This window comes from Arvicola amphibius, chromosome 7 (genome assembly GCF_903992535.2).
Source record: "Arvicola amphibius chromosome 7, mArvAmp1.2, whole genome shotgun sequence".
Taxonomy (NCBI): domain Eukaryota; kingdom Metazoa; phylum Chordata; class Mammalia; order Rodentia; family Cricetidae; genus Arvicola; species Arvicola amphibius.
Genome location: NC_052053.1, coordinates 119,752,860 through 119,876,520, shown reverse-complemented (window position 1 = coordinate 119,876,520; position 123,661 = coordinate 119,752,860). Strand labels below are relative to the sequence as shown.

General features: G+C 43.1%; 2 protein-coding genes and 1 pseudogene across 2 annotated transcripts; all 3 read right to left on the bottom strand.

Annotated features, from left to right (window-relative positions):
* Nucleotides 1-12,411: 12,411 nt before the first annotated feature.
* Nucleotides 12,412-12,509, bottom strand: LOC119820077 (annotated as a pseudogene).
* Nucleotides 12,510-28,405: 15,896 nt separating this feature from the next.
* Cfl2 (cofilin 2) lies at nt 28,406-31,019 on the bottom strand. The gene is made up of 4 exons (XM_038336808.2): nt 30,885-31,019; nt 29,647-29,954; nt 29,459-29,535; nt 28,406-29,368 (listed from the first exon to the last, which is right to left on the bottom strand). The coding sequence occupies exons 1-4, from the start codon at nt 30,885-30,887 to the stop codon at nt 29,256-29,258; spliced, it is 501 nt and encodes a 166-aa protein (XP_038192736.1). The 5' UTR covers nt 30,888-31,019; the 3' UTR covers nt 28,406-29,255.
* Nucleotides 31,020-42,295: 11,276 nt separating this feature from the next.
* Nucleotides 42,296-119,870, bottom strand: Baz1a (bromodomain adjacent to zinc finger domain 1A). The gene is given in 34 exon segments (XM_038338135.2): nt 42,296-43,262; nt 43,652-43,739; nt 46,313-46,455; nt 48,140-48,603; nt 50,978-51,195; nt 51,275-51,522; nt 55,301-55,437; nt 57,314-57,465; nt 59,032-59,195; nt 62,115-62,714; nt 64,051-64,175; nt 66,690-66,797; nt 66,980-67,145; nt 67,464-67,688; nt 67,815-67,910; nt 73,044-73,190; nt 74,330-74,468; nt 75,397-75,492; nt 76,056-76,222; nt 76,864-76,963; nt 78,316-78,404; nt 79,626-79,688; nt 79,691-79,760; nt 82,281-82,318; nt 82,321-82,367; nt 89,580-89,655; nt 89,658-89,680; nt 90,802-90,835; nt 90,838-90,874; nt 90,876-90,924; nt 90,926-90,943; nt 106,430-106,708; nt 119,185-119,327; nt 119,705-119,870. Coding segments are annotated over 33 exon segments (4,716 nt in total). The 5' UTR covers nt 119,298-119,327; nt 119,705-119,870; the 3' UTR covers nt 42,296-43,065.
* Between the last annotated feature and the right edge of the window lie 3,791 nt (nt 119,871-123,661).

The following is a 123,661-nucleotide window of genomic DNA, read 5'->3' as shown; positions in this document are numbered from 1 at the left end:
CTGTGAGCTAGGCTGGAAGAATAAAGAGTCTTGTCCTGATTTAGGGAGAGAAGGGCTTGGAAGAGCACTGGCCTAGCATGCAGAAAACCCTGGTTATTCCCTATCGCCTCCAGACAGGGAGAGAGAATATAAAAATATTGGGCCAATTTAATTTTTATTAACTGAGTGTTAGGTTTAATGAATGATTGTCATAATGAAATTATTAAATATATTGAAGTCTATGTATTAAGTATGTCATGCTGCTCTGAATATGCATGTTTAATGTATAATGGTTTATGTAGAAGACCTAAAGAGTGCTAAGAACAGAATGTCGCTGTTTTCAGTAGCTCTAGCCCTTTCTTCTTCCTCCTCCTCTCTCTCCCTCTTTTTCCCAGAGAGGGTTTCTTGTAGCCCTAGCTGTCCTGTAGCTTTCTCTATACACCAGGCTGGCCTTGAACTCATAGAGATTCACATGTCTCTGCCTAAGTGCTGGGATTAAAGGTGGGCACCACCATTGCCCAGTGTCCTCCTCTTTTTGAGACAGGGTCTTATATAGCCCAAGCTGACTTGGAACTCATTATAGCCCAGACTGACTTTGAACTCCTTAAAGTTTGGAAACTCCTGCCTCAAACTCCTGAAATGCTGGGATTACGGTCATGGGCTACCACACTTGGCTCACACCCTTTCTTTTTTTAAGAAAATTAAAGCAGGTAGGCATGGTAACTAAAACCTGTTAATCCCAGCACTCATGAGGCTGAAACAGGAGGATTGTTATGAGTTTGAAGCCAGGCTTTGCTACAATGTAGCCTTGTGTTGGACAACAAAAAGAATTAAAATAAAGAGCAGAATGGTATTCATCCCTTACCTGTAGTTACTGGAATTTAGGTATACATGAAGAAATTAAGAACTACCCCTTGGGGTTGGAAAGATGGCTCAGAGGTTAAAAGCAATTGAGGCAACAGCTCTGGCTGTCCTGGAACTCACTTTGTAGACCAGGCTGGCCTCGAACTCACAGAGATCCGCCTGCCTCTGCCTCTCAAGTGCTTGAAAAACAAAACAAAACAAAGAAAACATCATGACCAAAAGAAACTTGGGAGGAAAGGGTTCTTTCAGTTTACAGATCCACATCATCGTCCCTCACTGAAGGAGGTCAGGACAGGAACTCAAAACGGCAGGAACCTGGAGGCAGGAGCTGTAGATGCCATGAAGGAGGGCTGCTTACTGGTTTCCTCCTGGCCTGCCCACTCTGCTTTCTTATGTACCCCAGGCCTACTTGCCCAGGGTGGCACTGCCCACAATGGGCTGTGTCCTACCACACCAATCACTAATTAAAAAATATAGGCCGGGCGGACAGTGGTGGCACACGTCTTTAATCCCAACAGGAGGAGGCAGAGGCAGGTAGGATCTCTGTGAATTGTAGGCCAGCCTGGTCTATAGAGCAAGTTCCAGAACAACTAGAGCTACACAGGGAAACCCTGTCTTGAAAAACAAACAAACAAACAAAAACAAAAATATGCTACTGACTTGCATATAGGCTGATCTGACGGGAATTAGCTCCCTCTTCCAGATGACCCTAGCTGTGTCGAGCTGATGGAAACTGACCAGCATAGTTGGAGGTCAGGTGCTCGGACGCCTGCTTACTTGTTTTAAAGTGCCCAACTCTAGGACGGCTTTGTGATCATGACAGAGAATACAAAAATGCTGCACAGCGTTGAAGGATTTTTTTCCTTTTTTTTTTTCTTCCTTTTTTTTGTTTTTCTAGACAGGTTTCACTGTGTAACAGCCTTGACTGTCCTGAAACTTGCTCTGTAGACCAGGTTGGCTTTGAACTCACAGAAACCCACATGCCTCTGCCTCCCGAGTGCTGGGATTAATGGCGTGCACCACCACCGCCTGGCTCATCTTCATTTTCTTATTGAAGATTTTTTTTTAACCTTAAAAATAATTAGCCAGATCCTGGCAAGGAAGTTCGCATAGGAGGCTAAGGCAAGAAGATTGCCATAAATTTGAGGCTAATCTGGCCTGGGCTATTGAATGTTTTGTCTCAAAAAAAAATCCCCAGAAAAAAATAACTATTAATTTTTACTCTCTTATTATGTCTGATTTGAGGCTGGGTCTTGTTTAATGCTCAGGCTAGCCTCAAACTGTCTGGAACAACAACATGAAAATACCAAGCAGTTAAAATTTACTTCGGCTTTGTTTTGTTTTGTCTTGTTTTGCTTTTTAACCCAAGCACTACCTTTTGGGAGTGCTGGAAGAAGCATTTCTCAAAATTCCTTCAGCTTTACCTCAAGATCTCCGCTGGAACTTCAGGAGACACAGGTTCTAGTACCCCGTCTTAGTGTTCAATGTTCCCTTTGCTTGGCGGAGTCTGATGGCCATTGAACTTTTAAATCCCTGTATGTGAACTATGTCAGAGACAGAGAGCCCAGGTCACAGGAAGAATCACCCTGGGGTGGCCATGGGCTGTGAGCTGATGACTTGGAAAAGTGTCCCTCAAAGGCTTGCTTTCCTGATGTTTCCACTGAGCCTGCTATCCAATGGAGTGAGTCCCATCAGAGGACTCCAGAGGGCTTTCTAAATCACACGTGTGTACTGGTTAGGGTCTTGTAACTTGACACAAACTAGGGTGATCTGGGAAGAGGGAACCGTAGTTGAGAAAATACCTACCCCCACTCCCAGCAGATCAGTGTGTACAAAAGACTGTGGGGGCTTTTTCTTGACTATGACTGACGGGCGAGGCAGTTCTCTGTGGGTGATTGTAAACCGAGACTGCCCAGATCTGAATAATCACACAGAAACTATACTAATTACAACTCTGGCCAATGACTCAAGTATATTCCCAGCTAGCTTTTATGTCTTGAATTAACCCATTTCTATTCATCTGTGTATTGCCACAGGGATGTGGTGTCTTATTTTCCTTTTTTTTTTTGTTTGGTTTTTTTAAGACAGGGTTTCTCTGTATAGCTCTGGCTGTCCTGGAACTCACTCTGTAGACCAGGATGGCCTCGAACTCACCGAGATCTGCCTGCCTCTGACTCCCAAGTGAGCCCTTGATGCATTGTAGTGTAGAAGGTTTTTTTTTTTTTTTTTTTTTTGTTTTTCGAGACAGGGTTTCCCTGTAGTTTCTAGAGCCTGTCCTGGAACTAGCTCTTGTTGACCAGGCTGGCCTCGAACTCAGAGATCCACCTGCCTCTGCCTCCCGAGTGCTGGGATTAAAGGCGTGCACCACCACTGCCTGGCTGTAGTGTAGAAGTTTAAACCAAATAAAAACCCTTTCCTTCCAAGTTGATTTTGGCCACGGTATCCTAACTAGGACAGCATGACTTTATACCTTCCATTCACCTAGGTGCTGCTCTCCATTTTCCTTACCTTCTGCAGAGTCATTGACCTGTGTAGATCAGCTCAATGTCTGAAAGGACTCTAGCCAACTTAAGCATGGCAGGCTGGCTCTGGCAGGCCATGCCTTCTCCCTGATTCCCTCTGCCTTGTTTGGCAACTTCTTCCTCCTGAGGCTGACTACCAAGGTCTAGCTATCCAAAGTACAGAACTCCAGCAACCAAAAGCCCCCTCCAGCTCACCTAATTTGCATGCCTCATTAAAATTTAACACCTTGGGCTGGAGAGATGGCTCAGTGGTTAAGAGCACTGACTACTCTTCTGAAGGCCCTGAGTTCAATTTCCAGCAACCACATGGTGGCTCACAACCATCTGGTGCCCTCTTCTGGCCTGCAGGCATACACACAGGCAGAATACTGAGAATACTGTATACATAATAAATAAATAAATCTTAATAAATATTTTTTAAAAATTTAACACCTCATCCTAACATGGGTTTCCCATTGTACCTTTATAAACTGCCATTTTCCCGTGTGCTATATCTGTCTCCTTGCTACCCAGAGGCAGTCCTTTGTTCCTTTGGGATAAATATACCCCTGGCCCTTTCTCTGCTCCCTCCCCTTCTCCCTCATCTTCTATTTCCTGTTTTTGTCTCTTATTCTGTCCCTCTGGGACAAATTCTTCTTTGTTCTGAGAACTTGGTCTTGAAGGTCCTGAGTTGATTCCGATCTCTTACAAAGTAAGAGTAAGAGATTCACTTATGTTCAGCCAAAGAAATTTTCCTTGGAGATGAGAGAGAGGTCAGGTTGGATGGGGTTAATGCCCAGCTTCATCCTGGAAAGCTCAGCTAGGCCTAGTGGGAGCCTCTCCAGGACTCCCTCCCTTCCTCCAGCCCCTAACGATAAAAGTCTCCCTGTTTCCCAGATAGCAGTGCACACTCTTGGGGAAACCACGTCTTCATTGGCTCTCCTTTGAGTTCTCCTAGTTGAGTCTGCCACTTGCTTCCTCCTGGGACTTTGACACCTAAATGGCAGTTCACAACCATCTGTAACTCCAGCCCCAGGGAATCTGACATTGGCTTCTCACCTGTGAAAGTATTGATTGCATGGGGTTTATGCAGGCAAACACACTCATCATTCACAATAAATAAATAAATGAATAAATAAATAAATAAATAAATCCAGTAAAAAAAAGACTGGTGGGGAGAGGAGGTTTTGTTAATAGGTATGGGAGAGGGACAAGAAAGACTGGGAAAAAGTAATCTTTATATATTATGGAATTATCAACAAGAAAATTCATCAACGAGAAAGCAAAACAAAAAAATAGAAATAGAAGGAACATTGTTAAACTTTTTCTATGAGAGTACAGCTACCCTGCTACCCAAACCACACTAAGACACAACTAAGAGAATTACAGACCAATCTCCCTCATGCAAAAATACCCAATAAAATACTAAATTTTTCTTTAAAAAATTAAAAATTAAAATAATATTTTTAAAAATTCAAATATTAAAAAAACTGGGCAGTGGTGGCGCACACCTTTAATTCCACTTGGGAGGCAGAGGCATGTGGATCTCTGAGTTCAAGGCCAGCCTGGTCCACAGAGCAAATTCCAGGAGCCAGAACTATACAGAGAAACCCTGTCTCACAAAAAAGTAGCTCAGGCATACTTCTGACTAAAGAATAAATTTGACACTAAAAAAATTAATTTCTCTATTTTTATAGGCTATGCCTTCTACCGGCTATAGAGAGCCGTAATTATCCAAAACGTTGAAGGCTGAAGCGTTAGTGGTGCTTGGCTTTGCTGAGGTAACCGCTAGAGGGCACGCGTTAGTGGTGCTTGGCTTTGCTGAGGTAACCGCTAGAGGGCACGCTTGGCCTTATACACCGCGAACAGCCAGGGATTCCTCCTTTATACTCAGCAAGATCCTTTGGCCTTACTGTATGAGCTTGCCTCTTGACCTATAGAGTGGATTTGGGTGTGCTAATTGACATTAAACAAATCATTTAAAATAGTTTCCAGAGAATGAGTAGAGACAGGATTGGTGAGCCTTGCTGGCCACCGTCAGCCTAACGCCAGGTTCAATGAGAAACACTGTCTTTTTTCAAGACAGGGTTTCTTTGTGTAACAGCCCTGGCTGGCCTTGAACTCACAGAGATCTGCCCGTCTCTGCCTCCCAAGTGCTGGCATTAAAAGTTTGCACCACCACCCAGTGAGAAACACTGTCTTGAAAGAATAAGGCAGGTGCATTCTCACACGTGTATATACACCACACACACACACCTCACTCACACTCACACACACACACACACACACACACACACACATACACACACAAATATGCACATACATCCACACACACCAAGAAGGATAGGTCTTGCCAGGTGTGGTGACACACCTCTGCAATCAACCCCGCCCTCGGGAGCGGCAGGCTGGAGTATTTATTAGGAGTCTGAGGTCATCGTGGGCTCCCTTCTCAATGACATACCCTACCAAATGACCTTCACAGTTGAGAGCATAAACTGCAGTGTGTCCAGACATTGGAATATTAATTCAGCACTAAAAAGAGATGCGATATGAAGCCATGAAGAGATGAAAGGCACCCGAAATACCTATTAATAAAAGAAGGCAAGACTACAGGAAATGGGAAAACCGTGGAGCTAGTACACAAGATTGGAATTGCCAGGGCTTCAGAAGGGGGTGATGGCGAGAAAACAGAGCCAAGGGCAGATCTGTCTGTCTATCTGCCTTGTCTATCTATCTATCCATCAAATACAATTTGAGGAGAAAAACTTGAATGGTTTATTTGAAAACAACCATTGACTGTCTCTCTCTGTCTCTGTCTCTCTGTCTGTCTCTCTGTCTCTGTCTGTCTCTGTCTCTCTCTCTCTCTCTCTCTCTCCTTTTGAGACAAGGTCTCACTCTATAACCCAAGCCCTCCACCTGCCTCCGCATCCTGAGTGCTGCGATTACTTCCTATTATATATAAGGCAGACGGATTTGTCTGTACTAGTAAAGATGATCTCCAATGTGAGCTCTGAGTGTTGAGTGACAGGGATCCACCAGTGTCGCAGAACGGAACACTGTTCCATGTGGTGCAGGATATTGCTGTGTGGGGTAGTGCTACATGAGGTGTCTCTGTTTCCACAGCTCGGTATTGCCATCAACGTAAAAGTGCGGTCTAAAGAGTCTACTTTTTTATATGCCAGGTGGTGGTGGCGCATGCCTTTAATCCCAGCATTCGGGAGGCAGAGGCAGGGGGATCTCTGTGAGTTCGAGGACAGCCTGGTCTACAAGAGCTAGTTCCAGGACAGGCTCCAAAGCTACAGAGAAACCCTGTCTTGAAAAACTAAAAAAAAAAAAAAAAAAGAAGAAAAAAGAAAAAAAAGGTCTACTTTTTAACACTGAGCGTGGTGGCACACACTTTTAATCCAGCTCTCAGGAGGCAGAGGCAGGAGAATATCTGTGAGTTAGAAGCCAGTTTTGTTTATGAAGCAGGTTCCCAGGGCTTCTGAGACAGTAAGGGCTACACAGAAAGATCCTATCTCAAAAAAAATCTAGTTTTTTAAAAATGCAATTCTCCTGAGGAATAAGCATCCCTCAGTAATGTAGCATGTTCTTTGAATCAGTTACTTAGCTGTGCAGGTTTCCAGGCAATAACATAAGCATAATTAACAGGATTTCTGAATTTTTAATACTCCTTCCTGAACAGAAATTCTGCATACATCTATTTATTTCCCCTGTTCCTCTAGTTAAGCTGCTACTAGGTAAATTGTGTCCTGCCATGCTGTGAGCACACCCCTTTACCTTTTATAACAGGGTATTGTGGGATTATCATTTTCTCTGCGAACCTAATAGAGAAATAGAATTTCTCCCCACCCCCAGGGTTTCTCTGTGTAGCCCTAGCTGTCGTGGAACTCCCTCTGTAGACCAGGCTGTCCTCAAACTCAGAGATCCACCTGCCACTGCCTCCAAGTCCCGGTATTAAGGCGCGGGCCACCACAGCCCGGTTTAGTTAGAGCTTCTTTAGGAATAAATCTGCATAGGCTTCTGATGCGGCAAAGCCCACATGGAGGAGGATGGAGAGCTAATAGCGGCTGGACTCCCAAGGTGGCGTGCTCGTGTTCTGCACACTCGGTCTCACGTCACGGCTCTGGGACGGTGCCTACTTACGTCTGGGGAGACTGGCGTTGTCTGAGGGAGAGCAGCTGGCCTGTGTGTGGCAAGGGCAGGGAGACGCAATCCCAGGGATTACCGGGAACCATCCTCATCTATATTCAGACTCTCTGCCCCTGTTCCTCAGCACTCCCAGGGCTGTGTCCACACGGGCTTCATAGTGACTCATTTGCCTTCTGTCCAAAGCGCAAAAGCCAAGAGTGGCCGTGAGGTTTTATTTATGTAGGGCAGAGTCATGGGAGAGGGAGGTTGAATGAGGGCAGTAATGGAAGACTGGCTGTGTAAATTTCTGTAATTTAAAAATGTTTTACAGTTAGAATGAATCCATGTGTAACTTTTTTTTTTTTTTTTGGTTTTTGTTTTTCGAGACAGGATTTCTCTGTAGCTTTGGGGCCTGTCCTGGAACTAGCTCTTGTAGACCAGGCTGGTCTCAGACTCACAGAGATTCACCTGCCTCTGCCTCCCGAGTGCTGGGATTTAAGGTGTGCACCACCACTGCCCAACCAAGAATTTATATATGTGTATATATATAAATTATATATAATATATATTAAATATATATATATATAGAGAGAGAACATACAGTTGGATGGGTAGGGAGGTAGGGAGAATCTGAGAGGAACTGAGAGATGGTAAATATGATTAAAATATATTTTATAAAAAGTTTTTTAAGAAAAAAATTTAAAAAAGACAATGGCAATAATAACAACCCCCCAACCAGCTGCTCTGTCTTGTATAATTTGTTTTGAAAAGGGTTAATTATTAAAAGAAAATTTTAAGTAAAAAATAATTTAAGTAAAAAAAGGCGTTCATATATATTTATATGGATGCTTTTGAGAGGAAAAATGAGGACCAGCATGGCAGTATATGGGTCTCTGCTGTTCCTTGTCCCTGGTACCCTCCACACAGAAACACAAACAAAAGCTTCTCATTGTTGCCTCTGGCCAGCTGGTGACTAAGGGGCTGAGTAAGTCTTCCCAAGTGGCTGGAGCTCCATTCCCAGCCACTTGACACCATGTAGGGAATACTATGTTGGCAATGTGCAGCTGTTCAAATCTCCACCCCACCCCCGCTGGAAAGCCAGGGCCTGGAGGAACCAGAGCAGTCCATTCTACTTTAAATAAAATGCTTCCAGTGAACAGCTCTCTCCCGTTTATCAGAGGCTGAGACGCACTCCTTGCTCCCTTTTCCTTAGCCTTGGCGTGCCCCATTTCCATAAGGAATTGAAGACACAGTGCAGGGCCGGGGATTGGTTTCTTAGTCATGAATTATCTCACCCTGATGAGAAGAGCTCACTGCAGAGACAGTGGCTGTGGGTCTCTCGCGGGATGAAGTGTCGGAGAACAACTTGTGAGAATCCATTCTCTCCTTCCACCATGTGGGTCCCGGGACTTGGGCTCAGCTCCTGAGTCCTGGTGGCAGGTGCTCTTGTTTTCTGAGCCGGCTCACTGGCCCCTCTACCTTATGTTTTGAGTCAGGATCACTCGCTTATTCAGCTATATTGGCCGGCCAGTGAGCTCCCATCCTTCGGTTGTTCTAGAATCACTAAGTCATCCAGGTGAGAAATTACGCCTCACCTTGGGAACTCAGTAGAGGGAAAAGCTTTGTAGTGCACATCCAGCTTTGGCTAATGCTCACAGAGGAGCCAGCCATGAATAGATTCTAGATTCTACTATCTTATGAATGCTTTACCTTTATGCATTCCACAAACATTGTCATCTTAAAGTTTCTTTTGAATCCTGACTCCAGGTCACAATTTGAACCATTTTTTGTTTATTTGTTTCTGTGGCTTTGGAACTTGTCTTGGAACTCGCTCTATAAACCAGGCTGGCCTTGAACTCACAGAGATCTGCCTGTCTCTGCTGGGATTAAAGGCCTGCGCCACCACCACACGGCTCAGGCTCACTCTTTGAACAATTTAAACAGAGACAGGAAATCTGCTTAGGCAGACGGGAGATTTACACAGCACAAGTATTACGTGTTCCTAGAATTATTTTAAGTACACACGTTGTTTGTTGTGCTTTGAATAGCTGTTACCCACCTGACAGAAATAAGCTTTTATTTTATTTTTCATATGTTTGAGTGTTTTGCTTGCATGTATGTCTGTGCACCAGGTGTGCCTTGTACCCACAGAGGGCAGAACAGGGAGTCTGATTCCCCTAGAACTGGAGCTACAGGAGGTTGTGAGCCACCAGGTACTGGGAACTGAACCCAGCTCTTCTGGAAGAGCAACTGGTGCTCTTAACTGCTGAGCCATCTTTCTAGCCCCCAAATTATGCTTTTCTTAAGGAAAATAACTGAAGGGGGGAACTTTATTGTAGGGCAAGACTTAATGGCTGTCTCCCTGCACTGCTGCCTTAAGTCACTCACAGAGGTAAATTCTCTGGCAGAGAAAGGGGTTGTAAAGCAGGGTTGTCTCTTTTGTCATGGGAACAGAGCTTAAGGCTGGTCAATACTGGTGAGCAGACATTTACATCCTAACATCCTGAATTTCCCTTGATTCTGATAGGCCCGGTTAGCACACTGCTTCTCTTTGTAGTATTTTGGAAGCAGCACTCCCTTAGTTAAATTCTACTTCGTGTGATTTAAAGTCACCTAAGCAAATCTATTAGTAAATTCTTTTTGTTGTTGTTTTGTTTTTTTGAGACAGGCTTTCTCGTGTAACAACCCTAGCTGTCCTGGAACTTGCTCTATAGACCAGATGGGCTTTGAACTCACAGAGATTACCCCTCCCCACGCCTCTGACTTCCGAGTGCTGGGATTAAAAGTGTGAGCTACCATCTTCCAGCTAAAAACCAATCTTTTAGGAGCTGATAAAATGGCTCAATTGGGAGCCTACAGAGATGACTTGGAGGTTAAGGTTCTATCCTAGAAGACCCAGGTTTGGTTCCTAGCATTCACAGAGCAAGCACACAACTGTCACTCCATTTCCAGGAGCTCCAGCGCCCTCTGCTAGCCTCTGTAGGCATTGCATGAGCAACGAAGCACATACATACGTTCATACATGCATGCACTCAGGCAAAATACACATATAAAATAGATTTATACTCGCTGGGCAGTGGTGGCGCATGCCTTTAATCCCAGCACTCGGGAGGCAGAGGCAGGTGGGTCCCTGTGAGTTCGAGGCCAGCCTGGTCTACAAGAGCTAGTTCCAGGACAGGCTTGATAGCTACAGCTAAACTCTGTCTCAAAAAAAAAAAAATATTTATACTCATACTCATAAAATAAATCTAAAACGGGAAAAACAAAAAAGATGGCTCACTGAGTAAAGGTATTTGCTGCTTGATGATACAAACCTGATAAACTGAGTTTGATCCCAGGAATCCATGTAAAGGTCAATGATGGAGGATTCCCATTGGCTAATAAAGAAACTGCCTGGCCCATTTGATTGGCCAGCCCTTAGGTGGGCGGAGTAGACAGAACAGGAAGAAGGAAGTGAGGTAGATGGCTCAGTCAGATGCTATGCCTCTCCTAAGTTAGACAGACCACCGTGCCTCTGCTCAGGGAGACAGATGCGATGAAGCTCCAGCCCAAGATGGACATATGCTAGAAACTAAACGGTAAGGCACCACTTCGTGGTGCTACACAGATTATTAGAAATGGGTTAAAGCAAGATGTAAGAATTAGACAATAAGAGGCTAGAAATAATGGGCCAGGCAGTATTTAAAAGAATACAATTTGTGTGTTGTTATTTCGGGGTATAAGCTAGCGGGTGGCCGGGAGCCGGGCAGCGGGAACGCAGCCCGCAGCTCATCACTACAGGTCAAAAGAGAGAATCAATGCCAAAAAGTTCTCTGACCTTTGTGAATGCCAAGGCACAGGCCCCCAACCTATAATGTGCATGCACGCATGCACACACACACACACACACATACACACATACACACAACTTTCAAAACTTTTTTGAGATCAGGTTTCTATGTGGTCCTGGATGTCCTGGAAGTCACTGTATTGACAAGACTGACCTTGAACCCACAGTGATCCACCTGAGTACTGGGATTACAGCAAGTGCCATCATGCCTGTCAAACATTTGTTAAATCTTTCTTATAATATATTATTTTTCAGCCTGGATAACAAAGAGGACCCTAAGAGAGATATACTTGGTTCTACATAGGGAGGAGAAAAAGACAAGATCTCCTAAGTAAATTGGGAGCGTGGGGGGTCATGGGAGAGGGTAGAAGGGGGGGCTGAGGACGGGAGCAGAGAAAAATGTATAGCTCAATAAAAACCATTAAAATATATTATTTTCAATTATGTGCATAGGGGTATATACTTACTCCAGGTGACCATGGAAGCCAGAAGAGGGGAGTTAGATCCTCCTGCTTCTGCCTACCGAGTGCTGGGATTAAAGGGGATTAAAGGTGTGCGCCACCACCGCCCGGCTAATGTTTTTTACATAATTGAAAATTTTCAGAATGAATGGTTGCAAAAAGGCCATGACACTAGGGAGAATGACTGACTCGGGACCAAGTACACTGAAAATGAACAGTTGCAGAAAGGCCATGACACTGGGGAGAAAGACTGACTCGGGACCAAGTGTGCACACGTGCACACTCGTTCTCAGATGAGTGGAGTGTATCGTTTTATATTTGGAAGCTTCGGAGGTGTAACCATCCAAGGAAGCTAATGAGATCACTGTCTATTTGAAAGCTCCATGAACAGTTAGATGGTGGACCGGCTGGTTAGTGATGTCGCTTGCTAAGGGCAAGCCTCGAATCAGGCCCCTCTCGGACACCTTAGCTGCTTGCCCAGAGCACCGTCTGCTGGGTGGACGGACACCTCAGAGCAGAGGTGAGCTCCGAATCTCCCCACAGAAACAGTCCGTTTGCCCCGTGGGCTGTCATGAGAGATGGGAAGTGACACATGGCTCCTGTGGGTCGTTAGGCCCTATTCTAGGCTTTCGAACGTACCATCTAGAAAAACTAAGGACCACTCGATGGATTTACCTGCCATTCTTCAGCAGAGGCCCTGCGAATCTTCTCTGAACAGTTCCAGCTTTAGTGCATGTGCTGCTCTGGTGGTCCCTCCTAATCCAGAGCGGTTCCCACCATAGAGGAAAAGCAAGTCGGCCACCAGCGTAGAATGGCACAGTGCTTGCTTCTCAGATCAAGGGAAGTCACAGCTTTATTACTCCTCAGCATCCACCCACGCAAGTAAGGACACACCCTCTGCTCCTGCTCGCAGCCTCCTGAAAGCGTTGCTTTTAGTATTCGCCAGGCTTTTAATCACAGTTCATTGCGCATTAGGGTTTTGTTAAAGCCTGTTTCTACTCTAGTAACCGAATATCAGCTGGTAGATACTGGGTGATGGGAGGGGGTCGAGTGGAGATTTTGTTGTGATTTTTTTCTTTGTCTTTTGAGACAGGGTTTCTCTGTCACTTTGGAGATTGTCCTGTAAAGTACTCTGTTGACCAGGCTAGCCTTGAACTCACAGAGATCTACCTGCCTCTGCCTCCTAAGTGCTGGGTCACAGAATCATTTTTTTTTGGGGGGGGCGCTTTTCGAGACAGGGTTTCTCTGAAACGTTGGAACCTGTCCTGGAACTAGCTCTTGTAGACCAGGCTGGCCTCAAACTCACAGAGGTTCACCTGACTCTGCCTCCTGAGTACCCTTCAAAATTATGTTACAGGAGGTTTGGCCTAAGGTGTGGCTACTAACACATTTTGACCTAGGGTGTGGTTACCTGATGTTACTTTGTTCTTTGTATCGTGGGAAAGAAGTTGCTGGGCAGTGGTGGTGTGAGCCTTTAATCTCAGCACTCAGGAGGCAGAGACAGGATGAGCTCTGTGAGTTCAAAGCCAGTCTGGTCTACAAGCTTCAAATCTACGGAGAAACCCTGACTGGAAAAACCAAAAACCAAACCAAACCAAAACAACAACAACAACAAACAAACAAAAAAAGTCTTTGCCTTCCCCCTCCTCTTTGGATTGGGGTGTATAAAGACTATGGGAAATAAACACGAGGAGAATCTCAGCATTTACTGGACGCCCTCCTGTTCAATCTGTTGTCTCTTGTCTATTTCTTTCTTAGTCTTTACTCTTCCCCCAAACACAGACAAATATGTTGGGGTGGACCTGACGGAATATTCTACTGTAGTATCTAGAAACGCAGAAGCTCTTGTATTCTCTACAGTTTACATGAAAGTTCATTAATTTAATAACGTTTTATTTGGATGACTTTTTGTGCCAGGAACTCTCATTTGCTAGAAATTCAGTTTTAGAGGTACTGAAAAAGAATCTGAATCATGAAAAATGTGTAGCGCACCACGTCCGTCTGTGCTCTATGCGCTACCATACAGTTAGTGAGCCGGGCAAGGGGCTGGAGATAGAAACAGACAAAGGTTCACAGACAGAGACACAGGTCATCCTTGATGCCAAATCCTTGAGTCAGGAATGCCCCTTTATTGTGTACCAGAGCTGCTTATATAGTGATCCTTAGCTGATAGCCACGCCCCAGCCAAACCCACCAGAAACCACTCTCCTGCCATCAGGAACTCCTGAGGGTCTCGTGCTCAGAGCAGCTGCAAGCATTACAAGTTGTTTACCAGAAATTCAGGATCTAGGGATTCAGAGCTCCCAACAAAAAGGGAAATTTAAAAAAAGTACTAGGAGGTATTCAGAGGAATAGGCTGGAAGAGATGGTAATTGGAGTCTTGTCTCCAGCCTCCATGCCCCTTCCTTCCGTATGAAACGAAGCCTAAGCATGGGGAACCTTTAGCTACCTGACATCCAAACACAGAACCCGCGGATCTGGGTGGCTATCGATTGTTTCCCAGCTCTCAGGGTGGGTGGCACATGGCTAAACCTAGGAACCGGTCACGTGGGGGAGCACCCTGTTGCCAGTCTGTTTATTCTAAGTCAGGGTCTTAGGGAGCCCAATTCTTGAACTAGCTGGTGAGGATGACCTTGAACTTCTGACATTACTGTAGCTACCTCCCGGGTGCCGGGATACAGGTACGCTTCACCAAACCCAGTTCAGTACTAGGGACTGAGTCCTGAATGCCAGGCAAGCGCACTACCAACTACATCCTCAATCCTTATTTTATTTATTTATTTGGTTTTTCGAGGCAGGGTTTCTCTGTAGCTTTGGAGCCTGTCCTGGAACTAGCTCTTGTAGACCAGGCTGGCCTCAAACTCACAGAGATCCGTCTGCCTCTGCCTCCCGAGTGCTGAGATTAAAGGTTTGCACCACCACTGCCACCTGGCCCTCAGCCCTAATTTTTAATTACTTTGGGTCCCATGCAGCAGAGGATGAACCTGAGCTCTGACTTCCCGTGTCTCCACTTCTCAAGCGCTGGGATTACAGGCAGGTGCCACCAAGCCCTTCCTGTTGTCAGTTTATGACACACTGGAGACTAAAGGCTGCGTCATGGATGTTTGGAAGGTACTATACTCTGTGTATTGGTCTTTCGAATTAGTCCCAAGAACTAGACAGTCACTACCACTAAGCCACATCCTTAGCCTCTATTTCTTGCTCAGCCTTTAAGCCGTTTGAAGCTGGCACCCATTCTCTGATGAAATGCCACAGGAAAGCCTCCTGATCTTAGGGCCAAATTTAGATTCTATTTTGTCCTCATGTGCGGCACGTCTGCCGCATCTGTTCTCTCTGGAAGAAGCACAGCCTGTGCTCTTCCACCTCGGTGGCAATCCTGTCTTTTGAGACTTCTATTGCTGATGGCCCATCCCGTCCTTCACTGTCCTTGTACTTGGCTGTTGTCCCTTGTCTTCACTATATGCTGTTATTTCCCAAATGTTCTTCTTAGGGTTATAAATGTGCTTAGAACATTTACAAAAGAAATCAGTCTACAGTTAGAAGAGCCAAGTAGGTGGAGAGTTATCCTTTTCACACAATTATTTTCAAAGTTTGACAGGGAGGGTCACATCTGTAATTCCAGGACTTTAGAGGTTGAGGGTTGCCTGAGTTCCAGGCCAGTCTAGCCGGCACTGTGAGACCTTGTCTCAAAAAAAGTTATTTTAAAAATTATGTATTCATCCCCAGAATGTGTGTGTGTGTGTGTGTGTGTGTGTGTGTGTGTGTGTGTGTTTTGCGGGGGGTGTTGGAGGAGGCCGCTTGTTGGTACCCAGCTGCTTAGCCCAGAAATAATCACACAGAAACTATATTATTTAAATCACTGCTTGGCTCATTAGTTCTAGGTTCTTATTGGCTAACTCTTCTTAATTTAACTCATCTCCATTAATCTGTGCATCACCACGAGGTTGTGGCCTAGCAGCAAACTGAAGTGTGTCTGTCTCTGGCTGTGGCTGCATGGCTTCTCTCTGACTCCACCTTTCTTTCTCCCAGCATTCAGTTTAGTTTTCCCCACCTAGCTAAGTTCTGCCTTGCTATAGGTCCAAAGCAGTTTCTTTATTCATTAATGGTAATCACAGCATAGAGAGGGAAATACCACATAATGGGGGGCATATTTGTATATATTCTCTATGTAAACCAGACTGGCCTTGACCTTGTGGCAGCTCTTCTGCCTCATCTTCTGGGTTGAGATTGAAGGCTTGCATCACCAAGATCATAAAGAAATATTTTTTAAGTATTTATTTTATGTATACGGGTGTTTTGCCCACATTCTATGTCTGTGTACCACATGCGTTTAGTGCCTGGGGAATCCAGAAGAGGGCACTGCATTCCTTGGAGCTGTCAGTATATATGGTTGTTTGGCTCTGTGTGAGTGCTAGAAGCTGAACCAAGTCCTCTCTTGGAGCAGCCAGTGCTCATTAAGAGCTGAATTGTCTCTCGAGCCCCCAGAAACTTTTTTTAAATATTTGTTTTTATACAAACAAAAGTTTATAAATGTTGATATAAGGGACAAAATAAAAGCCTGACTACATCATCCCCTCTGAGCATTCAGTTGTTCACAGCCTGTTTTTTTATTTTTTTCCGAGACAGGGTTTCTTTGTAGCCTTGGAGCCTCTCCTGGAACTAGCTCTTGTAGACCAGGATGGCCTCGAACTCACACTGATCTGCCTGCCTCTGCCTCCTGAGTGCTGGGATTAAAGGTATATGCCACCACTACCTGGCATCTTTCTTTCTTTTTTCTTTTAGACAGGGTTTCTCTGTGTAACAGCTCTGACAGGCCTGGAGTTCCTCTGTAGAGCAGGCTGGCCTGGAACTCACAGCGATCCTTCTGCCTTTGCCTACCCAGTGCTAAGATTAAAGGCGTGCACCACCACTGCCTGGCTGGCCCTTTTATTCTTGACCTGGATGAGATATACTTAGTGTAGAGCAAGCATATCAGAACTTCACTGCACATACTGTGTGCTTCGAGGGATCATTCAGGTTTATATGTGTTCTGTCTGAGTACAGTTAAAATTCAGTTCTGGCAGTGTTTTGTTGGCTCACTCTCCTTTCTTCCCATGAGCTATTCAGCTGCTCGTCACTGGATGCTCATCAGTTCTCAGGTCTAGTTTGTCTCTAGCTGGATTATTAAAGTGCCCATGAGAGTTTCTTGGGATAGCCTGAATAGTGTTCTACAAATAGACACTCAACAAATGCTTCCCGATGACTGGAAAGCCTTTCAGAAAACTGCATCTACTTGCCAATAAAAGACAGATTAAGAAATTTGATTATGAGGGAAAAAAGAGGGACCTCTGACTCTAGATACTCTTTCTCTGTGTAGCTTTGAAGCCTGTCCTGATATTCACTCTGTAGACCAGGCTGGCCTTGAGCTCACAGAGATCCACCTGCCTCTGCCTCCCAAGTGCTGGGATTAAAGGCAGGCACCAGACTTGTAGGGTAAGAAAAAAGAAAATACTCAGCAAAGCACTATAAGACAACATTAACCCTCCAAAAATACATTGAGTTTGTTTTGTGTTGACCATCTCTGGTGTACTAGCCGGGCATGGGACTTGGCCTTAAGAGGAGCTTGTGTATCCATCAAGGCTCCATTCGAGAAAACTAAGTTTTCATTTGCAAATGGCTATCAATTGGAGACAGCTTTCAGGTTAGGGCTGTGGGCTTGAGCCCACTTCCTCCCTCAGCACAAGGACCTCTTCAGACCCAGTCTTCTGTAGGCCCTGTGAACGCTTCCCTTCGAATTCATATGTGCAAACGGTCTTGCTATGTTTCAAAGGCCGTGTTTCCTTGGTGTTCTCTGTCCCCTCTGTTTTCTTCTTCCATACATTCCCACGATTATCAGCCAGTGAACTGCAGAGAGAGCCACCGCTCTGCTGGGAAAGGAAGAGGCTCTCCAGCTACTCCGGGTCCACATCTGACCTTGTGACACCAGCCTCAAGGACCTGGCTCACACCTCCTCTCCCACCCTCATCCCCAGGACTTCACACTAACTCCACTGGGCTGGGCTGTGCTGCTTGGCAGGGGCTGTGCCACAGCCAGCTTTTCCTTCTCCAAAACACTATCATCCTCACAGCCCAGCGGGAGGACCACTTCCGGAAGGCTTCCTCCACGCCCATCCTAATTCCAGAGTTACTCCCCCCTCTTCTCAGTCGTGTTGTAGGCTGTCATCGGACTAGCACAGCTAATCAAGAAAAGGCACACTCATAAAAACTCAAACATTCTTGAGAATAAGAACGGCACGTGTGTTTGCTGACTGCACTGGTCTGAGTGATTAAGGAGCAGAGACGCGAGGCTTCCAGTGTGATCCACCGCTGAGGGGATCGAGTTTCTCCACAGTAGGCGGAAATCTTACATTGCCATAAGCCTGGGGATTAACAAACTCTCTTGGAGTAGCTCACAAAAAAAAAAAAAAAAAAAAAAAAAAACCAAAACCACTCTCTTATGCTAACTGAAAACTAAGAAGTTATGAGCAGGCCTGAAGTATTTGAGCCAAAATAATAAAAATTACTTTTCTATCATTTGTAGAATGTATCTGCTTAATGCAAAACAGACAAAACAGACATCCTGTTTCATGTTCAATTTTTTAGCAAAGACAAAAATAGAGATGGCTTAATTCCAGAAAGAATTAATATCTATTAAATTTAATCATAAAAACAATAGGATTGTAGAGTTTCAATACAATGGAAGTTATTTTGTGAAACAATTCATGCATATTATCAATACCCAATGCTATAAAAGTAGGAAGCACAAAAATACAAGAAAAAATTGTAGTTTCAGATATTTATGGCAATATTTGTGGTGGCAACAATCCTGTCATGCCACTACTGGGAGAGTGGAGGCAGGAGGATCAGGAATTCAAGACCATCTTTTGCTACATATCCAGTTCTGTGACAACCTGACCTATATGAGATCTTGTCTCAAGAAACCAAAATCAACCAATCTCTCCCTCCCTCTCTCCCTCCCTTCCTCCCTCCCTCCCTCCCTCCCTCCCTCCCTCTCTCTCTCTCTCTCTCTCTCTCTCTCTCTCTCTCTCTTCCTCTCCCTCCCTCTCCCCCCCACACCCACACACTGAAAAGAGTAAAACATCACACAACAAGGCTTGCTCTTTAGACCAGGCTCTACCACACTCATTTCACCTCCTAGCACTCTCTAAACCTGCTACGGCAGGAATCAAAACTGGTGCTTGGGAAAGCAAAATGGCTCAGAGAGACCTAGGGATTTGAGCTAAATCCCTGGAAACCACAAAAAGCCAGAGAGATGGGAGAGGGTGACAGGAGACTCGCAGGGAAGCTTGTGTCCAGGTAGCCTAGAGTAAGCAGCAAGGCAGAAACGAGAGCCCTTCCTCAACAAGGAGGAAGATAGAACTGGCTCCCAAAGTTGTCTCTGGTTAGACCTCTCCCTCCAGAACACACACAAAATAAAATGACACATTAAAAATTGACAATTGTAGGGCTGGGAGGGAGTGGCTTTTGATCCCAGAACTAGGGAGGCAGAGGCAGGAGGATCTCTGAGCTGGAGGCCATCCTGGTCTGCAGAGAGAGCTCCAGGGTGGCCAGATCTACACAGAAACATCCTGTATGGAAAACCAACAACAAAATAAAACATTAGCAGTTGTGAAGCTGAGGAGGCAGAGGTAGGAGAATAATAAGTTCAAGGGCTGCCTAGGCTACACTGTTAGGGCTAGCAGGATGATACAGCAGGAAAGGCACTTGCCTCCAAGCCTGATGACCACGTTCCTTCTAGGGACCCAGCCGGTAGAAGGAGAGCACCAAATCCTGCAAGTTGTCCTCTGACCTTTCCATGTGCACCATGGCACATGAATGTCCCTTCCAAGTAAATGTAATTTAAAAACAACAGACCAGTCCCTGTGCATGCTCACCCTCTACCATGGAGCTACAACTCCAGCCCAGATGTGTACTTGTTTAAAGACGGGGTCTTGCTATGTAGCCCATGCAGGCTATCAGTCTTCCCGCCACAGTCTCTAAAGCACAGGTACTGTGACTCCCAGCTAGTATGTGTGGATGTGAGTGCACATGCCCAAGCATGCCATGGTTCATACATGGTAGCCCAGAAGACAATTTGTGGAAGATGGTTCTCTCGGGATCAAACATAGGTCATCTCTCTCAGTGGCAGGTGCCTTTACCTCTGAACTGTCTTGCTGGCCCCGGTGTTTTAAACCTCATGTTCTATGACATTCTGACTATAACTGAGATTATCCCTTCCTTTAGTTGTGCTTCCCTACAGTAATTTGAAATTCTTATTAGGCTGATATATATTTGGTCATTTTTTCTTGAGACAGGATCTCTTTATGTAGCTTTGGCTGGCCTGAAACTCACTAAGAAGATAGACCAGGTTGGCTTCAAACACACTTTTTTTTGTTTTTTGTTTTTTGTTTGTTTGTTTTTGAGACAGGGTTTCCCTGTAGTTTCTAGAGCCTGTCCTGGAGCTAGCTCTTGTAGACCAGGCTGGCTTCGAACTCAGAGATCCGCCTGCCTCTGCCTCCCGAGTGCTGGGATTAAAGGCGTGCGCCACCACTGCCCGGCTGGCTTGGAACTTTTAATGGACACCAGGCTAGCCTTGAACTTTCCTTGATCCTCTTTCCTCTGCTGTCTGAGTAGTTATGCCACCTCATCTAGCTTAATAATTCAAATTTAAGTTTTCATTGTCAATTTATCTATGCCTCTTTTTTTCTGCCGATAAAAAACAAAACTTTGTTTCCCACTGTCCTAGAGGCTGGAACTCCATGAGCCAGAGAGTGACTGAAGTAGTGTCTGTCTGCCTGCTTTCTGGTTTATGGATGATGCCTTCTTTGTCCTCATGTGAAGGACTTACATTTTATTTCGTAGTCACTTTATTTTATTTATTTAGTCTATTTAAAGCAATGCTACAGCAGTTCTCAGGGAATCTAGGAATCATGAGCTCACCCAGCTCCATGCATACCTTGTCCTCTATGCAACAGCTATTAGTGCCTTTACACACAATGCTCTCACCCTCAGACTTTTATTAAAGATAAAGCTACCTTGGTATATCATCATAAAGGACTTTTGTGTCTGTGCACCTGTGCCTCGATGCTACAGTGCTTGCTGACCATGGGTGGAGCGCTAGGTGATGCTACAGTGCTTGCTGACTGTGGGTGAAGTTCTAGGTGATGCTACAGTGCTTGCTGACCGTGGGTGAAGTTCTAGGATCCATCCCCAACCCTGTAGTAACACAACAACAAAAAAGAAAAAACCCAGCCGGGCGGTGGTGGCGCACACCTTTAATCCCAGCACTCGGGAGGCAGAGGCAGGCGGATCTCTGTGAGTTCGAGGCCAGCCTGGTCTACAAGAGCTAGTTCCAGGACAGGCTCTAAAAAAGCTGCAGAGAAACCCTGTCTCGAAAAACCAAAAAAAAAAAAAAAAAAAAAAAAAAAAGGAAAAGAAAAAACCCAAAACAAAAACATGGAGACTCTACTAAGTCAGCTTCATAATAAAGAAAACTCTAAAGCAGCAAATACTCAATGGGTACGTTATTAAAACTGTAGTAGTATCGAAGGTGAACATCAACATTTTCACTTTTTATCCAATATAGTTTTTGATTATTTGGGAATTTCGTATCATGTACCCTGATCACAATCATTTACAAGTCCTCTCATGTCCACTTCCTACTCTTGCGGCCTCCCATCCCCACCCCCACCCCCAAATAAGAAAAAGTCCATTTTGTTTTGTTCAGATACTCACTGGAACATGGTCAAATTCCCAGTGGCCAGGTCCCTGAAGAAAACTGGGTCCTTCTCCACCATTCAGTCCAACTTCAAAGGTCCCCATAGTCTGTCACATTCAACAATGTTTAAAAGTCTAAAGTTAAAAGTCTCTTCTGAGATTCATGCATTCACTTAACTGCAATCCCCTGTAACATTAAAATGTAAGGTAGACCACATATTTTCAACATACAAATGGCACAGGACATAGTTCCATTCCAGAAGCATCCTAGCGAGGTGCCACTGGACCAAAGCAGGACTGAAAACCAGCTGGGCAAACTCTGCACCTCCGTAACTGTTGTCAGAGCACCCTTCAGATGGGGAGCTCCTTTCAGCTTTGTTGACTGCAACACACTTCCCTCTCTCAGCCTGGTTCCATTCCTGGTTAGCAGGTATTTGGCACTAAGCTGATAGGCATTGGATCCCCGCCTATTGAGTTTCCTCTGCTGATGCAATAAGCCAAATCAGACCAAATTAATAAGTCCAGATTTAATAAACAGAGCAAAGCAAAATAGAGCACTCCCAGGTGACTCTCAGAAAGGCAGGAGAGGGGTCACACGGCAGATCTGGTGATCAGGTCTTAAACACCCTGTAGTCTCCATCAGCTCCGGAGAGGAGCTGACCCTCGACCCTCGTCGGGCTTTCTGAGGGGCGGGGTCTGGAAGGGGAGGGTGGGAGCTGAGGCAGAGCTTCCACATAGGCATCCCATGGTTCTGGGACCTCCAACATCTTGGGGTAACACAATGGCTTCTCTAGGCCTCCATGTAGGGACACCCCTGACAAGCCTGGCCTCAGTGGCTTTCCTTAGTGTCAGAATTAGATTCCATAACCCCTTTCTTCTGTCCTTGACTCTAAAGCCAGAACCATGTGGCTGAAGATGACAGGTGTTGCTGGGGCTGGAACATGGGCCCTCGCTCAAATATGTTTTCACCAGCTTTTTTTTTCTCAATCATTTCCTTGACTGCCTAAGTTTGGCTGTCCTGAAACTATCTGTAGACCCAAATTGACCTCGAATTTAGAGATCTGCCTGCCCTGCCACTGGAGTGCCGGGATTAAGGACGTATACCACCACACCTAACCCTAAATTTTTCTGTAATTCCTTTTCACAGATTTGAAATTTAGCTGTGTGGGGTCTCATTCTGAGGTCACCACGCCTTTTATTCCACTTAGTAACAGGCCTTTCTTAATCCGTCTCCTTGAACGTAGGATTTAGCTTCATTCCATTTCCTGGTGCCTCTTTTCTCCTTGAACTGGAGGTTTTGCATTTGCCTTACTCAGCTTCCCTCTTTTCATCTTCGCAAGAGTGAACACCAATAACCACATGGCAGGGTCAACATTAGGCTCTTTTGAAATTTCCTCTGCCAAAGCAATTAATCCAGAACTCTTCAATTTAGCATCAGCCATATTTCAGACAAGGGCAAAACCCAGCCACATTCTCAAAACCGGTAGGGGTAGCCTGGTATAGTGGAACATGCTGGTAATCCCAGTGTTTGGAAAGTTGAGGAAAATGACTAATTCAAGGTTATCCTGAGCTACATACAGAGATCGTCTCTCAAAATGATCAGGTTTGGTGCTACATACCCATAATTCCAGCATTTATGAGGGAGAGGCAGGAGGATCAGAACTCAAGGGCACCTTCCTACATATACTGAGTTCAAGGCTAACCTGGGCTACTTGAGATCCTTGTCTCAAAAAAATCATAGTCATAGATGTCAACACCATGGATAGCATATTTCTGACTTTTTCTTTTTACTTCAAAATTTCTTGGAGGCAAAAGACCAGACCCAGGCAGTGGTGGTGCATGCCTTTAATTCCAGAACTCAGGAGGTAGAGGCAAGCAGATCTCTGCGATTGTGAGGCCAACCTGGTCTACAGAGTGAGTTCCAGAACAGTAAGAACTATATAGAGAAACCCTGTCTGGAAAAGTGCCTCCTCCCGCCAAAAGGCCAGACTCCAGTACTCACACATCAAAGGCGCCCGAAATGTTAACAAGTCATGAACATTGCCGGGCGGTGATGGCGCACGCCTTTAACCCCAGCACTCGGGAGGCAGAGGCAGGCAGATCTCCATGAGTTCGAAGCCAACCTGGTCTACAAAGTGAGCTCCAGGACAAGCTCCAAAGCTACACAGAGAATTCCTGTCTTGAAACTGCCCCCCACCAAAGTTATAGCCATTAATAGAGAAGCTAAATTAACTATATTGTATACTTGTTTGTGTGTACATGTGGTGTGTATGTGTCCATTTCTGTGGAGGCCAGAGGTCAACATCCAGGTATTCAACTGCTTCCCTGCCTTAACTTTTGAGGAGGTTTTTTGTTTTTTTTTTTTTCGAGACAGGGTTTCCCTGTAGTTTCTAGAGACTGTCCTGGAACTAGCTCTTGTAGACCAGGCTGGCCTCGAACTCAGAGATCCGCCTGCCTCTGCCTCCCAAGTGCTGGGATTAAAGGCGTGCGCCACCACCGCCTGGCCGAGGAGGGTTTCTGAGACTGGAGTTTACAGACTGGGCTAAGCTGGCCTGTCTCCATCTACCCAGCGCTGGGATACAGGTATACGTGGCTGGGCCTGACTTTTACATGCATGCACAGCAGGCAGGGTCATCCTAGCACTATACGATACACTTTAAAAAAAAATATTTAGCTGGGCGGTGGTGGCGCACGCCTTTAATCCCAGCACTGGGGAGGCAGAGGCAGGCGGATCTCTGTGAGTTCGAGGCCAGCCTTGTCTACAAGAGCTAGTTCCAGGACAGGCTCTAGAAACTACGGGGAAACCCTGTCTCGAAAAACCAAAAAAAAAAAAAATTATTTATTATGTATACAATATTCTTTGTGTGTATGCCTGAAGGCCAGAAGAGGGCACCAGACCTCATTACAGATGGTTGTGAGCCACCATGTGGTTGCTGGGAATTGAACTCAGGACCTCTGGAAGAGCAGGCAATGCTCTTAACCGCTGAGCCATCTCTCCAGCCCCCTATATGATACACTTCTAAAAGCAGATGTTCTACATCAGCTAATTCACTTAAAGTGCAATGTTAAAAAAATAGAATCAATGACCTTCAATAAACCAGCCTACTTCCCACCTTAGCTTCCCACGTGCTGGGATTATAGGTGTGTGCTACTACACCAGGCTTCTTGTCTCTTTTATATCTGCTTGACCATTAAAGACAAGTTGGGGAAAAAAAAAGGACAAGTCGTGAGGCTGGAGAGATGGCTCATCTGGTAGGAGAGGACTTGGGTTCGGTTCCCAGCACCACACTGTGGCTCACAACCACCTATGCTCTCTATTTGTTTCCCTGGACACTGGGCATGCACATGGTACACATCCATATGTGCAGACATTCAGACACATAAAATCAAAACACATCCTTCAAGGTAAATGGTCTAGGGTTGGAGGGGTGATTCAGAGGTTAAGAGCACTGGCTGCTCTTCCAGATTTGGTGCCCTCTTCTGGCCACAACACTGTATACATAATAAGTAAATCTTTTACATTTACAAAACATTTCCAGGACTGTCAGGCAGCACAATACCCAGGCTTGGTTCCCACCACTGCAAAGCACTATGTATTGCTATATTTGATCCTCAGATGCCAGATATGGTAGATATTACCTTTCCTACATTATGGCTCAAAAAACCTGAAACTCACCCAGTGTGAGATGTGGCATATCTTTAATCCCTGCACCCAAGAAGCAGAGACAAGCAGAGCTGAGTTTGAGGCCAGCCTGGTCTACAAGTAAGTTTCAGGTTGGCCAGGGTGATATAGGCAGACACTATCTCAAACAAACAATGCAAAACTAAAAATCTTGAACAGATGTAATTTGAAAAGCAACAGTTGCATTTAGGGGTCCTCACAAGGTGGTTTTGTAGTTTTGGCCTGGAACTTGCTGTTACACAGCCTGGCCTCCAACTTGCACTGATTGTCTCAGTCTCCTGAATGTTGAGATTATAGGTTTGCACCACGACACCAGTCTTTTAGTAGCTTTTATATTCAGAGTAGATGTCCATGTCATTTTTGTTTTTGAGACAGGGTTTCTCTGTAGCTTTGGAGCCTGTCCTGGAACTAGCTCTGTAGACCAGGTTGACTTTGAGCTCACAGAGATCTGCATGCCTCTGCCTCCCAAGTCTGGGATTAAAAGCGTGTGCCACCACTGTCTGGTGATTTTTTTATATCCTATTAGTACAAAAGATAGGACCTAAGAAGTCTCCTCCCCATTTACCTACCTACCTATCTACCTACCGTGTATGTAGAAGTCAGAGGACCCCTTTGGGAGTTGATTCTCTTATCATGTGAGTTCAGAAATCAAATTGAGGATGTCAGATTCAGTGGCAAGACCTTTACCCACTGAGCCATTTAATTTAGGCAGTCCTAAAGTTGTTTTTTTTTTTTGTTATTTGTTTTCCATAATCAAGGCTAGCCTCATTCCCGTGCTGGGATTAGGCATGCACCATCTTACAAGAGGGAAACCTCTCATTTGTTTACCACAGCTGAGATCACTTCTTAATGAAAAACCACTTTCCAAAGATCGCATAGGGCTAGAGAGGAGGTCCAGCAGTTTAGAGTGCTTGTTCTTTCAGCAGACCTGGGACTCAGCACTTACATGGCAGCTAACAACTATGTGTAGCTCCAGTTCTACAGGATCGGTGGGGTGGTCTTCTAACCTCTGCAGGTCCCAGGCACATTACACACAGACATACACACAAGCAAAACACCCATACACATAAAATATAAAAAATACGTCTTTAAAAAAAACACCCATAAATTAGCTCCTACAGAGGACCTGTATTGGAGAATCTCAAGCCTAAGAGGCTCTCTGTAAGCTGCTAAAAGGCACACTACATATATAATGCTGGCCACACTATTTTAATGATGGAAAACAACAGCTCAAAGTCAGCTTAGGACAAATGCCAACTGTTTTATTTCTCTGAAAATGTTAAAAATTCCTGTAAAACTCAGTGATATCCTTTTTTTTTTTATTTTTAAATGTCAAAATGCCATGTAGCCCAGGCTGGCTTGAATTCACTACATAGCTGGAAATGAGCTTGAAGTGCTGATTCTGTTTCTAAAACCTGTTGAGTTCTGGGAGTTCAAATATGTGTCATTAAGCTTAATTCTGAAAATGGAATTTCTAAAAAGCTATGTTATTATTATTATGTTTCTGTGCACGTGTTACACGTGTGCACGCATGCGTATGTGGTACTGGTAAGTGTGGATGTCAGAAGACAGCTCTGCAGGGTCAGTTCTCCCATGCCTTTCTTTAAGTGGGAATTGAGCTCAGGCTGCTAGGCCTCCATGGCTAGTGGTTTTATCTGTTAAGCCAGCTCTCTGGCCTGAAAACAGGATTTCTAAATGAAAGCTTATTAACTAAAATCTTGAAAAGTGCTGCAGATGTTGCCACTTTAATCTACAATCTTAATTTTCTAACTTTCAATGTTATAAAATGAAAGTAAACACATCTCAACAGCCTTAAACATTTTCATGTATTTTATTTTTTAAAACACTTAGAATTTTGCAAGCTAGCAGTAAAATATTGCCTTCAATATTTTACTAATTAGCACCATATACCTTTTAAAGCTAACTGGAACATTGTTTCACTGTAAATGATTGTAAATAAGATGTAAATTATTCCCAACATAAGATCATTAATTAAATTAAATCATTATTTTTTGGCTCTAGGCACTTATGTGCACTTTAAAGATCAATTTAACTATGTTAATATATTTGCCAATCTAACATAGTCAAAGTATCATAGTTTAAAGCAATATTTAATCTCTGAAATTATTTTTAGAAACTATATAAGGAAACTGAGAAACAAGCTATAAGAAAAAAAAGGTCATTCCTTTACTTTTAAAGAAATCTCTTAATTTTTGAAAGAATAAAAAAACTTGGTGAAAAAGTCCTTTGGTGCAAAGATCAATTAAACATAAAATTAGTACACATTACCATTTTCATGCTTGGCTTATTAGTAACCTTACCAAAAAGCCACGGGAAGGTCTGGAACAACTCACAGGGACAGCTGGAAGGCTGAAATAAAATTTCTTAGTGCTAAGATGATCCCAAGTCACTCGTATAGTTTAAATGGAAGCCTAGACATTTAACATCTATGTTTAAAGTTCTCATCTGAAAAAAACTTTCAAAAAGGTAGAAAAAAATCTAATTATACTAAAATTACTTCTACACATTCAAAAAAAGACTATTTTCATTTCCTATATTCTGATAAAGCACTAAAGTTCAGAGCCACAACCGACTGCTCACCAGCACGCCTGTCTGCATACCGGTAGAATCCAGTCCAGTTCTGCCATCTGCGGATGACTATGACAAGATACAAAAGCATGTGTTTGCCATAAATAGCTCTGGCTAATAGCAAAGTGCGCACACGGAGCAGATCAAATTCTCTATAAGGAGAACGCTCTGGACCACAGCCAAATCCCATTACTAATGTTTAAGACTGCTATACCAAATTTTTTTCCAATTCAAAATGGAAAAGATATGAAGGACTCACAGCTGAAATGAGCACTCCTAACATAAGGATCATTAAACCTTTGAATGACACTTCACAAATTATTTTCATTATGACCAAGTAATAAAAAAATCCTACTTCTACTTCTCAAAAAAAAAAAAAAAATCTGATCTCTGTATTATAACATAAAGAAATAAATAAACATATTTATAAAAGTACCACTCTTTAATGATTGTATGTATATAAGTGATTTTAAGATATTTTTGACCCAAAGAAATTCAACAATCTGGAAAAAGAGACACGAGTGTTATATTAACGAAAAGAAAATCTCAAATACCAATGCAGAGCTTAATCACTGTTTACCCTAAAATTTCACAGGACAATGTGCAACTCTTCCAAGGAAAACAAGGCAACGTTCTGTAATATGCCACAGTTTTTATTGCGACGTGGCCACTTTTGTGAGGGTAGGGAATTTGATCTCAAAACAATGTTCCATTTAAGGCTCTTTTATACAGAAATTGCCATCATGACTGATACTTAAAATAGCTGTAGTGTTTCAAGACTCATACGGTAAACGTAAAACTCCTACATTTATTCAGTAGTGTATACTCAATGGGAAACCAAAGACATCAGCACAGCTACTCTTTGAAGAAAATATGCAGGTAAGAGGAATGAACCCTGAGGTATTAGGACAAATCAATGACAGCTAATGAAACTTAATTGGCATTTTTTAAGGGATTAAACGTATTTTTTTTTTTAAAAAGTGCTTTTAACTTTTTTAAGCATCGTGTTAAATCTGTGCTGCCATGTCACACAAACAGGCTGGCCGAGGCAGGTGAGGGGTACAAACGCTCCAGCGCCTCGGGGAACTGCAGTCAAGTGCAACTGTAAATAATACTGAAGAAAGGCTTGCCTATGACCAGTGGATAATACTTTCAAGGCATTCGATTAGCTTACCCTTTGTAGTACTCTAAGCTATTCACATTGACAACACATCCATTTTGTGCTCACTGCGAGGAAGGCGTGGAACCAGTTGTTTTGGCTAAAATAAGACGGGGAAGGCATTCCTCGGGTTCTACATAAAAGTAACCGTATTAAACAGCCTAATGGCAATCACTGACAGGCTTCTTAAATTCATTCATTCATTCACTGTGTTGAAAGGGCCCAGTGCAAAGGGAATAAACAAAAACCAAAACCCAATACGATTCCAGTGGACTGAGCTGGAGAAATGGAAGCCCCTTAACATCGAATGGCACTTGGCTATTGCTTTATAGTGGCTTTCCCTCAAGGGAAACCACGACACTGCCTCCCAGTTTCTCTCCCAGTGTCGAGCGGTCCTTAATATCGTCCAAGCCATTCACTTGCCACTCATGTTTAATACCTGAAAAAAGAACAAAAGCCATATCCATTAACTTTATTTCGACTAAGAAAGAACCCATTTTCTTCTGCACAAAACAGTCAATGTTTATACCTGTAAATTTCTTTTTAATGGCATCTTTAGAGCTAGCATAAATCATCTTGCTTTTTAGCGGTGCACTTTCAGGAGCCCTACAGGGGAGAAAATGTTGAATTTCAAAAGAGAAACAAAGGCAAAAACTGACTATGATAATAATAATCCTTGCATTTTTAAAAGCACGTTTTTCTTTTGTTTTTACACACCAGAATATAAATACTAGGTCTTCTTTCTTAGACTCTTTTGTTTCGTATGTGGCATCGTACAAAGCATATCGGCAATCATTCAGAGGTAGCAACTTCACAAAAGATGTGTAGGGGTCCTCTACAGTCTCACCAATGTCACCCACCAAGATCTGCTTTGCTTCCTCTACAATTATCTGTCTTTTGTCATCGCTCAGGCAGAAGAGAACCGCTTTCTTTCTCTTTTTGATCTCCTCTTGTGTAGAAGACTTTCTTACTTTCATATCATTAAAGACTTTGATGACTTCGTCATTCACTGTGACTCCAGATGCCTGAAAATAAGCCAACGACGGGAATTTAGAACGAGCTCTTGGGTTTTAACCAAAATTGTTTGACTAACAGGGCTTGGCCGGACTATAAAAAACTGCACCAAACGACGTAAGCCATCCCCTTAGATCTGTCCCGTTTCCGCATCAGAAGAAGACAGAGCTAAAATTCCTAACTCATACTGCCCATTCATCCTTCTTTAAGGAGCACGAAGAAAAAGGCAAACGGAAGGTGGGAAGGGACAAATACGAGTTGACCCATGCCTGAAATGTTTCCTATTTCACTGGGTGATGTCAGAGCTTCAGGAGCAGCCGCAAAAATACCTTCTGTATTGTGTCAACTCTGCAGGCCTTCAAAAAAAAAAAAAAAAAAACACTTCGGGATTTCAGTTAATGCTTCTACTATTTTTTTTTTTTTTAAAGTCATCTTAGCCACTGCTGCTTCCTCATAAGGAAAGAGAATCAAGCGTAAACTCCAGCCGCCCGCGGCTACGGCAAAACGCCCCACCGCCCATTGGCAGCCGCTGGCGGAGTAACGGGTCCGGCGAGAGGGCGGCTTAACCCGCCTTTGCCACCTGCTCCGTCTCCGCACAACGGCTCCCCGGCGGCCTCCGAGACCCTCGCCCCGGGACTCCCGGCCGCCCCGACGGCGCGCGCCCGAAACCCATCAGGCGGCACGCGGGCTGCGGCAGGCGGACCCCCCTCGCGCCCGGCCAGACCCGGCCCTCACGGCCGTCCTAGGAGTCCGAGCGGCCGGGGGCCCGGAACCGCCTGCCCGCCTGCCCGCCCGCCAGCCCGCCCGTCCGCCGCAGGCCCTCGAGCCGCGGGGACCAAAGCGCGGGAGCGCCCACCGCCCAGGCCCCGGGCAGGGTAAGATGGCGGCCGCGCGGGGGTCCGCGCCGCGCCCAGCCTCCCCCGCCGGCGCGCCCACCTTACCATAGTGCCCGCGGCTGAGGCTGCGGCGGCGGCGGCGGCGGCTCGGGCTCCGGCTCGGTGGCACTGGGACGAAAGGAAGGAGGGGCGGGCGGCGGGCAGCCGAGAGTGCGGGGCACGCCGGGAGCGGCGGGCTCGGGGGCCGCAGGGCGGGCGCGGCGGTCACGTGCTCCGGCCCCGCCCCCGCCCCCCGCGCGCCCGCCCGTGTCCTCCGCCTGACCCCGGAGCGCCGGGGCCGCCAGCCGGAAAGCGCGGTGGCGGCGGGAAGGGACCCCGCGCGCGCGGGCTGTGACGGTCGCAGCGACCAGGCGGGGCCATGGCCGGGGCCAGGAGGCTCCCGCTCGAGCGGTTTGCGGACTCGGGGCGCAGCTCCGGGGTTGGGGCGTGAGGAAGCGGGGTGCGGTGGTCGGTTAGAGCGCTTAGCTTCCTCCACCTGCGTTTTCCATGGGAAGGGACGGAACTGTAATTTCGGGTCCTTTTTGGAAGACACCTCCCCCCCCCCCAGCTTGGTGTGACGCGTTTAGAGCTTTCTCCTCTTCGGGTCTTTGATTTGAGGCAGGACCTCATTTGTAGCCTTCGCCGGTCCTGAATCACGACGTTAGCGGCAGATGACCTTGAACTGCTCGCCACGCCTCCATCCCGCTAGTGCCGGGATTACGGGTGCACACCACCAGCCCTCCTCGCACTGAAATGAGAATAAACACTATAAATATTACTTCTACCAAGCAAAGTAGTTACTGAACTACCAAGCAAAGGGGGAACGATAAGCAGGAATGTTGGCTCACACCTGTAATCCCGTGAGAAAAGGGACAGGCATAGAGACATCAAGACCGCATTTTCAGGATGCCCTGGAGATGCCTTGGACAGCATCATAATCCAAGTAAAACCAGAAGCTACTAAGGTGATATTTCTCTTCCCCTGTAAATGGGGTCTATGGAAAGGACTAGAAAAATACCTGTTTTACAGCTGTGGAGGCAGAAAGGCCTTAAGTGTCTGATTTGGAATTGTGTTGAAATCTGTGGGGGGGCACATCTGCTGTGCACACTCGGGGAGGTAAAAAAAAAAAAAAAAAAAAACCCTGTTGGAGGCATTTCTGCTCCACCATGTGGGTCCTGGGAGTTGAACTCAGTGGCCAGGCTTGGTAGTTCCCTACCCCGTATCAGGCAGCTCACCCTCACCCGTAACTTCAGCTCCAGGGACTCTCACTCCCTCTTCTGGCCTCTGCAAGAACCTGCACATGTGTGCATACCTGAACACATATACGCACACACATAGAAATAAATATTTTAAAAATACTTTTTTAAATTTTTATTTTTTACTCGTGTGCATGTCTGTATATCTATCTGAAATCCTGCCATGTGTGTGCAGGGGCCTTTTGGGGCCAGAAGAAGTGTGATCCCTGGAACTAGAGTTGCAGACGGCTGTGAGCTGCCTGGTGTACACTCTGGGAACCAGACTTGGGTCCTCTGCTAGAGCAGAAAGTGCTCTCAAGTGCTGAATGCTCTTTCCAGCCCATCCTTTTATTTTTTTTAAAGCATACACATTTCTTTAAATTTTTTATTTGTTTTGAGACAGAGTTTTTCTGTGTAGCTCTGACTAGCCTGGAACTCATTCTGTAGAACAAGCTGACCTAGAACTCACAGAGATCCGCCTGCCTCTGCCTCCTGAGTGTTGGGCCACCTGTTGTGAGATGATAATTGTACAGTGTGAAGATGTGTCTCTGCTTAAGTCACCTGATTGGTTTAATAAAGAGCCGAATGGCCAATAGCTAGGCAGCATGATAGGCGGGACTTCCTGGGAGAGAGAGGAACTTGGGAAGACTCTGAAGTACACAGGATTAAGCCAGTGAGACTCAGAGACAGTGTGACATATAGAATGGAGAAGAGGTAACGAGCCACGTGGCAGAACATAGATTGTCATAAATGGGTTAATTTAAGTTATCAGAGCTAGTTGAGAACAAGCCTAAGCTAAGGTCACGCTTTCATAATAAGAAGTCTCCATGTCATTATTTGGGGGCTGGTTGTTCAAAGAAAGCCTAACTATAGCCACCACTGCCCAGGTCTTTTTATATAACACACAGGAGCAGGTGTTAGAAAATGAAGAATCATGACAACACCCTTTTGTGGTTCTTCTTAAGAAATAGTGCTTGCTTTCAGGAATTGTATAATGAAGTCCCATGTGTGACAGCTGGCATCAAGTAAGCAAAGAGCAGAAATTCTTTCCTCAACTAGAAAAGATGCTGACAACCTATTCTGGCAGAGTCTGTATTGCCAGCCCAATGCAACTTCTTCTTTTAAAATATATTACTTTTTAAAAATATTTTTAATTTTATGTGCATTGCCACTTTGCCTACATGTCTGTGTCAGATCTTGGCGTTACAGACAACTGTGAGCTGCCATATAGGTGCTGGGAGCTGCACTCAGGTCCTTTGGAAGAGCTGTCTGTGCTCTTAACTGCTGAGCCGTCTCTCCAGCCCCCAAAACATTAATTTTTTGAGACAGGGTCTCACTATATATGTACTGACTGACCTACAGAGATCTGCCTGCCTCTGCTTCCTGAGTGCTGGGGTTAAAGGTGGGTGGTAATAAATCTGTCCTATTTTTTACCAATTGTTAGCCTATTACGTGATGGGTTTTTTTATGACACTTGATACATCTCATACATTGTTATCATTCCCCTCTGCCTTCTTTATCTTTCCTGTCTTCTTTCCTCTCCCCATTACCACTCTTTCCCCCTCTTCTCTTTTAAGATGACATCCTTCCTTCTAATAGTGCCCCCCCCCCCTTTTTTGATTTTTTTTGAGACAGGGTTTCTCTGTGTAGCAGTCCTGGCTATCCTGGAACTCACTCTGTAGACCACCTGGCCTTGAACTCACAGAGAGCCTCTTGCCTTTGCCTCCCAGATTTACAGTGAGTGCCAACACACCTGAGTGGGTCTCTGGTTTTCAGACCTTCCTCACCTCTCCCCTTCTGTCCTATCCTGGAAGGCTTAAATAGCCCTGGACAGACCAGGGCTGCTGCTGCAGAAGCTGGGGTTCCAAAAACATCAGTGACCCTCTTACTGTGACGTTAACCATATGCCAACCTGTTCCTTTCTCCTCAGATGTTCCTGTCTCTCATTCTCTACAATTCTAATTTCCCTGACTTCATCTTTGACTCCACATATCTTTTACATTACACTAACTTGTTACGGATTCTGCTGCCCCACTGACTGTAAGCTGCTTACGGATTTTAATCCTTCTTATCTTTGACTTTCTGGAGCCTGGCACATAGCAAATGCTCAGGAGATGCTGATGGGCTGGAGAGATGTCTCAGCCGTTACAGGCTAGGCTCACAAACCAAAATATAAGAAATTTAAACTATTTCAGTGCTATAAAGAGGGAAGCTGGGCACTCGGGAGGCAGAGGCAGGCGAATCTCTGTGAGTTGGAGGCCAGCCTGGTCTTTAAGAGCTAGTTCCAGGACAGGCAAACTAGGGCAGGGATGGAGATACAGCTCATTTGGTAGAATGCTTGCTTAGTAGATACAAAGCCGTGGTATGATCCCCAGTGTCACATGAACCAAGTAAAGTGGCATATAATTCCAATCCCAGTCTTTGGGAGGTAGGAACATCTGATGATCAAGGTCATCCTAAACTATGTAGAGAGGTTAAGGCTATCCTGAGCTACACGAGACCCTGCTTCAAAAAAAAGGGTGGTGGGGTAAGGGATGTGCTGGATAGATGGCTCAGCAGTTAAGAGCGTTTGCTGCTTGTGCAGACCCAGGTTCAATTCCCAGCAGCCATATGGTGATTTACAACTATCTGTAACACCCTCTTCTGACCTTGGGCACCGGCACAGATGTGGCACATACGCGTATATGCAAGTGAAACACACAAATCTAAAAAGTTGTTTTGTTTTTAAAGAGGACAGCTGAGCATGATGGCTTATGCCTATGATCCCAGCATTTTTGTTTTGTCTTGTTTTTCAAATCAGGGTTTCTCTTTGTAGTCTTGGCTGTCCTGGAACCCACTATGTAGACCAGACTGACCTTAAACTCACAGAGATCCGCCTGCCTCTGGCTCCTGAGTGCTGAGATTAAAGGCGTGCACCACCACTGCCCGGCTCATTTTTGTGTTTTGAGACAAGGTCTCCTGTAGTTCAGGCTGACCTTGTCCTCACTAGTTTGCTGAGACTGGCCTTAAACACCCTGATCTTCTTGTCTATATGCCTTCTACATCCTGGGACCATGCATGACAATGCCCAGCTTTGGTAAACTCATTTTGAAAAGTAGTTTGAGTTTTTTTAAAAAAAAGTTTTTGAAACAGAGCCTGGCCATGTAGCTGTGACTGGCCTGGAAGTTGCTGTGTTCATCAGACTGCCCTTGAACTCACAAAGCTCCTCCTGTTTCTGCTTCCTGAATGCTGGAATTAAAGCAAAGCACTGCCAAATCCTGCAAAAACATTAAGCTTCCATAAAAACCAAGTATGTCCATTCCTATGTGCATATCCCAAAGACATTAAAGCATATGTTCACACAAAAACCTGTATGTGAAAATTCATGGAAACATTATTCATAACAGCCCAGACTGCAAGCAACTGGTAAGTAGATGAAGGAGGTGTCCCCACGCCACAGAATACGATTAGCTACAAGAGGAGTGATAGACTTACATTGTTGCAACCTGGATGAACCTAAAAGTGCTATTCAAAGTAAAAGAAGCCAGTTCCCCAAGACCACTTATTACACAGTGAATCCAGAACCAGAAAACCTGCAGAGAAGCCTAGAGCTTGTCTGGGGTGAGGAAGAGAGAATGTGGAGGAACAAGTGTGGGGGTTCCCTCCCTTGGGAAGGTAAAAATATTCTAAAATCTGATGGTGGCGGTGTCACACAACGGTGAACACAGTGCAATCAGGACGGCGCACGCGACAGGAACAGGATTTCACTAGTGCTACTTCTGTCAGCCTTCATGTGACTCAGACTGCTGAGTTCCTGGGCCGTGAGGTCATGCTCCCAAATTAGAAAGGACCAGCAGTGAGATGTGTAAGACCCACGGTGAGTGCTGTGGCTCAGAGTAAGTCACAGCCTCAGACTGGAGCACACGATGCCTGCTGTGTGTGCTCTGGTAAGTTCAGCCTGAGTGTAGAAACACATGTCACCTCCTCCACGGTTTTCTGGCAGTGTAGGCATTAAGAAACATGTGCCAGGGCTGGGAGAGACGGCTCAGCAGTTAAAAGCATAGACTGCTCTTCCAGAGGACCGGAACCTCTTCTAGATTCTGCAGGCACCTGACCTCGAGTATATATACCCCCATGCAGACACTCATACACACACAAATTTAAAAAATTAGTCTTAAGTAAAAATTTGTACGATTTTATAATCCTACCCACAAGATAGGATCAGAGTCTAATTTCTCCAGTCCTTACCAACGTGATGGTCTGTGTGTCTTTTTTAGTCATTCTAGTGGTTGTGATATAGTATCTAATTGTTTTATTTTTTGTTGTTCACTTTGTTCTATTTCTTTTTTAGAATTTCATATGAGTTCTGTATTTACCTCATTTTCCCTTCCTCTCTTTCCTCCAGTTCTTCCTGTGTTTCCTCAACTCCTTCTCAAATTCATGACCTCTTTTTAAGTATAATTGTTCATTATATACATGTGTACATATAGTATATATATATACGCACACAGTCTGCTGAGATCATTCATGCGGCTCATATGTGTTTCAGCTGACTTCGTGGGGTTGGCTACTCTCCCTCTCAGCAACCTGCTGTTCTTCTCGGGCTGGAGACTGGGAATCCCCCATCTGTGTTGCTATGCCAACTGGTATTGTCATCTTTTGGGTCTTGCTTAACAACTCTATTGGGATTTCTTGGGTGTAGTTTCCATGTTAAATACAGACGACACTGTTGTACAGCAGACATCCCATCCTGGTTCTCTGGTTCTCATTGACACTCCCTGAGTCTTAAGTATAGGGGTTTTTGTTTAGATGTATCAGTTGGGGCTGGGCACCCCTCAGCCAGTTGTTCTCTGGAGTGTGACTGGTTGTGGCTTTGTGTATGTGTGATGTAAACAAGCGTCTTTAGTGAGAGGTGAGAGCCCGTGGGTATATGGATAAGTATTTAAAATGCAGTCGGGGATCATAAGCGGCAGTAGTTGGTTCTCCTGGGTCCAGAGCCTCACCAGTCATGCACACTCCATAGACTGAGTCCTGAGTCCTAAATTTCCCTCTTTCTAGGGAGCCTTAAATCCCAGGATGTAAGTGTCACTACTGCACCTTTTGGGATGTCATTTTGGTCATTGCTGTTGGTAGCATCACATCTGGATTGTGGTTGCAACACATCTGGGTAGGCCTGCTACTTGCTTTCTTCCTTTGGCTGCTCCTTCTGATGGTATGGGAGCTAGTCCCCAGGGAGGAGACTCCGGGTCAGGCCCAGCTCAATCCCTGCAAATCCTGTGTCTGAAGTACACGGTGTCTTCAGCAATATTATCTGTAATTTCTGGGAAGCACCCAAGGCAATGCAATAGCAATAGCCTATAGTTTGGGGAGTCTTTCTGGACTCCTTTGATTAACAATACAAATAGAAGTTTCTTGTGTCTGACACTATTTTGTATGTGTGTGTGTTGTTTGAGACAGGTTAGACATAGTCCTGGCTGTCCTAGAACTTGCTACATAGTTTAGGCTGGCCTTGAACCCACAGAGATCACCCTGCCTCTGCCTCCCGAGTGCTGGGACTAAGGTGTGAGACACCATGCCCAGCTGGGGTTTTGTTAGTCTATGGTTCTTGGAGGAGCATTGTCAACCTAACTGGCATAACTTCATTTAGACTATGTATATTAATTTAACTTCATTTAAATCTATACATATTTTTTTGTTTGTTGGTTGGTTGGTTTTTTTTTTTCAAGACAGGATTTCTCTGTGTAGCTTTGGAGCCCTCCTGGAACTGGCTCTATAGACCAGGCTGGCCTAAAACTCACAGAGACCCACCTGCCTCTGCCTCCCTAGTGCTGGGATTAAAGGCGTACGCCACCACCGTCTGGCTAAATTTATACATAATTTTAAATAAATATAAAGTATGATTCTCTCTGGCCTTTTTGAGCATTCTCAGTGTTATCTGTCCCACTCCCTTTCCTTCTGTTCTCCTCCTTCCTCACTTCTGAAGGGAAGTCCCCCTTTCCAGTTCCTGTGTCCTGCCAGTCCCCTCTCTAGCAATAAGGCCTCACTGTATAGTCTAGGCTGTCTGAAACATCATGTAGCCCAGGCTAGCTGCCAACTTGTGATCCTTCTTTCTCTGCCTCCTGAGTGCAGGAGTCATAAATATGAGCCACCACTCAGCCTTTTGCATTTTCTTTGGAGAAATACCCAAAGTCTTAGAAATGGATTATCTTTTTAAAAATTAAGCACATTTAAAGGTTTTCATGTATGTGTATGTGTGCATGAGTAGGCACACATGTATGCACACGAATGTGTGTGGTACCTGTGAAGTTTAGAAGTGGATATTGGGTCCGCAGAACTGGAGTTGCTTACCATTGGGAGCCGCCTGACGTGGGTGCTGGGAGCAGAACTATGGCCTCCGCCAGAGCAGCTAGAGCTCTGAACTGTGGGTCACTTCTCCAGCTCCCTGAGTTGTCTTTTCATTGATTTATAAGATTTGTTCATATAGTATGGGAATATAATATGTATATTATGGATATGTACCGGATACATAGTTTGAAAACACACACCTTCATTCTGTGGGCTTTTAGTTTTCTATGTAGTGTTCTTTGTGACACAAAGATTTTAGCTTTTGCTCCTTTCTCTCTCTCTCTCTCTCTCTCTCTCTCTCTCTCTCTCTCTCTCTCTCTCTCTCTCTTTTTCTTAGACAGTGTCTTTGGTAGTCCTGACTATCCTGGCACTCATTCTGTAGACCAGGCTGGCCTCAAATTCACAGAGCTCTGCCTGCTTCTGCTTCCTGAGTGCTGAGATTAAAGGCCTGCACCACCAGCACTGACTGTTGTTTTGTGGAAGAGTATCACCGCATAGGCTGGCTTTATGATCCTTCTCTCTCCACCTCCCAGGCACATACTGGCCTGGAACTCACTTTGCAGACCAGACTGGTCTCATGCTTAAGGTGATCCTCCTGCCCCTGCCTCCTGAGTGCTAGGATTACAGGAGTGGGCATGGCATTAAAGGTTAACTTCTTTTTAATGGAAATTAAAAAAAAAGTGTGTGTGCCAGTGTGGTGGTGCTCGCCTGTAATCCCAGCAATGGTCAGGCCGCGGCAGGAGGATGCCCTGTTCCAGGCAGCCTGGGCTATGTACAGCAATGTCAAGCTGCTTTGGGCCCCTTATTAAGCTGTTCCCTGTGCCTTGAGTGTTTAAATCCTTTCTAAAGATGTATTTTATTTTTACTTATGTGTGTGTATACACACGGGGAGCCACAAAGGTCAGGAGAGGGTGTTGGATTCCGTGGAACTGAAATGACCGCATGGTTGTGAGCCGTTCTAGGCGGGTGGTGAAAACCGATCCCTGGTCCTCAGGAAGGCTTTTCTTGCCTTTAACCCTGAGCCTGCTTTCGCGCCCTGGTTTTAAATTTTAAGGGAAGCACACAGCGACATCTGTTGGTCATCACAGGAACTTGATCTGTTTTACACTTGAAATCACATGATTTTCTATTTGCTTGAGAGGAAAGGCAAGTCACTTGGGGAAATCAACATAGAGAGTGGATGGCTCTGTCCAGTCTAGTTCTAGGGTTTGAGAAGTCATGAAGTGCAGCACTCAGTAGGTTCTTAAGACAACAAACACCCAATAAATTTAATTAATTAGGTTAGAGAAAGGATCTCAGTGTAGCCCAGGTCAGTCTGTGACTCAGCAAGTAGCCCAGGTTGGCTCAAACTCTCAGCAGTCTTCTTGCCTCAGCCTCTTGAGTCGTGGAATTAGAGGTATGAGCCGCTCTGGCTGACATGGACTTTTATTGTGGTGGTGGATTGAGCCGCTCTGGCTGACATGGACTTTTATTGTGGTGGTGGATTGAGCCTAGGCCCCTAGGCACTCATTCTACAACCTCAGCTAACACAGTTAGAAGTTCATTTTGAGACAGGGTATCATTATTTAGGGCTTGCTGACCTGGAACCCCTACTTGCCTGTCCTGGAACTCACTATATATGTAGACCAGGCTGGCCTTGAACTCACAGAGATCCGCCTCCCTCTGCCTCCAGAGTGAGACACTGCCTCACTCGAACAAGTTTTTGATGATTTATCATAAGGACTCTAAAAAAACAATTGCATGACTGGCCAAATCCTTTGAATGTCTTTGTTCTAGGGAAGCCCTTCTCAAGGTGGAGATTGTGCCAGCTGTGTGGAATCATACTTTCTTCTTTCCCTCCTCTTCCTTCTCTTAAAGATTTAAAGGCAGGTGTGGTGGTACATGCCCTTACTCTCAGTACTCGGGAGGCAGAGGCAGGTTACCCCCTTCCCCCGCCTTTTTTTTCCCCCAGGCAGTTTCTGTGTTGTAGCTCTGGCTGTCCTGGAAATTACTCTGTAGACCAGGCTGGCTTTGAACTCAGAAATCCGCCTGCCTCTGCCTCCTGAGTGTTGGGATTAAAGGCGTGCGCCACCACCGCCCAGTTCAGTTGCATCTTTTGAGTCCCAGGCCAGGCCTACACCATGAGACTTTTTTTTTTTAATTGAATGTATATTAAAAGTGTTTTTCTAGTAAGCGCTCTTTAGCACTGAGCTATCTCTCTAACCCCCAGGAATTGTTCTTTCTAACCCAAATTGAACGACGGAGTCCATTCTCTTTTATGAAATATTAAAGGAAGCATTTGGGGTTTATTAAAAGATTTCTAGGGCTGGGGAGATGGCTCAGCTGGGAAAATGCTTGCCGTGCTAGCACGAAGACCCGGGCCTGGGTTTGGATTCCCATGTTTACCCCTATAATCTCAATGTAGGGAAGCAGGGCCGGGCACATTCCTGGAGCTCACTGGCCACTCAGGCTAGCCAAATGGGTGCTCTTCTGGGTCAGTGCGAGAACTTATCCAAAGGAAATAAGGTGGAAGGATGAAGAAGCCCTTGATGTCAACCTCTGGCCTCCACATGCCTAAGGACATGTGTGCACATGCACCTCATATGTGCACACACACACACACACACACACACACACACACACACTGGGATACTGTTCAGTCTTACAGAAAAGAAGGGCCAGCAAGATGGCCCACTGTGTAAAGGCATCTTCCTCTGAGCTTGGCGATCTGAGCTTGACACCCGACACCCGTAGGGTAGAACAGAGTCAGACTCCTGAAAAGTGTGTTCTGACTGCCACACAATGCCACCATCAATACATGGCATAAAAATATTTCTTAGAGACAAAGAAAATTCTGTCATGATGAGCATGGAATGCATTGCTAGTAAGACAGGGGAGGCACAGAAGACGGGAGATACCCGTCCGATCTCATTCATATGTAGAATGTAAAGAAAGTGATCTACAGAACCGGAGAAGCAGAAGGACAATTTGTTCACGTTTGGGGATCAAGCATGTAGAAGTTTTGGGGGAAATTTTCATCAAAGGATGCACCGTTTCAGCTAGAGTAAACTTAGAGCGGGATGTGCGGGCTTCTTTCTCATCCAGCACTCTTTGCAATTGCAATCAAGCAATTAAAAAGACAGTTTACTAGTGATTCTTTTCTATTGCTGTGATTAAACATCACAGCCAAAGCAACTTATGTGGGAGTTTGTTTAGACTTATGGTTCCACAGGGGCCCACTGTGGCCGGGAGTTTTGGCAGCAGGCATGTGAAGCAGAGAACAGAGTAAGGTAAAGGGCTAAGCTCTCAAAGCCCCACCCCCAGTGATAAACTTCCTCCACCAAGGGCACGTTCTTCTTTTCTTTCGACAGGGCTTCTCTGCGTAGCCCAGGCTGTCCTGACCTCACTCTGTAGACCAGGCTGGCCTTGAACTCAGAAATTCTCCTGCCTTTGCCTCCTAAATCTGGGACTAAAGGCTTCCACCACCACCACCCACCCAGCTAAGACCACCTTTCTTAAGCCTCCCCACACAGCGCCACCAACTGGGGACCTAGTATTGAAACACAGAGCCTTTGGGAATATTTGCATTCAAACGACCACAGACAGGTTCTCACTGTGTGGCTCAGGTTGGCCCTGAACTATGATCCTCTCTCTCCTCTCTCTCTCTCTCTCTCTCTCTCTCTCTCTCTCTCGCTTCAGCATAGCAAGGACTACAATTACAGCCTGTGCCACACAGACCAGTGCTATGTGCCTGCAATCTCGGGATTCAACAGGCTTCCTTCCTCCTAATGAGAGTATGCACAAGACTATTAGTGCTACCAGCTGGAGACATCTTTTACCCAGACAACGAAAACACTGTATGCATGGTTTCTATGATCTGTATTTATTAATGTATAAAAGTCTGATTTCAACTTGAAAAAAACTTCAGAATTCAGAAAATGTGAAAAAATGTATCATTTTATTTGTACACTTAGAAAAGTTGTACACAGAAACTTATCATCTGTAAAACTGGGGAACTGCTAGGGAGGAGAGAGGGGGACATTTTTATTTTTAAATCATTAAAAATGTTTGAGAGATAAAACAAAAACATAGTAAAATGTTTTAAAAAATTAAAGAACATTTTCCAAGTATAAATTTTATAAATACAAAACAAATTCACAAATGACTTTGAATGCTAAATAAATATCTAGTTAATAAATTCAGTCAGCACTGGCTACAGCAAGTCAGGGATAGAAAATTGGATTCATTCATGTGTAGTGTTGAAACAATGTGCTCATTAAACAAGTCTTAAGACATATACTTTCTCTACACTGTGCTCTTGGAAGACTTATCTGTGCAGATAAATCCTCTTTAAAATCGTAACTCCTAAAAGGTCAATGACAAAATAAATCATAGATGAAAAAATATTTTCCAAGATACCTGAACACATGAATGATCTCAAAATGTACAAAACCTCTGTAAACCAGTACTGTATCTAATACATCTATTAAACTTAGTAGATACTGAACAAAAACTGTAGCAAAGGAAATCTTTCCTACATTCTCCTGAGTGCTTAGTATTAAAACTGAGAATACAGTGCAGGCCACGCCTGGCTGTGGTTGACCAGCTGTTATTGCTTTAAACACGTATCTGCTTTAGAGCATGATTTAATGTTCCATTTTTATGAACGATTCCCGTTTTTCTTCACATACAGCCTTTAGAAGGACAATCTAGACCCGTGACTTTTTCGCAGCTAGTGGCGTGCTACCCTGGCCCACACCACTGGGCGAGACATGAAGTCCAAGCTTTTGAGCTTGAATGTGAAAAAATGCTTGAAGCCGAGTTCCAGCTTTTGCTTCACTCGTGTTCCGAGGGTTGTACTCAAAGCAGTTTGAAAACATTAACTCGATATCATCAATAAACTCAGCTGGAGAGAGAGAAACAAACAAGATTAGAATGATACTACACACATCAGAAACAAACTTTGTATGTTAGACAACAGTAAGACAATGGAAGCTGGAAAAGAGCCTTAGATAAGGCAGCAGAACTTGGGCTCAAAACTGTTCAGTTATAAATACTTTAAAGTTGTCTTGGGGGAACTCCAGCTTATAATGTGCATTATGTATTTACCCCATTAAGACAAGACTCTATGAATGTCCACCTATGCCCAACCACCTCATTTCAGTGTGCACGAACAAGCATGTGAGGAGCTGCATGGGCTGCCAGCCCCCCAACTACACTAATGCACAACACTGAAAACAAAATAAACAGCATAATCTCTTTAAAAACAATAAAAGCAAAATATAAGCTACTCACATGCTAATTTATATTCACATTTATTTACTTTTTCTCGGATTATATTTAAGGCAATGGGTTTCTTAATGATGTCATAGTAGTCTGGGACCTGAAAAACAATTCAGTATTTCTCAGTACAAAAAGATTACTACACATAATGGTTAAATGAATTTTATACCTGAAAAGCAATCAATTCAATTTATGAATACTATTATTCCATTAAAGATATGTCATACTTTGAGTAATTATAACGATGTAGTAGCTTGTTTGATATCATCATAAATGTACTTTATTATGAAAAGAAAGAAACAAGTTTTACTTATGGTTTTCCCTATAAGCTGATAATAAGTGCCCGTAATATTTTCTTTTCTTTTTTTCTCCCGTGAGACAGGGTTTCTCTATATAACAGCCTAGGCTATCTGGAACTCTGTAGTCAAGTGCCCATCTCAAAGGGATCCACCTGCCTCTGAGTGCTGGGATTAATGGTATGCGCCACCACCACCTGGCTCATCTCTGTCTCTGCTTTTCTTGGAGCTGGAGATAAAGGCATTGTGTGCAAGGCCCAACTTGTCACTGAGATCTGAACTCTGGCCCTCATGTTTGCACAGCGGGTGCTCCTAACCTCTGAACTACCTCTCCAGCCCCTGATCGTTTCTTCATTCAGAAACCTCTGCTCCACAGCGACAAGAAGTCTTTACTATGTGACTGTGCCCCAACCTCTACTTCAACAATGCTATCCATCGTCTCTCGGCCCTTATTGACAAACCCTTTATTGGGAAATGTGAGCATCCCCCAAATTCCCTGACTTGTCTTTCTGAGGTTGACCTACAACTCCCAACTGTCCCACCTTAGCATCCCAAGCATGTGTCCCTCTGCTTCTTCTTGTTAAATTCACTGTGTACAGTCTTGTACTGAGCATGTCTCTACACTGAAATCATGCCATTTTCAGTGGCAAGTCCTAATATGTAACAGTCCCATATAACATTTTATTCCAGCTACTCTTGCCCCTGAAAATGCTCAACCAACATCCTTCTTTTCCTGCTTCTAAAATGCTATTATAACTTTTATGTCTACCTGTGTGCCTGAGTATGCTTATGCATGAGCGGTCAGAAGGCACTGATTCCCTGGAGCTGGAGTTAAGGCGTTGTGAGCCACTAGACATGGGTACCGGGAGCTGTTCTTTCACTCTCTGAAGAGCAGTAAGACTCTTAAATGCTTAGCCATCTCTCTAGCTCTGACTTTGGAAAAAAGGCTTATTTATTTATTTGGACACCCCTCCCCTGCCGCCCACGACAGGATTTCTCTGTGTAGCTCTGGCTATCCTGGACCTTGCTCACAGACTAGGCTGTCCTTGAACTCAGAGGTCCACCTGCCTCTGTGTCCCCAGTGCTAGGGTTAAAGGCATGGGCCACCACCACCGCCCGGATATTATTTTTATATTATGTGTGCGTGTTTCCTTGTGTGTGCGTATGTGTGTATATACCCTGTGCATTCCTGGTGCCTGTGGAGGCCAGGAGGAGGGAGTTGGATCCTGGGAACTGAAGTTACAGATGGTTGTAAGCTGTTATATGGGTGCTGGGAACCAAACCTGAGTCCTCTGGAAGTGCTCTTACCTGCTGAGCCATCCCTCCGGCTCTGCTACTGTAATTTCTACTAGAGTACTGTACCATTACACTGTTATGTCCATATGTCCACAAACCATCTCATTAACACCCTAGTTACACCGGCTACCCCCTTTCACGTTGGTGTGATCTGCAGACCAGGGCTACACCTTCACCATGGGGACTTGTTAGGATGTAAACCAATGGCTAGGAATCAGCCCAGACCATTTAAGTTAAAAAAAAAAAAAAATCTGAGGTGGGACCCAATGTTTCCTTGCTTTATTTTTATTTTTATTTTTATTTTTTTTGAGACAGGGTCTCACTATGTAGCTCTGGCTGTTCTGGAACTCACTATGTAGACCCCGCTGGCCTCAAACTCAAGAGATGTGCCTGCCTCTGCCTCCCCAGTGTTGGGATCACAGGCACACACATCTGGCTCTCAGGTATGCTTTAATATGCCCTCTAAAACAATTCTGAAGCATGTTGTAGTCTGATTACTAATTTTTAACATTTAAGAGAAATACCATTAATGATATTTAATTGGATTCATTCAATGAATAGTTATATAAAGCAAAAAATTATTTTAAGACAGTGTCATCATTAAAAGAATGAGCTACGGGGCTGGAGAGACGGCTCAGTGGTTAAGAGAATTTACTGCTCTTGCAGAGGATCTGGGTTCAAGTTCCCAGCACCCACATGGTTCACAATCAAGTTCCAGGGGGTCTGATGCCCTCTTCTGGCCTTTTCAGGCATTGCTCACACATGGCACACATGCATAATACAAACGTTCATAAAAACTAAAAGTACATAAATCTTAAGTGTCTGAGACCAGCCTGGTCATATGAGACCTTGTCTAAAAAACCCAAATAGTTACAAGATCAGGAGGGCTAAAGGAAATGTTGTGAAGCCTCAGTTTTGTTCAGCATTGAAAGCAACGTTCCAGTTGTGGGCCTTTGGGAAGGATCAGAAGAGAACAGGTGTTTTGATAATTTCAAAATTTCCATAAAGATTACAACATATGATATAAATGTAAATCAGGTAATATATGAGTATATTTTATAAGGTCTAGTTGTAGTATTACCTGGATTTTAGAAACAAGTTTCAAAAAGGGCCAGCTATCATCATGCCGTACCAATTCCACAACAAGTTGTTCAAAGGCAGACAGCTCATGAACGCCTCCTTGTCGGCCAGAACTTCTTCGATTCAGTGGCATAGGCGATGACTCTGGGTAAGGAAGACAAGACATTTAGACAGCATAAAGCAGAATAGCGATTGTAAGCTAAGCTGCTCACAGACATAAACCTCAAATTTCAATAGAAAATATACACTGAGATTTTTGCTTTTCACGTGCATATGTTGTAAATATATGTACACATGCCTGCATGTGTGTGTACAGGGGCATGTGCATGTGTCTAGCTGCTTGGAGGTCTGAGTGTCCCCCCAGCCCCCCCCCCCCCCCCCCGCAGGGTTTCTCTGTAGCTTTGGAGCTTTCCTGGAACTAGCTCTTGTAGACCAGGCTGTCCTCGAACTCACAGAGATCCACCTGCCTCTGCATCCTGAGTGCTGGGATTAAAGGTGTGAGCCACCACTGCCCGGCTAGGTCTGAGGTTTCTATTGGTAATCATATTTTAAGGCTCTTCCACCTTGGTTGTACTCTCAGCTTCTGGGAGGCTCAGGAAGCACCTAGTTTGCAGTCGTGCACAGTGTAACATTATCTCAATTAACCAATCAACCCACAAGTCAATGAACCAAACGGACTGGAGATGGAACCTGGCTAGTACCAACCAGCCAACACTACGCTAAAAGATGATGATGATGTAAAGATTACTATAAACAAAATTTGTAATTAAAAACAAAGTGACCAGTTCATGAAAATACTACGGCACCATTACAGTCTAGTATTTCAAAGGGTAATCTTTGTTGTTTTGTGAAACAGGGTCTTTTTAGGTAGCCCTGAATGTCCTGGAGCTCACTATGTAGACCAAGCTGACCTCAAATTCAGAGTCACCTGCTTCTACTTCCTGAATGCTGGGATTAAAGGTGTGTGATACAGTACCCAACTACAGAGGGTAATCTCATCAAATAATGTAATGTTCTTGTTTAGTGGTGATTACTGTGTTCTGAGAGAGGAAAAAGAAAATGAAATGCACGAGGCAAGCATTTCACCACTAGAGTATAACCCTAACTCTGAAAAGTGTTCAAATACTGACTAATTTCCTCCATTAAAAATGGAATACTAGGGTGGGGGGGTGGTGGTGCACACCTTTAAACCCAGCACTTGGGAGGCAAACGCAGGGGGATCTCTGTGAGTTCAAGGCCAATTTGGTCTATGGAACTAATTCCAGAACATCCAGGGCTACACAAAGAAACTCTGCCTCGAAAAACAAAACAAATAACTCCCCTCCAAGGAATCCTAGGACCAGAGAGATGGCCTGCTGGCTAAGAGCGCTAGCTACCCTCCAGAGGACCTGGGTCTGGTTCTCAACACCCATTATCAGATGGCTCACAACTGCCTGTAATTTCAGTTCCAGGGGATCCAAGACTCTCTGACCTCAGCAGGCACCTGTATATATATTTTTGTTTTTATGAAATACTAAAGGCTAAAGAGAGCTCTCCGGTAAAGTGCTTGCCTTGCAAACATGAGGATCTCAGTTTGATCCCAAGCACTCAAGTAAAAAGCCAGGTATAGTGGTTTATGCCTCCTCTGACCCCCCCCCCCACTCTTTTCAAACTGAGTACATACAATGCCCCATGCCAGTAGAGACTGCTAGTGTGCTTCGCCTTTATTCAGCAATAGTGGCCTCTTCAATGACATCCACTTTAGATCAGGATGCTTTGTGTATCACAGGAACAGCTTCTAAAACCTGACCACGACTCAGCTGTCTTGAGTGTAAGCTGAACTTCATACCTGTAGACTGTCTCTTCCTGCCTCTTCTCTTAGAGTCGCTGTCTTGGAGAGAAAGCCCTGCGACGGTATTTAAAGGTATCAAGTGTCCGCTTGATCTCGAGGTGCCGACTCTGAAGTTGGTGATGCTGGGACTGTGTTCTGGGGTGTTATCGGCACTCTTCCGTACTCTGCGTTTTCCACGAGGACTCAGCAGTTCCACAAACACATCCGCCTGCAGTGCACCAGGACTCTGGCGAGTCGAACGACTAGCAGTTCTTAGCGAACGAGTTTCTGTAGGAGGAGCAGATCTGATCTTCCTTAGGTTCCTGCCAGTCTTAGAAGCAGTGGTTTTGGGTGTGCTCTGCTGACTCCTTGAGGGGTACCGCCCGGGGTCTTGTCGCTGGCTGCGACTTGAGAAAGAAGAGCTAAGTCTCCCTCTTGTTTTAATTGGCAATCTGACTTGTGGTCTTCCTCGTTTAGGTGGGCTACAAAAATTGTTGGAAAACACGATTATTGTACAGACTGTGATGAGCATATATATGTATGGTTCCTGGTACTCAGGGCTACAGATAAATTACTCTGGCGTATAACTATAGTCAGCTCTTCCGTTTGGAGACAAGTTTTCATGGAAATCTAAACTGTGCTTCCATGTACTTCTCTGAAACAGTGGAGGACATTTATTTTTCAGGTTACTAACTAGGACATCATCATGAAAATCAAGTCCTGAACTGTGATAAACTGGTAACATCCTTAGGATACTGGCAAACAGACCGGGCCAGTGATCTTGAACATGGAAGGCGTGCATTGGTTTTTCCCTCCGTGTCATCGCCATCAACACAAGCGGCTGATGGTTCTGCCAGTGGCTGACACTGAAGGAGGCCTCAAACCCGTGGTTCATGAAGACCAAGCCAAGAACCTCTTTATTACTTTCTGATTATGACTCAAATACAAAACTAGATTGAACTCGTCTCTTTACATACTTCTATTTAACCTGCAACATTGGTAAGAATTTTCCGAAATGAGAGACCTGCTGATTTTCTGAGCATGTGTGTACATGCAGTTCAGCTGCACAGACCTGTACGGACACGTGGAGGCCAGAGATCAACACTGGGTGTCTTATGTTTTGAGACAGGGTCTCTCACTAAAGCTGGGACCGGCTAATGAGACTAGACTAGCTAGCCAGCAAACCTCCGGGACCTTCCTTCTCCACACTCCGATCCCAGGGCACCCTGCTGTGTGGGTGTTGGGATCCAAACTTGGGTCCTCATGCTCGCATAGTCACTTATGCAAGCAGTTTACTTATGAAGCCATCTGTTGTGGGAAATTATTTTAAGATGTGTTACATTTGTTTATGCTGTGAAACATTTGTTTAATGATGTAAAGATGTGTTGCTTTTGTTTATGCTGCATTTGTTTAACTCTGTGAAGCTGTGATTCTTTGCCTGTCTAAAACACCTGATGGTCTAATAAAGAGATGAATGGCCAATAGTGAGGCAGGAGAAAGGATAGGCGGGGCTGGCAGGCAGAATAAATAGGAGGACAAATCTGGGAACAGGAAAAGGAGCAAGAGAACAAGGCGAAGAGGATGTCAGGTGCCAGCCACCCAGCCAGCCACGGAGGAAGAGAGAAAGCAAGATACACAGAAGGAAAGAAAAAAGCTCAGAGGCAAAAGGTAGATGAGATAATTTAAGATAAGAAAGCCTGGCTAGAAACAAGCCAAGCTGAGGCCAGACAATTTATAAGAAAGAATAAGTCTCCATGTGTGTGATTTGTTTGGGAGCTGGGTTGTGAGCCCCCAAAGAGCAAAGAGTTAAGAGTAAAAACAAACAAACAGCAGCCATCTTTCCAGGCTCCCCAGATTCTTTATTGCTAAGTTTAATGTGATATTGCCTTCAAAAGCTTTACATGGTGGATGGTCTCTACTAGCTGACACTCTTAAAAAAACCCCAAAAAACACGCTAGGCAATGGTTTCACACACTTTTAATCCCAGCACTCAGGGGGCAGGGGTGGGCGGATCTCTGTGAGTTTGAGGCCATCCTGATCTACAGAGCAAATTTCAGGACAGCCAGAGCTACAGAAAAACCCTATATTGAAAAACAAAAAATAAAATTGTAGTTGATTTGATGAACACATATGTATGAAATTCTCAAATAATGAAAGAGGAAAAAAAAACCTTAATGATAATAATAAAAGGGGGGATTCTATTAATTATTCTCCTCTGACAATGGCCTTTCTGTACTGGACAGCTCTTGGGCACCCTTGCCATACTCAGCCTCTTGATTCCATGAGATTGGTACGGATGTTTAGAATGGAGGGTGAGCTAAGAACAAGAACAAAGAATACAATATGACTTTCTCTTGTTGTGACTCTACCTAGGACTACTGATGGAGAACCAGTGGATAAAAACATCTAGTTTAAATATCTGCCTACTAGATATATCTATGCTGCAGGTATGATCTTGCATGACTGTAATCTGAGCACTCAGAAGGCCAAGGCAGGATTACTTCAAGTTCGAGTCTACCTGACCAACAATGTGAGACTGCTTAAGGGGAAAAGAGAAAGGGAGACCACCACAGTGTTACCACAGCAGGAAAATCCAGTGCAAAAGCCGTGCAGTGGCCCGAGTGATAGCCCGTCTCCAAGGAGTTGTTAACGATAATGGGGCAAGAGCACAAGAATACAATGTGGTCTGCTTAGATCAGAAATACCCACCTTGGGAATATTCCGAATTATGTATAATACATGAAAAGCACAAGCAGTTTCAGATATGTTATTTTTCGAGCAGTTATGTCCCCAAGTATTGTGTGTGGGTTTGAGAGTCACAGGCTAGAAGACCCTCACGTGGCAAACCAGACTCACCTGAGTTCCTCCTCCTCTTCGGAGTCCTCTTCATCTTGCTCCACCTCATACTCTTCCTCCTCACTCTCACCTTCGTCATCATCCGCTTCGTCGTCACCTTCCATGCTCTCTTCCAGCTCTTCGTCACTCTCCAGAGACGGTCTCTGCCTAGAGGAAAGTCTCCTGGAGCGCTGCTTTGGTCGGCATTCTGGACAAAACCAATCTCCTTCAGGAATGACCTGAACAAACCACAGACATGACCATTATCTATTGGTCAAGACCTCAGTTCCCATGTGGGCAACAGAGCAAGGTAGATACCTTAAGTTTTGGCCGGACGCAGTAGGTGTGATGGCCGCGGTCACAGCCATCACAGAGGACCATGTTCTCAGCATCGCCCTTTTTCCGGCAGATCTTGCAACGTGCGTTCAGTATAGATTTAGACCACATCACACTGCGATCCAAGGTTGATAAATGAAGAAAGACTTGGGATAGACTTGCAGAGGAAAGGAGGGACTCTCTCCAACGGTCCAGGACAGTTTTATAAGAGCGTCCACTGTCACTGCCATCTGAAGAGAGGAAAAGCAACTGAAGTCTCTGGGCAAACGTAAGTGTCTCCTGGAATCCTTTTTAATTTCATGTTTCTTACGTTTGTCAAAAAGATTATGCTTAATATTGAAAACTAAAATTCTATGTGATTCCAGTCTGGACTATGCAATGAGTTCCAGGTCAGTCTGGGTGGCAATGGAACAAGACTGTCTCACCCTCAAACTCCCCACACCTAATGTTATATCTGCTGAGTCACATTGTTAATAACATAAGGAATTACTTAAATCCAAACTGAAGGCTTGAAGATTTTAATAGTTAAAAGAGAAAAGAATTTAGGCAATGTGTTCCCAATCTAGTCTTTGTATTGAATCTTGATCTAATTTAAAACTGATTAAGTTACCTTTCCTTTGGATCAAGTATGTACTTTCTCATTGCCAGAAGAATGATTGAACCTCATGTGTTCTAATTTCAGTATGAACACATGAGGTTTCTTTTGAGCTGATGGTTTATGTTCTGAAATTGAGGGTATCGGCTCAGTGTGTTCTAATATACTAAAGACCACTGTGCTGACTGTTGAGAGTTCACCACACTAACACTGATATTAGTCCTGCACTCAAGAGACTGAGGCAAGGGTTCAACGACAGGCCAGCCTGGGCGACATTTTAAGTTCAAGGCCATTCTGGGGTACTATCTCAAAAACAAAACAAAAACGCCCCCAAACTAAATCAACCAAAGAAACAAAACAAATAAAAATCCAAGCCAGCAAAGAGGGCTCAGCAGGTAAATGTGCCTGCCATGGATGCCTGATGACCTAAGTTGGATCCTGGGACCCTAATTGGAAGGAAGAACCAATGGAGTGTCCTCTGACATCCATACTATGCTGGGGCGCACACAGGTATAAGTGCACCCCGCAACAATAATACTAATTAAAGCAAACAAAACTAAACATAAAGAAAACCAAACCCCATAAAGGGTTTGAGTGAACAGCTCCAAAGTAGAATGCTTGCTTTGCACTGCACCCCCAACAACACACATCCATATACCACCAAACCAAAAACTTGCACGGTTTTATTGTGGAAATAAAATATTGTGAGAACTATAAGAATGAGACTAATAATGAAACCAAATATCAGAACTTCATAAAATATGAAAAACTATGTTTAATATGTCTTATGTGAGAATTTAAATTGGGTATTCCTTTCTCAGAACCCTCCCCACTCGAGTTCTTTCTATTTTTCTACATTTGCTCTGCTCACTTGGAAACAGGAGATGAGCAGTTTACATGAGTCAGTGCTCTGGCGAGTGTGTGGTTCAGTGACGGAGCGTGTGCTTCCCATGTGTCAAATCTGAGGTTGGATCCCCAGCATAACCAAAATAAAGAAATAAGAACTAAAGAGAACTTCAAATGAGTCTTCAGAGCTAGAGAAAATGAAGAGGGCATTAATACGTTTAGGATGTAAGCGGACACTATTTTCCCACCTTCATCTTTCCATGTATCTAGTGTTGTTGGAGATTAGACCAAGGATTCCACACACACTACAAAGGATCACCTTTGGCTACATCGTAAGATTGAGATCATTTATGCCCGTTCAGCACTGAGATACTGGCTCACCACTATCCTGTTTTGACATGACTGCCGGAGAGTCAAACCCCCGCCCCAGCCCTTTGTTGAGACAGGGCCTCCTGTGGCCCACGGGAGTCTCAGGCTCCCACATACCCTAGGGCGGCCTCCACTTAAGTGCTGGATCACAGCTGCACACAGATTTTCTTCCTTTATCAGCGTCGACAAGCTTCAACAAGCCAAGTACCCCTCACTGGTTCTCTAGGCTACATGGCTACCAAGGGCAAAATACGTCTTGTTTCTCTTACCTTCTACTTTGCTGGTCTTGATTAACTCCTCAAGAAACTGCCACAGGTGAACTAAACAACTACATCTCATTTTCCCCTCTGAACATATAAGCAACTTTTTTCTTGGAGGTTTTCAAGGCTAGCCTCAAAAAGATTAGAGGCTTCTCTTAAATCTCTATCTTAGTTCAGGGAGTGACAAAACCTTTTATGGGATACAAAGAATCTAACAACTTCCGAGGCAATGGGTGGGATCTCCAGGTTGGCAAGGAGAGTCTCCTGTACTACTCCTTTTCCACACTAGAAGTTCAATTCCACACCTGCTGTTGTCCTTGATGGACATGCCATAGCCCTGCCATCTCCAGTATCTGGGGTCTCCACTGCAACTGAGGCTGATCTCTCCTCGCCGCTCCCCAGGGATTCCAACCTTACCACACGATGCTAGGCCTCAGCCACTTTCCATTGGCTCCCTCAAGCCTTCAAAACCAGTACCATGAGACTTTACACACTGCCAAGTTCTGCTACCAGCTTGAGATACAGCCTGTCTGGACATAGCCTCTGTGTGCCGGTTCTGAGATTCTCCTGTCCCGCTGACATGGAGACATCTTCACTTCAGTGGTGCTGGTGTCCTATTAATAATTTGACTTTCCAGTCTCAGTTGATCAGCACACACAGACTTAGTCCAATATGCCACACAAACGACCCCTATCCCAGTGTCCAGAGAATCTTCTGTCTGAAACCTCAGCCAAGGCTCTACTGTCTGCCAATCTCTCAGCATTCTTATCTTCTAAGACCCTACTAGAAAAGCCAGTAAGCTCTGAGCATACAGGCTAAGCAGTCTACCACCCAGCTGTGTACCCACCTTCCTCCAAACCCTTACAACTCCCTTCCATCCCCATTAACACCAGTTAATCCCCAGTTTCTTTCCCAGGCTCATGACCTTTTGGCTTAGCTTTGTGATCCATTTAATCTAACTTGGGACATCTGTATGACCACTGGGTTCGAACAACCCACCGGAGCCTGGTGGGCACACAGCTGAAGGCCATTATTTTAGTTCTCCCTGAACCCATCAATAACATAGTTCAGTGGGAGTCCATCTCCTTATCTTTCAAGTGTTCTGGATACACTGGGGTAGCATCTGAGCTTTCTTTTTTGATCAGTCCATTCAAAGGAGTATGAGGAACTTTTGGCCTGATGGTACCAGTTTAGAGGAAGGTAATTAAGGCAGGAGGGACACCAAGTTCAAGACCTGCCCAGGCTACACAAGAGTTCAGGATCATCCTGAGCAACTTAGTGAAACCCTGTCTTAAATCAGAAAGTAAGAGGAGGGCTGGAGAAGATACAGCTCATGGGAGCATGTGTGGAGCCCAACACTCAGTCCTCAAACCAAACCCCAGCAAAACCAAGCATGCCGTGATATCAGGTGCTAAGATGACAGGCTTTACAACTGCACTGTCAGTGTGATAGGATTTCTTAAGTTATAACACAACTATCAATAGCTTTATAACACTGAGGTATTGGCTATGAATTCTTCAATCTAAGGACATTGTGTGAACAAATTCACATTCTGAAACTGGATGGTACTGCCTGTAGCAGTGGTTCTCAACCTGTGGGTTGCAGTCTCTTTGGGGTCAAATGACCTTTCAGAGGGGTTGCCTAAGACCATTGGCAAGTACAGATATTTACAATTCATAACAGTAACAAAATCATAGTTATGAAGTAGCAACAAAAATAATTTCATGGTTCGTCACCACAACATGAGGAAGCATTTACTAAAACAATGTTTATTTAGAATAAGCCAGAAAGCAGTATCTAGGCATTATTTAAAATACATCTTACCTGAAAAGCTCATCTTTTAAACAGTGAAAACAGTTTCAAGCTCATTATATGAGTTTATCAACTTCATGCCAGCCCATAGAGTTCTTACGTAACCATTAATAAGAAGATACTCACCAAGTGGAGCTTTGAGGAACCGCCGTTCAATGCCCTGTTCTATCTGAAAGAGGGCCATAGCCAGATAATGAACCACATTGCTCACTGACTGTGGTGTACTGCTGGTACTTGGAGTTTCTGTTTTAATCCCCAAAAGCCTACAATTAAAATAACAACAGTTTATGGTACTGAAAATCACAATCAGGTGAAATTTGGACCTACTCATCCTTCCAAAGTGTGTGTGTGTGAGTGTGTGTGTGAGTGTGTGTGAGTGTGTGTGTGTGTGTGTGTGTGTGTACGCGCGTGTGTGCACTCACGCCCCTCACCTAAGTGAAGGAGAGGACAGCCTCAGGTGTCAGTTGTTGCCTTCTACCTTCAAGCCATGGTTTGTTTGCCATTGCAGATGCCAGGCTGGCTGCCATGCACTCCCAGGAATTCCGTCTTTGTCTCCCATTTTGCCAGTGACAGCACTAGGAGCATGTGCCTAGCTCTATATACGTTCTGGTTGTTCAAAACTCTGGTCCTAACTTGTATGGCAAGTGCTTTATCCACTGAGCCATCACCCTAGACCCTACAAGTTTATCAACACCTATGTAAGAGGGGAGGAAGAGCTGGGATCAGCAAGGCACACTCATGGAATCCTTGGGAGGCAGAGGCAGGTGGATGTCAGTGCGATTGAGGCCAGCCTGGACTATTACACAGAGAAACTTGAAAAACCAAAAAGAGAAAAGTTTCCCAATCTCAAAGAACTATTACAAGTGAGTGAATAGCAGAGGTTCACTCAGGAAAGAAGGGCACCCAGTCAAAGGAGGGAAGCCTTCTGGGTAAAATTCCAGAGAGGTGAAGGCAACAGACCTTAAAGCCTATGGAGCTTGTGCAATTTCTCATTATTGCTCTGTTCTAGCTCTGGATGTGAGCCTTGTAACTTCCCCTTCCCCCTATGAGATGTAAACCTCCAGACACACATCTTCACAGTGTAAAACAATCACTTGCAAAGCCTTTGCACACCATCTTACCCACAGAAAACTTCCTATAGTACTTCTTTCTAAAGACAGGATCTCTCACTACATAGCCTAATGCGTCCCTGAAGCCTGCTATGTAGTCCAAAGTTGGTCTAGAATTCACAATCCTGCTGCCTCTCCCCTCTAGTGTGGGCATTACCAGTGTGCACCCCCTGGCTCTGTAGCACTTCTGCTTAGGAGTATGTACCAGTCAAAATGACCCAACTGAGAAAGAAGTGTATGTTTTAATGAGCTGTCTTTAGGTTGCATCAGTACAAAATGAAGCAAGAGTGAAGTATAGAAAATGATCTCAATGAACAGACTTATTAAGGATCTCAATTGTGTGTATGTTATTTCTGGGAATCAAATTGAGCACCTCAGATATGCTAGGCAAGTATTCCACAACTGAGCTATATCCTAGCCCACCTCAGAATTCACTCATTTATCGAGTGAGTTTGAGTTTGTTTTAAGTGCACTCATATATCATACTGTATATACGGAAGTCAGGGGATAACTTTTGATTTCACCTCTCCTCTTTAACCTTGTTGAGGTAGGATCCCTCTTGTTGCTTTCTGCCCTGCTGCGTACTGTTTCTGGACAGTTCTTCTGTCTTCACATAGGAGGACGGAATTGCAGATACATGGCACAGTTATCTTTAAATGGGTTCTGGAGTACAAACTCTGGTTTATCAGGCTTGTGCTGCAAACAAGCACTTTACCTGCTGTGCAAGCAGGACGATCACAGTTCAGATCCCCAGTACCCACATCAAAAGGAAGGCATGGCAGCGTTAGACAGGTAGGTGCCTGCAGCTCACTGGCTAGGTAGCCTGGCTGAATTCATGAGGACTCAGGAAGAGGCCCAGCATTAGTGAAGGGCGGGAGACACTGACTTCTGCTCTGCACACACATGCACACTTGCCCCAAATAATAATAGAATGAAATTAAATATCCTCTACATAATCCAAACAAACCAAAGTCAAAAGCTTAAGACTGCAGGGGCGAGCAGGAACTGAAGACTTCAGGAACCTCTGTACCTGTCTCTCACTATGACCCTTGCTTGCTCAATTTCCATCTCCTCGACGTCTTCATTCACAGTTTTAATCATTCCGTTCTCCTTGCTTTCCTCACTTAACAGCTCATACCGTCCATTCTCTAAGGCCGATCTCCAGACGTGCCGATCTGTAACCTGTAACGAAACCTGAACTTATTAACCCTGAAATATGGGAATACATTTACTCTAAGACATATGCACTTAGAGTACAAAAGTAAGATTAATTCATGTACATCCCAGAAACGATGAATCAAAAGGCATCTAAAAAATTACAGTTACTGCACTCAGGAGGCTGAGGCAGGAAAACTGGCAGGAAGTTAGGATTATATAACAAGAATAAACTCAAAACTTAAAATAATGAAAAAAGTTGCTAAATTATGAAATGAAATTTATATAATTTGTAGATGAAAGCTTTAGTAGTCTACTTTTAAAATCATATTGTGTGTGTGTGTGTGTGTGTGTGAGAGAGAGAGAGAGAGAGAGAGAGAGAGAGAGAGAGTTTTACAAGGTAGCCTAAGTTGGCTTTGAACTTATGGTGATCCTCCTGCTTCTAAAGGGCTGGGATTATAGGTGTGAGCTATCATGCTAAATTTGTTTTGTTTTTTGAAATAGGCTCTCTCCATGTAGGTCCAGCTTGTCCTGGAGCTCACTTTGTAGACTAGGTTGGCCTCAAGCTCACAAAGATTCACCTGCCTCAGCCTCCCAAATACTGGGATTAAAGGCCATTGCTACTACACTCAGCTTTACACAATTTTCTAAAAATTTAAATTTAAGCTGGGCAGTGGTGCACATGCCTTTAACCCAAGCACTCAGGAAACTGAGGCAGGCAGATCCTGAGTCCGAGACCAGCCTGGTCTACAGAGTGAGTTCCAGGACAGGTTCTCTCCAAAGCTACACAGAGAAACTCTGTTTCGAAAAACAAAAACAGGGGCTGGAGAGATGGCTCAGTGAGTGGTTAGGAGCACTGGCTGCTCTTCCAGAGGACCTGGGTTCAGTTCCCAGGACCCACATGGCAGCTCACAACAGTCTGTAACTGTGGTGATCCGACAACCTTACTCAGATATATATCCAGGCTAAACACCAACACATAAAATAAAGATAAGTTAACTATAAAAAACAAAAACAAAAACAAAAAAGTGCACAAATGTTCCATCTGCATATAAGTCTATGCACCACTTAAGTGTCCAATAGTCATGGTGGCCAGGAGAGAATGAGATCCTCTCGGACTGGAGTTACAGAAGGCTGTGAACTACCACTAGTTAAACTGGGGCCTCTAGAAGAACAGCCAGTGCTGAGCCATCTATCCAGCCCCTTTATAAATGACTAAGTTGGCCACAGTAAAAATGACAAATGATGGCAAAAGCACGAACACAGCGTATGTAACAGGAAGGATGGTGCGAGCCTGCAAGTTCCAGCACTCGGAGAGTCCCAGGCAATCAAGGACACAGTGTTAGACCATGTCTCAAAGATACAGAAACCAACACTTGGAGATGCACTTTACTGGAGTTGTTACGTAATATGTACGAGACCCTGTTAGTGGGGGTTTAGGGGACATCCACCAATATGATTAAGCAGAGAAGGCAGGAGTTGGTTAAGAAAGATAATATCCTTATATATTTCAACATCTGATGATAATATAAAACATCCAGAAATATTTACACATACCAGCTAAGCTATAAATAAACATCAGGAGGGACAAACCTTGATTGCTCCTAATGTCCCTTGATAGATTCTGTCTTCAATGTCCAAAAGAAAGTCTCTGAGCCTCAGCTCAAGCTGCCTCTCCGCAGACATCTGTGATGTGTCACATACGCTGGATGATCGTCCCCGAGAAGAAACAGGCTTGCTATCAGCTTGAGGTTTGTCTGAAATAACCAAGTATCTCTTCCATTAAGATTTTCTACATAAAACCATGACATGATTCTGAGACAACTGAAATAAAAGAACCATGCGTTCCCAACATTACAACCACAGATTTGGTAAAGGTCTCTCTGCTGTAATAAAACATCATGGCCAGCAGCACGTGGGGAGGAAAGAGTTTATCTCAGCTTAATCACAGTTCACCACTGAAGGAACTCAAGGAAGGAACCTGGAGGTAGGAACTGAAGCAGAAGTCGTGGAAGAGTGCTGCTTGTTGGCTTGCTCCTCCTGATTTACTTAACCTGTATCCTTAAATCCTCCAAGACCACCTACTTAGACATGGACCCTCCTGCAGTGAGATGGGCCCTCCCATATCTATCAATCATCAATCTAAAGCCCTACAGACTTCCTTACAGGCCAATCTCATGGAGGCATTTTCTCAGTTACGGCTTTCTTCCCAGATGACTCCAGCTTGTATCAAACTGATACTAGTCAGTCTTGTATCCGGAACAAAGAACTCTTATCGTGAAAATACACACAAATAGAAATAGACATTTATACACATAAAGAGACAAATAATCCATTTACAAAATGGGCAAAATATTTGCACAGACATTTCTTTAAGAAAAATATACAAATGGATCCTTAGTGGGACTTCACACCCTGTATGAAGGCTGAAATAGAAAACTAGTTAATTTACTGGTAAGTGGAGAAACTAGAACCTTTATATACTATGGGTGGGAAAATAAATGCGTAGCTGCTTGGGGAAACAAACTAGTAGTTCCAGGAGTATTGAAGTTATTACATGAAAAGTAATTTATCCCTAGGTATATGCTTCACAAGGAAAACCCCTATCGACACAAAAACGTGTAAATATTTACGGCAGCATTTCCCATGACAGTCTAGAAACAAACAAAACACCTATTAAAAAATGGGTAACTTAGATGGTGTATGTGATCTGTCACTGCACTGTGTGTGTGAACGAGTGGCTGACGGTCCTGTCCTGCCCTTCACCCACTACAGGAGAGGTACAGCAGACTCACCTGGCTTTTAGTGTAGGTCAGGGAACTGAACCCAGGCCATCAGGATCACAAGCTATGCTCTTTTAGCTGCTGAACTAATTCCCTGGCCCAGAGAGATTCTTGTTTGAGGCAACAAAAATGTTTTAAGATGTCCTGTGAGGATGACTGTCCATACCCGTGCAATATACTGACAACCACTAAACTGTATACTTTCAATTGGTGATTGTCTGATCTGTTGAAAATTATAAAAATGGCCTGGCTCCAGGAGAGGTCGTCACCATGCCTGACACCGTCTAGAGGGTCAGGAACCAAAAGCTGGATGGCCCAGAGACCTAGGATAGAGCTAAACATGTCATGAAATGATTCCTAATGCTATTCTGCTATACTCAGATCAGTGCCTAGTCCAGTCAGAAGAGAGGCTTCCTGGGGCAGCTGATGGGAGCAGACGCAGAAACCCTCAGCTAAACATGAAGTGGAGTTTGGGGAATCCTGAAGAAGAGGAGAGCCAGAAGGGCCAAGGACACCAGGAGAACACAGCCCACAGAATCAAGTAAGAGGGGCTCACCAAGGCTGACAATCACGAAGCCTACATGGGTATGTGCTATATGTCCTATGCATGTCCTTTAGCTTGGGGTTTTTTGTGGGACTCCTAACAGTGGGGCGTCTCTGACTCCTTTGCCTGCTCTTGGGACCCTTTTGCTGGGTTGCATCATCCAGCCTTGATATGGGGGTTTTGTCTAGCCCTATTGCATCTTGTTACTCAATGTTTGGTTGGTATTCTTGGGAGGCCTCATCTTTTTCCTGAAGGGAAATGGAAGAGGAATGGATCTGGGGGAGAGGAGAAGTGTGTAGAGAGGGATGGGGGTGGAGGGAGGGAAAACTGCAGTTAGAATGTAATGTGAGAAGAATAAAGAAATAGAAAGAAAAAAGAAACCGAGACATAGTCATGCCCCAAATGTAAGCAGTTCTTAAAGACTCACTGCCAAAACTCACACCAAGAAGAGAGGCTTTTCTTTCTCTAATCTGCCATCAGCGAGTCAGCCTCCTAAAGGAACACTGCTCCCTCCTCTGCCCTGGCGGCCACTCTGCCTTCAGAGACCACCCATGTATCTGCCTTGATTAATCCCACTCACTGTAGTATCTTCAAACCTGCTGGCACTTTAGATCTTAGGCATTGAGACATCTGTAGATCAGTAAAGCAAGCCTCAGGCCTGTCTGTGAGGGAGTTTCTAGACTTCAGTAACATGTGTGACAGTAGCCAGTAGCAGAAGGCGAAAGAACCAACTTGAATGGGTGGCACCATCAAATAGAGTGGAAGGCCAGTGGACTAAAGGCACAAGGAGGAAGAAGCCACCTATTGCAGCCTTCTGCTTCCAAGACACCATGGTGATGCTCGGTCACTCCTGCCAACCCCCAGCCTCATGCTGTTTTCCCTTCAGTTGTTTGGTACAGTATTTTGCCATAACAATGCAAAGTAGGCAGTCTCTGACAGAGAACGAGAAGACCTGCTCACACTATGGATGGTTCCTCATGATCCAGACAACAAACACACTCCGTAAGCCTTTGCTGTATGAAGAAATATAAGCCCACACTCATTTGCAAACTAGGAGAAGGTCAAATAAAAAGCTAACGTTGTCTTAATATGTATGTAACAGCTTGAAATAGATTTAATCCTCAGTGATTAGGATTATAGGAAGAGAAAAAGAAAAAGAAAACCCACAATAGTTTTCACTGAAATTTTACCTGAAAGCCAGGCATGGTGGCATGCACCTTTAATTTCAGCACTTGGGAGGCAGAGGCAGGAGGATCTCTTGGGTTTTAAAGTCATGCTGTTCTACAAGTTCCAGAAAAGCTTAGGACATGTAGGGAGACCCTGACTCAAAAAGCAAAATAAAAATTTACCTGAAAAGTGAAATTTCTCTTCAGAAAAGTGGGCCAGCTGAGCGCATATCCTGCTCTTCTCCTGCAGAAGGGTATCTTTTAAGGCACTTTCCCTGTGTCCTCTGGAGTTGAGAGCGTCAATAAGCTGGTCCAGCTGCTCCCGGGAACTGTAGAAGCACCACCGATTTGGCTTATGCACTGGTTTTGGCAACAGCACAGAATCATCGAAGGGACCTTGGTCAAGGCTGGAGGTAGATGCAGACATGAAGGACTCTTCAGCTTTAACAGAAGCCTGAGGATCGTGAGACTGTGCGTTATGACGAAACGATGAAGGTCTAGGCAACAGCATGTCTTCAGTAAGACCCGAAAAATCCTCTTCTATGAACAAACCGGGAATAGAAGGGAAAATCCAGTACCGCCTGTACAGGCGGTCTCGCCCCAAAGGGAAGATATTAGTACAGGCGATGGCACTCTGGATCTTGTCTAGGAGTTCCTTCTCTTTCCGCTGGTGCTCTTGCCGCACAGCTTCTTCTGCGTCAGCAGTAGGAGGCTCCTGCTTTGTATAGCAGCTCATCTCTTCCTGCTTTATACATTGCTTAACACCATTTTGACCCACTTTCCCTGTGTTGAAATAAAATACATCATTATCACTATATTTTATTTCTTTGGGTTTTGTTGTTATTACTGTTTGAGACAAGGCCCCATTATATAGACCTCACTGGCCTGGAGCTCTCAGAGATCCACCTGCCTTGAACTCTTAAAGGCATCTGCCTCATTATATTTTATATTTTCACTAAAGAAATATGAAACATGCCGGGTAACAGCCACATGGGAGACAGAGGCAGGTGAACCTCTTCATTTAAGGTTAGTCTGATCTACATAGTAAATTCCAGGACAGCCAGGGCTACATAGAGAAACCTGATCTCAAAACAACTACAACGACGATGAGGATGATGACGAAGGAGGTGGATGGGGGGAGGAGGAGGAGGAGGAAGAGAGAGAGAGAGAGAGAGAGAGAGAGGGAGGGAGGGAGGGAGGGAGGGAGGGAGGGAGGGAGGAAGAAGGAAGGAAGGAAAGAAGGAAGGAAGGAAAGATGGGACACAAAGACACAAAGCTAGCCACCATTTAGTGTGCTATGGACTGATTCACATACTGAAGCCCAACCCCTTACTGCGGCTGTATTTGAAGCTGGGGCCTTACTGACTAGAACTGGTGTCCTAAGAATAAGACACAGACACACCAGATTTCCTCCTCTCTGGCATGCACAGAACAAGTTATGTGAAGATACAACAAGAGATCTTTGTGTATAGGCCTGCACATTGCGTTAATTTGTTATAGAGAAAAACTAGTAAAACCAGACAATAAAACTAGAATTTTAAGTTACGCAGAAGGCAGAGACAGATGAGGCTAGCCTAGTCTACAGTGAGTTCCAAGTCAGCCAGAGCTACAGAGTGAGATCCTATCTCAAACTGTCCCCACCCCCTCAAATAATATTTGAAATTAGGAAACAATGATCTATATATGATAGGCATAGTGGTTCAATCCCAGCACTTGGGAGGTTGAGTCAGCTGAGAATTTCTGAGTTCGAGGCCAGCCTGGTCTACAGAGCAAGTTCCGGGATAGCCAGGGCTACACAGAGAAACGGTGTCTTGAAGAAAAAGAAAGTAAGTTCCAGGCAAGTCTGGGTTATGTACTATTTAGTGAGGAGTGCTGTGAGGCTGTCTCGATGAAATACAAAACAAAACAATCCCAGAAATACAACAGTGTTTTTATAACACTTGATAACAAACCGGTCATTTTTATGAGATCATGAGCTGTAAGGCAGATGTTTAGACACCATACAAATATTCATGCAGCATATACTTAGAATCCCATCATTTAGAGGCAGGAGAATCAGGGATGCAAGGTCAGTTCTAGCTACACAGTGAGTGTAAGCTGAATTGAGACCTGACTGTACCTCTTCTGCTCCTTTTCAGCGATCCTGGGTCATCTTCATCCTCAGTGACCACATCAGGGTCCAGATCTTTCTGATCTATTTCTCTGCTCTCCGTACTAGTGTCAAAATCTTCCCTTCCTTCTTCCCTGAAAGGAAAAAAGAATGGGTTTAAAGAAAAGTGACTCAAGATATGGATGAGAGAAAAAGGAGAGGAAAAACCCTGCCTGGTCCTAGAGCAGTGAAGAAAAGTGAAGAGTTGCACGTGTTCTGCATGTATGTATGTACATGCACCATGGATGCTCCTGCTACCTGTGGAGGCCAACAGGGGGTTGGAACTGGAGTTATAGACTGTAATGGCTGCTGGGGATGAAAGCTATGTCCTCTCTGCAAGAGTGGCTAGTGCTGCTGAGGCAGCTGAGAACGTGGATGATGTAGAAAAGTCCCTTTAACTGCTCAGGAGGCTGGTTAGGTGACGATATGGTTCAGGGTAGGAAAATATAGGGTGCCATACACCCGGGGAAGGAGCACCATACTGCAGGTACAGTAAGTGGGTGGAATGAACATAACCCATTTATTCCAGTATGTTGCTCAATTTAAACTAAACTATATGAACTTCAGAGTAAATTCCACAATTTAAAATGGAAGCAGTGGTGTATACCTGTAATTCTAGTATTCCCGAGGCTGGGGCAGAAAGTCTGCCTTGAGTCTGAGGTCGACCTGGGCCACAGGGAGCATCAGGCCAGTAAGCATAAACAGCAAGACTCTCAAAGTACATGCTATCATTTTTGTTTCTACATACAAAGTGTACTCATTGAGGAAACAGGGAAAAGGCATATAAGGAGGGCGGGATGAGTACAGAAAACATAAAGGAGCTGACAAGATAGCTCATGGGTAAAGATGCCATGTAAGTTCAATGAGTTGAGCTTGAGCCCCAGAATCCACATAAAGCTGGAAGAAGAAAACAAACTCCACTGCCCTTCCCCCAGTAACACACAATACTTTAAAATTCTAACACTTGACAAAGCTGAAACAGGAGTTCCAGGACAGCTGTGGCTACATGAAAACCTGCCAAAAACACAACTACAGGAGAAAGTGCATTTGTTTGTTGAGTCAGTATGACCTGAACCCGCTGTGTAACCCAGGCTGACTTTTAAGTTAAGTTCACAGCAGCTGTCCTTCTCTAGTCTCCAAGCTGCCATGCCTGGTTCAGAAGACTGAGAGGGGTCTAGGATATAAGCAGAGGGAGAGCAAGTGCTTAAAACCTGCCAGAGCCTAGGTCTAGCACCCAGCACAAAACCAAAAACAATTTACATACTATAAAAAGCATGCCTTTAACTCCAGCACTCGGAAGGCAGAGAGAGGCAGATCTCTTGAGTTCAAAGGCACCCTGATCTACATGGGCTATGAAGAAAGACCAGACTCCAAAATAGATAGATAGATAGATAGATAGGTAGGTAGGTAGGTAGGTAGGTAGGTAGGTAGATAGACAGATAGATAGATCTCTTCTTATAAAAAAGAAAAGAAAATCACTATTTCAAAGGTACAACTTAGTGATGTTTTTAGCATATTTCCAAGATTGCCTGTGGTGTTTTGAATGAGAATGGCTTCCACAGGCTCATACATTTGAATGTCTAGCCCCTAGTCCATAGACTGTTTAGGGAACGATTAGGAGGTGTGGCCTTGTTGTGTCATTGTAGACAAGCTTTGAGGTTTCAAAAAGATCAGCCTGGTGCAGTTGTCTCTCAGCCTCCTGCCTGGGAATAAGGACCCACAACTCTCAGCTACTGTTGAAGGACCATGCCCGCCTGCTTCCCAACATGACAATGGAGGGTTAACCTTCTGAAACTGGAAGCAAGCCCACAATTAAATAGCAAGAGTTACCTTGGTCATTGTGTCTCCTCACAACAATAGAACAGTGATTAAGACATTGTACAATCACCAGCAGTATCTGAATTTAATTATTCTGATAGAAAAACCTCATATTCATTAACAGCCATTTCCCATTCCCTTTTCCCGAAAGACTGCCCATGGCAACCATGTGCCTAAAATATTAATACTTGGGAAGCAGAGGCACGGGATTCATGTTGGAGGCTATCTTGATATCTGCAAAGGATGATGGAAATCAACCTTTCAATCTAATCCCTGTAAGTCACAGAGGACGGTGAAACAGTGTGCACCTGTGCTGAGGGTAGCTGTGGAGGGAGAAACAAACTATTTAGGCAAGAAAAATAACTGGTTAAAAATAACCACTGCAAGTTTTCTAGAAAGTTATCATTTACGACATTAATTTTAAGAGAAAATGAGCTGGGTGGGGGTGGTGTTGGTACTCAAGAGGCAGCCTGGTCTACAGAGTGAGTTCCAGGACAACCAGGACTACAGAGACACCTGCTTTGAAGAGGAGAGGAGGGGAGAGGAGAGGAGAGGAAAACAGAAAATGAGTTCTTATATTCTCAAAAATTAGGCTAAAAAATTAACCCATATATTCTTGATAGAAGTCTTTACATAAATTTCATAAGCTTTTTAACATAATTACAAAAAATTAATTTTCTAAACTCTGAAAGCATTTTAGAGTTTCAAGTGTCTGATTTTTATTCTTATTCTTTATTTTTATTGTATATGAAGTGAATAAATAAAGTCACATGCATGGAACTAAGCCCTACCCTAGATCTGCAGCTGAATTCCGCTGTTCATCCTCCTTCAGCTTCTCTTGCTTCTCTTTCATTTTCTGTTCTTGTTCCTTAAGTTTTTCTTCCTTCCTTCTACGTATTCTGAAAGTCAAATAAAAGATCACAGTCCACCTGACAAAGATACATTTCACTTAGCATCGTGTCTTTACTAAGCTATAGAAAGTGCTCCAAATGCTATTACAAACTATGCTGGGGAAACCTACCCCCACACTCTGAGAACACCCCACAAGCTCTCAACACGCCAGTGAATGGGCACTGCTTACCGAGCAGCTGTGGCTTCTCGCTCTTTGCGGTGTTGTTCTGCCTTGAGCTCTCGGAATTCCTGCTTGGCCTGCCGTAATATATCAACGTAATCTTCAATGAAATCCCTAGTAGAAACTAGGGTCAGTAGCTTCCCACAGAGAGCATGCAGTATCTTCATTTTTTCTCCTGCCAAAATAGATAAATTCTGTGTTATCAATGAGAAGGAAAAAAAAGTGTTTGACAATTTCTAATTTGTACTCCTAATAAAGAACAAGGAGTAGCAGATGTGGTGGCACATTTGTTTAATGCCAACATCTGGGAGGCAGAGACAGGCAGATCTTTGTGAATTCAAGGTCAGCCAGGGCTACATAGTGAGATCCTGCCTCAAAATAAACAAACAAACCAACCAAAACCAAAGGATCCTACCAACAATGGACTGTTTTTTCTTATTTTCTTGCTGGGTAGGAAGGAACCATGTTAGAAAAATTCCAACTTGCAGTTTACCTGGTGTCAAATCATACACAGAAGTGCTGGACAGTTTTTTCACCAGACTAGGATTGCTCAGTCGCAGCTCCATGCAGGCATCGTCTGTAGCATCAAATCCCCCTCGTTTCTGATACCGGTACTTTGCATTTGCTGATGTTACATCAGCACCTGAAGCTAAGATGTGTAGTCTGAGGATTTCAGAAAGAGTGCAGCTATCAAGATCCAAGCTTTTCAAACTGCAGCCTATATTGTTAAAAATGAAACAGTCATTTAGAAAATAAACAATGAATATCCAGCAATGTAAATATACCTTTATAAATTAAAATAAAATGCCAAACAAAAATAAAATAAAATAAAGCCCACACATACCCTGGTGTAACTGTGGCCATGCAGCGGCCAAAGATGCAACTGCAGACAGTGCAGATTTTGTGGGGTCTACATCTTCATCCAAAGCCTCTGATAAATCTTTAAGGAAATAAATACTTTATTCTAGTGCAAAAATATTTGGGAAGAATGCCCTTTAAGACAATGAAGGAAACAGCAAACAGCTTAACATTCAGGGACCTCAGCAGAGCCAACGCCCATCACAGCATCATTCCCATCCTCTCGGCTCCACCAACAACAGATCCTGGAACACAGACTTTACACTAACATTTCCTTAGAGCACACAGAAGACAATTTCCAAAATACCAACAAGATGCACTTTCATATTCCAAAAATGGCAAATGTATTTTAGAATTAAAACAAATCCCTTTTTCAATGTAACTTTAGAAAGTCTACTTTGAAAGTTGAGTAAAGATAACCAGTCTTATAAACATCTTAAGATTGAATAACAAAGCATAGCTTGTAATCATCACAAAATAGGCCTAGAAAAAAAAAACTGAACTTTAAAAGCCAGCACTGCTATCAATTATTCATCCTTTTCATTAAAATTTCCTTACTGTCAATCTAAGAAACATGGGGACGATTTCTCTGTATTTTCTAAAGAATTACTTTAGCCTTGAAAACTGCTTAAGTTACAGCAGAACAAAAGAGCAAATCTACTGGTTCAATTGTATAAGCATCATGTAAACAATTCCTGCCAATTATAGTACACAGATAAAAAATTCAAGTGCCAACTATACCCCTCATGCTTGCCTGAAACAAGACCAAATAAACCAACTTGCCTGCTGTATTCCAGAACAGTGTTTACAAGCTATTCTAAGCAGCAGGCCATATTCTGGTTTTAGCACTGCCAGTAAGCAGTGCACATCCTTCAGACAAGCCAGTTAATCTGAGGGTGAGTCTAGAGAAGCAATTCTTAAGTTTTCTAATGAAATATTTATTAGAAGCTCAACATAAGAAGTCTTGTTAAAATGAGATGAGGAGAGAATTCTGCCCTTCCATCCTGTCACCTCTCCTGCACTCCACCATGACGCAAAAGCTAATCTGGCTCTGTGCTTCCAGAATATTCTAACATGTGATTCACTTAGCAAAATTTCAAGACTGATTAAATGAACATTAGAGAATGAAAAGTGGCCAATGTTTCAAAAAAAAAAAAAAAAGGCAACTCTGGGGTCAAATCTGATCACAATTACTGGTGAAGTAAAGATACAAAGCATAAACAGGACCACACAGAGTTCCCTGATTAAATTACTGCAAATGCCGAGCTCACACCTACCAGACCTAACCCATATGACAGACGATGTATTTTTCATACCAGGGAAATACAAGTCCTAGAATTTCACACACACACACACACACACACACACACACACACACACACACACACACATAGCCACAACAAATTTAACACTAGTAGGCACTATGACAACCCACATTACTGGACAGAGCCACACAAGTGTGCTAGATCTCCTTCTCAGAAGGTATTAATCACATCCAACATCTACCATTTATCTAGAGGAAATCAGAACAAAGGCTACTGAGACCTTAAGAAATGAACCATTAACAGAATGATTGTTTTTAATGTATTACATTAAAAATGATGTAAAAAATATGCATTTAAAAATTTATGAATGTATGTTCACCTTAGTGTACACCTGTGTACCATGTATGTACAAGTGCTGAAGGAAGTCAGACAGAAGAGGGGGGCCAGATGCCCTGATTGGAGTTACAGACAATTGTTAGCCTCTATGTGGGTGATGGGATTCAGACCAGGGTCCTCTGCAAGAGCAGCCAGTGCTGTTAGCTGCTGAGCCATCTTTTCCAGCTCAACAACATATACTCTTAAATTGTACGACCTACTTACTATATTGCACTCTAGAGAATTCTGAGCACCTCTTTAGAATTTTTTCAGTATCACCTGGCTGGACTGTATCCAGTAAACTGTACAAAGTAGTTATACTTATTTGACTGGGAGGGGGAATGGCAGTTTATGACAGGGTCTGTCTACGTAGTCCAAGCACTGAGCTTTGTAGACCAGGCTGACCTCGAATTCACAGAGATCCTCCCATCTCTTGCCTCCCAAGTGCTGGGATTTAAGGCTTATGCCACCACATCTAGCTTTACCAGATCATGTTTTAAAAATTTATTTAGTATATAGTGTTCTTGTTCTAATGGCATGTGTGCCTGCAGGCCAGAGGAGGGCACCAGATTTCATTACACACGGTTATAAGTCAACATGTGGTTGGAGGGAATTAAACTCAGGACCTCTGGAAGAACAGTCAATGGTCTTAACCTCTGAGCCATCTCTTCAACCCCTTACTAGACAGTTGTAGAAAGAGTCTAGCAGAAAGAGGCACATACTATTCCGACACTCAGTAGTAATGATATCCCAGAAAAAAAAAAACCTCACAACTTTTCTATTTAATGAGGATGCTCTTGTCCTCCAAAGAATGTGTGTGTGTGTGTGTGTGTATGTATGTATGTATGTATGTATGTAAAATCAAAGACAACAAACTAGCCATGGTAAAGCATGACTGTGATCCCAGCACATAAGACTGTGGAGCAGGTCAACCTTGACTACATAACAAGTTCAAGGCTAACATGGGTTACAAGGGATTCTATCTCAGAAGAGCAGCAACAGCAACAAAAACTGAAGGCAGAGATACAGGAACTGATATGGTTAGTGCACAAATTTTTAGAGATTTGATATAAAAACAAGGATCCCAAGGGCTAATGAAATTAGATATGGGAAATACTAAGAGGACAAATGGTTAGTCTTTTAACTTTGCTGTCTGTTTTGAGATAATACAATACGGTTACCATGGGGTTATAGATCAGACTGCCTGAATTGTCCATCACATCCTTATCAGCCATGTGTCTTTTAGTTACATCTCTGTTTCTCTGCATGCATGGGAAATGGAAAAAGTAATATCTTCCTTATTTGGGTGCTTTGAGTATAAAGTAACGCAATGACTTACACCACCCACTGTATCTGTGATTGGCAGTAAATAACCTTACTGAATTTGAGTTTTCTCACCACTATGTAAGATTCTATTTTTTTTCTGCTTAATTTCGTGTTTATTAGAAATACCTTCAAGTATTGCCTGCAGGAAATACCTTCTTGGTAAGATCAGTCAAAGTAGAAATTAATTCTATTCCAGTTTTCAGAAAGTCTGTAGAAATATTGAGACGGGAGGGAAAAAAGTCTCTTCTGGGACAGCTGCCATCACTGAACCGTATATCTAGTAATAACAGCAATGGGGAAGATGGGGGGAAATACCATGCTGTTTTCCAATTTCCAACATTTATATTTTCAAATGGAACCTTTATTTTGTATCGAGCATTTACCCAAAAACCAACTCTGTATTGTATTTCTATATCTGAGATTGTTCTGTATAGGAAGAGAGCTATAGGAAAGTATAGACCAGGGGTTGGAGAGAAGGCTCACAGTTAAGAGCACTAGTTGCTCTTCCAGAGGACCAGGATTCAATTCCCAGTACCCACATGACAGCTCACAACTGCCTGTAACTCCTGTTCGAGGGTACCTGACACCCATGGCAAAATACCAATGCACATAAAATAAAATACATAAAATAAAAATAGAACAACAACAAACTAACCCAATTCCTCCCTCTTGTCTATTCATTTTATATATATCAGACCAAGCAAATCCTTAATAGAAAAAACTGGCAACACAAACACACCAGCTTTCTATTTTTTCCTTGCATTAACAATTTTTTCCCATACCATTTCTTTCTCATTCTACTTCCTTTTTGAAAAAATTTTTTGCTTATTATTATTGTGTGTGTGTGTGTAGTGGTCAGAGGAAAACTTCTGTGGATGACGGTTCTGATTATGGGTCCAGTGCTGCTCATCAGGCCTGCACAGCAAGTGCTTTCATCTAACCCAGCTCATCTTAGCTAACTAAACTCACCTAAGCTATCGTGCTGGACCCACTTTTATTTTTGCCCTGGAGCTTCTAAAAGGGCAAAATAACATCTCTCTTAAAAGCTGGACTAAACACAGCTTTATGTATTGTGTTACCAACAACTATAAAATGTTACTGGCTAATACAACACAATGGCTATCTGACTATTTTCATTTGATTGACTTTATTACCTAAGATGAAAATGGAACTGCTAAAACAACCTTGATATGGAACATACCGTGATTAGCCTTAAGCTGCAGAATACATTTCAGTTCAACCCACACCATAAAGGCAGAAGGCAGAAGACATTAGTACATATTTACCAGTACCTTCTTGATCCATTCACTAGGCACAGAACTCAAACTATCCAGGGACAAAAAAAATCTACCAGACTAGAGGAAGTCTTATCTTTGTGTGCTGATGCTCTGCTGTTGAGATACCTCCCAGGATGACTTCCTAATGAAGATGTTCGCAAAACAGGCTGAAGCATTATTTAACCAAGCTCCTAGTCCATAATCGTGTGTGGCAGAATCCACAGAATATTACTCAGGAAGGCAAATCAGTACTGAGTTCGGTGTATTGCTGAGGATGACCCTGAGCAGCTTCTGATCCTCTTGCCTCTACCTCCCAAGTGCTGGCGTTATGGGTGTGCTCTCCCATGCCCGTTGTGAGGTAGTGTGAGACTAGGTAATCGCATCCACACACACTGTCTAAGTGGTAGAAATGGAGACAGCTTATTAAGAAAGTAAAAGAAAGTGTGCATCTGAGAATGGAAGTGGGCTAGACAGCCGGACCAATCCAGTACTTACGACTTCTGAGCATGTCTAGATGTTTTCCAAAGGTTTCCTACAAGAAAGCTTTGCTACGTTAACATACTCTATATGGACCTTGGGTATTTAAAAGCACAAAATTTCTATTCAAACTATCAAGGTAAAAACTTTTCCCCCAAATGTCAGTGTAAAAAGCGTCAGATCTACAATAAATAAAATTAGCAATAGTACTATAGTTGAAAGTAGTAATGAGAGTATAAGTTTTCCCAACACAGTCGGCGAGATGCTTCAAAATTACAAGGGGAAATGTGAACGGAACGAAACAAAAAGGGGGACAACTCGGGGGAAAGTGCCCCACAGGCCTCAGCGGCAGGCCGCACCAATGTGAAGTTTTAGAGACAACTGACACTACATTGCTAGCATCAGATAAACTGATAGCTGTATTTTCTAATAACCGTCAAACCCAGTGTCACTACAACGCTACTAGTTCAGCGAGCAACGGCTCTGAACTCTGACCTTTGGTGTCAGCATCTGTTATCTGCTCTTTGGCTACTTCCTCCTCTTCTTCAGCCATGGCCTGGAAGATTGCAGTCAGGAAGAAAAAAAGCAATTCACACAGTGGGCCTTCACTGTCATTTCCTACAAGAGCTTCCTCTAACACTTCTGCGAATAAAACGTTTAAAAGGAATTTAAAGTTCTGTCATGACTGAAAACAACTCCACTGGAAAATAATAAACAATCAACCAACATCAGCCTATGCAAGTGTTCTCCTAAGTGTCTGCTTATGAGAGTAGATCCACCTATTATCTAAACCAAAATAAATTATGATTTCAACAGAAAAATAAGTCAAAGTTGGTGTATTAAGAAACCCAAAATAGCCTTTCTGGACCAATATAACATCTACTTTAAAGCCGAGGCACAACTTTAACTACATTTAAAAACATTCAATTTTCGACGGATGTGGTGATATATGTTGCTAACGTTTGGAGGTAGGGGCAGGACTGCCACAGATGAAGGCAGATTATTCTACCCGAGTACACAGCAAGCTCTGAGCCAGCGAGAGCTATACAGTAATATTGTTTCAAAATCAAAATCAACAAGTATAAATAAAACAAATTGGTTATTATTGTCCCACTGTTCATGAGAGCTATGTGGGATGTTGTTTACTCAACAGTGCACAGAAGTAATTATCATTATTGTTTTAATCCTAATATTGTGTAGGTATTAAATGTTTCTTCTCTAATTTATTTTACCTAAAATGCTCTTAATTCATAAGGCATAATGCTTCAAACTTAGCCCATAAGGAGAAACTGAATAATCTAAAAACCCGATTGGTCAATGTATTCTTATTAAAGTAAGAATGAAAATACAATTCCATCTTGGAGGCTTTCTACATGCACCTTAGAAAAATTTATTAGATAAAAATTTAAAATTTGATTCAACCCCTTTTTATATTAAACTCTATTATAAATGTTTATACAATGTTTTTAAACACACAGGTAAATCAGTCTTAAATTGGAAGCAGACAATATGTCTTTAAACTCTCACATGCCATTCCTTACTCAGAAGCCGTCTAGTCTCCAGCCCTTGAGCTCTAGGCAGTCTACAGAGGTTCTCAGCCTAGCTAGAGGCTTGTGTTTCCTAGTGGGAGGTCCATGAGGAAAGTCTGCACACAAGGCATCTAACAACTAGTCAAGCCTTCATGGCTCCACTTCTAGGCACTCTCACTGCGATCAGATCACAGGGGAGTCTCTGAATGGCAGGGTAAACTGTAGTGTGGCAACAGGTGATTGAGTACTTGCCTAAGGATACTCCCTCAGGAAACTCATCTTGAAGATCAAAGAGTTCCCCAAATGCATGAAGGAACTCCAGCACCATCAGTGCATCACCAAAGATCTCAGGAGGTAGTCTAGTTTTCACTGGAGTTGGTTCCGGAAGTTCCTGCAAGGTTAAACAGTCCTTGTAACATTCGACAGGTGCAGGAAAGCTAAAGGGGTGCACAGCCTAACACACTCTACCTAGTAAAGCTGTCCACACCCCTGGTGCTCACCACACTTACTTAGGAATGCGGTCTCACTAAACCACAGTCCATAGGAAGGAACTAGGAGGAAAGGGCATTTCCTCTACTGAAAGGAACAGCCATAGGTGGAAGTGTCTCCTACTAAGTCTCCTATTAGAAAGATCTTCCACCACGCTCAGATTCTGAAGACAAACTGTGCAGGTATCGCCAATGTGAACCTTGTAATACAGAGGACAACTGACTACCTTCTGACTTAGAATGCTTCTGTATAAACTCAAGTGAATGAGAATTTTTAAATACTTTTAGATCATTTCCAAAAATAAACATAATTATTATTCTCTTACTCCCCAATAAACCTAAATGCATGCCTGGCTACAGCAGTTATTGTATGTCAGATACCATAAAGACTGACCAATTGTTTTGGCAGAACAGCCACCACTGTGAAATCATGCTATGAAAACAGCAACCCTGGAAAGCTAAGGATGAACATCTGTACAACAGGCTGTTTCATTTCAGTTAAATATGAGGAAAATGTACGTCTCAGCGAGGGTCTACTTACACCAGAGTGACACAGATGGAGGGGAGCCCCAGGCTGCCTGGACTACACAGTGACACCCATTGCACTGAAGAAAAAAATAATCCACCAAATTTTTTTTTTTTTTCTGAGCTAGTGTTTCAGTATGTAGACCAGGCTGGCCCCAAACTCACAGAAATGCACCCACCTGTCTCTGACTCCCCATTGCTGGATTAAATGCATGCATCACCATGCCCAGCTCAACCAAGCATTTTGGCAGCCAAGCCACACAGAACAAACTAAACACATCTGTGTCAGACACTGCACGTTCATACCTTAAGGTCATCACATTCCATATCTTCTCTGGGTTTGCTCCACTGCTTTAAGTACTCCATATATTTTCTCTTTTCTTCACGTAATTTCTCTCTTTCCTAACAAAAAAGGTTAATAAAAATCATTAGAAGACATTTATCAGTATCAACAGACCCCCGAGAACAGTTAATAAACACTGAAGCCGGGAAGTTCGCTAGTAGTTGCCCAGTAAGTCACAAATCCTGGGCTGGATCCTCAACACCACATAAAACAAGGCTTGGTGGCATACATTTGTAATTCCAGTACCTGGGGGACACAGGCAGGAATTCAAGGCCGTCCTTGGCACTGAGCAAATGTGGGGCTAGCCTAGGTTACATGTCTCAAAAACAAACAAACAAAATCCTCTGGAACTGTAATTACATACAGATGATTGTGAATGACTGATGAGCTGCCATGATTGTGAAGTAGACAGGAATGTGTTGACCCTTAAAACAGTCATTACATTTTCTGACGCAGAAGAGAGATAAACAATTTTTTAAATCAGTGTTCTATGCACAGACTCAGAAGAAGTGTGAATGAAGATGGTTAAAAACATTTAATTTAAAAAAATCAGCCATGCACTTAAATATGAAAATTTATATTACAGGTAAGAATTACATCTTACACAGACGCCAATGAATACCTTTTCTCTCTCTATTTTAAGTCGCTCCTTTTCTTCTTTTTTCTTTAGTCGCTCTTCTTCTACAATTTTCTTCAGTTCTTCCCTCTTTTTCTCCTTATCTTCCTTTTCTTTTTTTCTTGCTTCCAAAGCATCTGCTTTTTCTCGCTTTAGTTTAGCCTTTTCAAAAGCTGTGGGGAAGGTCAAATTTAAAACTGTATACAGACAAAAAACCGACATTCGGCTTTTTTTTAATCTAACAAAAGAGGTTCTAAAATAATTTAGGTTAAATTACATCAGTGGCGACTCCAGCTCTTGAAGAGCTAGTAGATAACTGATTAAACAATAAGCTACCCACACCAGAACAAACGTATCCTGCCTTTGAAAGCAAAGACACTAGAACACATACAAAGAACGACAATCAAATAATCCACTTGTTAGGATACGGAACCACAGCCCCTCCCAATCCAAATGGATTCATCTAGAACTCTCATGTGAACAAGGTTCAGATGCACACTCAAGCTGGAAGGCAGTTTTGTAAAGGCTATATATAGAGAACTCAGATACAATGGCCTCCAACAGCTTCTAAATCCTGAAATCACTTTAGCTCAATCTAGCTTTAAGCAGTCTACTTAGGAATATGGTATACTTTGAAGAGATGATAAGTCTCATTTAGAAAAAAAAAAGGCAGTTATCTGGAGGGAAGAGGCTTAAAATTCTAAAACTAAATAAAGATAGATATATCATTCAGAAATATTCCTCACTTGGGCCCAGAGAAATAAACATTCTTTCTTGTCCTTAAATAGGGTTTAGGAGATATGTTAAAACTCACCAAGTGCCTTCATTTCTTCTTGTTTCAAAAGCTTGTCTCTTTCTTTAGTGGCTTTGCTCCGATAACTTGTAATAGTCTGTTTACTAACAATGTGGTCTTCCTAAAAAACAAACCAAGAAACAAGTGGTAAATCACAAATGACATAAATTGGTGGTCGGTCTGCCAAGTTCTCCCAAAAGCCCCTACCAGGACTTGTGGGTGTGCCACAGTGATAGAGTCCTGCCTAACACAAAGCACCCCAAACCCTGGGATCGATGGTCAGCATAGCAACAAACAAAACAAAACATACCCTTCTCTCTCTCTCTCTCTTTCTTTCTTTTTTTTGAGACAGGGTTTTTCTGTGTAACAACAACCTCGACTATCCTGGAACTCACAGAGATTCACCTGCTTCTACCTCCCAAGTGCTGAGATTAAATGTGTGTGCTGCTACCACCTGGCCAGTTATACCTTTTCAAAATACTAAAATGAGTTCTTAATCTGCTATAAATGCACATTTAATAATTCTAATCGTAGTAATATATATATAGTCAATTCCCAAACTTACATGAATTAGAAAATTAACTGAAAATATATATTTCAAGAGCCATATCTATCTATCTATCTATCTATCTATCTATCTATCTATCTATCTATCTATATTAGAAACATTCTTAAGATTACTTTATAAACTAGATGATACAAACATCAAATATGAACGACATATCAGAACGATTGGTCAGTATTAAGCAATATCAAATATTTATTTCATTTTGGAACAGGATTCTTGCTCAGTAGCTCTTTGCTGGCCTGGAACTTTCTATATAAGCCGAGCTGCCTTGGACTTGCTGTGATCATCCTGCCTCTCTCCCTTGCACCACACCCAGCTCCTTAATATGCATGTATTGCTTTATACTATAATCTAACAAAACATACAATTCATTTTAATATTTGAGTACCGGCTATGCACTAGGCCAGTGCTAAATCACAGTGATAAACAAGACAGACCTGGTCCCTTTCCTCATGGATATATTATCTAGGAAGTCAGATCTTAAGAAGTAAAATACGAGAACTGTTTTAACAGCTAAAGTTCAACATTCTAAGAGAATACCTTTCAAATCTCAAAATTTGGCTAAATCCCAAAGTGGAAATTGCAAACAGCCGAGAAAGATAATTACAACTGAACCAGAGTTGGGAAATAAAAGTAACTAACTGGTCACTATGTTGAAGATTATCTGAAGAAAGTTTTCACCCGCAAGGACACAGAGAGTACGGGAAGAGTGACAAGGGTAGCTACACTTCCTGTGTCCCTCAGACGAGCATCAGAGGTACGGAAGCTGGCTTGTAAACCACTGCTTCACCACAGCCTCTAGTCAACAGGGAAGAGCGGACCAGCACATACAGACGAGGGTAAGAGAAAATAAAAACAAGGAAGACAGCCCAGGACCTGGAGAACCCCAACAGTGTTCCTCCCACCGCTGGAGAGCTGCACACATTAGTTTTGCTCGCTCTCACACTTCCAGGGTTGGGAAATGACAGTGGCCTGACAAGGAAAACTCTTATTGCTGAAAGGAATAAAGGCAAGTTGGGGAGTCAGCACAGAATTTTGACACAGTTTTCATCTTACACTGACCTTCCCTTTCCACTCTGAAATTCCTTAGAGAAGATTTACCTTGCATTCTAGGTCTCCTCATTATATACCTTGAGACAGCAGTAAATTGCTATTTGCTTGGATTTAGGCTACCTCTTATTATTTAAAGTCTATTAAATTATTATTAGTTAAAGTCTATTTTCAGTAACTACGTAAGCAAACTGGAATATTATTATAAAAAAGATACTAGAACCATTCTATTTACAAATTGCAGCCTCAAAAATAACATATTCTGCCCTTACTGCTCATTTTATCTCTCTGTATATTTACAGATCTGCCATGCTACAGGAACTACAAAGACTGCAAATGAAAAGCCCCGAGTCTCTCATAACTGTGTTCATACCTCAAGTAGACTTCCCACCTTTTGCCCTATGCTGAGTGTCTTAGTCACTGTTCTAGGCAGGAAACATGGCAGCAAGCAGACAGGACTCTGGAGAAGTAGCTGAGAGCTATGTCCAGATCCACAGGCACTGACCTGGCCTGGGCTTTGGAAACCTTAGTCACCACTCCCTGAGGACTGAACATTCACATACTGAGCCTATGGGGCCGCTCTTATTCTAAACCCACACCGAGAACTCTTCTGTGCCACTTCAAGTCTTTCTTCAAGTTCCTCTAGTCAGAATTGCTCTGATACTTCAATCTTACAGCTTATCCTGAGTTTTTCATCCATTTGTTTTTCCCTAGTAATTGCCCTATACTTTGGTATAAAATATGTCTCCTGAGAATGTTTAATCCCACACTGGAAACTTCACAAATCTTAATGTTGAGCAGTTGTCAAGAAAGCATACATTCAGCCGGGCGGTGGTGGTGCACGCCTTTTAATCCCCAGCACTGGGAGGCAGGGCAGGGCAGATCTCTGTGAGTTCGAGGCTAGCCTGGTCTACAAGAGCTAGTTCCAGGACAGGCTCCAAAGCTACAGAGAAAACCCTGTCTCAAAAACCAAAAACCAAAAAACCAAAAAAAAAAAAAAAAAAAAAAAAAAAAACCAAACCCAAACAAAAAACAAAAACAAAAACAAAAAACAAAAAAACAGTCATTCTTACAGGGTATAGGTGTAACAGGAACCAAGCATGTCCTTGATTATAAGTGGTGTTTTATTAACAGCTAAAGGGTCGTTTGGCCTTTTCTCACCTACCTGACCCAAGAGATAATCGTTTGGGAGGTCTTCCTCTTCTTCTGTTAGCAGGACTGAAGATAATGTAGGTGGATCATCAGGGAAGAAATAAGAAAAATCTTGCTCTGCTATGTTGTATGTTGAAAGAGATGATGCATTCATAAAAAACACACAGGGTATAGGAACAACACATCAGTGGACTGATACAGCATGCTTCAAATGTCATGTGACCACTATTAAAGCTGTTAAAAATTAAACCATTATGTAGTTGATTTATGTAGTCTCTTTTACTTTAAATAATTCAGAGAGATAACCAACCAGAAAGGAAACAATAGTTCATCATGAACTGAATATTGTGACACATGCCTGTAATCCCAGCATTTGCAAGGTAGGACAAGAGGATCAGTTTCAAGGTCATTCTCAGCTGAGTACAGTAAGGTCCACTTACATGAGACTCAGTCTAACAAAACCAAACCACCATATCAGAAAATATCAATAAAGTTTCTACAGATTTCAATACTAAAAACTATTTCAATATAATCTGGCTTTTTTATATTAATTTTTAATACTGGTGTGTGTGTGAGTGTACCTTGAGGGCAGGCACCTCACTGGATTCCTCCTGGAGCTGGAGTTCGGCAGTTGTAAATACCCAGTGTGCATTGCTGGAAACAAACTCGGGTCCTCTGCAAGAGCAGTAATTAGCTCTTAACAATGAACCATCTCTATAGAGCACTATTTTGTTTGAATCTTGCTTTGTCTCAGTTTTTCTGGTCTTTATTCACTATGTACCTCTAACTAGCCTTGACTTGCTATTTAGACTAGGTTGGACTTTGAATTCAGGCATTAGCCTGCCCTTCTCCCTCCTGAGTGCTGAAATTACAGGCACGCACTACCATTCCTGGCTATAGTCAAGTCATACACTTGACATATTTAAAAAACCCCTGTGTTTTGTTTTTGCTTAGCACATAATTACATATTACTTATAAAACATAATATAATGCTTCAATACAGTCCAGATTAATCTCTCATGTGTAATTCCTCTGCCTCAGTCTTCTCAGTAGGATTACTCCCACCTAGCTCCCAGTAATCTGTCTCAGCCATTCTTCTAAACTACTGAACATTTGGATTATTTTCAGGATCTGGACAATGACTTAAGTTATTTATTCATGTATGTATATATTGGTTTTTCGAGACAGAGTTTTCTGTAGCTTTGGAGCCTGTCTTGGAACTTGCTCTATAGACTTGCCTCAGTTTGAGGCTGGCCTCGAACTCAGAGAGCTCTCTGTCTCTGCATTCAAGTGCTGGGATTAAAGGTGTATGCCACCACTGCCAAGCATAAAGTTTTTTTTTAAAGATTTATTTATTATGTATACAGTGTTCTGCCTGCACGTATCCCTGCACCCAGAAGAGGGCACCAGATCTCATTACAGAGGGCTGTGAGCCACCATGTGGTTGCTGGGAATTGAACTCAGGACCTCTAGAAGAGTAGTCAGAGCTGTTTAACCTGAGTCATCTCTCCAGCCTGACTTAATTCGGTTTTAATGGACAGATTATAATTTTTTTTAATTTTTTATGGGTTATTTAACTTTATTTTATGTGCATTGGTGTGAAGGTGTCAGATCCCCTAGAACTGGATTTTCAGACAGTTGTGAGCTGCCATGTGGGTGCTGGGAACTGAACTTGGGTCCTCGGGAAGAGCAGTCAGTGCTCTTAACCACTGAGCCATCTCTCCAGCCCCAAGATTATAATTTTTTATCTCAAAGAAAAAGCCATTCACAGAGTTTCAGGAAAGCAAAGCTACAAAAACTGTTGATATTAACAAAGCAAGAAGAGTTCTACTAGACAATTTGTATATTTTATTGGTAGAACACAGGCTTGATTCTGACCATTCTAGTAACTCAGGAGCCCACCACATTTCACACTGGACTCTACTAGGACACTCACTTGCCATCCTACCGTTGAGTACGCAGACTCCACACGAGCAGCAGAGTGGTTTCTTCTTGAATGCAGGATGATTTAAATAGTTCACATTAAAAAAAATCAATTTTTACCATTTTTGACTTTTTATTTAATGCACAATAGAAGGTCTCTAAAATCTTGATTTTCAGGGCTGTGGATGCAGTTCAGTTGCTAAGTGCTTGCTCAGCATGCATGAAGCCCTAAATTCAAACCCCACTCCACATTACGTATACACACCTGTAACAGCACTTAGGGAGAGGGCTGGAGGGTCGTAAGTTTAAGGCCAGTCTCTGGTACACACAGCTTTATTTTCCCTCTAATCTAATATATACTGGCTTAGTATTGGCCTAGGCGCCTTTGATTAGCTCTCTGACTCAGCATTTGTTTAGCATTATTCTGATTTCATCTCTTCTCTGTAAGGCAGATCCACGCCGTCAGAAAGAAGTTAACTCATGACGCAGGCTTTTCGACTTCTCCGCATGTTTTCACCTGACTCAGTTGACCATCTATATAATTTAAAAGTGGCAGTAACTGAGCCACCTAAACATTCTAAAAACAATACTTAATTCAACAAAAATACATTTAAAAGGACTAAAAATTAGTTCCTCAGATAAAATGAGAGCTATTTTAGCCATCTTTGAAATATTTTGGCGATGTTACGAATTTATAGCACTATACAATTGCTATTTTTATCTTTCCTGTTCACTATTTTCATTACCTTAATTTAATGATTCCATCTTGTGGTTCACAGTGTGTTTCAGAAAAAGCTTTAGTTTATCACGAGAAAATAGGTGTTTTCTCCGACTGATGGAGGAAAAAGGGTAGAATTAGTACACGTGATTTAGAACTCCATAATCACTATAAATTTAAATATGGCCTAAATTTTTTTTTAACCTTTACTGATTATTTGTGGATTTCACAACGTACATTCTGATCCCATGTATCTCCTGGTCCCTCAAACTGGCCCTCTGTCTTTGCAACCTCTTCTCCCACCCCTCCCCCCAAAAAAACAAATTTAGAAGAAAAACCAAACATCAAACAAAACAAAGCAAAGAAAAAAAAAAAAAAAAGAGAACAACCGTGTCCTGAAAGCTGCAGTGTGGGCTGCTGAGTCACAGTTTACCCTAAGTCCACTCATCCTTACTTCAAGTCAAAACATGACTTTTAAGCCCAGGAAAGGACTTACACAGGGGAGAATACTCATCCTCTAAAGGAACTTAGCAGACCTTATTAGAAACTCTACAGACAGGGAATATGCCAGAACTTAGAAAACCTGTGCGCATCAATTATAAAAAGCCTACTACAAAAACAGTTTATGTATTTGTTGTTTAAAATACAAATAAGGAGCTGGGCGGTGGTGGCGCACGCCCTTAATCCCAGCACTCGGGAGGCAAAGAGGCAGGCGGATCTCTGTGAGTTCGAGGCCAGCCTGGTCTACAAGAGCTAGTTCCAGGACAGGCTCTAAAAAAGCTGCAGAGAAACCCTGTCTCGAAAAAAACCAAAAAAAAAAAAAAAAAAAAAAAAAGAGAAAAAAAAGAAAAAAAAAAAATACAAATAAGGCCGGGCAGTGGTGGAGCATGCTTTAATCCCAGCATTCAAGTGGCAGAGGCAGGCACTCTTGAGGCCAGTCTGGTCTACAAGAGCTAGTTCCAGGACAGGCTCCAAGCTACAGAAAAAACCGTCTCGAAAATAAAACAAACAAAACAAAACAAAAAAACCACAGGAAAGTAGGAAAGTTTTACTATTTTAAAAGTCAAGATTGGCAAGAGCACTGACCGTTCCTCCAGGTCTAACCCAGTACCTGCACCGCAGCACAGTTGCTACTACAGTTCCAGTGGACTCTGGCACCCTCTCATGCACAGCAGGCAAAATATCAATGCACAAAAAACTAAAATGCTTTAAAAAACAACAGGAAAAGGAAAAAAATTAAAATTGAAGCTGGGTGATGGTGGCGCACGCCTTTACTCCCAGCATTCGGGAGGCAGACAGGTGGATCTCTGAGTTGGAGGCCAGCCTGTCTACAGAGTAAGTTCCAGAACAGGCTTCAAACTACAGAGAAACCCTGTCTCTAAAAACAAAACAAACAAAAAAACAAAATCAAAACTGACAGAAAATTAAAACAAAATGATTAGTTAAGACTAATCAATAATTCACATGGATACTAAGCCAAAGTGAATCGCGATCTTAACAAAATTAAAGCCCTTTGTATTTAAACCTCATACAACAGTCAAATAATTAGATAAAAATTAAAGTGAATTAAGTTTCAAGCAAACAATTTAATTTTCCTTTGGCATTTTCTTCATAAAGCAACAACAGCAGCAATGAGTGCGCACATACACACACAAACCAAAACAGTCAAAACCCTAAAGGACAACAACCCTGGGTAAAATGTTTAAAACGTGTCATTAAATTCAGTGCCTGTCTTTCATGCAAAAACAAAGTTTCCAGTCGATAAACCTTACTGGAGGCGAATGCAGGCCCTCTCAAACCCTGAACTCATTCAGTTCCCGGCCTTTAAGGTTTTTTTTTTTCTGCTGCCGCCTCAGAACTGCGGAGGCAGCTGGCAAACAGAAGGCAGTAACTTGTTGGTAACGAGCAAAACTGACTCCTGAAGTCTGCCACTGTGTGATACGGTACTAGTAGCCACATATGGCTCTTTTTATAAATACACTAAAAAAATCAGTGCCTCATTTTTACTGTTACATTTTCAAAGGGTTTGATAGCATAAATGGCAATAAGCTATCACAGGTCAAGCACATGTGGCATTTTCACTAACAAGGGAAGTCTGTTTGTTACTACTCTAGGGTAGGCAGTCTCCACAGGAATACTGCCATCTCAGCGAACAAACAGCAATCTGAAGCTAACAAGCCCTGCGAGCTAGAGGCTAGAGAGATGTGTTAGTGGTTTAGAGTGCTGGCTGCCCTGCAGAAAGCCTGGGTTCTCAGCACCACACTGCAGCCCACAACTCTAACCCAGTTCCCAGAGATCTGGTTGCCATATCTGACCTCTTTGGGCACCAGACATGCACACAGTACACATATACACGTAATGATGAAAACATTCATACACACAATATAAAAAATTATTCTAAAAGTTAAAAAAACTTCAAGAGCTGTACATTATTTCGCTGCTTGATTGTCAGCATAAATTTCCTTCTCTGTAATCTCTAGCTCATCACAAAGAATATGAAAAAGAAATAAGCCAATGGGGATAATCAAAGTCTAATAGATTCATAAACCAGAAGCACAAAAGTAAAGAGAAAATGAACAGTGTCAAAGAGGAGACAAAACGTAACAGCTGCAGTGAGAACTAAAAGCAAAGGAGAAGAGCAATGGTGAGCAAGGGAACGTGCGTGCCCCCCCCCACATTCGTGACCAGCCATACCTGACTGGACCTCAGACCCTCAAAACATTAAATCCCATTAACAATGAAACGAATACTCTTAAAATCGCCTAGCAAATACGTTCCACCTGCTGACACTGCTACACAACAGGGATAGCTACAGAGTTCATCCTAGAGAAACCACAAGCGAGCTCTAAAACTAAAAAACTAAATTAAAAAACTTAACACAAGCAAGTTTATGATTTTGTGAGCTAGCTGCTGGGATTGCACGTGGCCCACTGGCTGCAGACGGGACGTACCTGCCTAGATCTAAACTAATGATGGGACTGCCAAACAGACCAACCAGACACCTCTACTGTACTCACAGAATATATCTGGGCTGGTGGACATGCTTCAGCAGGTAACACACTTGATGCCAGCCTGATGACCTAATTTTGATCCCTGGAATTCAATATGGCAGAATTGACTCCTACAAGGCTGCCCTTTGACTTCCATATGTGCACATGTGCACGCGGACACACACACAAAATGTTTATTTTTAAAGAAAGTGGTATTTCAAGTTGGACGTGGTGGTGCACATCTTTAATGCCAACACTGGGAGGCAGAGGCAGGTGGATCTGTGAGTTTAAAACCAACCTGGCTGGCCAGGAACTCATCTAGAACTCATCCAGGATAGCCAAGGACGACAAAGAGAAAACTCTGTATCTTTTCTCTGTCTCTCTCTCTCTCTCTCTCTCTCTCTCTCTCACACACACACACATCCCCAAAGAGAAAAAAGTGGTACCTCTCACTCAGGATTTACCTAATGTATCACTTTTCTTAGATTATCTGAGGTAAGGATGGGGCAACAAAGGAAATGAGTGAGAACAATAAAAATTATTTTATAGCAAGTGTCAATTGTCAGATGACAAGAAGCATACTGAAAGTCAACAATGGGGTTTCCAAACTATATCAATGTTACCTAGAGCCAGTTATTTTATATATTAAGTATTCATTATCCTCTTTCTTCAGATTGAAGTCTTTTTGACTAGGGCTTCAGCAGAGCAGGAAATAATAAAAAGATGCTAAATAAAATTGTTTTAAAATTTTTAAAAGCTACATAAAAAGGAAACCATTAATCAACACAGTAAAGTAGCACCTGCAGAATGGAAGAAAACTTTTTGCAAAGTGATTATCTGACTCTTATAACAAATTATCTACAATACATAAAGAATTCAAAAATGAAAACACTCTCGCTGAAGATGTAATTCAGCCACCAAAGTGCTCACCACACAGATTGTGGGCTGAGTTTAATCCAAGGAATTTACAAATGCAGGGCTGTAGTGCTGTAGTGCAACATGTAATCTTGGCGAGGGACGGCAGAGTCAGGAGTATCCCTGGGATCTTGGAAGGCTAGCTAACCTAGGTAATCAACCAATCAGCCCCCCGGTTCCCAAGAGAAAGCTCATCTCAAAAGCCAAATGGGAGCAGCTGCTAAGATGGCTGCTGTGGAGCAGAAGAAAAGGCGGACTCAGCAAGTCCACCTACCGCAGCAGGACCCGGACCAATGCTGGAACGCCCTAGGGGCAGCTGATGCAGTTGTGCAGCGTCCTACAGAGGCAACGCCCTGACTGGCAACCAGTGCCTGAAGCAGCACTCCCTACTCAAGGGCCAGAGAAAGGCCAGGAGGAGGCGCCGCCCATAGGCTGAGGTGGTGAAGACCCACCAGAGCACTTGATCGCCCTGCCAGAGATGGGAGGGAGCAACGTGGGCGTGTACAACGGCAAAACCTTCCACCAGGTGGAAATCAAACCAGGCGAGTTCTCAATCCCCTACCACCCATGAAGGACAAGCTAGCCCCAGCACCAGTGCCACCCTCCTCTCACTTAATCTCCCTCAACTAGCCGTGCCAATAAAAAATCATGTCTTAAAAATAAAAGCAAAATGGGGGAGGTGAGATCATGTAGAGGCGCTCGAAAGCAAGCATAACAACCAAGTTTGATTCCCAGAACCCACATGGTAGTAAGAAAATAACCCACTCCCTGACGCCCCCACAACCACAATAGCACGGTCCGCAGGGCGAGCAGTGCTGCTTGACAAAGTTCCATTATTTTTGACATTGCAGACCACACTTCTCCAGCACTTTTCACTTTCATTTTTAATGATTCTCAATATTAATGCTTTCCTTTTGGGAAATTTTGTGGGGACTTTGGTAAAGAATAAAAATGTGTACAAAGGGGGCTGGAGAGGATGCTCGGGGTTAAGAGCAACTGCTCTTCTAGACCATATGGCCCTCCACAACTGTAACTCCTAGGACTGACACCCTCACCCAGACACACGAGTGCACAAACACCAATGCAATTAAAAATAGGCCTCTCTAAACAAAATAATTCTTTGGGGAGAAAACCTCAATACCACCAGAAAATTCTAACCCTTGTATCCTTCTAATTACACCAAGAACAGGAAAGGTTGGAGATTTACTACACACCATCTGATCTCAAGGTGATGAACATGCCTACAATTCAGATCCAGAGCCTGAGCTATTAAAGGCAAGAGTTCAGTTAATAAATACATAGAAATAAGAAGGGAAAATAACAAGACATAAGGACCTTCCCTTTTGGGAGTGGTCTATATAGTAAGACTAAGAAATTGCAGGATAGTGTCTCCAGTCCCTAGGAGGCTTGAGGAAAGTTCCTGCCTATGATACAGCAGTCTACTCATCTCTAGCAAGAGGAACTTGTTGCCCTTTGACTATTGTCAAGGTCAAAGGCCAGCTTCCTCAACTTACTGACATCAAGTCACACCAGCTCACAAGCCCTTCTCCCTTTTTATCCCCTGTTGTAGCTATACAGTATAAAAAGTGTAGTCTTTCCAATTAAAGCTGCTCACAGACATCCCAATTCATCGTCTCCTCCCTCTCTTCCCCCACTGACCCCATATGTCCTCTTTGGGACATGAATTCCCCTGCCCAAGCAGGTCTTCAGTGCCTAAGCACTCAGCATGTGCACACATGCACACACACACACACACAACACACACACACACACACACGTAATAAAGAACTACTGACAGCTGCATAATCAGGAAAGAACACACCAACTGGTTGTTCAATGCCAAATCGTCAGCCCACAAGTTACATTATATGATTCAACAAAGTTATATTTAGGAATATATATGTATATACCTGTATGTGTAGAATGAAAATTAGTAGAAAAAGCGACCATTAATTTGAAGGCCAAGTGGAGAGTGGTGTATGGGAGGTATGTTTGGAAGGAGACGGGGGGAAGGAAGAAATGTTGCAATTATAATCTTAAAAAGATAATACTAAAAAGCAAGAGTAGAGAAGGCTTCTGAGGAATGACACCCTAAGTTGACTTCTGGCCTCCACATACACACAAGTACACACCCCCACGCCTACACCCCTACACAAGCTAAAAAAATACAATGTACAATACACAAGTCACTGAATTAATCAGTTCTTGAAGAAATACAAATGGTTAATAAACATGAAAAAATGTTCAGCATCCTTGACTATCATGACAATGTGTATTAAAACTACATCAAGGTCCTATTCATCCAAGAAAATATTGCTACCATCAAGAAAGCAAAGCAAAACAAAATGGGCTGGAGAGAGAGGGTTCAGCGGTTAAGGAAATGCGCTGTTCTTGCTAGGGCCCAGGTTTGGTTGCCAGTACTCAGGTCAAGTGGCACACAGCTGCCTGTAATTCCAGTTTCAGGGTGATCTAACACCTCTGGTAACCATGAGCACCCACAGTCATGTGCACATACCCCCACACAGACACACATAATTATAAGTAAGTGTTTGAAAACAGAATGCACCGGCAGTTGTGGTGCTACACTCTTTAAGCACAGGCGGGCAGATCTCTGAGTTTGCGTGCAAGACCAGGCTGGTTTCCATAGGGAGTTCCAGGCCTGCCAGAACTACACAGTGAGACCCTGCTCCCCACCCAAAAACAACCACCACATCCCCCCCAAAACAAAACAAACACTAGTGAACATGGGGGAAAGAGCCCACATACACTGTCAACGGTGGCGTAATTTAGAAAGACCAGCATGTGAAGGAAAGATGGCATGCGACAGAGCTCAGGTGGAGGGCTTCTGATGGGGGAAAGGTGAATGGGAAAAGAGGGGAGACCAGCCTCTGGGGACAGGAGTGGCAGAAGAGAAGAGGGAGAGACAGACAGACAGGCAGAAAGAGGGAGAAATGGCAGGTGGGCAGGTCCTTTTAAAAGGAAACATAGTGAATGTGTGCAGGAGGTGCTCTTAGTGGCTCCAGCTGAGGACGTGTACCTCAAGGTTGAGCCAGTACAGATACCTGAATACTAACAGATGGGAACATGAATTGCTGAAACCACTTAAGTAGAAGGGGACTATTTGGGAAGAGGAAGGGAACCAGTGTGGGCAGCGAGAGAGAACAGCGAGATGAGCACAGCTAATATGATGTATACTCGTACTTCATGTAACAGACAGCCTACTAACAAAGTCCTTAACTCATTAGCTTGGAAATGACTCAGACTTAGTTACTAATTCAAACCAGGGGCTCAGGTTCATTTTATTACTGCTTTAAATATATAAACGTACACTGAATTTTAAAATAGCATCAATTATTTGCAACATTATCCACTTGTTTAGTTATTTCTCATTTAGATACCTATAAAAAAAATTGAGTGTTACCTGATTTGTGTTGCTTTTACGATAGCAGACTCATACATTTCCTTTTTAGTGGGCTGCACCTTGTACCTGAATAATAAGGATCGACTGCATCTTTTTTCTTCCTAAAAGAAGAGGGGACAGACCCAAATCAGTTAATCATTTCAAAACATCTTAAAACTTCATTCTTTGTACACTGTAGTAACAGGATCTTTCTTTTTCTTTTTTTCTTTTGAAGCAGGGTCTCACTATAACTCCCAGATGGCCTTGAACTCACTGAGAACAAGCTGCCTCTGCCTCCAAGTACTGTGATTGAAGATAAACTCTACACCAGCCATAATACAATCTTATGTGGTTTTATTTGAACTAACGTTTTTGTAAGTTAGATAGCATTTCACACTGTATTAGCTAATAATAAGTACTACTTATTAATTTTCCAGCTACTTTATTCACTCAAGGGAATTTTATTGAATGCATAATTAAAATGCCTACTAAGATTCAATCATGCCCTTGTAGTGTTTTCGCTAATCAATGTGAAATGCCTATCCAATATTTAAAAATGTTATATATATTCACACACACAGATAGATAGGGTCTCAGATGATTTGGCTGGCTTTGAGCTCATTCCGTAGTTGAAGTAACTTTTAACTCCCGGCTTTGCTTTCACCTTCCCAGTGTTAGATTACAGGCATGTGCCACCACTTCCAGTTTATGTGTGGTGGGAATTGAACATGCATGCTAGTAAGTAAGTATTCTACCAACTGAGCTATATACCCAGTCTCTATGTCAGAAAACTTGGAGGGAAGAAGAAATGAGGAAAAAGAAAGGAAAAGTGGGCATAGTGGCTCGCTGTGTGTAATCCCAGCAATTGGGAACTAGGAGGCATAAGGATCAGAAATTCAACATCATTCTTAGCTATATAGAAAGTTGCAAGCTAGCCTGGACACCTCAAAAGGACAAGGTCTCATTATGTAGCCCTTGGCTAACTACTCACTATACAGTCCAAGTTGGTCTCAAACTCAGAGATCTGCCTACCTCTGCCTCCCAAAGGCATGGACCCAGCAAGTAAACTGTTCTTAAGCAGCTAAGCAGAGTTAACCAGGTCTACATTTTACATCTACCATCCATGTTGAAATGTATTATTTATGGACGGTATACACATTATGACTATAAAAGGAGAAGCCGGAAAAGAGAAACAATGCAATAGACAACCACCAATCTGACCGCTAAGTCACAAACTACTTACCCCTGCTGAAAAGAGCTGCTTTGTGTTTCTGAATATCGCTGTCACTGATGACAATAGTCTCTCCGTCAACACTGACTCATGTGTCCATTAGCAAAACCATTTTGATGTAAGGGAGGGAGGATCCAAGATTCTACACTGCAGCCTAGAATGAACACAATCACAAAATACAAGTCACCTGACATTTTATAACACAACACTCAGAAGTCTGCTATTCGAATAACTCGGTATGTACTTATTTGATTCATGTCAGATGGAGTAATGTGCTTATGTTGTAATAAGGTCTCAAATAGATACATATTACTAGTAATACAACCCAAATGCCATTCATATACTACAGTAGGGACTTGTTTTGAAGTGCTATGGTTGACTAAATAATTTAATTAAAAAGAAAACTTGCCATCTAATTTGAAATCCAGTCGATAAGATTCTGGGCTGGGGATGTGGCCAGCTGGTACAGTGCTTGTCAGCATACACAAACCGTGGACTCAACCCCCAGAACTACAAATAACAATAAAAGCACAATTTTCTGGGTGTGTTTTGAGGGTCTTCCAGAGGAGACAGAAGTGTGAGCCAGTGGGACTGGTGGAAGCATTTTGTCATCCATGCTGGAAGCAAAACCCAACCTAGTTTCTACCAATATTATACTCAACAAAAGGCCAGGAGAAGGTAAATTCACCTTCTTCCTGGGATGCCCTAATCTCCCCCTGAGTAGAACTCCAAAGATTTCCTGGGCCCTGGTACCTGCAGCACCCACCCCACTGTTCTCTGCTGTGCATCAGCCAGGCTCCTGTTTCAGAAGCCTTCAGATATGGACGGAGCAATGCTACGGTGCTGATTTCTGGTGACCCCATTGTCAGACAGCCAACTGTGCGAACTTCATCTCAGAACCTAGAGAGCCAGCTCTCTTAAATATCTTCCTCCCTCTCCATGCCCCTCCCCCCAATAGATATTCTATTTCTCCATCTGGAGAACTGTATCAACTAACAGTGATAGAAAAAACATTTCACTTGCTTTTTACAAAATACTTCTTGCTGTAAATTCATTTCTTCGAGTTTTGAAATCAATGTACTTTCCACTGCTCATTGTATACCCCCGCCCCCAAACACACACACATAGAAAGACAAACCATTTCCCTCATATCTATTCCTGGAAGCTGTCCATTATCTCCCACTTGTTGCACTGTGACAGGGACCACACGGACATAGGGACCACACGGGGAATAAACAGACACATGTACAATGTTGTAAGAAAATAAAGAAAACACTTGTACATACATGTCCACTATCATAATATCCCAAAATAGAAATGATTCATATGTCCATTAATCGCAAAACAACTAGAATGTGTGTTAAATATCTAATATAATGGAATACTATGAGGGACCAAAGGGACATAGGGGCGTGTGCCCACGGACCCCATCACTAGGAAGCAGACGCACAGGGACACTGTAATGCAGTCTGAGCTCCATACATACAGTCTGTCTCAAAAGGAACTGCACACTGGTGTATATAGTACGGACGAGTCTTGAAAACATTATGCTAAATGAAAAGGCCAGGCATAAAATACAACACATGACTCCATGTATATTAGTTCCAGAATAAGAAAACCCACAGAGAAAGTAAACAGAGGATGGATACCAGGAAAGTTGGCCTGTGTGTGGGAGTAGTGGAAAGGGTAATGAGTGCTAATGCATACAGGTTTCATTCTAGGTGCTGAATTTTCTAAAATTAGACTGTAGTGATGGCTGTAAAACAGTATATTTAAAAAGCATTTAACAGGGGGCTGGAGAGATGGCTCAGAGGTTAAGAGCACTGACTGCTCTTCCAGAGGACTTGAGTTCAATTCCCAACAACCACACGGTGGCTCACAACCATCTATGAGACCTAATGCCCTCTTCTGGTCAGTAGGTGTACATGCATACAGAACACTGTATACATAATAAATCTTTAAAAAAAAATTTAACAATACACACTTCAAATAAACTAATTTTATAAGAAGCAAAATATATATTCAAGTTACTAAAAGACTAACAGCTGGGACTTGGGAGATGTCTCAGTGGTTTAGAGCACTCACGTTCTTCCCAAGGATAGGGGTTCAGTTCCCCAGCAGCACAGGTCTGCTCACAACCAGCTGTAACATGGTACACAGACAGAAATGCAGACAAACACCCATACACATAAAATAAATACATGAAAAAATAACAGGTAAACTAGACCTGCAGAACATGGTAATTTTAAAAGCAGGAAGCAAGCAGTGGTGGGATTACATCTACCATTGTTCTATAACTCAGGTAATCAGGTAGGCCTACTAAAATATCCTGATCATGTGAATTCCTACTAATGAGGTGTTATTGAGAAAACGGTGAGCCCACATTAGATACTGTGCTATTCATGAGCATGGCACTTCATGAGCAAAGGTGTATATGCTGTGTGTGCAACCCAAGTCTGATATCTGGAACCTACAGAAAGGTAGTCGAGAAGATTCCACTCAGCTGTCCTCTGACCCTCTACAAGTGTAAAACAAACACCACACACACAAAATAATAATAATAACAATAATTTAATAATAAAAAATAAAATTTGGGGAATGGGAAAGATCGCTTCAGTTACATTGAACACTGCTGTTGTGGTAGACCCAAGTTCATTTCCCAGCACTGACATCAGATGGCTCACAGGGGCCGTAATTCAAGTTCCAGTGGACTCCAATACCTCTGGCCTCTGCAGGCACCACAGTCAAGTACACAAACCCACATACACCCACATAATTTAATGTAACAAAAATAAATCTAAACTAAACAAATAAATAATATTTTAAATGGCTGTATTTTTAATTGCTGTATTAATTTTAATATTTTAATTGCTGAGATGGCTCGCAATTAAGAGCACTTATTGCTCTTGCAGAGAGATCCTGAGTTCAGTTCCAGCACCCACATCAGGAGGTCACACCTGCCAGTAACTCCAGTTCCAAGGAGAGCCAACACCCTCTGGTCCCCATCGGCACCTGTACTCATATGCACATAACCCCACACATAATTCGTTTAAAATATTTAAAGTCTTAATACTGAACAATGCCGATGATTAGGAGCAGTTTGCTCGCTCCTACAGAGGACTGGAGTCCGGTTCCCAGCACCCCACACTGCAGCTTTAACACCAGTCCTGGGGTATCTAATGCGTGCAGCATGCACACATGCAGGAAATGACACAAAACATAAACATCTTTTTAAAACTGAAGAATAGAGAATACTTCTAACTCATTCTATAAAACCTGAGATACAGTAAATACATGAAGAATTCTACAATTGAAAGAAAAACAATGCGTTTCTTAAAAATGGAAGAGCTGAGTAAAGACTATCCAAAGAAGATATAATGGCACAGAGCATAAAAAGAGCTTGTCTCGGTTAGGGCGGTGGTTGTCACATGACTTTAATCCAGTACTCAGAGACAGAGGCAGGTGGATCTCTGTGAGTTTGAGGTCAGCTGTGTCTACAGAGCAAGTTCCAGGACAGGCTCCAAAGCTACAGAGAAACCCTGTCTTGAAACAAACAAACAAACAAACAAACAAACAAACAAACAGGGCTGGAGAGATGGCTCAGCAGTTAAGCGGCACTGACTGCTCTTCCAGAGGTCTGATTCAATTCTGAGCAACCATGTGGTGGCTCAAAACCACCTATAATGAGATGGATGCCCTCTTCTGGCCTACAGGCAGGATTACTGTATAAATAAATAGACAAATAAATATAAAAAAAAACAAAAAACAAAACGATGCTTGTCTCATCTATAAAACACAGAATCAAAATTGCAGTAAATAGACATATCCAGGAAGGTGGTGTTTACCATAGACACTAACCAGTATTGGTAAGGCTGTGTAGAGAAAATAAGAACGGTGCTACAGGAAAGAGTATTTCCATCTCCCCACCAAGTCAAACATAGAATATATCAGTCTAACCCATCAAGTCCACCTTAAAATCTTTTAACACGAAATTAAAACAAAACCAGGCAGTGGTGGTGAAGGCTTTTAATGTCAGCACTTGGGAAGCAGAGGCAGGCAGATCTCTGAGTTCAAGGGCCAGCCTGGTCTACAAAGCGAGATTCCAGGACAGTCAGGCTGTTGAGAAACCCTGTCTCAAAAAACCAAAAATAAAAATAAATAAAAACAAGTATTTAGATACTTGAACACCAATGTTTCTAATAGACCAAACATGGAATCAAACCAAACATGTCCACTCACAGATGAATGGATAAACAAACTGTGGTTATATAAACATAACAGAATATTACAACATAGAAAGAATGACGTTCCAATAAATTCTACAATATGAATGGACCCTGAAAATATTCAGTGTGATAAGTCACAAAAGGACAAAGACTTGAGCCTGCTTTTATGAAGTATACAGAATAAGTTAAGTTTATACAGACAAAGTCGAATAAAGGTTACCCAGGGGCTGGGGGAGGGTAGTAGAATGGGAAGTTATTGCCTAATGAGTACAGAGTTTCTGTTTGAATGATGAAAATGTTCTAGAAATAGTGATGATAGTTATACAACACTGTGAATGCCACAGGATTTCACAATCAAAATGATTAAAATGGGTTAAAGCTTGTTTTACACAACAAAAAAGAAATCTATGTTATTGTCTTCAATGAACATACCTACACTGTCAGCAATTGAAATACTGTCTAAATACTAAATGTTAAATTTAGATAAATTTATGTCTACATGCTGATTTTCACATTGGCTGACAAAGTTTCTAAAGAGGAAAAATTGCAGGAAATCACATTAAAACTTTTTAGGTAGTCTAGTAGATGCTAGTGTACTGATAAGGCTCTGGAAACGGAGAATGAAAGTAATCAAAAGGTTTGATTTTTCTTGTTTGTTTGTTTTGTTTTCTCTTTTAGGCAGGATGTAGCTATTGGCACATCGTCCTTATCTTTTCCCTTAGAGAAGGGTTTCTCTGTGAAACACCATAGCTACAGAACTCGCTCTGCAGACCAGGCTGGCCTCTAACTCAGAGATCCCCCCTGCCTCTGCCTCGAGTGCTGGGACTAAAGGTGTGCACCACCACTGCCCGGCTTTCACTCCCGTTTGCAGACTTAAATCTCATACCCAGGAATGACATTACCCAGCCTTCCAAGGCAGCGCAGGGAGCTTTCTGGGGCTCTGTGACAGTGACACTCTGCACCGCAGAGCCCATGCATGACTGATACCACTGGTGACGGTCATGCGAGGAAAAGCCAGGTCTACTGAGCCCTGAGGTCCATATGGTGCAGAGTCTAAAAATAATCTTACAGTTGTCAGAGGGAAGAGTCTGACTACAACAGGAACCATGGACGGCAAGAATTTGAGGTACTTATCTACTTAAAGCCAAAGAAAGAACAGTAACTCCCTTACAGAGGAACTGGGGGGGGGGGGGGGGGGGGGGAGGAAACCTGTACAGAATTGAGACACTGCCTAGAACGCGGCACATATTTACGGTACCACCTGCACTGGCTATTGTCCATGCTGCTAGTAGCTATGCGTCACACCAAACCACAGGCGCCACTCCTTTCCAAGCTTCTTATGGCTAGGCCTCACTTGGCTCAATGACCGTTACTCAAAAAGCCAAATCAGAGCCTCACAGATTCCTCAGAAACTTAGCTTCTGTCTTTCAAATCTATTGCTACTATTTCTTGGTTCCAAAGAATCCAAAGATTGAGGTATAAAAGAGCTAAAGGGTGGGCGGTGGTGTTGCATGTCCTAAATCCCAGCACTCAGGAGGCAGAGAAGTAGGCAGATCTCTGTGAGTTTGAGGTCAGCCTGGTCTACAGAGTGAGTGCCAGGACAGCCAGAGCTACACAGTGATACCCCATCTCGAAAAAAGAAAAAACAAACAAAAAAAGCTAGAGAATCATGAAATAATTATCATTGGCAGTATAGACTTCAAGTCATACTGTGTCAGAAAATGGAAACTACCTAAACAATGGTGACCTAAGAACTGCACCCTCAAGAGATCTATCGCTTGCTCACTCTAGGGACAAGAGAGAAGCAGATGTAGTGTCATGAATAGCATGGGAAGCAGGTGCTTATTATAGGGACAGAAATGTTCTGTATCCAAAGTACAATGTCAACATCCTGGATGTGATACTGTTATCAGAATTTTGCAAGATAATATCATTGGGAAAACCTTTACTATCTTACAACTGTATGTGAAGTATTTATCTCAAAACAGCAGTTTTAAGGATGTTAATGACTAAATGTAAGAAATATTAACTCTGATTACAAGTATTTACTTCACCTAGGAGAGATCAAAAGGATAAAAATAATGGAATTATGCATGTTACTTTCTGAATAACCCCAAAGTCAAGGCCCGCCTGCATTGCAAAGTAAGTTGAGGCCAGTCTAAGCAAAATAAACAAGAATCTATCTCAAAACAAAACAAAACAAAACCAGAAACAAAGGTTAATATGATAGGACGGCTCAAGCAGGTACAGGCACCTGCCACCCAAGCTTGATTGATGTGAGTCTGATGCCCAGAAATCTACATGGTGGAGGAAAGAACCATGGTCATCCCTTTGATTTCCATGAGGCATACCCCCCTCCCAAGTAAGTACATAAATGTATAAAATTAACAACTGTCTGAGTAGTTTTTTTTTAATTAAAACATATTGTATCAGGCACTATTACATGCTCTAAGCCCAGCTACTCAGGATACTAAGGAGTAGTAGGATCATGAGTTCAAGTATAGCCCAGGAAACAAAGCAGGCAAGCAAACAAAAGCATACATCTCTAGTATCACCAAGAAACAGAATGAAAGGATTTTCGGGTGCTGCTTAGGACATTTCCTGCCAGGAAACTGGTCATGTCGGTCTTACTATAGTTCACCCATGTTGCTGTGACACACACTCTGACCAAAATCGAGCCGAGTGGAGAAGGGGACTCACTTAACTCACAATTCTTAAGTTAGGCTCACTGTTTTGAAGAAGCCAAGAAAGGAACTCAGGCAGCAGTCACATTAGACCCACAGTCAGGAGCAAAGAAGAGAAAAACATCCCTCCCTGGCTTGCAAGCTCTTCTCGTCTAGTTTGCTCGTCTTGTTCCGGAATCCCAGGCCACCACAGAATGGTTGCCACCCCACACGGCCTGCTTCTTCCTATATCAACCAACAATCAAAACAACCCTCAACACACATGCCTGCAAACATTGAGAGTAGTAATACATCTGCAATCCCAGACAGGACCAATCTGGGATCCTTGAGACCTAGTTAACCCTGTCCCCCAAACAGGCATTAAGCATGTATGTGCTTAAACCAAATAACTCTCTATTGCTCCATTGTCCTCAATGTCACTACATTTTAATGACAACTCACTGTTTCATTAAAGATAGTAATTATATAAAGAAACTCAGGCTAGCAAAGTACTTGTACAAACTCAAGAACTTGAGCTTCTTCCCCAGAACCATAATGGGGGTGGGGGTGGGGGGACTCTCTGTTCCTCCCAGTTCAGAGTCAGCCCTTGTCCCTGAGACACAAAGTATTAAGGTCAAGGTGAACAGATTGGGCAGAAGAACTGGGTCCTGCTCTTCAATTCTGGCAACGTGGATACTGCTGCCATCAAACTACTCCTCCCTCCCCTTAACTGGCCATCACTACACGATCCATGGCACTGTCAGGGCTGAGAAAGTGAAACTATCATCAATGGGAAGGGCTATCTCCATCTTCCAGAAATAAGAGTCAATCAACATCAAATGGGGTGAGGCTGGTACCAAATATGCTGTGGAGTCTACTGGTGTCTTCACAACCATAGAGAAGATAAGGGCCCAAGTGAAGAGGCAGCACAGTGTCATTGCCTCTTCACCTTCTGCTGTCCCTCCATGTTTGTGACAGGGCTCAACTACAAAAAGTAAGACAACCTCACTAGAAGTTGTCAAAATGCTTTCTGCACTACCAACTGCCCAGTGACCCCTGGCCAGGTGAACTGATGAATGACCACAGGCCAGGCCATCACCACTGCCCTGGAGACCTGTGGGTGGCCCCTATGAAAAAACATGGCATGATGGTCACAGGCTGCCCAGAATGTCATCCCTGCAGCCACCAGGAACAGCCAAGACTGTAGGGTAAGGTCATCTCAGAACTGATTAAGAAGCTAACTGCTATGGCCTTCTGTGTTCCTAGGTCCAAAGTCTGTCAGGGATGAGCTTCTAGGCACAATGGCATCAAGAAGATGGTGAAGCAGACTCAGAGGGCCCACTAAAGGGCATCCTGGGCTATACTGAGCACTGGGTTGTCACCTATAATTTTAACTGTAACACCCAGCTTCCAACTTTGACGCTGGTGTCACTGCCCTCAATGAACACTTTATCAATACCTATTTCCTGGATGACAACAAATTGGCCACAGCAACAGGGTGGTGGACCTCATGATCCCACATGGCCTCCAAGGGCCCTGGACCACCCCATCCCAGAGAAAGGGCCATGAGAGGAAGAGAGAAGTCCCTGCTCCAACTCAGCCCCTAACACTGAGCATCTACCCCAGTACCCCGCCCCCCCCACAACAGCTTCCATGCAAGACCCACACAAGAAGGGGGAGGAGCTCAAGAAACCCTGTCTCTCAAATACCATCATAAAGTTCATTGCACCAGAAGGGGGAAAAAACTGGGCAAAGAGGTATGTGCTTAGAAGCCCAGCTTTGTGAGGCAGAGACAGGAACCCACAGGGTTCACTGTCCAGCTGGTCTACACAATGATGAGCTCCAGGCAGTTAGAGACCATCTCAAACAATCGTGATGGATGGCACTCAGGAAGGACACCAAGGTTGAGCCTTAGCCTCCACATATAACCATGCACTCACACACATAAACATAGAACTCCACGAGAAAATGTGCATTTTTTAATTTATCATATCCCGAGTGCCCACTCTTTGTATTAGATATTTTTGTTTAAGATTTTTGTGTAGTTACTGAGAACATATTTTAATAGTTTAAAGTAAAGAGTACTAGAGTGTTTAGTCACCTTTCCCTTTTTCTTTTCCTTTTTTGAGACCATGCTGGTCTTATCTTGCAGTGACCCTCATCTCTGCCTCTCAAATAATGAAATTACAGACAAGCAACACCAACTGAAGCCTGTAAGTCACCATTTGATACTAAAACTGGTTATACTCACCAGGTTAAAAAGATTCTACAATTATTTATTTTCAAAGGTAATTAGAAAAACAACATTAAAATAATCAACAGCTTATGCTTTTTTTTTTTTTTACTAAATAATATTTGTTTTAAAAGTTAACTCCCTTGGGGCCAAAGAGACAACGAGAGTGCACGCTATCCGTGTAGGAGCCAGAGCCCAGAGCCCACACGACAGCTCACAACTGCCCAGTCCCCAGGAATCTGACACTCTCTTCTGGCCCCTACACACAGTACACATACATACACACAAGCAAACATGTATGTAAATCTCCTTCAAATTCTTTAAAAACTAGGGCTGGAGAGATGTCTCAGAGGTTAAGAAGCACTGACTCTCCTTCCAGAGGTCCTGAGTTCAATTCCCAGCAACCACATGGTGGCTCACACCATCTGTAATGAGGTTCTGGTGCCCCTCTTCTGGCCTGCAGGCACACCATGCAGCCAGAACATTGTTATACATAATAACTAAATAAATCTTTAAAATAAAAAAATTCTTTAAAAACTTAACAAAAATAGTATAGGGTCATATTAAGAGACCCCTAGGTATCAATCCAACTCTTTGGTGCGAATCCAAATCTGCTATGTTAACTTATTTTACCTAGGCTGGGAAAGTCGGCCAGTCAGCTAAAGGTTCTGACATTACTGAAAGAAAATGCAGTTTTCAGCTCGCATGGCAGTATATAGGCAGTGGAAGACTACCTGAGCCATGGGCTCCGACAGTGAGACTCTACCTACAAACATGCAGCAGGCAGAAGAGGAGAGGAGTGCTCTTTTTTTTAAAGACTTATTTGTGTTTATAATGCTCGGTTGGATATATACTTATAGGACAGAAGAGGGCATCAGATCCCTTTACAGATGGTTGTGAGCACTGCGTGGCTGCTGGGAATTGAACTCAGGGACTCTGGGAAAACAGCCGGTGCTCTTAATCACTTAGCCATCTTGTTAGCCCAAAAGGAGTTATTGTCAAAGAACTCACAGCAATCAGTAAAAGAAATACTTTCTGCAGCCTCAGGGAAGGGCTGTATTCAATGGGTCTTAAGGAGGCAACAGTTTAATCAGTTCCTAAAAAACCAATTAGAAACGGTATACATTTAATGTGCCTTGCTGGGTTTGCTTGTCTCACTTGCTGCTGACCTGGAACTTCCTAGGCTGCCCAGCCTTCAAATATGGGATAATAGATGTGCCACCACACCCAGCTCATCTACGCGTCTGACACGAGATAACATCCAAACCATTACTAAGTCAAAATGGGCTATTTGTAAAATTAATTAATACAGAGAAAAAGTAAACTATATATTCAATTTTTTTTTTTTGGTTTTTCGAGACAAGGGTTTCCCTGTAGTTTCTAGAGACTGTCCTGGAACTAGCTCTTGTAGACCAGGCTGGCCTCGAACTCAGAGATCTGCCTGCCTCTGCCTCCCGAGTGCTGGGATTAAAGGCGTGCCCCACCACCGCCCAGCTTCAATTTTTGACTGCTATTTCTGAAGGGAGCATTTGAGAAACGGACTCTAAACCTTTCGCATTTCTCCGACATATATAATTTTAGTAGGTAAAATTATATAACAGAATAAGATCTGCACCTATGTGTCTGATTTATAGCTAGGGTTTCCCAAATACCGTGTATGTGCATGTATGTACATGTGTATGTGTGCAGAAGGGGAGATGATATATCAATCTTATTTTAATAGAAAAAGCATATCTTAAAAATTCATATTCTGCACAAGTAAAGCATACAACATTTAAAAAGAAACTCGGAGCCAATCAATCTGGACCATGAGAATTAAATAAAAGAACCTAGCATGCTCACCCTACAGGCTCAACGCATTCTTGCATATTTCAGTTCTGTAATGTTGATTACATACTGACTAGGCCAGCACACTTCCAGGGAAGGGACGTTTTACCTCTGGCGTTCACCGATGGCCTCTTCTCAGTGTTGTCAGCATACTTTAACATACCTTCTGCCATTTATTTTTTCTAAGCTACTCTGAACTCTTTCAGCTTCCACAACACCTTAACTACATGCCTTTTAAAACAGCTTATATCTTTTGGTGATTCACAAACCCTAGTCTTATAATCAGAAATCATTTTTATGTATCTTCTTTAGACTTCTTGTGGCAGTCATTCAAATATTTATATGTACAAATTGACAAAAGCTACCCAGCCCCTGCGATCAAAATAAAACAGATGAAAAATGACTTCAGAGCTGGGGAGGCGGCTCAGCTAGTGGGGTGTCTGCCATGCAGACATAGGATCCACAGCCCAGGCTAACTTTTTTTTAAAAAAAAATAAAAAAACCAGTTCTGCTGTCATGTGCAATCCCAGTACTGCATACAGATAGATCAGGAGGCTCATATTCAGCCAGTCCAGCCTAACAGGACGCTGCAGGGCAGTGTGAGGCCATCTTGGAAAAAAGCCACTAGAAGTTGACCCTGCACCCCTAAACAAATACCCCCAAAACCTACAAATCAAATAAACAAAACCCCAAAGAATCTACTTCAAAAAGACCCTACAAACAAAAGCCTGGAAGCTAGGGGTTAGAGAGATGGTTAAGAGCCCTTAATGTTCTTGCTGAGGACCCAGGTTTCATTCACAGCACCCACATGTGGCTCACAGCCATCCTTAACTCCAGTCCCAGGGGATCAAAACCACCTTTGACTTCTAAGGCAACAGGTATGCAAGTGGAGTACCGACTTGCTTGCAGGCAAAACACTCGTATACATAAAATCTAAACAATGAGAAGGCAAAACAAAACAAAAAAACCCCTAAGGGGTGGATGCCTATTATTCCCAGCACTTCAGAGGATGAGGCAGGATGATTCTAACTTCAAAGTCATCTTCAGCCATATTTCAAGTTTGAGTAGACAGTTGAATTATGACCTGTCTCAAAGAAACATATGTTGGGGAAATGAACTCAGTCAATAAAATGCTTACCATGCACACCTGAGGATCCCAGTTTGATTCCCAGCACCCACTGAAAAGACAAAACAACCCCCTAGTGCTGGGGATGGCAGATACTTAGCAATCCCCAGAGTTCCCTGGCTATCCAGTCTAACCATCTGGAAAGCTTCAGAAAGATACCCAACATCAACCTCTGCTCACTCACACCTACACAAACAACCAAGCACACACTTGCCCAAGTACGCACATACACATACAAGTAAGGTGGACACTTGATGCCAACTCTACATGTGCATGTGCACACACATACACCAAAAATAAAAACGATCCCCTAATTTGAGAGGGTCATAACACCAATCTTCTAATTTTAGTAGGAGATTTAGGTCAATGGTTCTTGACTAGTGTGTACATTCTAGTCAGAGGTAAGGCACATGGACAAACACCAGCAATGACCTTCTATCCAGTCTGGATTTTCAGTTATCTCTAAGTTCACATATGTGGTCCAAAGATTGTCTGTTCTTCTAGAACACTACCTTAAACACCAAAAGTATTTTCCGGCAGACTGGAATTATTAACTTATTCTTAAATAAATGTGTTCTTCAGTTAGTATTTCCATGGGTACATGCTCACTCTAGGCACCTTCCCTCAGTTTGGTCTAAATTTTATAATATTTCTTCATTCACTTATTTAGACAGGGACTCACTATGTCACCCAGGATGGCTTTGATCTCCTGATCATCCTGCCATCAGCCTTTTCAGGGCTGGGATTACAAGTGTGTTCCACCATGCCACACTGGCAGCCATTCTTTACTTCATTTGAGGAAGTTGTGACTTAAATGCACAATGTTTCTTCCTCTTTTTAGAGTAATAGGAGAGTATGACTTGTGATTCACTGCACTGGGGTTAAGCATCTGCTTCCAAGTCTTTCAGGGATGCAAGAGGGAATCCGATTCCAAGTTATAATGGTTCGGACAGTAACAGTAGCCCTATTCAAAGAAAGAAGACAGAAACTACATGGCTCATTTAAGAATGAACAAACCTGAAACAAACACATTTGTAGCAATATAACGAAGAACTTAACATGTTGGAAATTAAGATAGCTCTTCCAAACATAACAAACAAAAGAAAGGAGGGGGGAGAGAGAAAGAGGAAGGGAGGGAAGGAGGGAGGGAAGGAAGGAACAAGAGAAGAGGAGAGGAGGGAAGGGAGAGGAGAGGAGGGGAGGGGAGGGGAGGAGAGGAGAGGAGGGGAGAGGAGGGGAGGGGAGGGGAGGGGAGAGGGAAGAAAAATAAAGACAGAGGGGGAGTGAAGTATCTACACAATTGGGGTAAAAGCTGAGCTACCATTGGTTTGGCAAGCATCCAAAAGACCAAATCCTGAAGTGTTGGGACAAAGAATTGCTGAATTTCAGGAGGAAAGAGAAAAGGCTCCAAATAAGAGAGTGACTGTGAGAAAAACATGGAGAAAAGTAAGAGTTCACCATTTTGATAATATGGGGAAATTTTCAGGTTGAAAGAATACAAAGGCCCCGAGGCAGGGACCATGTCTGGCACCCTCGAGAAGCAACATACATGTTTGCCTGGTGAATGGGGGATCTGTTCACTGCTACATCAATAGCCCAAATCAACATGTGGCACAAAGAAAGAGGTCGGGATCCCTGATGACTTACACAGAAGCACAGCATGCATATAGAGTAGAGCAGTTACTGCACACCCCAGAGATCTATGGTTGATTTTTAGAAGAGGAAAAACAGAGAGGCAGGGAGATAGCTCAGCGGCTAAAGGCACCTGCTGCCAAGCCTGAGGACCCCCGAGTTGGAACCTCAAGACATGTATTATAGTCAAAGGAGAGAACCAACACAAAAGATTGCCTTTGGACCTGGTATGTACATGTATACCACACATACGCACAATAAATAAAAAACCAAAGAAACAAATAGTAATTAAAAATTTAAACATGCCTACCACTGGCTTTCTTAAGATTCCCTTCTCAACCCTTACCTAATGCTTGTTAGAATAAGACTTTCCATCACTTCTCCAACTAGCCTCCTTTGTTCTGTATACCAGTTACTTTTCTCCTATTGTTTATTCCCAAATTTCCCTTTCTACAAAGGATCCCAACTCAGTACTAGTGCAAACAAATGTATGTATACATGTATACATGTGTGTGTATATGTGTATGTATATATATATCCCAATTTTAAAATAACAAAAATGTTTAAAAATTACATTTTTATATGTAAGTTATATTTCTAAAAGTTTGTTCTATAATAATTTATAGATTATAGGGCATATTTGCCCTGCCACAAATAAGTAGTCATAAGGAAAAGAAAATCAGTCCCCAAATATGGTTCCATTATTCCCTCTGGTGATATAGATCAAAACCCAACCTACTTTCTTGAGGCATCACCTTAAGTATGAACCATTAAGTAGATTCCAATATCATATTTACAACATGACCCTTTCTCTTCATTTTTTTGAGGCAGTCTTAGTCTGCAGTTCAGGCTGACATGGAGCTCACAACACAGTCCAGTTTGGCTAGGACTCACAGCACTCTGCCTCCCCCCCCCCCCCACCCCGGACTGGACTTGAACTCAGGGCTCTGCCTGACTCTGCTTCTCTATTCTACTTAGATACTGAGATAAGGTCTCAACTAGCTTAAACTGGCCTTGAACTTGCTGTGTAGCAAAGAATAACCTTGAACTTTTGTTTTTTCCAAAGAATTATTTATTACAAATAGTGTTCTGCCAGCACATGAGTCACCATAGTGGCTGTGAACTGAACTCGGGACATGTGGAAGTGCTCTTAACCTCTAAGTCATCTCTCCAGTCTTCAGGACTTCTAATCCTCCTGCTTTTACCTACAGGATACAGGGAGTGCTGAGATTATAGGCTCACACCATCACAAATAGTTATGGAGTGTTGGGGAGCAAACCAAGGGCTTTGTGGGTGCTAGGTTTCTCAATAAAGGTATGTGAAATGTATTTGCTTTTTTAAGGGACAGAAACATACAAAAAAGTGGTATATGTACAACCCAGTTCTAGTTTTGTTAAATAAAATATTGAAAACCATCAAAACATACAAATATATTTAAAGTACTATTTAGTATGAGGATTATGGTAGATATCATTATTTTAGGCTTTTTAAATATGGAGTGTCCATGTAATGGGGTTTACTTTATAGTAAGTTAAAGAGAAGGTGGTTTACATAGCAATATAACCTAAAAAACATTACCTATTATATTAAAAGAGGACTATGTCTATGTGTGTTTGTACAGATACATAGACATATACATTTTTTGGTGGCACACACATGGAAAGATATGTAAAAAGTAACTATCACAGGACAGTCTATCTGTAGGCTAACAGGGTAGCTAAAGAACGCAAAGGAAAGATTTCCATACTTCACCTGTGGTGCTAAGTTGTCTTTAAGACAAGCTTGTTATGCTGCCCAGGCTAACTCAGACCCATAATATTCCTGCCTTAACTTTTCAAATGCTGATATTAGAGGCATGTAGCATCACGCTTGGCGATAATTTAACTTTTGAGCAGTTTATGCTTATCAATAGGGAAGATTAAAAGTCCTTTACCTTGTACCATTGTTCCTAATGACTTCCACAGTTTCTTCAACAAAATATCGGTCCTTGATATATGCAAAGATGTCATCACAAATCTCGTGTAAGCGTGAGCGATGGGTAAGGTTGGTCAAGTATAAAACTGGAATAATTAGTGGTTCCGGGAAGCTCTGAAGATTCTGTCTTGCTCTTTTTTCTGATTCAAGTGCTTCCTGATAGGTCAGTCCAGGTCTGCCCGTCACTGCACAACTCCACACAAGGCTGTTGCACAGAATGGTTCGTTCAAAAAAGTCGCTGATTAAGAAACAAAAACAAAATCCCATTACCTATCATTTCATAAACTTTACATTATTAAAATCAACACCATTATGACCTTTTCCCCTATGCCACCTCATCAACTTAATAACACAAGACTAAGAAAAGATCTTTAAGCTCACACGGCAGCTTAAATGTGCTATCAGGGAAGTTGAGCAAGCTGTACCAGTTCTGAAATTTGGAACCCAAACTGAAACAAATCCAACTTTCTTTTTCATTTTAATTTTTAAGCTTTTTGTTGAAAAGAACTCACAACACTAACATTAATTAGCCATGATATTTCAGTAGACCTTAATAGTAGAAATACTAATAAATCTAGGTACCTAACAAGAGAATTTGTGATAAAAAGTCAGTCAATAAGCAGTGAAAGAATTCTTAATAATAACAGGGGCAAACAACCTTACTTCAAGTCTGTGCCTTCCTTATTTTCTATTTACAGTATCCAATGACTTTACCTTTGCAGAAAAACAAAATAGAAAAGGAAAGCAGCAACAATATAGAAAAAGGAAGGGAAGGTGGAAAGAGGGCGAGGAGGGGAGAACTTGCAAAAACAGAGATTTTTGGAATGCTAACCAGATCGGGCTGTAAGCCGGGCCCGGGCTCACTCATGAGTCATTCCAGCACTCAGGAGGCTGAAAGGGGGAGAGTTCCAACAATTTCCAAGTGAGTTCCAGTTCGGTCTAAGATACAATTTAAAACTGTCTAAAAATAAAGCAATGTGCCAAGGAATGCCATCATGTGTTTGTAAATGTAACACAGGAGGATCCAGGCTAGCCTAAGCTACCTGAGGTCCTATACAGAAAAAACAGCCTAGGGTAACAGCTAGGGACAGGGATAAAACGGCCATCCTAAATGCAGTGCCTTTTTCAAACTGCAGTAACTTCTTAGTATGAATCTTTACTTTCTAAAGTCTACCTAGTTTCAGTGCAAGAAACATAGAAAACAGAATAACTTCAAAGAGAGATTGGGTAGAAAAAAACTCACAAAAGACTCAACACATATTATAACCATAAAAATGTGTATTTATAGAATACTATAAACAGATGTTCCTAAGCAAAAGAATGGGAAGAAAGGGAAAACTTTGTGTGTGGATGATTCTAAAACATTTCCACTTTGTTTGAATTTTTATTTAAGCATGTACACATGCATCATTTTACAGGGAGGCTTTTCTAAATATAAAATATTAGAAATAGGCAAAAAGTTAATAATGGATACCCAAATGGAGGCTATGGCAAACTTTTGTGCTTTGCAGAATAAAAACATACACTGGTCTACTTTCAATTATTACGTGACTATTATGAGCAAGTCATTCTTTTAACTCACACCTTCCTGAACCTTTCTCCCATCAAAGTAGTTAAAGTGCTCTCCCTGTGTCTACTTCTTGGCTAGTCTGTCTATCTTACAGATTATCCCTATAGACACTCAGATCTTCAAAGATCATTTGGGGTATGTTTATTAGGATTGTTTCATTTGCACGTGTATCAAGAGAGCAACAAAAATTTTAAGAAAGAAAAAAGAAACCCATAAAACCAAGAGAAACAATCACAATACAATGAAATAAGAATAATAAGAAGAATATGATGATGACAATACTAGGAGCTGGAAAGCAGACTCGGCAGTTAACAGCACACACTGCTCTTGTAGGACCCATGTCAGCAGCTCACAACTCTAGCTCCCAGGAATCATATGCCTCAGGTTCCTGCGCTCACCTGCATAGACCCCCTCCCCACAAACATAATTTTTTTAAAAAAAATCTTAAAGCCAGGCATGGTGGTGCATGCCTTTACATCCAGCAATCAGCAGGCAAAGGCAGGTGGGTATCTGAGTTCAAAGCCAGTGTGATCTACACATAGCAAGTTTCAGGACAGCCCAAGCTACAAAGAGAAACCCTATTTCAAAAAACCAAAAATAAAAATCTTAAAAAAAAAAGAAAGAAAACACATGTGCCAAGTCAGATGACCCTGGCTCTATATTAAGAGCCCTTTTTGAAGTGTGTTTTGGTGCAATGAGAGGTTATTTTCAAAAGAGACAAACAAGAGACTTCAGAGGAAGGCAAAACAGAGTAGGAAATACTAGAACATCTTTTTCCAAGTGGTATTAAGGGTTAGATCTTAAAGAAGGCATAAAGTTAAAGAATACCAGTAGGGGTGGTGGGGTGGAACCTGTTTTTAATAAGCAATTAAGTTTGTGTCATAATAATTTATTAACTAAGAGGCAAGGATTTAGATTAAAAGTTATTTTTTCAAGTATACAGAATAAAATGGTTATAAGTAACATTAAAATAATTTATTTATTTATTTATTTTTTTTTTGGTTTTTCGAGACAGGGTTTCTCTGTAGCTTTGGAGCCTGTCCTGGAACTAGCTCTTGTAGACCAGGCTGGTCTCGAACTCAGAGATCCGCCTGCGTCTGCCTCCCGAGTGCTGGGATTAAAGGCGTGCGCCACCACCACCCGGCAATAATTTACATTTTTATTGTTAAATCTTCTTTTGTAATAAGCCTACTACCCACATAAAATCATTTCAACTGTTTAATGGTCAACAAGGCCAGGAAACAGCTTCTGTATCAGCTAAGTTCCAGGGTACTTGGGGCCCAAAGGCATGTAAAATCACTGCAGGGTGACAGTTAAGTTTAAATCAGGTTTCCTTAGATACTAGACTTGAACACTGTCTAAACTGTTCAATGAGCAATGGTACCAGTTCCATATGTAGCCATCAAGCAAGTTACCAGGTGGAAAAAAGAGGGTATATGCCAGTGAGATGGTTCAGCAAACTGTCACCTCCCTGAGAACCTAAGTTTGATCCCCAGAAGCCACATGGCACAGAGAGACTCAATTCACAAGCTGCTTTGTGAGTGATAAACTCCTCAGAGGTACCCAAGCTCGTGCGTATACACAACAATAAAGAAATGTAAACTACAAAATGAGACAAAACAGGATAGGAACCCATGCAAGCTGCCCTGCTCCTCCCATGAGGTCCCCCTCATCTCCTCCAAAACGTTCATGTTCTTGTATTTCGTTTGGTCTCTAAATAGTTCTTGTTACACTGATAGCCTTGTACAAAAAGAGCCAGCCCTCAGGAGGTAGGAGGCTAGGCATACTCCACCACAGTGGCTAAGTTATCACAAGAGAGGAAAAGTCCATCACCCCAAAAGCACAGAGCCATCTACTGCACACTGTTGGAGGAGGGCCACTTGGTCGCTCAGGCTGCTCTCCACTTGTTCATCTCGGCAGCCCAGAACCGAAATAACCACACAGAAACTGTATTAATCAAATCACTGCTTGACCCATTGCTCTAGTTTCTTAGTGACTAACTCTTATATATTAATTTAACCCATTTCTATGAATCTGTGTATCACCACACGGCTGTGGCTTACCGGCTAAAGTTCTGGTGTCTGTCTCTGGCAGGGCTACATGGCTTCTCCCTAACTCCACCCTTCTTTCTCCCAGAATTCAGTTTAGTTTTCCCTGCCTATATCTAGTCTTTTGCCCTATCAGGCCAAGCCAGTTTTCCTTATTAACTGACCAATCGTATTCACAGCATACAGAGAGGAATCCCACATCAGCACAACTTCACTTTAGCCCAATTTGTCATTCTGCTCATACTTGACTCTGCATTATACACATTTAAATATGAAGTTTGTTAATGCCAAATTCAAGAAGGTGGGTTACACTGTCTCTTCAACATCTAATTTTACTAGTTTGAGCAAAAAGAAAATGCAAAGTATTATTTAATATGAATAACTTAAGATAACATAAATTACATCTGTTTATAACTGTAATATTCAATAATTCTCTTTAGGATAGGGATATATTGCTGCCTAGAAGCCAAATGCAGCCTTCTCTTGGGTTTGATTTTACTGGCACACCAATCACATACTCACTCCAAGGTATTCTCTTGCTTTCTCACTTCATTGGTATAGAGTGTGGGAGACACCGTGACCAACACAGTTTAAAATATTCATTATCTGGTTGCTCACACACAAAAACATATATTTTCCTCTTCATTATTGCTTCATAAGGAGAAATTCTGGGCTACAAGGTAAAATTTGTTTCTAAAGTCTACAGCTCTGGTGAATGTGCTAAGAAACAAAGTGCAACAGGCTGTTAATTTGTTAGGGATTAGGAAAACGGAAAGCCTGGTGGATTTAAAAATTAGGGAACATCACATACGAAGTGCACTTTACTTAAGGGCTGAAGTCTTCTAGCCAGATACAAAATGTGGTGAGCTCCAGGACAACAGCAAAGATCTCAAGAATTGTCTTGCCCAAACAAAATAATTAGCCATATACTAAAAAAAAAAAAAAAAAAAAGGAATTCCTAACCTGAAATAGACCATGATATGCAAAGACTGAGAAATAGCCATGAGCTTCAAAATCAGAGATCAAAATCTTCAGGAGAAATTGACAAAGGTGAGACATGCCCGGACTGGTGCTGGAGGTCAAAGTCCTTGCTTAAAATGATGGCTGTGAGCCAGGTGGTGCTGATATATGCCTTTAATCCCAGCAGATCTCTGTGAGTTCAAGGCCAGCCTGGTCTAGAAAGCTAATTCCAAGACATCTAGGGCTACACAGAGAAACCCTGTCTCAAAAAACCAAAGACCAATTTTAAGTGAAACTCAAAACTCATACTTCAGTGTTGGTTTTTAATAGTTTCCCTCTCTTTAAATATGTTCTTTACAGTATCTTCTATCTAGAATCTCTTTCTGCTCCACTTCATGTGAGCTTCATCTCTCAGGCTCCAATTTAAGATATTCTCCTACTTGAGGGCTTCCCCTACTCCCAGAAAACATTTATCAACTTCCTCTCTGATGTTTCCACTTGCTGGCTTCCTAAGACACATATGACTTACACATTTCTCACTAGGGAGACAAATGTTCTCAGCATCTTCAAAGCCTCCCCAGAGAAAACTGTCACAAGCAGACACTCTCAGTGACAGAAAAGATGTATACTGAGAGGAAGAGAGATGTCTGAACCTAGCATTATCACTTGCCTTTGGGTGAAGTTACACAATCTCTGAACCTGGTTCCTCTTCTATAAAATGAGAGTATATTTAATAACAGTTTATGTAAAAATTAAACGAGCTAATTCTAAACAAATGCCCATAGGATATGTGCACTCAAAAGATATACCAACTTTTTTCAATCTTTTTTTTAATTGATTTCATTGAGCTCTACATTTCTCTCTGCTCCCCTCCCTGCCTCTCCCCTCCCTTTCTACCCTCTCCCATGGTCCTCATGCTCCCAATTTACTCAGGAGATCTTGTCTTTTTCTACTTCCCATGTACATCAGATCCACGTATGTCTCTCTTAGGGTCCTCATTATTGTCTAGGTTTTTTGGGATTGTGATTTGTAGGCTGGGTTTTTGTTGTTGTTGTTTAAAAACCGCTTATATGAGTGAGTACATATGATAATTGTCTTTCTGGGTCTGGGTTACCTCACTCAAAAAAACGTTTTCTAGCTCCATCCATTTGCCTGCAAATTTCAAGATGTCGCTATTTTTTTCTGCTGTGTAGTACTCTGTTGTGTAAATGTACCACATTTTCCTTATCCATTCTTCAGTTGAGGGGCATTTAGGTTGTTTCCAGATTCTGGCTATGACAAACAATGCTGCTGTGAACATAGTCGTGCACATGTCCTTGTGGCATGATTGAGCATCTTTTGGATATATACCCAAAAGTGTTACTGCTGGGTCTTAAGGAAGGTTGTTTCCTAATTTTCTGAGAAATCGCCACACTGACATCCAAAGGGGTTGTACCAACTGGCACTCCCACCAGCAACGCAGGAGTGTTCCCTTTTCCCCACAACCTCTCCAGCATATGTTGTCATCAGTGGCCATCTTTACAGGTGTAAGATGGAATCTCAGAGTTGTTTTGATTTACATTTCTCTGATGACTAAGGATGTTGAACATTTCCTTAAGCATCTTTCAGCCCCAACTTTTTTATTGTTCAAAGATCTTATGTGCAAAGAAGAAAATTCTAAATCAGTGGTTCTCAACCTTACCAATGTTGTGACCTCATGTTGTAGTGACCCCAATCATAAATTATTTGCATTGTAACTTCATAATTTTAATCCTACTATAAATGTAATGTAAATATCTGTGTTTTCTGATGGTCTTAGGCTACCCCTGTGAAAGGGTTGTTTGACTCCAATGAGGGTCACATCGTGACCCACAGGTTGAGAACCTCTGTCCTAAGAGGTTCACCAAAACAGCAAAAATGATGGTGTCAGAGGAACACCTAAAGAAAGTTCAGCATTGAGGAACAGGACTTAACTAGCTTAAGAATCTGAGGAAGTTCTTCCTGGCAGCTCCTTGAAGGCAAGCACAGGAACAACAGAAATTTTAAAAAGAAAGCTGATATCACTATAGTTAAGACAAGCAATAAAATTCTTTAGGATGAATTTTAAAAAGTTTGAGAGTGGCTGGGCAGTGGTGGTGCAGGCCTTTATAGAGACAGGTGGATCTCTGAGAGTTCATTGTCAGCATGGTCTACAAGAACTAGTTGCAGGACAGACTCCAAAGCTATGGAGAAAACCTGTCTGGGGGTGGGGGGAGTGTGTGTGCGTGTGTGTGTGATGTGTTGAGAGTACAAGCACACAAGTGTCATTCTTTCTACTGTGGGTTCTGGGGATCAAATTCAACTCAGGTCGTCTGGTTTGCATTGTAAATGCTGAGCCATCTCGCTGGCCCAATTTGACTGTATTTTGATTAATAACATCAGATTATAATAAATATCCTAAACCCAATTTGTTTGCAAAGAAAGCAAAAGGTGCTCAGACTCCTTTGAAATATGACTTTATTTATTAGGATGTGTGTGAATATTTTGCTTGCATGTATGTTGGTGCATTGTGTATGTGTCTGGTGCTCACAGAGGCCAAAAGTGGGCACTGGATTCCCAACAACCATGAGTGCTGGGAACTGCACCCAGGTCTTCTGGAAGAAGAGCCAATGCTCTTAACTGCTAATCTCTCCAGCCCCAACACTGATTGCTGATTTTCTTAGACATGGAGTCTAAGTTTTATGAGCCCTTGAATCCAGGGAGGCCACTGTTTTCATCACACATACTTATGCTCTCAACACACATAGCACACACACACACACACACACACACACTTTCCCCCCCTCAGACAGGTTTTCTCCACAGTTTGTCCTGGAACTAGCTCTTGTAGACCAGGCTGACCTTGAATTCCCAGAGATCCGCCTGCTTCTGTAAAGGGCACCACAGCCCGGCCACTCTCAAACTTTTTAAAATTCATCCTAAAGAACTTGTGGGCATACTTTATTGCTTGCCCTTGTCTTAACTATAGTGATTTACTCTTTCTTTTTAAAATTTCTGTTGTTCCCGAGCTTGCCTTCAATAAGTTGCCAGAGAATATATTGAGACCGCCTCTCCTCTCCTTCCTATTCCCCACCTCCCAGGTGTCTCTGTCTCTGTCTCTGTCTGTGTCTCTCTCTCTCTCTCTCTCTCTCTCTCTCTCTCTCTCTCTCTCTCTCTCTGTTCTGGAGCAGCTCAGAAGACCCTCTTCAGGAGAGAAAAGACATCTCTTCAGAGTACCACACTTGAGTCAGTGCTCGTTTCTTATTCTATTCAAGATGGGTTTTGCCTCTAACTGGACAGAGTTAAGTGGATGAGCCCAAAGGAAACTAGCAAAACCAAACTGAGAATCCATACAATAGTGAGACCATCAAAATGGATTATTATTTCAATCCATTAAGCTCTGGGGTACTACTGATATACATGTTTTGAATGAAGAAAACTGTGTTAACATTAAAAAGCATGACGTGTTAAGCATAAGAAAGAAAGCTGAAAACAGCAGTGAGGCACCCTTTAATCCCAGCACTCCAGGAGGCAGAGGAGCCAGGAGGATGGGGCGAACCTTTAATCCCAGCACTCCAGGAGGCAGAGGAGCCAGGAGGAGTGGGGCGAACCTTTGATCCCAGCACTCCAGGAGACAGAGGCAGACAGATCTCTGTGAGTTTGAGGAGGCCAAGTCTGGTCTACAAAGAGAGTTCCAAGACAGTCAAGCCTGTTACATAGAGAAACCAAAATAAATAAAAATAAATTAAATAAAAAGTAAGAAAAAATATAAAGCATTTAGGAATCTCTGCTGTACCTTAGGAAAAAAGGACCTGTGAACTCAACAGTCAGCGACATGTAACCAACATATTCCTAAACAGGAGCTAAATACACCTAATTTAAAGACACTGGCTCGAAAGATTATCCACATTCCCTTGAAAAGTGCATGCTCACCAGACCGACTACAGCTAGATTTCACGTGTCCCATCATCAGTGTGAGAACTGGCTGGTATGACAAGCATTTTACCCCACGGTAAACTGATGGCACCAGGTGTGGTGGCACATGCCTGTAATCTCAGCACGCAAGCGCAAGAGGATCTCAAGTTCCTAGCCAGCTTGTCATTCATAAACAGACAGCATTCTTCTGATTTGCCCACTACTACCAAGAGCTTAATCGCTGAGGGGCATAGGAAAGGTCAGTGCTGAACAGACAAGAAAGTGGTGCCGTCTACAGAAACACAGCTTGTAATTCTAGCTTCTTTGTGAATATCTCTACAGCCTCTGACAACAGCAAGAATTCCTCACATAAGTACCATGTGATAGTAAAGCAGCAAAAAGCGTAATGTCGAGGGCCTTAAAATATGAACTAAGATTCTGGTGCCATCAATGGCTGAAAATGTGATTACAATTGCAATCAATATTCCGATACCTTAGCCAGGCGGTGGTGGTGCACGCCTTTAATCCCAGCACTCAGGAGGCAGAGGCAGGCGGATCTCTGTGAGTTCGAGACCAGCCTGGTCTACAAGAGCTAGTTCCAGGACAGGCTCCAAAGCTACAGAGAAACCCTGTCTCGAAAAACAAAACAAAACTATTCCGATACCTTTCCTCATTTACAAAAGGGCTGAATTAACAACAAAGAACTGATGAACAACAAAAGCAAAACGTATTATAAGCTATCAAATCTTTTTCACTGGAAAGCCAGGCTGAAACAAGCTGAACTGTCTACTAGTTTGAGGTGGAAAAGAATAGTAAACTTTATATTCTAAATGTAAAACTTCTCAATTCTAAATGTAACTTTACATTCTAAATGTAAACTTTCAATTCTAAGCAGCCAAAAAAAAAGAGTTCAAGACATTAAGTCAGTGGATAATAGAACAAGTCATTAGGAAATTATATGATGTATAATTTCTAATATTCAACTGTCTCACTATTTTTAGCAACTGACCAGGTGGTAGTGGCTCCGCCTTTAATTCCAGCACTCAGGAGACAGAGACAGGTGGATCTCTGTGAGTTCTAGGCCAGCCTGATCTACAGAACAGTGCCAGGACAGGCTCCAAAGCTCCAGAGAAACCCTGTCTCAAAAAACAAAAAATACAAAACAAATATTGTGTTCCCATCAAAATTACAGTATAAATCTTTACCTGACTTGAAACTAAATTATGCACTTTAACATGTATATTTGCCTACAGTTAATGTGCTATTTGTAATAGGTTTCCAGAAAGCAGGTCAAACAAGAGTTAGCAATTAGTTCAGAAACGTGCAGTTCAAACCACTTCAACAGGAATTTATACAGTAAACAACCCATCCTGGTCACGGTCTGCCTTAGAGAACACATGGGGTCTGGAGAAACAAACAAACAGCAAAAACGGGACACTAAAGGAGTCAAGCACAGATGACCACAGCCCCTTGGAAAGAAAAGAGGAAGTAGACTAGAACAACCCAGCAGAACACTATGTAGCAATGAAAAGTTTCTGACAAACTACTAACGAGGAAAACGTTTGTTAGGAAATGAGCAAGGCTGGAAGCTCTTTAAAAAAAAAAAAAAAACCTCTCTAAGTGTAGCAGAAATTTACATTCAAGAAATAAGAAGAAAACTGAAGGAACTGGGTGAGCATAGATAAATATTCAGAAAAATACAAGGTTTTTTTTCAAACTATAAAAGATAACCTTCAAATCCATACAAACTAATCTGAGATGTTAGTTCAAATAGGCTTCAATTTCTCCAGGTCATATACCATCCAACCTAAATGCATTTCGCAAAAGGTGACTTTTTACCATTTGAGGGTATGAGAAGATGATTTTTTTTTTTTGAAAAATATTGTTGGCTTTTCGAGACTAGGTTTCTGGAACTTGATTTGTAGCCCAGGCTGGCCTCAAACTCATAGAGATAGATCCACCTGCCTCTGTCTCCTGAGTACTAGGATTAAAGGCATACGCCACACAATGGCAGCTTTCTATTTCAGTCAATTTAAAAATAATGATTAAATATCTAAGGAGATGATGCAATTTTGTTTAGGACAAATGATCAAGTATCTCTGCTACCAAATTAATAATCTCTCTTAAACTGTAACTACCAAAGCCTCAAATACTTCAGCACTAGAGGAGAAAAGATTTTTGTTTTTGTTTGCTTTGCTTTAAGCTATCTTTAAATATTTTAATATCCTAAGATTACAAAACATACAATTCCTCACTTTTTGTGTTGGGATGCCAAAAATTTTCATTTCAGCATTCCAGATTTCTCCATGATTAGAATAATTCATTTCGGGAACCAAAAGTACACCAAGAGGGCTTAATTTACAGATGAGAAAAGTCAAATTTACCTTGTGCTCTACAGTGAGGGCAGCCTCTTTTGTTGTCTGGGTCTAATTTTGTAACCCAGACTGACTGGCCCAGAAGTCACTCTGTGGCCCAAGCTAGCCTTGGACCTGCAAACCTTCTGTTCAGCCTCCTGAGTACTGTATAAAGGGCCTTTTTGAAAGACTGCTTATATCAGAGGGAAGAAGAGTTTGGGATGTGTCTATTAGTTGTTTTCCCGGTACTCTTAAGTTCAAAAACAATCAGAAATGCTACTAAGGACTTTAGCTTAAACTTTAGAAGAAAATATGAAGACATAACTTTGTACAGTTAGCCAACTCAAATCCACTTACGAAGTTACAAAAGTGCACTCAAAGTAATAAAACAAGTCTGTACAGGAGCCCAGGGAGATGTGCACTCCTACTTAAGGTACTGTTTGGTGAAAAGTACCATCTAGTCCTCCAGATAACACCTTTACCTGTAACCCCTTCTAGGGAGCTGAAGGGAGGGGGTGTAACTTGGAACTGACTTTTCCCAATCGCTCTACTTTCTCAGGCAGCCGCAGGATTTGCCTGAAGACCTCCCTGGATCAAGCCCCCCTCCAACCCCCCCCCACTCTGAAATCCTCCTACACACCACGTATTTGGTTGCTATTAACACACACGGTTTCTAAGCCACAAAGAGAGGCTGCGTGGAGGATAAAGGAGGAGAAAAGTGGGGGGAGGATCAGGCTGTTCCTGTGACTGATCAATTCGGGTCCCTGTTTAAACACGGATCGCTGAGACCAACTTCTTCACGGCTCCGTGTAACTGAGCAAGCGGAGCTCTTGGCTATACCCGGCAACGAACTGAAAATTCGGGAGCTGAAGCTACATCTGCAAGCAGCAGCTTCGGGTTCTTATCAAAACAAAAGCAGTGGCACATGTCAGGCGGCCCACAAGCGCGGGGAAGGGGGGGGGGGGGTAAAGAGGCGACAGACAGGAGCTGGAGTTGAACTTGTCTGTCTAACCCCCACCCTCCTCTCCCAACTCCCACGGCCGCGCGCTCGCCTACACGAAAGCAAAAAATGAGGGGCGTTCGGGGGAGCCCCAGCTGTCTCCCACTCCTTTCCCCCACGCTCGGCCCGATTTTTTTCCTCGCCGGTCTCACGGGGGCGGAGACGCCGAGTTCCCCGGGGACGGGAGTTAGTCACCCAGAAGAGGCGGTGACAGAGCGCGGCTCGCGTCGCACACTCCCAGGCCTAGGCGGCGCGGGACGCGAGGCCGCCGCTCGGGACACCCGTGGCCCCAACGCCCCCAGCCCCGGTCCCGGTTCTCCCGGCCGGCTGAGGAGTCCCTCGCCGCAATGCGGAGCGAGCCTCCACTCCGGCCCCGGTCCCCCACCTTCGCCCTGGCAGCTCCCACTCTCCCCCCCCCCCAAAAAAAAGTCAGAAGCCACGCGCGACCGCGAGTAGCTAGTCCCCGGGGCCGGCTGTTTCCTGCCCTCGGGGTCAGGGATTCCCTCTCCCGGCTGCGGGACGGCGGCGGCGCGCGGCTGACCCGGCGGGGATCCCGGAACCGGCGAGCGCGTGCGGCCGGCCGAGCGCGGCGGGCGGGGAGGGGCGAGCCGGGGAGTTTCCGCCCGCCCGCCAGCTCGGCCGGCGAACGCGGCGACTGCGAGCGGTCCCCGGGCCTCCGCGGGCCCCGGCGCCCGCCGCCCCAACGCGGTCACGGCGCGCGGGGGAGGGGCGGCCCGGTCTCCCCGTCGCGAGCCCCCGGGAGAGACGAGAGGAGAGACAGACAGACAAAAGGGCGCGGGGGCGGCTGTCCCCGCTGCCCTGGCGCCCCGCTCCCGCTGCCCCCGCCACCGCTGCCGCCGCCGGCCTTACTCGTAGTGGCGGAAGATCTCGTTGGTGACTTTACAGTAGAAAACTTCCTCGTCCGGCCGCAGGTCCCCCGGCGGCTTCTGCCTGACAAACGGCTTTCGGTGGAGCAGCGGCATCTCCCGGCTGCGCGCGTTCGCCCCGCGTCCCTAGAGCAAATTGGAGGGAAAGGAAAGCCGGTAAGGTGGGGAGCGCTGGGGTGAGCTGAGCTGCCTTTTGTGTGACTGACGCGCCCCGGTCCTCCAGGCCGCCGCCGCCGCCGCCACCAACACGGCCGCCGCCGGGGTGCCGAGTCAGTCAGTCAGTCAGTCAGCCGGGCGGCCCCGGCGCGCCCCGCGGGCGCCTCACAATGGGGCGGCCGCCCCCTCCCCCAGCGCCGCTCCGGGCCGCCGCGCCGCCTCACCGGGACTCGCAATGTGCTAGACGCCGCGCCGACCACCGCAGTCGGGAGGCCACGGATCACCCTCCCGGGCGCCGCGGGGCTTTGTTCCCGGGTCCCCGGGACCCCGGCCGGCGAGCCCCTCACCTGCGAGCGCCCGCCCGCCGCCGCACCTTCCCACGAGGAACGCCACGAGGGCCCGGCCGCCCCGCCCCGGAGTCTCTCCCAGCCGCCGCCGCTCGCACTGCCACTGGCCGGCTCGGCGCGGGGGAATCGCGTCCCGCCGGCGCTTCTCCGCCTCTCCGCGCTCCTGGGAAGTTTCTGAGCTACTTTCGGCTCCGAAGGAGGAAGAGCCGCGGGGAGGAGCTTTGCGCTTCTCGCTTCTACCTTTTTATTGGCTACTGGATGACTTTTACAGCCTGTCACTGATACAGGAAGAGACGGCGGAGAGCCTGGGAGAGCTACATTATTAATTAATGGAGCAACCCCTCGTGAAGAATCAGAAGCATCCTCCATGTTTGAGATTATCAGCCAGAAGATCTAGGGAAAGCGCCAGCGTTCCCGAAACACATGGCTGACAAAGTAAAGCCCTCGTCTCTGCCAGTGTGCCACCAGCGCTCAGCTCTTCAAAGGGATTCCAATTCCGATTTAAAGTGCTTTTTGAAGAAGAGAAGCGAAGGAAAAGAATTAAGGAACGAAATTGCTAAAACTCTTCAAGTATTTTGCATGCGTAAACATCCATCTTGAAGAAAGTACCTTTCTTTACACCAGTTCGTCTTAATACTTAAAACAGTTCAAAGATTTCGATAGCTCAGGAAAAGGCAAAAGTTTGAAATGCCATCACACAGGATCCCCCACATATTTAAAACTAAACACACACTTTTAAAAAAATAATATATATCCCTCTAAGTAATTTAAGATCAATGTTTAGTTCAATTAGAATCTTAACGATGTTGAATTTACTACTGAAAAAAACTCATAAAACGATTTTCCCATATCAGTAATTTTCACTTATGCAAACAATTTTAATGTTTAGAGACTTGGGGCTTTTGAATTGAAAAGAATATTTTAAATTAAAAATCATCCAAAATGTTCACAACTTTAATAGTCTTTTTGCTACCACTCTGCTATTTGCTTATTTGCAAATTAGCATGTGAGAAGAAGTCTCAAAATGGTTCTGGAGAATTGTTATTCAATAGAATGTTATTTTATTTTTTTAACTAATACTGTGAAATTTCAGAAACTGGGATCTTCTATAACTATAATTTCTATAACTATAACTTTGAGGGAAAATAATCTGTTTAAGTCTACTTACCAGGGTTTTTGTTTTGTTTTCTATTTTTCAAGACAGGGTTGCTCTGTGTAGTCCTGGTTGTCCTGGAACTCACTAGATCAGGCTAGCCTTGAATTGGGTGCCACCACCACCAGGCTAGTTACCACTTTTGAACTTCTCTTAAGCTACTTTTAGCTGATTATACGGCTAGCAAAACAAAAGTTGGTGAAAGATGTATTCTTTGGGCACTTAAAATTCATTAATAAGGAAGGCAATCTCTGAGTTCAAGGCCAGCATGGTCTACAGAGCAAGCTCCAACACAGCCAGAGAAATTTTTAAAAAATTAATAATATGTATGCATGCACACTCGCATATGAACAAAATCATGGAAGTTTAGAAGTGTTCCCAGTGGCAAATACATACTTAAGACTGTGTAAACTTTCCAGAAAAGTGCACGCTTAAAGATTTGGTGTTTTGCCGGGCGGTGGTGGCGCACGCCTTTAATCCCAGCTTCGGGAGGCAGAGGCAGGAGGATCTCTGAGTTCGAGGCCAGCCTGGTCTACAAGAGCTAGTTCCAGGACAGGCTCTAGAAACTACAGGGAAACCCTGTCTCAAAAAAAACCAAAAAAAAAAAAAAAAAGATTTGGTGTTTTAAACTGACCTCCAAGCAATAAGCAGAGTAAGAACTGAAAATTCTCTAGGAAGTAGTTATTAATTTACAGGTAAAAATACTAGAGCCTACAACAATTGCCTCAAAGAGGGGCAAGCAGAAAACAGAATTTACAAGTACAAGGTTTTTTTTGTGTGTGTGTATGTTTGTGTACGTGTGCGCACCCACGATGCAGGTTAAACCCAGCGCTCTAAGGGTTCTAGGCCCCTAGCCTGAGGTCTGTATTTAACACAATATACATCACAGCCCAAAGCCAAAGTAAACTAGAAACAGGTTGAATTCTCTGAAGAGTCTATTTTACAACTCACTATTCGCTACATTTTAAAACTTGTTAAAGTTAGCCGGGCAGTGGTGGCGCACGCCTTTAATCCCAGCACTCGGGAGGTAGAGGCAGGCGGATCTCTGTGAGTTCGAGACCAGCCTGGTCTACAAGAGCTAGTTCCAGGATAGGCTTCAAAGCTACAGAGAAACCCTGTCTCGAAAAACCAAAAAAAAAAAAAAAAAAAAAAAACAAACTTGTTAAAGTTATCAACAAGAATAAGGTTCGGGGATTGACACTTGTCACCAAGCCTGACTACTGAGGCTCCATTTCCAGACACCACAGTAGAGCATACCCACTCCTATAAACTGCCTCTGGCTTCCACATTTGTGCTGTGTACTCCCCCAGTAAATAAGTGTAATTTTTAAAATTTCTTAAAAATTTAAAGAGCAAGTATTTATTTTATTTTTATTATAAACACAAATATTGACTACCTAAATCCTTTTATTATGCTATCAGAATTGATATTCTTTTACTAAAATACTATCAAAATCAATTTTCTTGCTCATCATACTCAGATTTCAATTTGATTATTTCCTGGGTTACATGTATAGTTTGATTTGTGACTGTTTTAAATATTGCTTATCATTTCAGAATTATGTAAGCTTAGAAAATTAAAATGATCATGTCTAAAAGTTTGGTTTTTTTTATATTGCTTTGAGTAAGAATGCCCCCCCCCCCCAGCGGCTCATGGTGGAACTCTTTGGATTAGAAGAGCTGGGAGGGGTGGCCTTATTGGAAGAAGTGTGTCACTAAAGGCGGGCTTGAACATTTCCAGAGCCCATGCAAGGCTCAGGCTCTTGTCTGTCTTCCGCCTGTGGGTCAGAATGTAGCTCTCAGCTGCATCTCCAGCACCATGTCAGAAGCTATGCTAGGTGTGCTGTCCTCCATGATAATAGGCTAGGCCTCTGAAATTGTGAGTCCTCGCTTTTATAAACGCTTTCTTTTAGAAGAGTTGCCTTGACCATGGTCTTTTTCACAGCAATAGCACAGTGACTAAGACAGTTTTGATTTTTTTGTTTGTTTGTTTTGTTTAATTGATTGGTTTGTTTTTTCAAGACAAGGTTTCTCTGTGTAGCCATGGCTGTCCTGGAACTCACTCTGTAGACCAGGCTGGCTGCAGACCCACAGAGATCCTCCTGCCTCTGCCTCCTGAGTGCTGGGATTAAAGTCATGTGTCATTACCGCCTGGCAGCACTAGGTTTTGAACCAAAGGCCTCACATACGGTAGACAAGTGTGCTACCATCTAGCGTGTTTATGATCATCAAACTGATGCCATACCAAGCTGTCTCATTACATAACAGCTCTCTCTGCCCCCTCTTTTTTTGTTTTATTAGGTGGGGGTCTTGCTATATAGTCCAAGCTGGCCTGCTTCTACAAACTTTAAATCCTCCTGCCTCAGTTTCCTGATTGCTGGGATTACAAGAGTGTGTGCCACTATGCCCAGCTCAATGTTTCTCTTAAAGTTATTCTACACAATTAGTACTAAAGCTTACCTAATAATTATTACTTATTTATTTATTTTGATACCATGACTACTACCTTACTTTTTAACTTACTAATTCCTGGCTTTTGAAAGTAAGAAGCTCATTACTATATTCAGAAATCAAAATATATTGTCATGAAATGGGACTTTGTATTTTTCATAGAGATATTGTAAAATAAGCTATGAAAGCTAAAATAACAGGAAAAAAGAAAGCAATTAAAATCATTACTATTTTAAATATAGTTAAATTATACATTTTTAAAGTTCCTGTCATGTACCAAGACAAAATACTAGCTTATGTAAGAGGCAAGGGTCTTCCAGGCCTGGAGAGATCACTCAGAGGCTAAGAGCACTG

Coding starts and splice junctions, on each gene's coding strand:
- Cfl2 (XM_038336808.2), bottom strand. Junction 29,536..29,646: donor GACCTAGTATTTATATTCTG/GTGTGTAAAAAC, acceptor TCTCCCCTGTAG/GGCTCCTGAAAGTGCACCGC. Junction 29,369..29,458: donor CATTAAAAAGAAATTTACAG/GTATAAACATTG, acceptor TTCTTTTTTCAG/GTATTAAACATGAGTGGCAA.